The 144179-nt window shown below is 39.0% G+C and overlaps 1 protein-coding gene and 1 pseudogene across 2 annotated transcripts; both read left to right on the top strand.

Moving 5' to 3' along the window:
* Positions 1-7608: 7608 nt before the first annotated feature.
* LOC149840582 (peroxidase RIP1-like) lies at positions 7609-10150 on the top strand (annotated as a pseudogene).
* Positions 10151-40880: 30730 nt separating this feature from the next.
* Positions 40881-118284, top strand: LOC149840581 (uridine/cytidine kinase UKL1, chloroplastic-like). 2 transcript variants are annotated; one of them, XM_090003216.1, is made up of 15 exons: positions 40881-41121; positions 41393-41484; positions 42300-42369; positions 49513-49631; positions 52317-52413; positions 55974-56053; positions 70999-71193; positions 71308-71391; positions 71892-71952; positions 100487-100547; positions 105134-105227; positions 105307-105379; positions 117439-117521; positions 117650-117818; positions 117991-118284. In XM_090003216.1, the coding sequence occupies exons 1-14, from the start codon at positions 41019-41021 to the stop codon at positions 117794-117796; spliced, it is 1359 nt and encodes a 452-aa protein (XP_089859342.1). In that variant the 5' UTR covers positions 40881-41018; the 3' UTR covers positions 117797-117818; positions 117991-118284. The 2 variants fall into 2 exon arrangements, with proteins under 2 accessions (XP_089859342.1, XP_089859341.1); XM_090003215.1 differs by having other exon boundaries at positions 117964-118284.
* The last annotated feature ends 25895 nt before the right edge of the window (positions 118285-144179 follow it).

Below are 144179 nucleotides of genomic sequence, written 5' to 3'. Positions count from 1 at the left end.
TCTAGAGGAAAGGGCTATCCTGAAGGATAATTGTATTTAGAAAGATAGGCCATCTGATTGGATCGCTGATGAAAACAATTTGTAAAATATTTCGGATCTGGATCTGGTAGAGGTCTGCCTAAGCACAGCTAGCTAATAAAAAAAAGGTTCAAGCCCCTATCACCCTGAAACTTGGTAGAAATCATATTACACAAATCAAGTTATCTGATAAAGCTGCAGGCACACCCATGACGCGATAGAGCTCCAAACACACCCGTGTGCGGCAACAAGGTTCTTTTGTTAATATTTACATGGAGAAACCACCTCCATGATCACAGACCTAGCCCCATTGGATTTGTCTGCCGTACTTACAATCATTGTCCTCGCAATGTAAAACTAAAGAAAGAAAAAACTGCAAGACAAAGATTTACGTGTGGTTCGGCTTATAGCCTACTCCACGGGAGAAGAGAGGGAGAGATTGTTATATTCTTACAATGGAGATCATGTATGTGATACATATAGATACAATGAATACCTCATTTTAGCAACTTTCAATTTTCCTAAGCAGCAATTACTAAAAAAATATGGTCAATCATATCATCCTACATAGAGCAACAAATTTTCAAAATCTCTCTTATCCACCAACACTCCCCCTCAAGTTGGTGCGAAAATGTCGATAGAGTCCAACTTGGACAATATCTTTTGAAACTTGGCAGAGGGCAATCCTTTTGTGAAGATATGTGCTAATTGTTGGTCACTGCGAACAAAAGGAGTACAAATAACATTAGCTTGAATGTTTTCTCGAACAAAGTGACAATCTACCTCAATATATTTAGTTCTCTCATGATAAATTGGATTTGAAGTAATGTGTATTGCATCTTGATTATCACAAAACATTCTTGTTGGTTGAGATAAACCAAAACCCAAATCATGCAATAAAGCTCACAGCTAACTTCACTAGTGGTAGATGTCATTGCCCGATATTCAACTTCTGCACTTGATCAAGCAACAACATTCTTTTTTTATTTTTTCATGTTACCAAGTTACCTCCAACAAATGTACAATATCCTATGGTAGATCTTCAATCAATGGGACATCCGGCCCAATCAGCATCAATATAGGCAGTAATGAAACTGTGTCCATTCTTACGCATCCAAATACCTCTTCCTGGTGATCCCTTCAAATATTGCAGAATTTGATTGACTGCGTTCATGTGATTGACTCTTGGTGCATGCATAAATCTACTGACCAAACTAGTAGCATAAGATATATTGGGTCGAGTAATGGTTAAATAAATTAGTCTGTAAAGTAATCTTTGAAATTGACCAATATCAGACAATAATTCACCATCATCACTAAGCTTAGCACCTCTATCAGTAGGAGTGTCTGAAGGTTTTACTCTTAATTTTTCAGTTTCATGTAACAGATCTAACACATATTTTTGTTGATTAAGAAATATGCCTTTTTTTTAGTAGGCAATTTCTAATCCAAGAAAATATTTTAAAATTCCCATGTCTTTGATAGCAAATTGCTTATGTAAAAGAGTCGTGAGCTTTGATATTTCACCTTGATCATTGCTAGTGATCATAATGTCATCAACATGAACCAGAACAACAATAGTACCATAAATACCTTGCTTAACGAATAGAGAAAGTTTGAAGCACTCCTTTTGAGCCGGTTAATTATGAGAACAAAATTCAGTTTAGTATATCAGGCTTGTATTGCTTGAGTCCATAAATTGCCTTTTTTAGTTTGCGCACTAAGTCGGGTTTGGATTCTTGTGGATGACTGGGTGATACACTCATATAAACCACTTCTTCTAGATCGCCATGCAGAAATGTGTTTTTAACATCCATTTGAAATAATTTTAAGTCTTGATTTACTGCTAGAGATATAAGGACTCGAAACGTATTCATCTTCGCAACAGGTGCAAATGTCTCTTTGTAATCTTTTTTATAAGTTTGAGTAAAACCCAGTGTTGTGAGAGGCGTACGCCTCAGTACCTGAAGCGTACGCCTCAGAGGTGAGGCGCACGCTCAAGGTACTGAGGCGTACTGTGATGCGCAAATTGCCCCTCATCAACCTCCAGAACCCCCTCCTTCATCCCCAAGTCTTCCTCCTCCGCCCGATTCGTCGGTTGTGCTAACCCCAAGTGCCGGTGGATCCACCGCCACGTGCCGGCCAGCTGCTCCACCGCCGCTCCCTGCCTCCCCTCCCACCGCTTCACTTTCATACCAGTTGTGAGAGGCGTACACCTCAGAGGCGAAGCGCAGACTCAACGCCTCGCTTCGCCTCATCGCATTTAACAACCTTAGTAAAACCTCTAGCAACAAGTCTCGCCTTATGTCGTTCCACAGTTCCATCACTTTTATATTTTATTTTGTATACCCAACGACACCCAATTATTTTTTTCTTTGAGGCAATCGAACAATATCCCACATTTTATTCTCATCAAGGGCATGAAATTCCTCATTCATAGCATTTTTTCAAATAGTATTGGAATTAGCTTCTCGAAAAGTCTTTGGTTCTTGATGACTAGAGACTGAACTAAAAAAAGCATAGTAAAATTGAGCAACATTATCATATGTCAGATAAGATTGTATAGAATAAGAGAATGTATGATAAGTGACAAAATCTTTCAATCTTTCCAGAGGACGAGTCTCTCTACTCGATCTCCGTTGAATTGGAGGTGCTTCTGTTTGAACTGTTGTTTCAACTGTAGGAGTCACTTCATTATCTGGAGGTATAACATCTATATTTTGGGCAATAACATCAGACATTATTGTTGTAAGCAGTACCAAATCTGACAAGTACTCTCCCTGGGACTGATTCCCATAATCATTCTGTGATGAAAAATATGGTTTACTTTTAGCAAACCGTACGTCATGAGAAATAACAAGCTTTTGGGATGCCACATCATAACAATATACATTTTCTTTGATGAAGAATACCCAAAAAATACACACCGATTTGATCGAGCATCTAACTTATCATGATGGGTTATTTGTTGGTGCACGTAACAAACACAACCAAACACCTCGCAAATGAGATATGCCAGGCATCTGATTCTTCAAAACTTCCAGAAGTGACTTAAAATTGATCACTCGACTAGGAAGTCTATTAATCAGATATATTGTCGTTAAAACTCCATGAGACCGGTACCTTTTTGGGATATTCATTTGAAATATAAGAGCTCTCGTGACTTCAAGAATGTGTCAATTTTTTCTCTTTGCCACCACATTCTGTTATGATGTTCCAACACAACTAGTTTGGTGAATAATTCCTTGGCTCTGAAGAAATTCAGAAAATGATCCTTTGGTGTATTCTGTACCATTGTCAGACCTGAAAATCTTAATTTTGGCATTGAATTGAGTAAATATCATATTATGAAAATCTTTAAAAGCAGATAACACCTCAGTTTTTTATTTTAACAAGTACAACCATGTAGCATGAGATTGTTCATCAATGAATAACACAAAGTACGTATATCCATCATATGAATCAATTGGAGCAGGACCCCATAAATCAGAATGAATGAGTTCAAAGGGCTCAACAAACATAGACATAGAACTAATGAATGGTAAGCGTGTTTGTTTAGCAAATTGACAAACATCACACACACTAGACTCAATTGATACGGAAGGAAAAAGACTCGACAAAACATGGTTGGATGGATGGATGGATGTCTGAGTCATTTATGTAAGATGTGACTTTCCACATAGTTGCTGGTATGACACGCCTTATTAGTGGGTTTGAGCAAATACACTCCATGTGAATAAATTCCTTCACCAATCATCTTCTTCGACTTTCGATCCTGAAAAATGACAAAATTAGGAGAGAAAATAACATAACAGTTTAAGGAATTAATAATTTTTCCAACAGAAAGAAGTTGAGTTGGAAAGGATGAAACAACAATAGCATCAGAAGTAATACTATTTGAAAAAAAAAATAACTTTGCCACTCCCTAACACAGGAACAGTAACTCCATTAGCAACGGAAGCATTATTCTTATCAAATGTAGGAATAAATTCATGCACAGAAGAGGGACTATTGGCCATGTGATCAGTTGCTCTTGAATCAATAATCCAAGAATTAACTTTAGAAGACAGAGTAGGGCAAGCTTGTAAATTACCTGAAGAATGGGTAGAGGCAGAAGGACTTTGTTCAGAAGACATGGACTTACTGATTTGTTTGAGAAGATGACTCAACTTATTCATTGAGATGGATGTATCGGCTGCTGCAACATGATCTCTCTTATGCTTGTCAAAATTCAGTTTGAGGTGAGGATATAATTCCCAACATCGATCCTTGGTGTGTCCATTTTTACCACAATGATCACAATGATAAGACTCTTTTTTTCCTTTATTTCGATAAGTATTCTTTTCTTTTTCAATACCAAAAAAAAATCTCCTATCATCTTTCTCTACCAAAAATGCATTCGATTAAACTTTTTCAGATTTTAGTTCAATATTCATAGTCTTCTTTCGAGTTTCTTCATGTTGAATAATGGCACAAACACTAGAAAAAGAAGGAAATGTAGCATACATAAGAATATTACTTTTGATGTTTTCATATTCAGGTTTTAGGCTACTAAGTAATAAAAAAAATTTATCTTTCTCCGCCCTTTGCAAGAGTGTCTTGACGTCAATAGTATGTGGACGATATATATTCAATTTGTCCCACATTCTTTCATATTTTCAAGATGTTCACTGAACGTTTCTTCCACCTTATTGTGTTGCTGCAATCTCAAGCTTAAGTTCAAATATGCGAGCAACATTATTCTAATTACCTTACAACTCTGCTATAGAATCTCATAATTCCTTTGCAAATTCAGAGAAAGTAAAAATTCATGAAATTTGAAGTTCCATGGAATTAAGAATCCAAGATCGAACACGTTGATCACTAGAAATCCAATCTTCATAATAATTATCAGTGGGTGCAAGACAAGTTTTTGTTCCATTGATGAAACCCAACTTTTTCTTACCGCCAAGAAACAATGTCACTGCTCTCGACCAAGAAACGTAATTAATATCATTCAAGAGAACATAGGAAAGCTTCCAACTAGGGTTACCTGATTCTCACATTGGTAAGGAAAACAATCAAAGAAAAAAGCCGAATCTGATGTCTTTGCAGAAAAAAAAATTGCAGAACTTTGCTGAGAAAAAATGAAAACACCTTGTTTTCTTTTTTAGAGCTGCAAATTTTCTGCAGTTAATTTTGTGTTCAAGAAGTGCTGGAGACTAGTGGGTGCAAATAACATATGTAGAGAAATCAAACTTATCTGTGATTATGTTGCACACTGCATTACAAAGACGACACCAGAGATTATGCAAGAACGCTGCTTTTTTGAGTTGCTTACGCAAACTTGAAGTCAATTGTTGCAAACTGAAGTCGACAATATGGCAGACTTCACACTATCTCTGTCTGTAGATCGAAGAGATGATGACGATCCAATAGATAACAATGAATCCACTAGCAGCAGCAAAAAAAAATGATCACCGAGAAAAATATGGATACACAATCGTGTATCACTCAGCACCACATGATCAGATTTAGCAGCCAATAAATTCAGTCAGGAAGATAAAGAACAAACATAGAGCACAAGCTCAACAGTCCATCAGACGATCAAACCTCAAGGATCAACACTCTTGCTTTGATACCATGAAGAAGAAAAAAATTACAAGACAAAGATTTACGTGGTTCGGCTTATAGTCTACTCCACGGGAGAAGAGAGGGAGAGATTGTTATTCATTCTTACAATGGAGATCACTTATGTGATACATATAGATACAATGAATACCTTATTTTAGCTTCATTCAATTTCCAATTTTCCTAAGCAGCAATTACTTAAAAAACATGGTCAATTATATCATCTCACAAAGAGCTACAAATTCCCAAAATCTCTCTTCTCCGCCAACAAAAACTCTGTGGGCTTATCCCTTACCCCCAGAGAATCACCCCCTTCAGTTTGCAGGAAGGGTGACAGCCATGGGATTTGTACCTAGACCACCTGCCTAGCGGCCTAGGTCCAATCCCACTACGCCAAACCCCTTTGGAGCACGTGGCAACAAGGTTAGATGCAGCATCTTAATGTCTTTGTGATGTGATATTAGAAAACACTACCAAACTAATCGGCTACTAGAAAATGCTTGACCTAAGTATTCTGGATATGTGTTAAAATGATTAATCTAAGTATTTTGTATTTACTGGAAACTAGAGATAAGGGGCTTCACCATTGCTTTTGGGCATTGCGTCCAGCAGGTAGTGATTTAAAATTTCATGTTGGATGTGGCTAATACTAGATCCAATTAATTGAGTATTGGCTAAATGGACTTGGATTTCGATAGAGAAAACCTCATATATACCAAATCCTATTTTTACATGTAATTGAATTTGGATATCTGTCAACTCCTGATGATATTCGTCATATTTGATATCAATAATCAAAACTTTTGCCCAAATCCTTGTAATCGAATATGGTTTTGGCTTATTGAATCCAACCAATCAGAGTCGAATTCAGTCTGATATGGGATGAAATCTGACCCAATTGACATTCTATTGGCAGGGCATGTGCCATAGGAAGATCTCCTTGTTAGAGACCCTGTTCCTATGACCCATGATCCAAGTCCAGGAACTTGTATAGATAAGGTTGAGAAGCATCCTGAAACGGCTGAAAATAAATAGAATCCAAAACTGACGCCTCAAGGATAATCTACCAAAATTTTCATCCTCAATTATAGAGGACTGTTTTTTTTATTTATACAGAGAAACCGCCTGCAGCAGGATCTGAGACGTAGTCACACTGGATATGCTTGCCGTACTTACTATCAGTGTTGTGAGAGGCGTACGCCTGAGAGGCGAAGCGCAGGCTCAACGCCTCGCTTCGCCTCATCACATTTACAACCTTGCTTGAGAGTCTCACGTTGTGAGAGGCGAAGCACAGGCTCAACGCCTCGCTTCGCCTCATCGCATTTAACAACCTTGCTTACTATCGCTGTTTTGGCAGCGTAAAACTGCATGAGCTTACCTCTTGCCCCTAGGGAATCACCACCCTTAGTCTTGTGCAAGGATTCATGACGCCCGTGGGATTTGAACCTAGATTGTCTACCAAGCTGCCTAGGCCCCATCCCACTATGCTAAAACCCTTTGGGGGCATTATAGAGGACCTATTGCATCATAGTGAGTATTCCTTTTATGGATACGATAATATCTAATTAGCTTTCTATATATATATACATATTTTTATTAATGTCCTTTTATATATATTCTCTCTCTCTCTCTCTCTCTCTCTCTCTCTCTATATATATATATATATGTGTGTGTGTGTGTGAGGGGTAGTGATTTGCAGTCTTCAGGTAGGTTTTTTTTAGAGAGGCGTGGTTCTGTGTTGGGTAAAGTGTTCGGCCCTTTTAATAGGGGGGCAGTACACTGGCTCCCCCTAGTTGGACAGAACACCTTATAAGGTGTTCTGCCCAAAACACTGGATCTGCTCCCCCATTTTAGACCCAACCACGTTATATCTGGTGTTTTTTTTCTTATGCTGATGGTGTGAATTTGTCTATGTTAGCATGGCTTTTAGACTCTGATACTCCTGATTGCAGCCATGGCGTGTGTTTGGATTTTCAAGAGCTTGATGGTGTTTGTTCTAGCAACCTCTGCTTCTTCGTCCATACTCGCGCCGGACTTCTACAGTAAAGTGTGCCCGGACGCTCTCCCAGCCATTAGGAGGGTGGTGGAGGATGCTGTGAGAAAGGAGCCTCGGATGGGGGCATCACTGCTGCGTCTTCACTTCCATGATTGCTTTGTCAATGTAAGTCATTGAATGTATCATCCTGATTAAGATCTACATACACAAGATATATTTGAAGGAATTCGATCGAGTTTTGAGTTTGAACTTATATTGCATGCCTCAATTTAAACGCACCTTGGCTCAGTATTTGCTTGAATTGCTCATCATCATCATTATATAATCAAGCTGTTGCAAAACCATAGCCTATGCCTCAGTTATTTTCCCTAGACAAAGAGCAGCTCTTTGTGTTTGTGTTTTTTAGAGAGAGAGAGAGAGAGAGGTTGTACCTTTTAAGAACCAAAGACTTACCAACCATGGTTGGCAAAATCAAGTCTGAGTTGGGATCCAACCAATTTTTGGATATGTCACAGACAGGGTTACCGACGGTATGTTCAGATTCAGGCTGGGGCTTTTGCAAATTTTCGTGATTCTGGATGTGACCAGATCCGAATCTAAATGCATTTTTTGATCTGAAATCTGGACCGTTTGCATCCCTAGTCTCAGGGACATGCCATTTTGGGTGTGACACCTTAGGACATGCTGGCATGGACGTGACATGTACAGCTATTATTTTAATATTTTTAAAAATATTTTAATACATTTTGATAATTTTCAATAAAAATTAAAAGATTGTCCTAATGTCCTATTCTCGGAAAAGTTTTTAAATCTGCGAGTCAAACTCACGTCACATGCCTATTCTAATCTCCTTAATTTTTTTTTTTTACTGAGAAACCACCCCCAAGATTAGAGACCTAGCCAAGCTGGCTCTGCCAGACGTCCTGGCAGTGTAAAACTCCGTGGGCTTACTCCTTGTCCTGAGCTAATCTCCTTGCTTGATCTCTCTATGTAAAATAGATTCAAAAGTTTTACTTCCAAATATACATAAGTTTTAGCTGGGCTACGAGTTTAACCCCCAATGAGTTTTATAGAAAGGATCTCATCTTTTGACATAGGATTGTTTCATCGTATGTTGATTCTAGCCGTCCAGCCGAAGCATCTGGACCGTTATGATCAGTCCACATAAAGGTGAAAATGTGGGCCAATCCTTTCCGATTATTGGGCGGCTAGGACTGAACGTAGGATGAAACCCATCCTATGTCAAATGATGGGATCCGTGATCTGGTTTTTACTCGAGTCACTGGGTTGGCCAACCATGCAACAAACTAACGCTCTTCTCATTTGTGTCTGTCAAGTAGGGGTGTGATGGTTCAGTCCTGTTGGATGACACCCCGTTCATAATTGGGGAGAAAACAGCCCCCCCCCCCCAACCTAAATTCCTTGAGGGGCTTCGAAGTGGTTGATGAAATCAAGTCTGCTGTGGACCGGGCCTGCGGTCCTCTTGTCGTGTCGTGTGCCGACATCTTAGCAGTCGCAGCACGGGACTCGATTGTCGCGGTGAGTTCATCATGTTCAAAGCCACCAACTGTTTTTTGGTATGCCTATGTCTCACTGGACACCAAATCAGGGGCAATCACATCTTACAAAAGCAATGTGCCATTGCACCAGAGTGCCCTCCGTTTAGAGGGAGGATCAGGTGCAATGTTATTACACACTTTTAGGGTGCTGCTTTACCTGATCACCTGCATCCTTGGGGTACAACCTATGAGCTGTGGGGCTCAACAGCTGATGGTGGGTGATAGGATGTAGCAGCATACTTGAAAGTATGCAATCACATTGGACTTCAATTCCTCCATCTACTGCAGGAAAGATAGAGGGGTACTCAAGTGCAGCGGCACATTGCATTTGTGTAATATGATCACACTTGGTTCGCGTTAGTTACATTGTGTGCTAATTTGCATCTCTCTTTCTCTCTCTCTCTATCCGATTTAGCTAGGTGGACCATCATGGCAAGTACAACTAGGGAGAAGGGACGCGAGGAATGCTAGCAAGTATGCAGCGGAAGTGCAGCTTCCCTCACCCTTATCCAATTTGAACACCCTCATCTACAAGTTCAAGTACAAGGGCTTAGACCTAAAAGACCTGGTTTTGCTCTCAGCAGCGCATAGCGTCGGCCAAGCTAGGTGCTTGTTTTTCAGGAGACGGATCTATAACGAGTTCAACATCCACTACAACTTCGCGCTCACCTTAGAAGCATTGTGCCCTCCTGCCGGAGGCGATAACAACCTCGCCCCTTTTGATTATGTGAGTCCCAATACATTTGGAAACAGCTATTACTTGAATTTGATGAGGAAGATGGGGTTGCTGCACTCTGACCAAGAGCTCTACAATGGTGGTGAAACCGATCAGCTCACCAAGTTCTATGCCCTTAATGCAGACCAGTTTGCCGTTGACTTCACTGTTTCCATGGTCAAGATGCAAAGCATAAGTGTGCTCACTGGCAATGATGGCGAGGTTCGATTGAATTGCAGAAGGGTTAATTGATAGTTGGGGCTGGACCTCGCCAATGTTGCTCGCTGGCAACTGGGTCTGGTTGATGCAGTCATGGCATGAGGTCTTGTAGTACTGGATTCATCTTAAATGGCAGAGATTGTGATTGTGATTTATTTTGATTGTGATTATCAAATGTGATCACTTTACCTGTTTTTACCTTGTGAAAGTTGGTTACAAGGTTGACTTTATGACTAACAATTATAGCTTTTACTTTCTCAGTGTCTATTTTCTCAAGCTCATGCTTTCTCACCAACCAAAACAAACAAGGATGAATTGGATGGAAAAAGAGATAAAATGCAGCAATTGAATGGTAAAAACACGCTGCATGCAATTGGGATGGATAAAGATAAAGAGCTGTGTATCCACGTTTTTTTAGTTTGTCAAAACATACAAAATTCTTTGTTGCATATTTTTAAATTATGTATGTGGTCTGAGCTTATAACAGCATCACACTAACTCGTGGAAATTAAGTTATTTTACGTGAAAGACTTAAAAATGACTAGAAAGCAGCAAAAAGTGAAACAACTATTCAAAAAAATCTTATAAAAAGATATCTAATGTTAAACTTCAAATTAATCCCATGGAGTTTTATGCTGCCAAGACAACCATCCATAAGTACATCAGGCAAAACCAGCATCACTAGGCCTTTCTCTGATCCTGAGGGTGGTTTCTCGGTGTAAATATAAAAAAAAAAAAAAAATTACCAAGTAAGCTACAACAGAGCGGAAAAGTCTCTTGTCAGTTTTACAATTCAACATCTAGCAATTATACTACACCTAAAACGACCTCCTTACACTAAAAAGAGATCAAGGAAAGAAGTGCAAACCATATAAAAGGAGATCAAACTATATCCCAAAAACTCTCCTCCACTAAACAAACAAATACTGGTTACACCAAAAAGAAAAACAAAGAAAAAAGTGCAAACTAAAACTATGTACAACCCAACATGGGCTCCACTTGTCCGGTAGAAGCCGCTAGTGCACGTCACGTCGCAAGTTCAAATCCCAATGGTATCGTAGTATAACTGGTAGGGGTCTGCCTAACCCCAGCTTGCCTACTATCCTCAACCAATCAATCAAATGAAAAGCAAAGAAAAGCCAGTCATGCATACATAGTCGGACCTGTCAAGAGGCCAATGAGACTTGGGCCTAAGGGCCCCTAGGCCAAAAAAAAAATTTAGGAGCCCATTTTTAATAGGGATTCCATTTTCAACAGGGGCCCCAAAAAAATTGGAGGCGCTGCCCTCGAACTCCTACTATTAATAGGGGGCTCAAAAAAATTGGGAAGCCCTGCCCCCAACTCCTGCTATTAATAGAGGGTCTATTTTTAAGGAGCTCATTTTTAATTGGGGGCTCAAAAAATTTTGAAGCCCTGGCCCCAGAACTCCTACTATTAATTAGGGGGCCCATTTTTTCCCTCCGCCTCCGGCCCCATAAAACACAGGTAAGGCTCTGATGCATACCACCATCATCCAAGAAACAAACAGCTAAGGCAAAAACCTTTTAGAGAGTTTGCCAACTCTAGAAAGCTTCTTTATCAAAACTTTCAACACAGAGCATGATAACATGCTGTAGTTTAAAGTTTAAAACCTTCCAAGTCTGAAACTTAAGGTAACACAAGACTGAGGGCCACAAATACAATTAAAAAAGAGAGGCAATTTGTTAAATATTACAAAAAGGCACCAACAAATTTTGCAAAACACCAAAACTTGCAAAAAAAAAAAAACACCTCAGTTGGAATAAACAGTGAAAACATAGCAAGGAACCAATTAAAAGAACCAACAGAAGTAGCAAAAAAAATGAACAACTTAACTGGAATAATTAGTGGTCATTTCTCTAATGCAAATGGTCAGAATACACAAACAAATTACTAAAAGAGATCTATACCATGGAGAATTGCTAAGCCATTAAAAATTTATCACAACTGCCTCCAAACACTACCCACTATCCGTCTTTAAGAAGTAGTAAGATAATGCAACCTCGGCAGCAGCCCGCGTCTGGAACACCAGAATCTAGAAAGTATATGTCCCCACTTGTTGGGACAGAACAGTCCTAGGGGACACTTTTTGCAAATTGTGGACAACCCGTTGCAAGGGGACTTCTTTGTCCCCAAGCGAGTTTTGTGTCACATTTCAAAGTCCTCTCATGTGGGCAGGTGCGTCCTGCCCTCCGTGACAAATATCGCGAGATTTATGAAAAATCTCACAATAATATCGTGAGAAATTGCCTGGAAGTTTAAAACGGCAATTTCTCGAGAGATTTTCAAAATATCGCAAGATTTATAAAAAAACATAAATACTACGATTTAAACGCAATATTTACATTTTAAACTGCTATTTATCATGAAAAAACCGTGTGTTTTATTTTTAAATAATTTTTATTAATATTTTCTTATAAAAATATCTTTTATATTTTTTAATTTATTTTTTATTGCCAAGATTTTGCTGAAAATGGGAGATTTATGAAAAAAATTCAGATTCTCATGAGTTTTTGAAAAAACTAGATTTTTGCGTTTTTTAACGTTTGTCACTATAGTCCTGCCTACAATGGTGCCCATGTAGCCTCAAACACAAGACATGAGTGTCCCTGCTAAAGCATGACGCAAATTGAACTTGCATACTGATGTAATTGTTGTCCAGGGTACGAAACAGATCCTTAAAAGGCATCGATCGACATAAATGGAACCATATAAAATTTGTTCCATGAATTTATAGTGGGTTCCATGGGGGAACACATTGGACACACTGTCTAGCGAGAGTTCTCCAACTATGATCAATTGGCTTGATGCAATGAGCCTCAACACAACTCCTCTCCTCGTTACCAACGGGGCCTCAGCTTGTCTTGTAGGAGCATGTCTCTTTGTGTTGGGACGTTGCAAGTTCAAAACCCAATGGTATAATTGTATAACTGGTAGGGGTCTGCCTAACCCCAGCTTGCCTTCCAAAAAAAGCACTCATATCCTCTCAAACTTCACTTTTGCATGAAGTTAGATCCACACATCCTACGCTGGATGAGGCCGAAAGCCTCAACACAGTTACCCTTAATGGCCTCTCAAGTCTTGAGCATAGTGACAAACGTTTTTTTCGGCAAAATCAAATTTGTCAAAAAACTCGCGAGAAATTGAAAAATTTTCATAAATCTCTTGTTTTTTTTTTTTGCCAAAATCTCAGCAATAAGAAAATTAATTAAAAAATATAAAAAACTTTTTTTATAAGAAATATTAATAAAAAATATTTAAAAATAATAAATACATGGTTTTTTTACTCTAAATAGCCATTTAAAACTTAAATATCATGTTTAAATCGTGGTATTTATGTTTTTTCATAAATATTGCAAGAAATTACCGTTTTAAACTTTATGGCAATTTCTCGTGATACTATCACAATATTTTCATAAATCTTGCGATATTTGTTAGAGAGGTCTTGAGACACAAATACACGACTTTTCTAAGAATAACAAAATAAATAACAAAAAGGGCGTAGAGATACAAGATTTTCCTTTATGCCAACAAACTAAACTAATAGATGAGTTTCCTTCACTCTTCCACCATGGAAGACAAATTAAGGAGGGAGGAGTGTAGAGTTAAGAGACCAAAAGAGAAAGAGAGTGCTAATTAGGCAAGGTATAAAAGTGGATGGGTTTGGATATAAAGAAGGCCCAAGCCCATTGCCTAGCACAAATGCAGATAGGTGTGAATGTTGTCCTAGTACAATTAGGTACTAGAACAGTGTTCCAAGGCCCAAAAACATCGATAAATTACGGCGATGGCCAGTGGCTAAAACCAATGTCAAAGACTAGGGGTGCACAATGAACTGTGCTAGCTCAAACTCAGCTCGTTTGAGCTCAACTCAAGCTCATCTGTGAAAATAAATGAGCCGAGCTTGATCACAATTCCAGGCTCAGTGTGCAAAACGAGCCGAGCTTGATCAAGTGGCTGAACTCGATTTAGCTTGGCTAAATAGTATATATATATATATATATATATATATATATATATATATATATATATATATATATATATATATATATATATATATATATATATATATATATATAATATGTGTGCAAAATAAAAACAGAAAATTGTTTCCCTAATGGGTTGGGTGTTAGTCTCCTCAAAAGGTGTTGAGTTAGAATCTCGCACCTATAAAGCTTTGTGTTGTAATTGAGTTCGAATCTCGTACCTATAAAGCTTTACAATATACAATAATCTAGCAGTTTTTCTAGTATATGTATTTATTGTATGAGTCATAATAAACGAAAGACACAACCTGGCATAATGACAGGTCATTTTCCCACCCTTTGATGAGGTGGGGGATCGAATCCCTCAGGCTCAAGCTCAAAACCGAGCCGAGTCTGGATAACAGAGGCATTTTGAAGCGAGCAGAGTTTGAACAGTCCAGGCTCAGCTCGTGTGCAACTCTACCAAAGCCAAGTCTCAGTTCAATATAAAGAAAATCCTTATAAAATCATGAAAAAATATATTGGAATAGAGATTTGTGAATATGCCTCTGACTTGTTTTTTTCGAAATTCTAACTTCATTTCAGATCTTAATGGATCCAACATGTATGTGACACTTCTACACCCATTGCATCAATGTGACAAATATCATAATATTTACGAAATAAATCATTGAAGTATTGGGAGAAGTTACCTAAAAGTAGTAAACAAATTTATCTCACGAATATTGTGCTTTAACTTTATATTAATGTGATAAAATAACTTTTACTTAGTTTTTTATATTATTTATATTATAGGCAAAGAAAAACCAATATTAGGAAAACAAATTTCCTTGCAAAATCATGAAAAAAATATTGGAATAGAGATTTGTGACTATTTCGGATCTTAATTGATTCGACATGTATGCAATGTTGGACATTATGGGTTACATTATGGGTTATGGGTCCAACCCACAGTGTGTCCCGGTTTGACACCCATTAGTGGGTCACATTAGTGGTCACGTAATAGGGTTAGTGGGTGGGAGTTACGTGAATGTGGAGAGTGACCGCATTCATGTAACGGCCTTAATCTCCCATTATATAAAGAGGTTAGGGGCTGTGAGGATGATGAGGCGTTCATAGCATTTATCCTGCCAAAACAGTTTCACATTCGGATATCGTGGAACAGGGTCCTGCTCACCGTCGATCTAAGGCCTGGGCTCATTGTGGGCGTCAATCGGCTGAGGAGAACACTGAATTCCCTACACGCGTTCATGGCGAATTAAGGTATGCTTCCTGCATTTTATGTTTCACAGGATTAGCCAACATTGGGTTATGGGCCCACCACGCTTTCGTTGTGCATGGCCTTGTAGGCCCTTTCGGCGTTTCGCCCCGACATTTTCTGAATTTTGAATTCTGCGACAGCATGTCACCGTAGGGTGACATTCTGGCAGATTGTCGCAAACAGTGATGTTTGCGATAGAGGATGGCAATCTTGTTTCTCGCAGACTGTCGCCATGGAGCGACAGCCTACACCCGCGACAGAGTCATATTAGTTCGTGATCGCCAGTCGCTATGGGGCGACGTTTGGTCACCGGAGGACGACAATTGTTGTTGTGGGGCGACAAACATCCCAGCAGCAAATCAGATCCTTAAAATATATATATATATAGTGTGTGTGGATCGCTGTATACCTGTGGCTGTCGGGCTGCATAGAGGTTCTGCTAGCGCCGGGATCGCCGATGGAGCCGTCGCCTGAGATCCCCAGTGTCGTCGGGTTGCAAGGTGGTCGGCCTACGATGAGCTCACCGGAGGTGTTGCCGGGGTTGAGAACGTCGGATGGTCGGCGTCCGGGGTTTGAAAACCCCCCTTTTTTTTGCCTGGTATCCATCGGGCTTTCAGTGGAGTTGTCGATGCCAGGGATCCTGCGGGCGATTCCAACCGGTAGCCGGTGCTGGCAATCGCATGCCGCCGTGAGGCGACGTCGGTCGCTGATGGGCGGGCGACGTGGGTCGTTGAAAGATTATTTGGGCATCCAGAAACCGCTATCGTCGCCATTAGGATCAGTCGGTGCTGGGGCTGTCGTCGGATCGGACGATCGTCGTGGGGCGATGTGCCGGCAGGATCGACCGTCGGTCGCTGGTCGCTGGTGTCGGCGCTGCTGCTGGTGTTGTGCCCTTTCTTCCTCTGCCCCTTCAGCCATCGGACTGCAAAGCACGTCACCGTGGGGCGACGTTAGTCGTCGGTGAGGCGATGTAGGTCGTCGGCAACCGACGTGAGTCGCCGTTTGGCGACGTGGGTCACCGTGGAACCGAAAAGGGCGGAAACCCTTTCGGTTTCCCTGAAAATTAAACAGAAACCCATAATCAGGTTTTTGTTTCATTTTAACAGGGGACCGAATCGGGTCCGGGGTGGTGAGACGATCCAAACCCATTTTGGGTGGATCGGGTCTGCTGTTTATTCTTGGATCTAATCCGAACCCATGATGGTTTCGGGTCTGGGTCTGATCCAGAAAGAATCGGGTCTCTCTCGGATCGGGTTAGACTCGAGTCTATTTAGGACCGGGTCCGATTCAGATCCATTATGAGATCGGGTTAGACCCGAGTCCATTTAGGACCGGGTCCGATTCAGATCCATTATGAGATCGGGTCTGATTCGGGATCGTTTCGGACCAAGTCTAACTCGTGTCTGTTTCGGACCGGGTCTAACTCGGGTCCATTTGGGACCGGGTCTAACCCAGGTCTTGTTCAGACCGGGTCCGACCCGTATCAAGTATGGGTCGAGTCAGAACCGGATCCCATTTGAACCGGGTCAGATCCATGTTAAGTAGGATCCAAACACTATTTGGCCTGAACCGGATCAGGAACCTGATCCGGCCCTTTTTGGGATCGGTTTGGAGTTGTTTTTGACTGGTTTTGTCCAGTTTTTCACCGATTCCGAGATGCTAAGACCATGTTCTCATGGATCTATGAAGATACAGAAATTTTGCTATACGGTTATAAGGTTTTGTGAACTTTTGTTCATATTAAGTATTGGTTCATAAGGTTTAGAACCGGTTCGGACCCTTAGATGACCGATTTAGGGTGGTTTCACATCGGTTCAGAGTGTTTTTAGACTGGTTCCTACATGAGGACACTGGGTTTTACCCATATGAGCATGCTTTTGTTATTTTTCATGCTTTATAAAGTATTTGTTTTAAATAATGCATGACTTATGCATGTTAATTCATGTATTTTGCATTAGTTAAGTTATGCATGATGGTTTTAAGCATGAATTATAACTAAATTCATGACAATTAGTTTATGTATATTAGTTAAAGCATGAACTTATATTATGTCATGAATATGCATGCATTAAAATGTGTGCATGGGCGTGCTTTATAATACGAATAGGATTTTTGGGTAAAATATCTTGATTGACCGATTCTTGTAATCACCAAAGAGATCTAAGTCATGTTAATTAAGGATTCTTTGAACCGTATTAAGATTCGTTATTATTATTGTATGTGAATTTATGAAACATCGATTTTACCCAAAGGAAGGTCCTTGTATTTCAAATTTACACAGGGTGTAATAGTATATGTGTATTCTAGCCCATAAAGCATGTTCGTACCCAAAGGTACAGTGCTGAATTGTCTCTGGTTACATGATCTGCTAGGTTCACCAATTGAGGTCAATTCCTTGAAAATTGAAGAGACGGAGCAACTATGAGTATTATCGTTTTCACCAAAGTGGAACAATAATGGCTCAACTATGCTTGTCACAGAAAAGATGAAAATAAAGGGTCTCACTTTTACCTTTTTAACACGAGTCTCGTCTGAGCAATAATAGTAATGTCTTTCCGTTTTCGTTCCTTGTTTTATCAGGTTTCTTCCTTATCGATGGTTCTAGTAATATCCCCATTTTAGACAGATCGAATTTTTTTGATTGAAAAGAAATCATGTTATTCACTTTGGGCTATATGGATTTAGATCTGGCTCTTAGAATTGACGAACCTCCCGCTCTTACAGAGTAGAGTACAACCGATCAGATGGTTGCCTCTGAGAAGTAAGAGCGCTCGAACAGACTTAGCTTGTTGCTTTTGCAATCTCGAGTGGCTAAGAATATTCGAGGCAGCATTCCTCACTATAGGACTGTGAAGAAATTTCTGGGAGCTATTGAGGCTCAGTTTGTCACTTCTAATAAGGCAAGGGCCAGTACGCTCATGTCCAAATTAGTGTCTATGAAATATGTTGGTGACAGTCACATCCGACAACACATTTTGGAAGTGAAGAATATTGTGACTCAAATGAATGGCATGAAGTTCGTCATCTCTGACTCCTTCTTAGTCTATCTGATCTTAACCTCGTTACCTACTAAGTATGGACTCTTTAAAATCTCCTACAACACACATAATGATGAGTGGTCTTTTAATGACCTCTTGGCCAAGTGTGTTGAGGAAGAGGAGAGATTGAAGGGTGAGAGGGTGTCAAGTGCACATATGACCTCTCATAAGGGTAAACAGAGGTTGAAGCTAAAGAAAAGTTTATTCAAAAAGAAGAATCAGAAGAGAGCCACTGAGGAGAGTTCAAACTCTCAGGCGAAAGCTAAATCCCAGTTAGAAGGCCCTTCTATAAAGTGTTTCTTCTGCAAAAAGAAGGGGCATAAGAAGGTGGACTGTTTGAAGTACAAGAAGTGGCTCAAAAATAAAGGTAATAAGTCATTTGTTTCTCATGAGTGCAATCTAATTCATGTTTCATTGCATAATTGGTGGATTGATTCTGGTACCACGGTGCACATTGTCAACTCTTTGCAGGCATTTTTGAACAAAAGGAAACCAACGAAGCATGAAAAAGCATCTTCTTAGGAAATAAGATGTGTTCGCATGTCAAGAGCGTTAGGACCTGCAGAATTATGTTGGAGTCAGGATTCATATTGGATTTGGTCGATACATTTTATGTGTCATCTTATAGTCGGAACCTAATTTCAATTTCAAAATTTGATAAGTTTGATTTTGTATTTAAATTTGAAAAATTTGAACTTATTATTATGAAAAATTTAATGAATATAGGTTCTGCATATATGTGTGATGGTTTATATCAATTAAGAACCAAATTCCAAATCCGAGAATCTCACTCCATTGAGAATACAATGATTGGCAATAAACGTGACCTAAAGGATGATCAATCCTACTTGCTTTGGCATCGGAGGTTAAAACATATCTCGAAAGAGAGAGTCCAAAGACTCGTGAAAGAAAGAATCCTCAGATCCCTTGATTTTACGAATATAGAGTCATGTGTTGACTGCATAAAGGCTAAGCAGTGTAACACTTATAAGAAAGATGTCAAACGCAGCAATGGAAAGTTAGAAATAGTGCATACGGATGTATGCGACCCTTTTTCACCGTGTTATACGGGTGAAAAATATTTTGTCACCTTTATAGACGATTACTCACGGTATATGTATCTCTACTTATTTTCTGAAAAATTCGAGGTCTTTCAGTTTTTTAAGGACTTTAAGAAAGAAGTAGAGAAACAAACTGATGAAGTTATTAAGGTTGTCAGGTCTGATAGAGGTGACGAATATTATGGTCGTTTCATTGAGATGGGACAAAAGGAATGTCCATTAGCGCGGTTTCTAAAAGAGGAAGGCATTGTACCTCAATATACCATGTCTGGTAGTGCTTACCAAAATGGTGTAGCTGAAAGGAGAAACCGTACGCTTAAAGAAATGGTTCGAGCGATGTTGAATCACTCAAACCTTTCTTTGACCTTGTGGGGTGAAGCTCTTAGGATAGTAGTGCATATTCTGAATAAGGTTCCTACGAAGGTTGTTCAAAAGACTCCTTACGAGTTATGGACAGGTAGGAAACCTTCTCTGTCTTATATGCACATATGGGGATGTCCAACAGAAGCTAAATTGTATAACCCACATATAAAAGCTTTTGATCCTACGACAACTAGTGGTTTCTTCATTGGTTATCCAGAAAGATCGAAAGGCTTTAGGTTTTATTGTCCATCTCATACACCACAGATAGTGGAAACAGATAAAGCAAGATTTCTTGAAAATGGCTCTGTTGGGATAGATGCATCTCAAAATATTGATTTTGAGGAAATGCAGGAATTAGGTTTCACACCTGCTAAGGATAAAGACATGATTTTCTCTATCATTGTTCCTTCGAGTAATGTAAGAGAAAGTCCAGTCAATGAACATCAATCCCAAATAGATCTGGTTGTTTATGAGGATATACAACAACAACATGATACAGAGACTCATTTTGAACCACCTGTAGCACTTGTATGGAGGTCCACCAGAATTAGGAAACCTGTTATCCATCCGGACTATGTGGTGTATTTACAAGAGTCAAATGATTTTATAGACATTGATGAAGATCCCTTCACATTTGCAGAAGCCATTGAAAGTGAAAGATCAACACATTGGATTAATGCCATGAAAGAAGAGCTTGACTCTATGGCAAAGAACCAAGTGTGGGATCTTGTACCTCGACCTGATGGAGTTAGATTTGTTGGTTGTAAATGGGTTTATAAAACTAAAACAGACTCTAAAGGTCATGTAGAGGGGTATAAGGCTAGGCTTATTGCAAAAGGTTTCACACAGATAAAGGGCATTGATTATAATGAGACTTTTTCTCCTGTCTCAACTAAGGAATCATTGAGGATAATCATGGCCCTCGTAACTCATTTTGATTTAGAGCGACATCAGATGGATGTGAAAACTGCCTTTCTAAATAGGGATCTAGATGAGGAGGTATACATGCAACAACCTCCTAGTTTCAGTATAGATGACTCGAATAACTTAGTTTGTAAATTGAATAAGTCAATTTATGGACTTAAACAGGCCTCCCGCCAGTGGTATAAAAAGTTCAATTAGGTAATAATGAACTTTGGATTCACTGAAAACATTGTTGATCAGTGTATTTACATTAAGACTAGTGGAAGTAAGTTCATAATTTTGGTTTTATATGTTAACGATATTCTTCTTACAACTAATGATTTGAGTTTATTGCATGAAACAAAAGATTTTTTTCTCTCATTTCAATATGAAAGACATGAGTGAGGCCACTTATGTTCTTGGAATCGAGATCCGTCATAACAGAACTAAGGGTGTCCTTGGCCTCTCTCAGAAATCCTATATCCTTAAGGTTCTTAAAAGATATAGGGTGGAGAATTGCTCTCTTTTTTCGGCACCTATAGTGCAAGGGGATAAATTGAGTTTAAAGATTGTCCTCAGGATGATATTGCGAAGGCTTAGATGGATGTTGTCTCATATGCTTTGGCAGTTGGGAGTTTGCAGTACGCACAGACCTGCACTCGACCTGATATAGCATTTGTTGTGGGAATGCTTGGTAGATATCAGTCAAATTCAGGCATTGCGCACTGGAAGGCAGGAAAGAAGGTCATGCGCTATTTACAAGGAGCGAAAGACTATATGTTGACCTACAGGAAAGCTGACCACCTAGAGGTCGTTGGATACTTTGATCCGGACTTAGGAGGGTGTGTTGACAGTAGAAAATCCACTAGTGGGTACATTTTCCTTCTAGCGGGTGGTGTTGTCTCATGGAGAAGTGGAAAGCAGTCTACCACTGTTGCTCATACCATGGAGGCATAATTTATTGCTCTATACGAGACTTCGTCACAGACCATTTGGACAAGAAACTTCATTATGGGTCTTGGTATAGTGGACTCTATTGAGAGACCACTAAAAATCTTTTGTGATAATGAAGCAATCGTGTCCTTTTCAAATAACAACGAGAGCTCAACATCGTGTCGACACATGAAGTTAAAGTATTTTGTTGTTAAAGAAAGGACTGAGAATCATCTGGTATGTATTGATACAATTGGGACGAAGAAAATGACTGTGGATCCCCTTACTAAAGTGCTAGCATCGTGATTGTATTCTCAACATGTAAAGGGGATGGTTTTTTTTTATTCCTTTTGATGTATGACAATACATTATGTGATCACATTTATGTTTATGTTTTGATTCTCTAAGGTTTTGTGTTATTATTGATTTTGTATAAAGAATCTCTCATATGGGTTAGAGGGAATAGCAGAATAACAATATTAAAGGACCAATAGAATAGGTGAGAGAGCAACCTATTCATAAAGGTAATTTTCTACATGCCTAAGCACTGAAGGTGAATTGTAGCGTAGTACATAGAAATATAACATTTCATAAAGAAGTGTTCATATCCATGACTCATACGATTTATCCTTGTGATAAAGGGTGGCATGTGAACCCACATGAAGAATTAAATCGAGATAATGGTATACACCTCGATTTAGTACACTTTTGGTGTCAATGGGTCAAATGGGAGAATGTTGGACATTATGGGTTATGGGTTCAACCCACAGTGTGACCCGGTTTGACACCCATTAGTGGGTCACATTAGTGGCCACGTAATGGGGTTAGTGGGTGGGAGTTACGTGAATGTGGAGAGACCACATTCACGTAACTGCCTTAATCTCCCATTATATAAAGAGGTTAGGGGTTGTGAGGATGATGAGATGTTCATAGCATTTATCCTGCCAAAACAGTTCCACATTCGGATATCATGGAACAGGGTCCTGCTCACCGTCGACCTAAGACCTGGGCTCATTGTGGGCGTCGACCGACTGAGGAGAACGCTGAATTCCCTACACGCGTTCATGTCAAATTCAGGTACGCTTCCTGCATTTTATGTTTCACAGGATTTGCCAACATGCAACACATCTACACCCACTGCATCAATGTGACATGTCATGATATTTATGAAATAATTTATAAAAAGTATTGTGAGAAGTTACCTGAAAGTTGTAAACAATGTTTCTCAGTTTCTCTGACATGCAAATAATTGACTTGACTTGGCTCACGAATGGGTTAGTAACAGTGTTTCTCAGTTTCTCTGATATGCAAATAATTGCTCCAAAGTCATCTCAGTGTGCATGTAGTTAATGACTAGTTTCTAATCTCAGGTACATGTTATTCTGCAAATAATTGCACCATGGACATCTCAGTATGCAGGTTTGATTACAGTAAACCATAACAAACATATGGATTGGAATAACACCTCCACTTACCCATATATCTCATGTATGTGTGAATCCATGGATGTCGAAAAAACAAACTATAGATTATACGAATTTATAGGTCTTCATTCATCACCACACAAAGACAAGTAGTGATCCACTCATGACCTTTTCTTCTTATTTATCAACCAAGTTAAAAAAAAAAACATATGCATCAAGTCACACAAGACATAACTTGCCAAGCAACGAGGCGAAGCAATACTTAGAAAGAAAAAAAACATCATGAACCGCTTAATCTTCATCCCTTGCAAAAATAGAAAACTTCTAGAGAGAGAGAGAGCACATGGGACAACATTAGCAATAGGGATGGCAGTGGACCCGGGGCGAGGGTGGGGGACAAGGTCTCCACTCTTGCTCCATCTTAAAATCCTACCTTCCATCCCCGCACTGGTTTTGATTTTAACCTCCATCCCTGCCTCCATCTTCGTTTCATGTCCTTCATTCCTGGTCCAAATGGGGCGAGGTAAGGTGGGACCTTGTTTGTCCTCAGTCCACTGCCATCTCTAAAAAAGGATTGGGGACAGGACAGGGTGGGGCAAGGCGTGGACGGGGCTGGGCGGGGGAAAGCTTAAGTCCATCCCTGCTTTCATCCCTGCATGGGTTTTGATTTTAACCTTCATCCATGTTTCATGTCATCCCGGTCCATTGTCATCCCTAATTAGCTCTGTTTCTTCTGGTCCAAATGGGGCAAGGCAGGGCAAAGCCCCATTTCCCTCAGTCCACTGCCATCCCTAATTAACAAGACTCACAAGAGAAAAAGGAGAACATAGAAAAAGGTTGCAGCACATTATTCTCTAAAAAAGCATTTTTTATAAAATTAAATGATGGTAAAAGATCTTTTGTTTGGAAATTGAATTGGAAGGGTCACTTTAATTAATGCTTATAAAAAGAATCAAGAGTTTAAGTTTACATTACAAAGTTCCCATTAAAAAATTATTAGAATCTTGAATTTTTTAATAGGTAGAAAATCATTGAGCATGGAACAAATATCAACTTGAATCAGAATGACATGATCTGTCCATATCAGGATCAACATCTTCTAATAAGATTAGATGATAGATAAGATGGAAAGAAAGAATTGCCCAATAATTGCTTCATCAAGTTGTGTTGCATAACTTTAATGCCTAAATCATCAAATGAAAACAAGACCACCAAATTCACATCAGTATTCATAAATGTGTTTTTAACACACAAAACATCTCATTAATTGTCATATCCAAGGACCTTTTTATGAAAAATATCCACTAAATGTTGGGAGCAGGTTATATGCCCCCCCCGAACACGTAGGTGCATTTTTGGGGGTCCAAATAAGTGCCACGTATATAAGCATGTGGGGCTCTTATCCCCATGTGTGTCGGCATCACTTAGCCTCAGAGTCTGGTGCGGTTGCAAAGACTTAAGTACCCTTTTCCGCCATTCTCACCATGAAACGATGGTTCGAGAAAAGGACAAAAATGTCTTCCATCCAAAAAAGAGAGGATGATATTAACTCTTCAAAGTCCAAATGTTCTGTTTTTCCCCTAAGCAGTAAATTTTTTGCACCATTTGCTGTAATAGGAGCTCCCTTTGACGATGCACCCTTTGTCGTCGTCGTCTACTGCTAGAGCACCCTTTGTTGTCGTATGCTGCCGCTGAAGCACCCTTTGTCATTGTGTGCTATCGCTGGAGCAACCTTTATTGTATGTGCAGTGGGAGCATCGTTGCCACCATCGGTTGCATCTACCTTCTGGGTGTTTCTCCTCCACTATCGGATTATCAAAACACATGTCATTTCAGTGAGTTTCGTCTAAGTTTCGTTATGTAAACAAATTGATTTATAAATCTGAATGCCAAATCTTATAATTGGTTGTACTATTCATGCTAAATAGCACCTATTTTTATACTGAAATAAAACAATTTATACTTATCCACCTTCTGGGTGTCAAAAAATAGTTAGCACGATTTGTTCTTATGAAGGCCAAATATTACAATGATATGTACTTATGAAGGCTAAATTTTTATAATGATGTATACGTTGGAATGCAACAATGATTTATATATTTAATGCAATAGTGATTTGTAAGTTCGATGCAGCAACGATTTATACGTTATGAGCAGTAGCGATGTATATTTATGATTTATGAAGTTACCATGATTTGTACTTAAGTTTTCTAAGCCATACAAAAATGTTTACTTATGAAGCCCAAACGTTACAACGATATGTACTTATGAAGAGTGTGATTTCTACAACGATTTGTAAGTTTAAAGCATAAACGATTTATACATTTAAATCATTAGCGATTTGTACGTTTGAAGCAGCAACAATTTATATGTTTAATGCAGTAGCGTTGTGTATTTATGAACTTACCTTGATTTGTACTTAAGTTTGTTAAATCTTATAATAATTTTTATTTATGAAGCCAAATATTGTGATGATTTGTAATGTTGGTGATTGTGTAACAAATATGATAATTTGTAATAATATATACTTGGAGAGGCGGTTGTGACATATAATGATGTAGTTAAATTTATGTGTTGTGTAGGTTAGCAATGACTAAAATTCATAAGACAAGAAAGCTCCCATCATTCGATGGGATGACTATTGGAGAAATTATCCGTCAGTCCGATATATAAGCGTTATGAAAGGTACCAAAATATAATAAAGATTGAGAATGATAAAGACAGAGACAAAGCGTTGGAATTATATAATGTGGAGCATTATCCATCAGATATTGAAGATGAAGAGAAAATGAAGAAGGATAAAGAAGAACTAAAAATGAAGAAGAAGAAAAATGATGACGAAGAGAAGGAAAAGCAAAAGAAGAAGGAGGAGGAGAATGAAAAGCAAAGGAAGAAAAGGCAAATGAGAAGAAGGAGGAGGAGGAGAGGGAAAGGGAAAGGCAAACGAAGAATAAGGAGAAGGAGGAAGAGAAGGAAAGGTAATTGGAGAAGAAGGAGAATGAGGAGGAAGAGAAGGAGAGGAAAAGACAATGAAAGAATAAGGAGAAGTAGGAAGAGAAGGAAAGACAATTGAAGAAGAAGAAGGAGAAGGAAGAAGAGAAGGAAAGGCAAATAATGAAGATGAAAGAGGAAAGGCAAAGAAATGAGAAGGAAGACGATGAAGAGAAGGAAAGGCAATGAAAAGAGAAGGAGGACTAGGAAGAGAATGAAAGGCTAAGAAAGAAGAAAGGAGACGAGAAAGAGAAGAAAAGGCAAAGGAAGGAGGAGGATGAAGAAGATAAGGAAAGGGAAAGAAAGAAGCAGGAGGGGGAAGAGAAAGAAAGGGAAAGGAAAAAGCAGGAGGAGAGAAGGAAAGGGAAAGAAAAGAAGAAATAGAAAAGCAGATGAGGGAGGTGAAGGAGCGAAGGAATAAAGAAGTAGAAAAGCAGAGGAAGGAGGCGATGGAGCGAATAAGCAACAAGAAAGGTAGAGGATGAGAGAATGAATGGGGAGCAAGAAAGGCAGAGGAGGGAAGAGGAGGAGCGAATGATAGAGCAACAAGAAAGGCAGAGGATGGAGGGAGGGGATAAAAAGGAGAAAAGTGTGACCAAGGTACGTAAATCGCTCTTGTCTATCATGATTTATTGTGAAAAGTATTATTATGTATAGCGATTGTTGTGATAGTGATTAGTATCTATAAAAATTAATGTGATAGTGTTTACTATGTATAGCGATTACTGTGATAGTGATTATTATATATAGCAATTACTATGTATAGTGATTATGGTGACCTATGTATAGTGATTAGTACGTATAGCGATTACATAACGATTTATTGTGGTAGGTATTATTATGTATAGTGATCACTGTGATATCGATTACTATGTATAGCGATTACTGTGATAGTGATTACTATGTATAGCGATTAATACGTATATTGATTACTTTGATATCAATTATTGTGTATACAATTACAGTGATAGCGAGTGTGCAACGATTATTATACATAGTGATTACTGCGTACAACGACATGTAGAAGTACAAATGAGACTAATTTTGATTTGATACTTATAATATGTTATTTTGTGTTATAGGAAGGTCAGAAGAGAAGTAGAGCACCAAATGAAAAGCTTAGAGGCCGGTGTCAATGGCCTGCAGTTCTGTCGTGGTATGGACAACTGAGTGAATATTAGAAGAATCGATTATAAAATATGCACTTCGGCAGCCTTCTAGACCAACATTATTTTGAAACGTGCTGGAACACCATGACCCACCTAGTAAATAAGTGGAATCATAAGACGAACATATTCCAGTTTGATTATTTTGAGATCACCATGACCCTAGAAAATGTGGCATGGATTACGTGTCTTAAGTACCATGAAAGTGTTGTCCTAGCATGGGATTTAAACTATAACGCAAGGGACAAGTGCACGGCCCTTCTAGGAATGTCAATGGAGGACTAAGGTCAATGTATTTCTGGTGGAAGCAATTCCACATCGATGAAAGTTTCTTCTTTTCATAGTAAATGGGAAGGTCGATCCGCTACATGTGCATCTGAAAGAGCTGGCCAAGAGTTGTACATCTTCCTTTATTTTTTTAGACTTACTTTATTTTCGGATTTATCTGGTTTGAGGTTAAGTTACATGTGGCTGCAGTTCTTGGAAGACTTAGATGAAGTCGATAATTATGCATGGAGTGTTACTATGCTTGCACACTTGTACAATCAACTTTACCATGCAAGTAAGGGTACAAAAACCATCTGAGGGTTTTGGCCATTTGTCTAGGTAATTGTTTATTGCATATTTGGTAGTTATAGACTAAGATCGTTGAAGGTTGTAGTCTTACTAATATATTATTTTTGTAGACCTGGGTGTGAGTGTGGCTCTGCGATTTATGGTTTTTTCAAGATCGGACGGTGGGCTACAATAAATGTCAAGGAGGATAATGTTAAGTTCATTTTAGATGGTCTGCAATTAAATGAGGTAAATGGTTTAAAATCATTTATAATCATTTTAGCATTTATCATTCATTAGTATAAATCGTTGAAATGTTTAGCATTCTTAAGTAATCATCGTTGCAGGATTTTGCCTTTGTTAGTATAAATCATTATCACATTAGCATTTAGCATTTAGCATTTAGCATTCATTAGTATAAATCATTCTAATGTTTAACATTCTAAAGTAATGATCGTTATAAGATTTTGTATTCGTTAGTATAAATCATTATCGCTTTAGCATTTACTTTCATTAGTGTAAATCTTTGAAATGTTTAGCATTCTTAGGTAATCATCACTGCAGAATTTTATATTTGTTAGTACAAATCGTTATCGCATTATTATTTAACATTCATTAGTATAAATCGTTTTAATGTTTAACATTCTTAAGAAATGATCATTGCAGGATTTTGTATTTCTTAGTAGAAATCGTTATCGCTTTAGCATTTAACTTTCATTAGTGTAAATCGTTATAATCTTTAGCATTCTTAAGTAATGATCATTGCAGGATTTTGTCTTCGTTAGTACAAAGCGTTATCTCTTTAGCATTTAGCTTTCATTATTGTAAATCATTATAATATGTAGCATTCAATAGTGTAAATCATTTTAATATAAAGCACTCATTAGTAACAATCATTACAATATATTTAGCACTCGTTATTATAAATCATTTTAATATTTAGCATTCATTAGCATGAATAATTATGTTTATACCTAAACCACAATCTCTAATATACAGGTTGTGTGGAGACCATATAGAGATGGGGAGGACGAGGACCAAGATGTTGTTGCTGAGGTTGCGAGACTGTCTGGCTGCGATATTTGGTTGTTTAGCAAATCTGAAACTGAGTTGCAGCATGGTAGTCGAGTTCTCTTACAAGCTGGTTTGGGACAGTCTACCCCAAAGCAACCTATAGAAGTGAGAAGGAAGATGAATAGTGGTGGGGCCAAGAACGTGAATTGGCACAAACGCTTCAGGAAACAATTGGATAGCTTGAACAAAGGAGGTGTTCGTGACATAGCATATGATTATAAAGAATGACAATATGACCCCAACTATTTCAAAAAATATTGAGAACTCATGCGTCAAAATTTGTTGATTGAGAAGAAGCAACGTGAAAATATTGGGAACCCATGCGTCCCTCCTATCCCCTAGCATGTCGTCTCCCATCATAGAAAAAATATCCATTGTGTCCCTCCGACTATAACTATGATTTCCTTAGTTACAGTATACGATGAGGAGCGAGCACAGCTCACAAAAAAAAAGGCAGTCTCCACCACAAGGTTAGAGATGTTGAAGAGGGAGAATAAGGAGTTACAGAAGCAGGTGCAAAATTTGGGGAGACAAATGCGATCACAATATGGTACACTGGTAGAGATGATTACCAGTGGTTTTAATAAGATCGAAGAAACCAAGAGGCCACCGAAGAAAGAGAGTCCACCAAGGAAAAGAAAGACACAATTTGTATGTCATAGTCCATCTGAGTCGTCAAGTGCCATTGAATAAAGATTATGTGATTTTTGTATCCCGATAATTATTTATTGTAATTCTATAATTCTTTTTTGTAACATGACATTCTATAAATGTGTAATTCTTTTTTTAATAGGTGTAACACACAAGTGCTACTGAACAAATCATTGTAATATTTGACCTTCATAAAAAAATCGAAGAAGCGTTTAGCGTTATGTGCTGTGAAAATTATGATTTGCTTTTACGAGTTGTCTTCTTATCATGATTTATACAATGATTGATAAAAGGCTTAAACGATTTGTACGTATGAAGGCTACGTGCTATCGCAATTTGCTTGATATTGATTGGCTTGCAACCAGTTATAATTCTTTATTCTAACGTAACATTCAATAATTATATAGTTCTTTCTATAAGAGATCGCGATTTATTTTTTTATAGAATAAGTGTTCTATCATGATCTGTACAACAACGAACATAAAGCGAAAATGATTTGTCCTATCGCAATTTATGTTTACGAGCTTTGTCTATGTGAACGATATGTCCTATCGTGATTTACACAATGACTAATTCATAAAAGGCGGAAAGGAAAAACAATAAACAAATCAACACATTGTTTAGACTTAGTAAAGTATAAATCAAGGTAACTTCATAAATATAAATCAATTTCGTTCACAAAGACATATTGTTGTCGCGGTAACTTCATAACTATAAATTGACATGATTTACAACTACATTCATTTACAAAAAATATGAGTATTTAGTTACAATACATCATCATCATCAAAGAAAACAGACATCATCATCAGCATCACCTCCACGTCCAAATAGTGATATGCTTAAAATGCAATTCAGGTGCGCATGAAATCCAGCTTGCTAGTGCAAAAAGCTTCGAGGCAGAGCTGACGAAGTTGTAGAAGGTATGGGATCCCAACAGGCAGAGAAGATAGAGCCCGCAAGACTAGCATATTTGTCATGAAGTTGTTCAAAGATTAGGAAGATATTTTTTCAACTGTAAAGGATGGTTTGCGAACAATGGAGGGTCTGACAGTAGAAATGGATCAAATAAATAATCATCAGCATCGCCCTTTGTCTATCATGCAGAATATTTATGCTTGCTCTAGTATGACGACAATGATTGAGGATGATTATGGTCGTTATATTCTGCGTAAATTTTGATATACTTCACCACAAATACACTATAGTCGTATGTGTCATGAATATATTGATGTATATACAGAAGATAACCACCATAATCATCATCAAAGATTACTCAGATCTTTTCTCATGGCGTGAAACAACTAGGTTATCAGCATCAAACTCCATCTATCAAGCACAGGTAGAAGAAACATAGAAGAACAAAGAAAAAAGAAAAATACAAGGAAAAAGAAGAAGAAGATGAAGGCAGAGGAGAAAAAAGAAGAAGAAAAAGTTGCATTGCCGCAGAAAAGAGGAAGAGACATTAAATAGATTTGGGTTTTAGACCTGGACAATGGGTCGGGTCGGGTAGGGTAAGGTTTTACATAAAATAGGGTTTTACATAGATCTATATTAGGGTTTTACATAGATTAGGGTTTTATGCATGTGTACATATTCTTCTTCTTCTTCTTCTTTGTTCTTCTTCTTATGTCATTTTTTTTTTCTTCTTCTTCTTTATTCTTCTTCTTCTTATGTCATTCTTTTTTTTCTTCATCTTTTTCTTTTTTCTTTTTCTTTGTTCTTCTTTGTTCTGTCTACAATCAACCCAATCCAATCACTCATCCACCTAAACCCATCCTCTCAATCGAATACATCTCATCCCACCAAATTCGTTTGACCTGTCGCGGTATTTGTATAGCCACAGACATAAAGCAGAAATTATTTATCCTATTGTGATTTGCCTTTATGAGTTTTGTCTATGTGAACGATATGTTCTATAACGATTTACACAATGACTAATCCATAAAAGGCAGAAAAGAAAAATAATAAACTAATTGACACAATGTTTAAACTTAGTAAAGTACAAATCGAGGTAACAGTTACAAATCCATATGAGTAAATCATGATATTATATATCGATATCGTTCATAAAGATAATTCGAGACTCAAATAGATCCTACTTAAGAAAAAATGGATTCACTTATGATCTTAATGAGAGCTAAATGGGTCTCACAACCAACTCAATCCAGTCACTCTCCCACCTAAACCCATCCGACAATCGAATACATCCCATCCCACCAAATCTGTTTGAATATTCTATTGTGATTTGCCTTTACGAGCTTTATCTAAGTGAACAATACGTCCTATCACGATTTACACAATGACTGATTCATAAAAGGCAGAAAAGAAAAACAATAAACAAATCAAGATGATGTTTAGACTTAGTAAAGTACAAATTGAGATAACTTCAACTATACAAATTGAGGTAACTTCATAAATACAAATCGATTTCATTCACAAAGACATATCGTTGTCGCAGTAACTTCATAACTACAAATTGATGTGATTTACAACCATATTCATTTAAAAAAAATATGAGTATAATACATCATGACCAATGGTTTGGCTTAGATACAATACATGACCATCATGAATATGAAAAGAGTTTAGACTCAGATCAGGGTTTGGATCGAACCTATAAAAGATTTGGATCCATTTAAGACCCAAATAAATCTAATCTAACATAAAAAATATTTTAGGTCCATTTAGAGACCAAATTGGATCCTACTAAGAAAATAAGATATCGAATCTACTTGAAGACTCAATTAGATCCCATTATATAAATTAACATTTGGACCCATTTGGAGATCCAATTGGATTCCAATAAGTAAACAAGGCTTTTGGATCTACTTGAGACCTAAATGGATCTCATGAAGGTAAAATGAATTTGTTTGGATCTGAATTCAATTCGAGACCCAAATAGATCCTACTTACGAAAAAAAGATTTGGATTCACTTATGATCTAAATGAATCTTTTTAGTGTACTATAAATTTCACTACAACTTTTTGCTCAATGATTCAACTATAGTATATGTATAACAATTTTTTATATATGAATGCTAGGTAAGACAACGATTTTTACTTTTAATACAGTTTATTCACAGAATAACTTTTTGCACAACGATTCAAATATAGTATATGTACAATGATTTATATGTATGAAGGTTAGATGAGACAACGATTTTTACTTTTAATACAGTTTATTTACATAATTATGTAGTTGAAGAATTCACACGTGATTCATGTGTTTCATTGCTCACTTTTGAATTGAACTGAGTCTGTCATGAAACAGAACAATATAAGACACTATATTAAGTTTAATAAAAAATGCAAGCATCCTCCTAACATTGATTACATACCAAAAGACTTATAAAACTGATGTCATCATTCTACTCAAACTAATCAGAAGGATTGAAGGTTCTAACGTTGTAGTGCACGTCTATAAGGTATTGCTGCATGTTAGAAATTACACAAGTTAAATATTGATAAGTTTCACATAATACAATTTATATGGGAAGTAATATAATGTATTGCATACCTGTTCATGCGAAGGGTTTGGTTGCTTTTGCTTAGAGGTTCGTTATTTCTTAGACCTTTTCTTGCCAACCAATTCTAGTGCACCCTTTGTCCTCCGATGACTGCGATCAGAGGCAGGTTTTCTTTTGATACCCTTCGTTAGGTGAATTTGTTCATCATAATCTATAACATTGACTCCTGACTTATTGAAGATAATGTTTATGCTTCAATGCAACTTCTCATGCAAGTCAGAAAAAGCATGATTTTCACCTTCGTTGTTCACTCTTGTTTTCTTAGACTGGTCTTCATGAGTTGCAACAGACTTATGGTGAATTAACTGCACATTTTCAAGTAACTCCCTTGACACTTTTCTCATGCATACATAGGCTTCTTCATTTTTTGATGTCAAATCTGTAATATGCATAAGTGACCTATATAGTTGTTGGTAACGGAAGGCTATGTGACACTTCTCATCAATACCAGAGGCACTGACATTATTTGTATCCAGCTGTTTAATCTTTGTTTATCTCGTCCATCTTCGCATTAAATATGACTCAAGTACTTCTTGTATCTTTTCCTGATTAAGTGCCTTTAATGCATGACGATATAAAATACCTTTGAATTCATATATTTTGCACGTACATTCAATTGTTTATTTTTTTTGTCAATATTGTATGTAACATGTGCTTCTTGCCTTTTTGGATGCTCTTCATTCTCTCATACAATATGATATTTGTGTATATTCTCGATTTGCATATGTTCTTTTATGTTGCAATTCATGACCTGTATAACCTTCTTAATTTATTCAAATACAGTTAGTGTATACATATCTGCAAGTCGCATCAATATTTTTATGCCCAAAATTACATAGCGTGTGTTGAAGCATTTCACATCTTATTCAAGCTCATTCTATCTAAGATCATCTACAAATAATTCATATTGTTCTATGAAGCAAAACATTGTTGAACAAGAATACAAGGTTTTCTTCAGTGTGACATGCATAGATTCAATTCTTTGTGTGCTTATCATACCTGCACAAAAGTATTGTCTTTCATATGTCAATGTTCACTTCTCTTTGTCTGCATATAGATTTTGTAACCACACACAGTCTTCAAGCTTGTACATCTGAATCAGTTCTTCCCAATTAGACATAAAGGTGACCTCGTCTACGCTCTCAAGTACACACCTTGTAAATTTTTTATCAAACCCTGTCTTCTGATTAAATATGTGTCCTATGTTCTTTGTTGTATTTTAAAAAATATGCCACAAACATAGGCGATGATGTGCATCTGGCCATACATGAGACATTGTAGCTTCAATTGCGTGATCATCATCTATAAGTACAACTTTAGGTTGCTTCTCATTCATTGTCTGTATAAATACTTTAAACAACCACTCAAATGTTTCCTTAGTCTGATCATACAAAAAAGTGTTGCCTAATATGCAACTCTCTAAGTGACGGTTCACTCTGACAAACTGCGCAAATGGTCACTATTCAGTACTAATCTTCACTGTCGTATAAAAAATAAACACATCATTGAAGCATTCATAATCTACTCTTAACTTTGAATCTGCCCAAAACATATTCACAGCATATCCATCTTCAACCAGTTGCATTGCACTAAAAAAACCAAAGTCATTGCTTGATTTCTTCTGTAAGTAATCAACCAAAGAACATATTTTTTTATTCTTCATGTTGTTTGTCATCTTCCTTCTCAAGTGGTTTCTTAGATCCATAGGTGTCAATGGCATATTCTCATGACTACCATCTATGTGTGCACATAAATTGTATGTCTTCTTTGATGCAATGTCAGTGCTATCAGCTATTTTAGCAATTACAGTATGTGCTTCAGTTACTTTACGATGTGACCTTAATATAAGAATCATGAATGAAACTGCTAATTCATGGTTATGATCACTAATTAAAGTACAAACTATATATTTTTCATTCAGAAGTCTTTTTAACACCATTCTCGTTGGACAACTACATATTGAATTTGGATTGCTCCATGTTAAATTCCACTTGACTTCTTCTAACCTTTCTTAGAACAAACATGTCTTTCTCACCACGACACCCTTTGTATTTTTTGACCAAGAATACCTTCTAACACTGAAGCCAAGTTTGAAGGCATAATCATTGTAAAATTTGTATGCAACTTTCTCATTATTAAACTGTATTCCTTCTATGGGAACAAAGTCAAGTGTACTGTCATGATTGTCTACCTCATTATCGAATTGCATTTCTTCTACTGGAACATTCAAGTCAAGAGTGAATATAATGCTTGCACCCTTCTTATGATGTGCATCATTAGTATACATGTTCACTTCTTCGGGTGCGTCATTAGTACACATGTTCACTTCTCCATAACTTTCCAATGATTAAGATACATCATCTTCACTGCAACCAGATGATAAGCGCACCATTGTCATAAGCAAGATATTAATTTGCGTTAGCCAGCACATACGTTTACTATGATTTATTCAAGATGCATATAGCAACGGATACTGATTAGTTAAGCAAGTAAAAAATGATTGAATGAATCATAGTATAAAAGCAACAATGATTTGTTATTTGCTTATATTATGCATCAAGTTGTTATTTACCATGTTAATAAAAGAAATTATTTATCGTATATGTGTATTAACGATAATAATTCATGTGACAACGATTTAATTATATCTACGACATTGTGAAGCGGTTTCAATAGAAATCGCTAAATGAGCATCGATTTGAATATGCAAATCGCCACCGCAAGCACACAATACTATATATTTCGCACACACGCGTTTTAAAATCATACTACAAATATCTTATAAATCGCTATAGAAAACACATAATATCTTACAAATCTATATACATATCGCATAATATATTACAAATCGATATGGTAATTCAGCATAATAGCTTACAAATTGATATTATCAAACAAAATAATATCTCATAAATCGGTAGTATGTTACTACAACCGCAATTTGTGATACATTACATATACTGAATGAATGAACGATACCGGATGGGGTAGAGGCCCTTTCTTGCATCTGTAACCAAGCATTCTTGTCAAAAGGTCCCAGCGTCCTATAAATATCTTTAATTTTCTAACCATCGAAAAGCCAACATCCACCTACAATAACAAAACAATGTCTTAATGGCACTCACAATGACATACGTTCTTCAACAATAACATGATGACATGGAATGGTACTCACGATGCCTTAATGGCACTTGTTGAAATGTTTGTGCGTCATTGTTTTTTTTATATTGCCTAATGAAAATAAAGAAGAAGAGAAGACTGTAAAAAGAGATGGCCGACAAATCCCCCTATGACGCCTACCAATGATCGAACCACCCGATCGATTTATAGTTATCTCCATGAGATAGGAATGAACCCGGGAATGTTTTGTAACACAAGGCAGGAACGAGAAGGCGACAATGTGTTGTAACACACGCTAAAAACCAAGGCGATAACCTGGATTCGCGAGAATGTGCAAAGCTATTTACGAGAGGACATTTCTGTCAAATGCATATCTATCTTACGGGAGAACATTTCTGTTAAACGCATATCTATCTTTTTTAGATGTTATTTATTTTTTTATATGTTATTTTATTATAAAATCATCATGGGTGACATTGGCATATGAATTATCATGGGTCCCAAGATATTCCTCTGTACACCTCCGAACATACAAATCTGTCTTTGGGGGAGAACACACAACACCCTCCCATAAATGTTCAAAAGGAATCTCAAAATCAATAGCCCATAATGCATACAAACCTCATAAAATAAAATCAAATTTTATATCAAAATGATTAGATTCAATTCTCACTAAAGAAGCCATGACAAACAATGTATGAGGGATATTCTTCACCCAATCATTAAATGGTAAGAACTTCATAAAAACATAAATAATTGTTTTAACTGCAATATTTATGTTTCTAGTGGCTATTTATCATAAAAAATCATGTTGTTTTTATTTTTAAATATCTTTTATTTGTATTTACTTATAAAAAATAATCTTTATTTTTGGGATTTGGTTTTGGAATCAAAACAACATTCTTGTTAGATATGTGTTTAGGTCTGAATATGTTTGAATCCATTAATAGTTTTTATGTATGCATTTATTGTTCTCAAATTTGTCTTACCAGGTCCAACATTACACACAAATTTATGAATGGATCTTAACTCTACTATGTGGCATTTAGTTTCATATTGGATATGGATTCTAACTCAAAATCTATAGTTACAAATATCGTTGATATTTTGAAAATCTCATATTTCATTAGATGGTATTTTGAAAGTACAATATTATAGCAAAAAAGTGTGATATTTTTTACATCATCACCTAAAAGTATTGTGCCTTGACTTGATATTAACTTGATAAAAATCTTTTTTGCTTGACTTTTTTATGTTTTTTACATTTTCATATTTATATCTATATATCTCTCATAGATGACATATTCCAATGTTTTCATTGTTTTTCAAAGAAATCTGCATTTTAATATCAGTTCTGCCCCACCGATATCTTGAAGGAGATTTGTGACTATGTCACGAAATTGTCTTTTGAAATTTTGACTTCGTTTCAAATACTAATTGACAAATATTATTATCATGGGCTTACTTTTTCCAATAAGTCAGTGCGGTGTGACGGTCCTTCCTTACCACCGTAAGCCTTTCTATCACTCTGTCATGGGCATAAAATGCTTCGCAAACCCGCGACGCGCCAAGTTGGCTAGCCTAACGGCCAAAAGCTATGTACCAACTCCTTTTCATATGCTGAATCATTTGTATTGGCCCTGTGCACCACCCCATACGCAGTTGTCTAGCGAAAGGTGATCAAGTGCATTTCCAAATGTGCATTCCATGTAGTCTATGCTGCTTAGTGCTTAGTCATCCCATACCAGTTATCACTTCCGAAAGATGCATAAACTTTGCCTTAGCCTTGCGTGACATGAAGCGTATTGCAGCTCCATGCACATGACATAGCAAAGCCTCACCACTAAAAAAACAAGACCTTGTGGCCCCCAGTCTGAAGATCAGTTGATGATTGAACACCATAGCGAAGAGCACCACCCAAACTCATTCGTCGATGGTTAGGCATTCACTTGTCTAGTCTTGAGTCACCATACTCGGTTGGAATCACCTAAGGTGATTCCTGGGGGAATTAGCGCTAACCCATACACACCCTCGTGCATCCAACTGCTATGCATGAGACACTCTTGCAAGTTGAGAGGTCCTTAACCAAATCTCCAAAGGCAACATCTTCTTATTCGCTGGCACTGCTTAACCAAACAATGCTCCACGTCTGTGTCGCCACACAACGATGCACTAATGACGATACTGATGCGAATCGCATGCCGTGCTACCACCGTACGTCACTGATCAAGCGAACACATACCGCGTGTTCCTACACTTGATGCATTTTTCACTCAGTAGAGCTCTGCACTGCACATATTCTATTCCAAAAGATCGGCCTGAGATATTCTCCTCCACCCAAAACCATTATCGTCCTCAACAATGTTGGTGCATGTAAAAACATTGTCTTCACTGATATGTCAGTTTCTTTTTGTACTTATCTTTGGTTTACTCTTGTTCTTCAGCCTACTCAACTTGTTCTGGTTTACATTTACCATCGACGCAACCTTTAACACGTCAAGTCTCATACTTTTAATGCATATTTGATCACTTAGACAACGATCTTCTGCTTTATCAACATCGAGCATTCTCTGCTCGTGAGACCCCCAGTGCAGTCTCAAACACAAACAGATCATCCTCGCCCGTACAATAAACTTATCGTCTTCATGCTCATGCCTGGAGTTCCAACCCCAGTAAGGGCATTTCCAAGCCATTTATGGTCCTCACAGAGAAAGACGACCACCAATGCATGTCGCAGGGATATCAACTCCCTTAAGCACCAACTTGTGATTTTCAATGGTCCAAACTATTCCTCAAGTGGGGGGCGCCTTCTTACGTATCACCCCAAAGTGATCCTTCAAAGCGTCTTTCTGAGCACTCGTCCTCACATGGGCACCTTTGGCCTAATGCTAGAACTCCCCTCCCGAAGCCAACATGTTGTATCTCTCTCTTAAAGTCAACAAAACGTCTCTATAGGAACCAACGAGCTACAAACAATAATTTTTTCTACACACACAATCCATTGAGGATCTGCCAACTCAAGAGACCAAAACAACGAGCATTCTGCTCAACGTGGACACTTCGCTAACCCATAATCTTGAGAGAGTATCTAAAAGTTTAGTTGAATCTCCCATACCCAAAGGTGCAAATCCATCCAGTCGAATCTAACGTGCATTTTCTGTATGTAGAAGGCAAACACCATGCTTTACCTATGAGCCTAACGCACAACTGGTATGAATCTTTGGCTTATCTACGTTCCCTTAGACAACCGAACAACAATCTTACACTTCTGCTTGTCATCAACAAGATGTCACATACCATCCTGCCAACATCTTGCTTTTGTGCTCGGTCAACCACACTTCAACTGCGCAAAATTACGTAACCAAGATAAATCATCGTTGTCATCTCAGTGTCCCACACAATGAAGAACAAGGTCTCCGTGAATCTTTCTGCTCTGATACCAATTTATCATTGGCTTACTTTTTTCAATAAGCCAGTGCGGCGTGACAGTCCTTCCTTACTGCCGTAAGCTTTTCTGTCACAGACATAGAATGCTTCACAAACCTGCAACATGCCAAGCTGCCTAAGCTTACCCGCCTAATGGCCAAAGGCCGCATACCAACACCTTTTCATGTGTTGAATCATTTTTATTGGCCCTGTGCACTATCCTATGTGTAGCTGCCTAGCGAAAGCTGATCAAACACATTTCCAAATGCGCATTTCATGCCACTTAGTGCATAGTCGTCTCATACCAACTATCACTTTCGAAAGAGACACAAACTTTGCCTTAGCCTTGCGTGTCATGAAACGTATTGCAGCTCCATGCGCACGACATAGCAAAATCTCACCACTGAAGAAATAAGACCTTGCGGTCCCCAGTTCGAAGACTAGTTAATGATTGAACACCATAGCGAAGAGCATCACCTAAACTCATTCGCTGGCACCTAGGCATTCACTCGCCTAGCCTCGAGTCACCATACTCAGTTGGAATCACCTAAGGTGATTCCTGAGGGAATTAACCCTAACCCACACACACCCCCGTCCGTCTAACTGCTACGCGTGAGACACTCTTGCAAGCGGAGAGGTCTTTAACCAAATCTACAGAGACAACATCCTCTGATCCATTGATATTGCTTAACCAAACAATGTTCCACGTCTATGTAGTCATACAACGATGCACTAACGATGATACCAATGCCTATTGCATGCCATGCTACCACCACACGTCACATTCCTATACTCGATGCATTTTCTACTTAGTACAGCTCCGCACTGCACATGTCCTATTATGAAAGATCGGCCTGAGACAATTGCAATATTTATGAAGAATATTATAAAAATATAGCGATGACTACTTTAAATTTTAAATAATAAAATTTCATGATATATTCATAATATCATAATTCATAAAAACATGCATAGTGTGTTTTAAATATGGCATTTATGTTTTTGACAACTATTTATCATGAAAAAATGATGATGTTTTTTTTTCAAATATATTTTATTTGTGTTTCTTTATATTTTTTTAATAAATTTTATTTTATTTTATTACTTTCATTGTTTTTATGAATAAACTCAAGTTTTTTTTCCGAAAATTTTCTATTTCTCGCGAGTTTTATTGCCGATATTTTGCCGTTTTAAACATTTGTCGCTAAAGTTGGCGGCACTCCCTCTTGTCCCCTTTAAGCAACCAAACAGCGACCCCCCCCCGCCCTGGGCCCAACTGCTATCTTCGCCTTTTTCGTAGTTTCCTCCTCTTCACTCTTAACGATGACGATGGCGTTGTTTAACCCTAACGCTTCGTGCGGCGGTCCGGCGACGGAGGCAGCGTGAAGAAGGTGACCGGCGATGGCTTACGACGCGATCGAGGCCTCCTCAGGCGCCCACTTCTACGGCATCCTCTCCTCGCCCACCGCCCTCTCCGACTCCCCTCGGCAGCCCTTCGTCATTGGTAGAAAAACCCCCAACTCTCCCTTCTCTCTACCTCTTTCTGTCTGTGGTTCTTGTTCGTCGCCTCATCGTCGTGGGACGGCCGGTGAGGATTTGGGATCTCCGTTGGACGCATCTGTTTGCGTCGCGAAATCGTGTGTGAGAGTGTGTGCGCTCGTGTTACTGTTGTCCAAGACGCTTATGCGCGAATTTTGGGCAATTGATGCGAGTCGCTGTTGTTTAAGGCGCTTGTGCGCGAAATTTCGGCGATTGATGTGGTCGGTATTGTGCAGGAGTGTCCGGTGGTACCGCGTCGGGGAAGACGACGGTCTGCGAGATGATCATCCAGCAACTTCATGATCATCGCGTCGTTCTCGTGAATCAGGTGATAATCGCGATCGCCATGGGCGTTTGTTTTGTGCTTTCTGGCGTGCCCTGTTGTATTCTTTCTCTTTTGTAAGTAAATGCGGTCGAGATTTATTTAGACAGGAAATTTCGATGTGAACATCTTGTTATTCGATCCGAGGAGTCGTAAGAGCTCTTGGTTGCCTGCTACTTGTAGGAGTTATGGGAGTTTTGATATTGTGAAAGTTTTTTTTATATTGCATTGGTGCTATGATTATCGGATTGTGCTCCAATGATGCTATGATTATCGGATGATGAACTTCACGCTGTTATGTTGCTCTATAATGTTTTGGATGAAAGTTGAAACCGTGCTCTTTCTTTGGAAATGGTAATGCTTGCTTCAAAGATTCGTCTAAGCAATAGAAGTTTCAGAAGTTCGTTGGTTATAGGATCTTTGGCTGCCTATCTGGGTGGGGATCATTTTACTTAAATAAACAAATGTCTCCGTTTGGTATCAATAGTGATAGAGTTTGGTTTCAGCACAGCTTTCCTTCAATCGCAGCCATTGATGATTTATCTTGTTTTGCCAACATTTAGCGGATAATTTTTTCAACTTTCTTTGAAATGATAAGCCTGTTCTCCTATTTGGAATTATGCAAGTTACGTTTTTCCCCCCTTTGTCCTTTTCATATCACATATAGTATGTAGACACCTTAATTTTATTATCACTATCGTTGATTTGTGATTTTAGTCCATTAGTTGAAATCATCATGGATAATTTTAGGCTCTAACAAATCTAATCCTGAAAGTGCAGAGATTGTTTTCTTATTGTTTTTAATATGTCAAATTTCACAGGATTCTTTCTATCGGGGTTTGACTATTGAAGAATTGGAGCGTGTCCATGAATATAATTTTGATCATCCAGGTAATCTTAAACGTAGTGTAAAGAAGGGTGAATCACTAAACGAGCACAAATGTCTATCAAAGAATCCAAATGCACAAGCACAAAGAGCCACTATGGGCACACTCACAAAAGGCCACTAAGGGCACACACCAAGAAAACTCACAATATGAAAAAATATTATTTTATTAATACCTCAAATGCACACAAGATGCATGCTTACAATGTTGGGGTAATCCCCTATATATACACCAAGAGCTGATCTAGCTGGTAGGCTAGTCTAACGGCTAGATTATATAGCCGTTGGACTAGTCTAGCTCTAAGTCAACCTTAGGTTGACCACAATAAAAAACAGAAAAATAAAAGAAAAAGTAAATATAATGAATAAAATAACTAATATATATATATATATATATATACATTTTAATACACTCCTTCAAACTTGCGGTATAATGACCGAAAGTTTGCTAATAAGGAAGTGAAACCTAGGAGCTAAGAGAAGTTTAGTGAAGAAATCAGTCAATTGATACTCTAAGGTGACATAGGACAGATCAATGTTGCCTTGAAGATATTTTTCTCGTACATAGTAACAATTCATCTCAATGTGCATTGTTCTCTCGTGAAACATATGGTTGTTGGCGATGTAAATAACACTTTTGTTGTCACAACAATCCTTATGTCAGCCAACAATCTTCTTAGCCAAACCACCTCCATCGTGGTAGTGGCCATGACCCAATATTCGATTTTTGTTGAGAAAGTGAGACCTGTTGTTTCTTGCACCTCCACGAAATCAAGGATTCACTTAAAAAAACACAAAAACTCATGAATAAGTGTTTATTATTAGGACCACTTTCCCAGTCAACATCAATATATAAGCAATTAAATTTAATGTAGACGAAGAAGATAAAACAAAACCTTTAAAAATGGATTTTTTTTATGTATTTAAAATTCTTAAGACTCCTATGTGAACAAACATAAAAGCATGCTGAAATTAACTAGATATATAAACAACATGTGCTATGTTTGGTCTAGTAATTGATAGGTAAGAGAGTGCTTCGATTAGTTATCGATAAGGCATTGTGTTTTCAAGAGGCTCTCTATCATCAATTCTCATATTGACATTAGTAACTTTAGGTGTATCATCTATAATCCTAGACCTGAAAACAATATCAGAGGCAAACTTAGATTGAGATAACACGTACCTTTTAAGGAAATAAGCAACTTCTATACTTAAAAAGTGTTTTTAAGAAGTTTTTTGATATTTTCAACACTTTGTTTATCTTTTATAATGATAATCATATCGTCCACATATAAGCGTAGGATGATAATACCTGCATCAAATTCATTAACAAGCAAAGTTGTGTCAATCAAGCAAGATCTAAGACCAATATCAAGCATAACCTTGCTAAATCTATCATACCATGCTTTTGGCGTTTGCTTGAAGCTATAAAGTGTCTTACTCAAGTGAAGGGCCTTTCTTTCAAGGATACTCATACCAGGTGGTGTCTTCATATACACTTCTTCAATTAAATCCCTAATAATAAAGACATTCTTAACATTCATTTGATATATGAGTCAGTTTCTAATGGAAACAACTGTTATAAGGGTCCTATCAATGGTTATCATGACAACAAGAACAAAAGTTTCTTCATAATTTATCTCATATTTTTGGAAATATCCTTTGGTTATTAACCTAGATTTATACCTTTCAAGAGTCTTATCACTCTTGGTTTTTACTTTATACGCCCACCTACATCCTATAGGTTTCTTTCCTTGAGGTAGGTCTTGAAGTTTCCAAGTTATAACCTTTTCTAATGCCGCTAATTCTACTATCTTGGCTTCTATCCATTCAAAATGTTCTTTAGCTTGGGCATAGGACGATGGTTCTACATAAGAGTGGATAAGAGCAAAACATGCCTTGTATTTGGATGAAAAAGATTCGTAATACACAAACTTTTTTGGGGTTTTAATATTCTATATCATCTTCACTTTCAATCTTTGAATACTTTTCAAGTGTCCTTGATGTTTTTTGATCCTTGCATCTAGTATATTTCAAGTAGGTTTATCACTATCGGATTGTCCTTCACAAGGTATTTCATTTCTCATATCTCTTGATTCATCCACATTATCATGATGAAACTCACAATCACAATCATCAATATCATGCTTTGAAAGAAAATCTAATCTCTCAGCCAAACCATTTTGTTGTGGTGTGTATGGACAAGATTTTTTATATGTAATGCCATGTAAATTAAGATTATCTTTAAATTCTTTAGACAAAAATTCTCCCTATGAGACTGTGAAGGATATAAATGTTGTTGTTTAACCTATTCTTAACCAAGTTATGAAAAATTTGGAAATGCAAGAAGACTCCAGACTTATGTCTAACTTCTAAGTAAATCTAAGTGTACCTAAAAAAATCATCCACAAATATTACATAGTATGCATATCCACCTTTTGATATGATTGGTGTCAGAACACAAACATCTGAATGGACTAATTTAAGTGGTCTAGTGGAAACAAACGTTCTTTCATTTAAGGGCAATTTTTTTATTTATTTTGAATACATCATTACAAGTAAAATTTTCAATATTACTTTTTTTTTAAACTTAGAAACTATGAAATTTTGGATACATTTAGATGTCCTAATCTTTTATGCCACAAATCAAGATCTAATTTTTGAAAATTATAACAAAATGTATTCTTAGGTATTTCCCCCAAAAACATACAAGATATTTAAATTTAGTTTAAGAATATCTAACTTTTGGAATTGATTTTTTTTTAGTTTTCAAGATTCTTTTCAAAATTCCTTATTCCTTTGTTCTAGAGATGTGCCATCAACAATGAAGACATTAAACATGCTTGAATTAATACAAAATTATGATAGGATATCCGATATCAAGATGAGACTGTGGCTCCAGTTGAAGAAAATGATCTTATAAAAAGAGGTTGAAGCACTTCCACCAATTGAGATATGAATATGCTTCTGACGGATGTATCTTGGGAGTTGCTCATATCCTTAGTCTCTTGAGGTGGACCAACTGATGCTACCTTCTTTTCCTTCATTTTTCTCGGCTTAGGACACAAGGGTTTGATGTGTCTTGGTTCATGGTAATAATGACATGATTTTCTTCTTGTCATACTCATTGATTTGTCTGCCAAAATGAGGTAGTTTGTATGTGCGAGCATAGGTTCCCCGCCTAAACACAGCTAAGGAAGATTCATCATCATTTTTCGGTGCTTGTTTTTTTAACCTATTTTCCTCCATGTTTAGCTCTTCCATCATATCAACAATAGAAAAACTTTCCCTCTATAGGGAAGAGCCAATTTGGTGGCTTCAAACTCCCGTCGTAACCCATTTACGAATTGATAAAAATCCTCCACATTTATTTGTTTTTGCAGGAGCTTAATATGTAAAGGGCAATGCTACTTTGGTTCAAATAGAGTCAATTTCTCTTAAAGTTCAGATTGAGCATTATAGTATTCTCTAATGCTCATATCCCCTTGAGTCATGGTTCTAATCTTGTCTTAAAGTTTCACACGTGTGAAATATCTTTGAGTGAATCCATATTTTTAAGATAGTTTTAAGCATCACTGGCATGCTCAAATTTTGCCAAGGTAGAACACTTTTTAATGTCTACACTATTGATAAACCATGACATTATTTTCGTGTCCCATGCTCAAATCGACTATGGCCTTAGTCTTCTCCTCTCCTTGAAGTGCTTCATCTTTTCCGTTATCAACTTTGGTGAAGAGAAGTTTGGGTTCTAAATTGGCGCCATCCACTAATCGCCACAAGCATTTGCCCCAAATGTGGTGTTTCATGATAGAAAGTCGCGTTCCATAGTTTGTGTCATTGAGCTTGATACGCACAATGGTGACTCCCTCCTTGTTCTCCATGAGTGAATACCAAGAAAGAGATGAGAGAAAAAGGATAAGAGAGAGAAGATGTTGATGAGGAAAAGCACGAACACTTGAACCACATTCACTTGAGGAGCGATCCACGAGCACACGAACAATGAGATTACCAACTTGAAAGATGAAGAGCACTATGACTCTAATACCATGTAAAGAAGGGTGAACCACCAAACGAGCACAAATGTCCACCAAAGAATCCAAATGCACAAGCACAAAGAGCCACTATACGCACACTCTCAAAAGGCCACTAAGGGCACACACTAAGAGAACTCACAATATGAAAAAAAAATTATTATTTTACTAATACCTCAAATGCACGCAAGATGCATGCTTACAATTACGGGGAAATCCCCTATATATATACACCAAGAGAGAGCCTGCTTTAGCCGTTGGACTAGTCTAACGGCTAGTCAACCTAAGGTTGAACATACTATAAAAAAATAGAAAAATAAAATAGAAAATAAAAAATACAATGAATAAAATAAATAATATATATAGGAAAACACGCATCTTCAAACAAGTTTTCCTTTGAACATGTTCGAACGTGCGGTGTAATGTCGCACATTCTTTTTTCTTCAAAAAAATGACATTTAGTGGCAGTTTTGAACCATTGCTAATTGTCGTTTTTCGCAAGATTTAGCAGCGGTCAAGACTGCACCTAAATCTCTTGAGCACAAAATTAAAAAAATGATGACGCAGAGCCATTTGATCACACCCGATCAACAACGACGATTCATCCAACATACCTTCAAACACTTTATGTGTTTGAAGATACAAGTTACTCTATATATATATATATACATACATTATGTATACATGTACATTTTAACATGTAGACATTTGCGGCATTTACCTCTTAAGGCTGGATGCTGGTACAACACTTGGATAGTGAATTGATCAAATGAAATTGCATTTATGAAAAAACAACTGGAATCTGAGGCATTGTTCTCAATCCTATGTTGGCAACATCTATGAGGTGAACCTCTATTATGCCTGAATTATCACAACAAAATTCCTACCTGCTCCCTCAGCAAAATTGTAACTAATACACCATTTAGATTTTACTATTGGAGTTTTTGCCACTTAGACAGTGGTATCTAGGTTTTCAAGCGAAAAGGTCTAAACATATGTTGAAATAGCTTATTCAGAGATGGGAGAATAGGGCACTGAGATTCCTTTCATTGATAGCAGGACAGGCTTAAGAAAACCTCTGTATATTGGAACCTTTTCCTTAGTGCTCATTTCAATTTGAAAATTTTGAGCAATCAAGTTCCAGTTAGAAGGTAGGCGTTGCATTGATTGAAAATAAGATGAGAGAAAATCGTTTACGGTGGTTTGGACATATTCGGCAAAGGCCTAATGGTGCTCCAGTTAGAAGGATGGAGAAATGAGAAAATATATTAGTTAAAAGAGGTTGAGGTAGGCCTAAGAAGACTTTGATGGAGATGATACGAAAGGATATGAATGCTTTGAACCTCACCGAGGACATGGCATTGGAGGAGAAGGATTCATGTGAAAGACCCATAATGATTTTCTTTTTTGGTTCATATCGCCGACCCCAATTGTTTTGGGATGAAGGCGTAGTTGTTGTTGTTGTTGAGCAATCAAGTTCCTACCAAGGGCAATGGTGTGATAAATATACAGGGATCTAGGGATACACATGAGCTAAGCTTGACATGTTTAAGCTCGGCTCGCTCAAGAGCTCGACCCGAGCTAACAGAGAGAGAGAGAGAGAGAGAGAGAGAGAGAGAGAGAGAGAGAGAGAGAGAGAGAGAGAGAGAGAGAGAGAGAGAGGTCTACTTGTTGCTGCTGGGCGATGGTGGCCACCAACATCTTCTCTCTCTACCACCTCTCCTCTACCCGCAACCTTTTGAACCTGCCTCCCTCCTCTGTCCCCGACCACCTCCTCCGAGAGCTCGCCACCATCCAGGCTATCAACACCCACCTTGCCCGCCGCCGCTCCTCTGCCACCGCCATCCCCCTGGATCTCATCCGCTTCACCATCGCCCCCTGCCTCCCGCTTGGCTGGTCACCCGCCATCGAGCAGGACGAGTTTCCCTCTCCGATCGGCCTGCCCTGCCCGAGCCAGCGGGAGCTCCACTGAGACCTTCATCAGGACCTTCGCCTCCCCTTGGGTGCTGCTGGGAGGACTGCAAATGGATTGAATATATATATATATATATATATATATATATATATATATATAGAGAGAGAGAGAGAGAGAGAGAGAGAGAGAGAGAGAGAGAGAGAGAGACGGGACGGGACGGGACGAGGCTCAAGAGTGATGGGATGGCCCGAATGCGGCTCGAGAATGAGAGATGGGAGAGAGAGGGACGGTCCTTATCGAGCCTTATTTTTATATAATTAATATATAATTAATATTATACATTATATAAAATATAAATATGAGCCTTATCGAGCTCAGTAGGACGATCAAGCTCGGCTTGTTTGCTCGGCCGAGCCTCGATCTCAATTCAAGCTTGAGTCATTTATGGTATAAGCCGAGCCCTAGCTGTCTCGGTTTGTTGTGCATCCCTACAAGGAGCAATCCAATGAACACAGCCCACTCTCTATCTATATCTAATATTCTGACTTTTACTTGTTGCTGAATGAGTAACAGTTTTGGAATACGAGCCTGGGAATTCTCGTGACTTCTGAGACTAGCATCTTGTCCACAAATTCATTTGAGTTGACAGAAAGGAATTTTAGAGTACTGAACCTCTTAAAACTCATGTATGCACCTTTCCTTTTTTTGGAACTTCTTATTCATGACTTCTGATGTTCTATCTAGTCTGTCACTCTTTTTTCATGGGCTTTTTTCTTTTCACCGGAAAATTTGGTTGATATGTTTGTCCAATCTTTGTACTCTGACACTCTTACATCTAGACATGATGCTGATTTCACCTATTCAAAATTTGGCAGTTCTTACACTTCTAATGCTCTTAATGCTGCTACCCTACTAGTGGGCTTAGAGCTTTCTGATCATGTAATTTGTCCAGAACATTGAGTATTTGTTGGATCGTTCAAACAACCACATATATATTGCTGCCTTCATGAAAATAAGTAGTCATTTGATCCAAGGATGCCTCTCAATTTGTTGTTATTCTTGGTATGAGCATTCAAAGCTTGTCATTGAGATGCTGTTAGTCTGTTAGTAATATTTTCTCCACAGAATCACAGTATATGTGTTGTGACATGGTTCTCTTTTTTGCATTGTTATTGAATCAACAAAGTGCCTTTTTTCTCCAGATGCCTTTGACACTGAGCAACTTCTGGAATGCGTTGGTAAGCTGAAATGTGGGGAGTCTGTTAATGTTCCCATATATAATTTTAAGACCCATCAAAGATGTTCCGATTCCTTTCGAAAGGTATGCTTTAGTTCCATGTATACCGCTACTTGGATTTGCTATGTTTCTTGGTGTCCATGACTTATGTTGGTTGATGTAACTGACATCATTCACGAGATTAGAAATGAGAAGATTAGCTGGATTGAATGCTATCAATTATGCACATGTTTTATGCCTTCTACTCTTTAGTCTATTTAGTTTTATTTCACAAGTCTCGAGTCTTGACCTGTCATATAGACCAGAAAGTTAGGCTGATAAATTGCCCGTCTGAAAGAAAAATGCTGTGGATATCTCATTGCTAAGCTTGGTCAACCCTAAAAAGAATGAAAAAGGTGAGATACTGCTAGAAGTGGCTCTTGATATAATAGTTTTGTTCTGAATGAAGATGGATCTTGTCAAAGAATTAATGTCCCTCTAACATGAAGATTATTCATCTTTGCTATCCTATGTGAAGATAGGAATATGTGTTTTTGGATGTGTAGCCTTGGTGTTTAACTGCCAAACTTACATAATCATCATGTAATTACAGGCACTTTCCAATGTATCATACAAGTGGTTGTCCAAAAGATTGCTGTTTTGAATATCATGTCTATAATCTCCAGATTTTCTTTACATGGGATAAGGGAGCGGATAACTTATTCCTATAAAATGTGAGTTAGTTATTCCATCTAAGAAACTGGATAGCTGACAGGTACATGAATCACATGCATCTTGAATATGAACCTTGAGGTACTTAACACACAAAATACATATTTTGCTTGTGGATTTTAAATTTTTTAACTACTTCATGTAATTTTTAACATGCTATCCTCCTTTTTAAAGACAACCTGTGGACTTTTTAAGCATAGGCCACATTGTTTTGTTATTGTATATTTACTGATAACCTTTGTTTGAACTCTGAGCAGTTGCCAAAGCTTTTTTCTTTTGGGTTTTTTGCAAAATAGTCCCTGTCTCATGAGATTTTGCAAATTAGTCTCCTTCTTTTCATTAACTTTTGCAAATTGGTCCCTCAGGCTAACAGCCACTCCTCTTCCCTGATGGTAACTGTTAAGGGTGGGGAAATTGACAGTTTAACCCTCACATAAGGACCATCTTGCAAAAACTGAATAAGATAGGGACTAGTTTGCAAAAAGTGAGTAGAATTACTATTCTGCCTTCCCGCTAATCTTGCGACCTAAGACTCCCACCTCACCTTGCCACTCTTTACACAACTATCTCACTGTTCTTCCATCTTCTTTCCTTGCGATCTGACTCCCACCCATCATCATTCTCTTCTATCCTCCATCTTTTTCAGATTTCACCTTCAGTTTTTCCCCTCTCCTATTTTTCGGCTCACCTCGTTAACGATCAGGTGTAACTCAGTGAAGCGTCAAACTATAAGAGGAGAGAGAGAGAGAGAGAGAGAGAGAGAGGTGTTATGGTTTAGGTTTTGTCACCTGGAACGGCACAGAGCTGCCAAAAATTTTTGGGATCACTTAGTGGCGAAGCCAGGAATTTAACCCAAGGTGGGCACAAATACACCGTGAACTGAAAAGGAAAGCTGACTCAAATAGCCAATAAAAAACATAAACTTACGAGCACTTTAAATAAAAAACACATGATTTTTTACGATAAATAATCAATAAAAACATAAATATCACGTTTAAAACATGATATTTATATTTTTGATGAAAATATCATGAGAAATTACCGTTTTTAAAGTTTAGGTAATTTCTCATGATATTTTCACGATCTCGCGAGGTTTGTCACTATGCGCACATGGCATTGATTTTTTTTATTTTAATTGTTTTCTAACTCTAAGGTCTGTACAAAATTTACGAGCACTTTTCATAATTAACAAAAAGAACTGTAGGTACATGTTGCAACTTGAAGCATATTCTTGAAGACTTAACTTTTGACCTCAAATATAAAAAAAAAGTAGTGAAAAATGCCAATTTCCCCTAATGAATACTGTAAGCTGTACAAGACACTAGACACCAACTTTGCAGGTGGGAGGGCTTATTTTTCCAACTCACTCATGACATATTAAATGGTTTCTATTTGAGAGAAGAAATTGATGGCTTCTCCAGAACTGGAAGTCAGCTTTTATACAAAAAAAAGAGATGGGACCAGGGCATAAAAAACTTGTACTAATGAAATGCCTAGGGTGGGCACTGCCCATGGGTCTGATACTCAAATGGGAAAATTTTCGGACCAAGGTGGGCACGTTTCCACCTTGGCCTGGCCATAACGTGGCTCCGCCACTGGGATCACTAAAGCTGCCGAAAAATGCTGCTGATAGATTGTGTGTAAGAGAGAGGGTTAGGGAGAACAGAAGTTTGGGAAGTTGGGTGCAATAGAGGGGGTTAGGAATAACACGTCAAAGTGTATAATGGTCATTTTTTGTAACATGTAACTATGGTCAATGCCTAACCATGGTTAACTTGACACCAACTTAACAAAAGGACTATTTTGCACTAGCTGTGCAAAAGGCGGGGACTGATTTGCAAAACCGTATAAGGCAGGGACCATTTTGCAAATCATCAATAAGGCGGGGACTATTTTTCAAAAAACCCTTTTTTTATTGGTACTATTGTCAAAATGACACATTGAGATATTGTTAGATATGTATTTTTAATTACTTCTTGCATATTTCTTAGAGTATTTGTTCACTAATCTCAAAATATTTCCATATTTTTTGCTTTATAATAAAACATTGTATGCCAGGTTAATGCATCAGATGTGATTATCTTGGAGGGGATTCTTGTTTTCCATGATCAGCGAGTCCGTGATTTGATGAACATGAAAATCTTTGTTGATGCAGGTCTTTTTCCTGTCTTGTCTTGGATCTAAAGTTCCATAATTTTGTTCGGTGTATAATTGAGTGTAATATGTTGTCCTTGTTGTTTGCTATACCTACTCTATTCTATGAAAATTTTCTTTCAAATTCCAGCACTCTACAAACATATAGCAATTTATTATATGCACACCAATTAGTAGTCATGCCCAGAGGGCCAGAAGTTGAAAGAAAGATCCTTGCTGAACATCAGAGATCCAGTTGCTTATAAAGAAATATGGAATTTATAGTGGTACCTTGTCATAAGTATTTTAGCATATTCTCCCTTTAAAAACATGTAGTGTATTCCTTACTGTATGTTATATTAAGGCATTGGCACTTTATTTTGTTTTTTTACTGCTAATATTACAACTAGCAGAGCTAGGGGCGGTGGTGAAAGTGGGGCTACTTGCCCCCCTAGGTGCTAGGCATTCTCTAGTTAAAATCAGAGTTGCCAATCGAGGAAGCGGGAACGGAAAGCGAAAGCGGGAAGCTAGGCACTTTCAAAATTTTAGGAAGCGGGAAGAACGGGACGACTTAGAAGCGAACCAGGAATGGTCTCGGAAGCGAACTGGAAGCGACCTAGAAAGCGAGAGGGAAGCAGAAAAAGAGAAAAAACAATAAAAATAAAAATAAAAAAATGAAAAAATGGGGAAGCATGCTTTCTCTAAATTGGGAAGCACACTTCCCTTTTTTTTTGCGCTTTCCAGCACGTTTCGTGCTTCCGAAACGTGCTTCGGGGAAGCACACTTCTCCACTCCCAAGGGTGCTTCTGGTAACTCTGGTTAAAATAGATTAGCATAATATGATTTGCCCCCAAAGTTTCTAAGATCTTTTTATAATAATATAGTTTCTTTTCCTCCTTTTTCAAACTGATTATTTATAGTAACATGTTACTTTTTTTGTGGTAAGGTATTTTTTTTTCAAATACTTGATGTGCCCAATATACAGAAAGACCAAGAGAGAAGTACCACTCTCTTGATAACTTCTTCTCTTTTTATTTGGAACATGTCTTGTTTTTGGGAGAATAACAAGTAGAGTTGAAGTGTGTTGGACATTAGCTGGGTTACAATCAATCCTTATCTACATCAATTGAAGGATAGATCTATCTGTTTGCAATTTGTTTATGTATTCTTCAAGTGCAGTTTTATTATATGCAAACATCTGAATTGGTATGCTTGAATCTAGATTGTCATGAGATTGTACCACTATGTGTATGGTTTGGATCAATATTTATATTTGGACCGAGCTTTCAACACTTTGACATTTGAATCCTTTTTACTTGGGTTCCATGTATTTAAAATAGATACTAAATAAATGGGTTACAATCCACTCAACCCTGAGGGTAAACGGTAAGCTTAGTAAGCTAATTGGCTCTGGGTGCGTAGAACGTGATGTCAAAGTTTTGATTGCTAGTTTGACTAACCACCCTTAGGATTGATCACACACACACACACATGCACAGAAAGGCACACACATCTCGTAAGCCTCAAGCCCTATATAATATCTATAATATCCATCTGGAACCTAATTGAGCTGGGCTTTGACCTACACTTGATTCCTTTCTGGGTCCAATTCATGTATGTTCAAGCCTATATTGTGAATGTGCAAATATTTCTTGTGCTCCTATGGCAAAAATCCTGTCTCTGTCACTGAATGCTACCACCACCATTGCCACTACTATTACTATATTATTAACATGTGACTGCACAGAATAGCAGCATTCCTCATTAGAAGCATAACATAAATAAGGTATTACTATGTAGGTTCTCCGATATCTTAAACTGTACGAGAAGCAACAGGCATTGTTCAGATGTGCTGACTAAATATTTTTGCTCTAGATGGTTTCTTTCTACAATTCCATTAATAACATTTCTATTGGAAGAAAGAAGAGAGCAAAATAGGTGATGAGGTGGTATTGATGTATGGACAAAACAAAATGGGAATTCAAAGTTCATTTGTCTTGGTCATATGAATAATATGACTTGCTTCAAGTCTTCAAGAATGCATCAACTCTTCAGATTAGATACTGATTTAGTTAATTGTTCTGTGTAAGTGATTCAGCTTATGGAGCAAAATTTCAGTTGCTTTTAGGGTGGTTCATCTGGTATATATGAATCTACGTATGTTTTGCGTAGTTCTACAACATCGGGTCGCTCTTTGGTTACTTGATTGTTGTCTTTTTCGTAATTAATTCTTGTTTATGGATGGCATGATTTGGTTGAGATTCAACTATAGATGCTTGAACCTAAGCACAGCCAATTTGAAAGGTGATTTTCTAAGAACATGCTACTGATGGTCAAGTCTGCACCAAACAGAGTTTCTAAAAGGCAACATTATGCATTTAGCTGTATTTGTACAAGAATTTTGTTGATCCCACATTCTACATTAAAGCATTTTTCTGGTATGAAAAAAATGGGTTTTTAATAAAGAGTATGTTTTCAAAGCACTATTTTCAATTTGTGCAATTTTTTTCAAGAGAAGTTATTTCTGTAAAAAATGTGGTTTCAAAACCATTTGTAGTGCTTTTTTTATGCATTATTGTTAAAAACCTATGGAGAATATGATTTCACTTTTGTTTAAGGAGTTTGTTCCTTTTTTCAAAACAAAAAGCTGCCTTTCTAATTTCTCTTTTTTCTTACTAGATTCCATTTTTCCATTAACGAAGGAAAATGAATGAATCTCGCACATTAGCTGTAATGAATCCTCAAGGATTCAAATATAGAATGCTTATTATAGGCAAGAGCACAAGAACAACCCACAAAGGGGCACTCACAAAGCCAACACAAGAACACAGTCTTTAAAAAATAATCTTTATTTATCAAATATGCATTAGGAAAATGCATTACATCTAATGGGACAAGAGGACCCTATTTATGTACAAACAAGAGGGCCAAGAGGACCCATATAGTTGTTGGGAAAGGCTCCAACTATATTGACTAAAAGACAAAACTACCCTTTACAAAAGTGTAAATGACAATAAAATAAAAAAAGAGGTCAGTTTTGCCCCTGAAGGGCAGAGCCTATTACATGTACAAAAATTACCACAATACCCTTAAAGGGTATTACCTATTACAAAAGGAATAAAAACAGTTTAAAATTATATAATATATACATATACACTCATATACGAATATATACACTCATATATGAATATATACATTTTCGCATTAGCTTCCTTTTCAAAAAATTGGTTCACAAAGTCTTTAATTATGTTTTGGTGATAGATGTGGTGGTTTACAATACATTACATTTATATTCTTGTCTATTCATATTCCTGTTGAATTATGAACTTCCCATTGCATATTGCTTACATATACTGTTATTTTGCCATAACCATTTGTATAGTAGCAGTATTTGTGTTTCGTCCTTTCATTTATTGCTTGGGACATGGGATAATCGGATGTCCAAAGATTTAGTTCACGTTGTTAGGAGTTTTGCATTAAGTTCTACTTTGAGAGTCAGCTTTTGTAGAAGAGATATTTGTCTTATTCCTTGGAACCGTTCTTATCCTATTACTTATTCTAAATTAGATGTTTCTTTTTAAGATGCTGATGTTAGACTTGCCAGAAGGATAAGACGTGATACTGTGGAGAGGGGCAGGGATGTAAAGTCTGTTCTTGAGCAGGCAAGCCTCTTCAGAATTATATTATGTCTCTTTTTCTTGAAGATCATGTGATGTACTCTGTCAAATGTGTCAAAAATGCTGACAATGCTTCATCATGTTTCTCTTTGCTGCATATTGTGATTACACCTCCTCTTGTTGTTATCTTCCTCCTACTTTCTAGTTCTATTGTGACAACTGAATATGTCTGAGAATCCCTGTTCTTTCTTTTCTTTTAAGAGTGCCTACAATCATGTGAAAACACAAAGCATTCTCATAGATGAAAAGTGAACAAAGATTTAAAATGAAGAACATAGCCATCTCTTGCAAGTACAATGTGCATGAAAAGGAATCAAAATTTTCCCTAAAAAAGGTCTGATATTGCCTTTTAAGGAAAGTGTACATTTGAAATTTCTGTGTTAACCAACTATTGTACTGTCAAGTTTGCCTGCTATTAAGCATCAGTGAATGTGGAATTCATAATAAGGAAATGATAACCCACTATTAAAAGTTAAAACTATGTATTTATAGAGTTGTACTGCATGATCATTTTCTGAGTGTATGGTTTGGTCACTTTTTTGAGGCTTTCTTATTTATTGCTGTTTTCACATAGCAGAAATCTCCATGTGCAAAGAACCCAAATGACCTTTCCGGTTCTTTGTGAAACACTTTTCAGCAGTGCTCTTAACCTTCTCTTGGTTAACGTTCTCTGCTAAAATATAGTCGTGTAAAATCCTCTGTTGAAATCTCCTTATCTGGAAAATGAGGAGCCAAGACCCTCACAATCAGTAAATGCACATGTGCATGCTCACACATACATAAAAATCATATATTGTGGGATTGTAAAGTTTATAAAAAGTTTGAGATGCTGATGTTTTTGCTGGAATGCACACAAATATAGGATAGTACTCAAAAGTCAAAACTCATTCATAAGAGAATCAGAAATTTCTATATTCTGCAAAATGGTATACTGTCATACCAGTCCAACAATTTTAGTCATACAAAAGCTAGTAGGTAGATAGTCTGCAAGTGGCCTATCATAAAAGATAGCATAATGGTGGCTGAGTAATATTTTGGGGAAATATAGGAGTCTGTTGGTGTTAAGTTGTATGCACACACACACACACACACACACACACACGTATAATATGCATTTGTAAATGATGTAATAAGTATTGCCCATCAGGGGTATTTTGGTCATTTCAGTCTTTGTAATAGGCTGTACCTATTAGGAGCCACATTTGTCTTATTTATTTATTTTTATATTTTTGTAATTTTCCTTCTTAATATGTTTGTTGCTTGGCCCCTAAGTGGCTTATGTGATTGTAATCTTATATTGACCCATAAGAGGTCTTTGCTATTTGCTATTGTGCTCTTGTAAGGCCATAAGGGACACTCTCTTGTATTACTTTGCCTGTTTCATTACATGGTATCAGAGCGAGAGGTACATTTGAAGTGAAAGAGAATTCATTCAAGAATACGTGGAGGAACGAGAGATCATGGACTTCATTGCCTCAGGAAGTGTGCCTTCATCTTTGTTGTTGCTTCTTTTTTTCTTCTCTCTACAGTTTATCTTCTATCGTTTCTTGGTGCGATGGTCGAAAAGGAAGTGGTTACGGTTGTTCCTGTCAAATTTGATGGAAAAAACTATAATATGTGGGCTACCACTATTAAGAAGATCTTGATTGGCAAAGATTTGTGAAAATATGTTGATGGTTCCCTATCGTAACCTCAACCTATTCTCACTAAATCTATTTATGGACAAGATCGTGTTACCAAAGAAGTTCTTAAGGGAAATGAAAGGGAGAAGGCTCTTTTGGATTACAAAAAAGTCATTAAAGCATGAAAAATGGAAGATGCAAAAGTTTTATCCCTATGTATGGGAAGCATGTGTGAAGAATCATACAAAAATATATTAGAATATGAGAGGGCTGATGAAGTGTGAGTTTTTATCAAACAAACCTACATTCAAAATGATGCTGCCCATAAATGGGAATTACAAGACAATTCATAATTGCAAACAAGGAGAGAAAGGTGTTAGTACTATGGGACTCTCAAAAGATTGGGATACCCTTGAATATGCTTGTTGTAGGAAAAATCAAATACTTATGAGCAGTTTTTTCAGTTTATGGGAGGGCTTAGGCTTGAATTTGAACATGTTCAGGTTTTAGTTATCCACCGAAAGCAAGAAGAGCTTCCTTCTTTGCATGAGATTTTAGCCCAAGTATACATGGAAGAAACAAAGCTAAAATTCATGACTGAATCTAAGAAAACCAAGGACAATTTGGTATTGGCGGTATCTAGGCCCGATGCCAATACTTATTTCTATAATAAGCCTCCTCACTTTTACAAGAATAATTCTTGGAGGCCAAAGAGCAATGATAGAATATATGATGGGAGAAATGATGGAAAAAAAATTACTTGTCATAACTGTGGAGAAGCAGGGCACATCAAACCTTATTCTTCTGAATTAAAAAAGAATGAGAAAATAGTAGCTACCGTAGAAGCTCCTTAGAAAAACAAGGAAGCCTCCAACTCCGGTTACAAAGGCATATCCTCTCTTAAATAATGTATTATAAGACTAGCTATTTTCTTATTTTTTCTTTTAGTATTATTTGTATAGGTATTTCCCCCTTTTTATTTTTACATTTTAGGACATTTTTGAGCTATATTTGACTAGTCAATGTTTGACTAAAGTCAAATACATAGAGTCGTTGGGCTTCCAATGGCTCTATTTAGAGTCGTTGGGAGCCCAATGACTCTCCTTCTTTCCCTCTATTGTATATAAATATGGGGTGTTACCCCCTCTAAAATGTAGAGTTTTTTGGTGTGATTTATAATTAATAATATTCATTTTTTCCTCTTATTATTGAATACCTTTTTTTGATATGTGTGTACGAACCTTTCTTGGTTATTGTGAGTGTCCATTTTTCGATACTTTGGTTGGAGCTCTTTGAAGTGTTCGTTGTTGGTGATCTAGGAGCTCATCTTCCTATATCCTTGTCCCAATTTGCGGAAGCTCTACAACTACTCCTCAGAGGCTCATCCTTCTTAATTGGTGTCGTAGTCTCCTCTTCCTCACCTCCTGGTAAGATTTCTTGGCTCCTAGATTCTTGTGTCTCATTTCATATGACTTCTAATAGTATTGTGCTCTTCGATTGTAGTTTTAATTCAAGTAGGTCTAATGTTTTTTTACCATGGATAGATCCTCCCTTGAAATTAAAAGAATTGAAATTTTTTCAAATTCTTCAAAATTTTCTATTCCAAAAATTAGAATTGTTCCAAAACTTAACTTAAATCTTCTTTCAGTTTCCTAAATAATCGACCATAGTTGTAAGGTCTCCTTCATATCTGATATTTGTTTATTACAAGATCTCCATTCTGGCAAACAAATTGAGGAAGGACATAGAGAAGGATATCTCTACTACATTGACCGGTTGATCATTCTCAAAGATCCTTTTTGCTTCAATGTACAAAAATTGAATATTTTTCTATGGCATCAAAGACTAAGTCATCCTAGCTTTTCTAAATTATCCAATGTATCTCATTTGAGAATCTTTTGTAATGAAAAAATCCAATGTACTGATTGTATTCTTGGGAAAATGAAAGTCATTCCTTATCGAGCGAGAACTTGTTGTCTTCAAACCACTTGAACTAATACACTCAGATATTTGGGGTCTTGCTCCTATTGTCTCTAAGGGTGGATTTACTTATTATGTGATATTTGTGAATGATTATTCTCGTTTCACTTGGATTTTCTTTCTTAGGCACAAATATGAAGTTTTTGAAACTTTCAAAACTTTTCATAACCTTGTTAAGAATCTTCTTAAAACCAAGATTTATATATTTTGGTATGATTCGGGGGGGAAAATATATGGCAAAAGATTTTAAAAATTATTTGAAAAATCACAATATTTTACATCAAAGATCTTGTGCAAACATGCCTCAGCTAAATGGTTTGGTCGAAAGGAAACACATGCATATAGTGGAAACTATTAGAACCTTGCTTATACCTAAACATGTTCCAAAACACTTTTAGGTTGGTGTTGCACTTACTTCTGTTTATCTCATAAACATATATCCTTCAACAAAACTTCAAAATATTTCTCCCTATGAAAAACTTTATAAAACTAACCCTAACTATTTTGGACTAAGGACTTTTGGATGTAAATGTCTTATCCTTACAAATAAAAATAACAAACTTTTACCAAGAGCCATTCCTTATATTTTTCTTGCTTATGGGGAAACCCAACATAGATTTAGATGTTATGATTTAAAACACGATAAACTCTATATGTAACGCCCCCAAATCCCGAACTTGTAACTTTTTACTAAAAGTTGGAAAGCTTTGTAATCATTCCTTTTTCAGAGTGTAAAATAACAGTTCAGTAGAAAATGGTATTTGAAATGACAAGTCAATGGACCTTGGGCGCATTACAAGTGAACCGTCCTTTACACAAGAGATTTGTAACTTCGTACATTCATTGAAACAAAATAGATTCAAAATGAGGTTTTAAAGTTTATACGAAAAGTGAAATTTCAAAAAAACCCTTATACCAACTTAAAAAAAATGTCCTTAGGAACAAAACGTCAGGGAAAGAGTCTCATCTTGATATCATCACGTCATCGTGTCATCGTTTGTCGTTCTGACCTAATCTCTGTGTACCTTACAAAGCTATATATATATATGTATATATAATACATATGTATCAAAACATAAGTCTGTGCACATTACAGTACGATGACAATGTAAATGACATAAAGCAAGACTCGATGTGAAACCACACATCGAGCTAAATAAACTGCGTAAGCGATGCACGATGTACGCAACCGTACATCGGCTAAATAAATTGCGTAGGCAGTGCATGATATACGAAACCGTACATCGGCTAAATAAATTACATAAGCAGTAGCCTACGCACGTAACAGTGTGACAGTAAAGTAAATGACATAAAGCTAGACTCGATGTGCGAAACCACACATCGAGCTAAATAAACTGCGTAAGTGATGCACGATGTACAAAATCGTACATCGACAAAGTAAATTGCGTAAGCAATAGCCTGTGCACGTAACAACGCGGCGACAAAGTAAATGATATGAATTTAAATGGACAAGAATACGCAAAACTGCATCATTGAGTTAAAAGCATATGTATATATATATTATACGTATAAGTTAGAAGTATTCTATCATTTGTCTTCGTATGCAACTTTTTCTTACCTCGGAGATGGTCGAACTTGCTGACGATTCTGAGCGTAGGTTTTTAAGGGCTCATGCATTGGTTAATGTGTCTCGTCTGTCATGCCAAAGTGGTATGCTGCAATTGATTGAACTGTGTTAAGTTCTTAGTTTTTGACGAAAACAATGACGATTGCGTCACAACGTTCGAACTTGAATCTAAATCAAACAAACCAGACCGAGCCAGGCTTGGAGGAACTGACTTAGACTCGGCGCACACGAGTCGGCTCGGGTTACGAAGCCGACTCGGACTGCTCTTGATGATAGCCGATCTGGGTCTGCCCCAAAACAAGACAGGATCGAGTCTAGGCTCGGTAGGCCGACCCAGTGGACAGCTGCAGCTGTCACCAAAAATAAGGCTGACGGCCATGCCACTGTCGGAGGCAGTGGCTGCCGAGGGCCGAGGGCCGAAGGCCCCTGCCTGCCACTGGTGGCGCGGCAGAGCGGCGAAACCTAAGCCCGGCTCGGGTTCAAGAAGACAAAAAAAAACCAAAAGAGTGTTAGCAAGGGAAGTCGACAGGGGAGGTGCTTGCCTGACAGAAGGGACGACAGGGGAGCGGCCTCAGCCACCCCCTACGGTTGTCCCTACCATAGCAGCAGTAGCAGCACTGCTGCTGCTGGAAATCGTGAAGGAAGAGAGTGCTGTTAAGATGACGTTATATCCTTATTGCATTGTCCCGTGTTTGGATTTGGGTATGTGGATCCGAGATCCAAACGTGTTGTGTAATTAGTTTGTGTAATCAAGGGCTGTTTAGTCCTATATATGATAGCCCTAATTAGAGGCTGCATTATATATAAAGAACAGCTTCACGCCTGGGCTGCAGCTGCAGCCTTTAAAATCAGAGCCACTCAGCATGCCTTTCATCATCACTGCCACTTATGCAGATATAGTCAAGCCTCGAACCAGGTACGCACACGCACCTTGCTGCTCTAACATGGTATCAAAGCAGGGTTCATGATTGGGCGTGATCAGTTTGCGTGCTCCCTCCTGCTTGATCTGATCTGTCTGCATTTCTAGGCCTGCGACTATCCATAATCAGATCTACAACGAAGTTTCAAAATATTGAATTGCTCCTTTCTTTCCTGTTTTTTTTTGCTACTATCTGTATCGCTCTCCTGATCAAATTCGTTATTCTCTGATCACGAATCTGATTATTCTCTGGATCGTGAATATTTTTGCTGCGCGATTTTTTGGGTCGTCATTCTCTGTGTCGCATATCTGGTCAGAACCGTCACTTTTTGTATAATGGGCCTGATTTCTTTCGTCTGCTCATCGTTAAAATTTATGTGTTGTGAATACTATTTCTGTGTTGTTTCCTGTCGCTGATTTATTTATTTCTGTTTTGATTCTGCCTATGCTGGTACCGTGAATCTGATTTCGTAATATCTGTGTCGTGGATCTGTTTCAAACTATTGTGTCGTGAGAAATTTGGTTCTCTTCTATTTCTTATTGTGTCGTATTCTTTGGATGTTTCTGCAGTTTTTTTTTTACTTTTATTAACAGCAGCCTGTCATCATTTTTTAGTTCATTTTCAGCATTTTCTGTCATCATATCTTGCTGTTTCTTTTCTTAACAGCAGTCTGTCATTATCCTTGGGTTTATTTTCAGCATTTCTATCGTTATATTCTTCACTTCTCATGGACACTAACGTTCCACAACCCATGTTGTCTTCTAGTTTCCCAACTCAACTTGCCTCAGAAAAACTGAATAACAGCAATTTTCTGACTTGGAAAAGGCAAATTATCCCTTTTATTAAAAGTCATGATCTATCTAACCATCTTGATAGATCAATTAAAATGCCATCAGAGTTTATCATGCAGGAGCAGAGAGACAATAAAGGAGCAATGAATGTGGTATATATCAGAAATTCCAAATATGTGTCATGGGTTAAAAGGGACCAAGCAGTTGTAGCCTACCTCACTTCTACCCTGTCACAAGAAGTTCTCATTGGAATTCCGGATGAATGTACAACCAAAGAGTTATGGGACAACATATTCAAGACATATTCTCAAATTTCAGAGTCCGGAGTTATGTATTTGAAGAAAGAGTTCCAAAGCCTCAAAAAGGGATCCTAAGTATTATGGAATATTTGAATAAAGCGAAAGAAATCACTGACTAGCTCTAGTCGGAGAAACTGTTTTTGATCATGACAAAGTCCAACAGACACTTGCTGGCCTGAGAAATGAGTATCATGTTATCACCACTACGTCGCAGTGCTTTCCTATTCTTCTATCTTTTGAAGATCTCAGGCCACAATTACTTCAGTTTGAGATGAATCTCAAGCATGCCACAGGAAACTCTGGGTTGCCACATGACTCTCATAAAGTGTTGTTTATAGGGGCAAATAAGGGAAGAGGAAGAAGAGGTTACTGAGGAGGCCGTGGTCGTGGAAGAGCTGTAATTTAACAAGGTAGAGGTATTTTACCTTTTCCTAATGCTTTAAACACCAACAATGTTAATATTGAGGGCAAAAGGGTCCCGATCTATTTTTATGCAGAAAGTCTGGGCATATGGAAGCTAATTGTTATCATAATAATGATCCCAACTATAATGCAGAGAACAACTCCAATTGTCATAAAGGCAATCTAGTTAGACCAACCATGAATTAGTCAATTGCTGAACTAAAGAGAAATGTAGGTGATTTGAATGTATTGCTTGCTACCCTAAACTCTCTGAATCTAAAGTAAGATGATCAAGGAATTTGGTATGTTGATTCCAGAGCAGTTAGTCACATCACCGGAGATGCAAGTAAATTTTCTAGTCCCATTAGATATTCTTGAAAGAGCAGTGTTGTCACGGGAGACGGTGCCAAACATCCCATCACTTATGTTGGAAATGTCTTTGTTGAGTCTAAGTTTATTAAACTTTTTGATGTCCTTTGTGCACTCAATATCAAGAAAAATCTAGTGACTGTTTCTAAACTTGTTGATGATACTAATTCTTACGTTGTTTTCACTCCTTCTGTGTATATGAAGGATCTTTTCATGAAGACAACGTACGCTGAAGGGGAGTGACATGGGAACATGTACATCTTTAAGGAAAATCTAGTACCAAAGTGTACTTCATCATCAACTTCGACTCCTGAGAAATCCCTTGCTTTCACCGTCAGTTTTGTCAATAATGCCAATCTTTGGCACAGTCGGTTGGGTCATTGTAGTAATAAATTTATTAAAAATCTTGTCTCTTATAAGCTGATTCCCGAGACAAGTTTGAGTCATGGTTTAAATAAGACATTGTGTTCCAGTTGTCAAGTTTGCAAGAGTCATGTAATTCATTTTCATTCGATAAATGAAAGAGCTTCGAAACCTTTTGAGATTGTACACTCTGATGTTTGGGGTCCTGCTCTAGAAAAATCTTTTTCTGTAAGTAGATATTATGTTATATTTGTTGATGACTATTCTCGTTACTCTTGGATATTTTTTATGAAATAAAAATCCGAAGTTTTTGATATCTTTCGCAAGTTTCATGCCTATATCAAAAATCAATTTTCTTCAACCATTCTTAATTTCCAAAGTGATGGTGGTAGGGAGTATGTCTCAAATGACTTCATTGAATTTTTGCAACTGAACGAGATTGTTCGAAGGGTGGCGTGTCCTCATACCCCTCAACAGAATGGGCTTGTAGAACGAAAACATTGGCACATTGTAGAAAGTGCCCTTACTATGATGCATGTCAGTGATTTACCAGTAGGTCTGTGGACAAAAGCTTTCATTCTGCAGTCTATGTAATAAATCGTCTTCCCATGGAAGCTCTGAATAGACGATCCCCGTATTTCGTGATATATGGTAAATATCCTGATTATGCACTTTTGAAGTCCTTTGGTTGCATCTGTTATGTTTATATTGATAAGACTCAACGAAATAAGTTTGGGAACAAAGTTAGTGTTTGCAGGTTCGTTGGATATGCCAATAGCTATAAAGGGTATCAATGTTATGAGATTGCCACCAAAACCATTCGTATCTCACGATATGTTGTTTTTTATGAGAACTGCTTTCAGCATAAATACAACGCCAATATGCTTCAAGATCGACAATCCAAGATTGAATATTATCAACATTGGCTCAGTGCAAAATTATTTTCACATGCCGAAAAGGAGGGAATTGTCCTTGCTGAATCTGATACAACAGGAATTGATGATAAAGACAAGGCAAAGGAGCAAACACACAACAAATTTATAGAGGGTCATGTTTACACCAGAGGTACGAGATCTCGTTTTATGCCTTGAGAATCAGAACAGAAAGGATCTGTGACGACAGATGATAACTCCATAACCTTGAGAAGGTCGGCACGAATATGTCATCCTGTGGAGAAGTGGATCAATTATGAAAGTTTTAGTGCAGATCATCAAGCATTCTTGCTGCCATAGAAGCCCAAGAAGAACCCAAGCATTTTTATCAAGTTTATCAACATAAGAGATGGGTTGATGCAATGAATGAAGAAATGGAAGCACTGCATAAATATCAAACATAGGAAATAGTTTGAAGACCTTTGAATAAGAATGTTGTTGGATCCAAATGGGTTTATAAAATAAAGTATGGGCCCAATGGTAGCGTGGAAAGATACAAAGTATGACTCATGGCAAAATGATTTACTCAAGAGCATTGATTGGACTATGATGAAACATTCAGCCCTGTGAAAAAATTGGGTACCATTCACATTGTCATGTCTTTAGCTATTGCTTATGGTTGGGCACTCAGAACACCTTTCTTCATGGCAACCTGAAATAAGAAGTGTATATGGAACAACCAAATGGTTACACTCAAGGTGATCCAAATGGTTATGTGTGTAGATTTCAGAAATTCATTTATGGATTAAAGCAAGCTTCACGGTCATGGTTTGAAAGTTTTTCCCAAGAAATTCAGAGGCATGTATTTATTCATTCCTATCTTGATTATTTCCTATTCATCTACAAAAGAGAAGAGTTCATAACATTGCTCCTTATATATGTTGATGACAGGAAAAAAAAATAGCAAGGGGTGGGGGTTGCGGCTTCAGCTGCCCCACCTGGTCGGCAGGGGAAGGAGGGGAAGGAGAGGAGAGGGTGCTCGGCACCCTCCCTCCTGGCGAGACAGAGCCACCACTGCTAGTGGCTCTGGTCTCTCGGCGACAAACAGGGAAGAAGAGGGAGGACAGGATGCTAAACAGAAAAAATAACTCTTCCCGAGACCCCACCAACGTGTCTGAACTTCCAAACGTTGCTGTCAATCGATCCTTCGAACTTTCAAGGGTAGTCGGGGGCACATCGGACACCACACGACATACAATGCTCCTCCAGCCGTTGGAGCCTACCTCTGGTTGCCTTTACGAACCAGAGAGATAGGGGGTTGGGGAACAATGGCCTTGGCTAGTGCTACTGGTGGTGGCACCAGAGTTACCAGAAGCGCCTAGGCAAAAGGGGAAGCGCGCTTCCCCGAAGCGCGCTTTGGAAGCGCGAAACGTCGCGCTTCCGAAGCGTGAGGGGAAGCGTCCCCCTTTTATGGGAAGCGCGTCCCCCTTTTATGGGAAACGCGCTTCCCCCACGTTTCCCCCACGCTTCCCCCTCGCTTCCCCATTTTTTTCATTTTTTTCGCTTCCAGTTCACTTCCTAGGTCGCTTCCGGTTTGCTTCCTAGGTCTTTTCCGAGACGGTTCGGAATTTTCTTCTAAGTGGTCCCACGCTTCCCCGCTTCCTAAATTTTTGAAAGTGCCTCGCTTCCCGCTCCCGCTTCTCGTATCGCTTCCCGCTCCCGCTTCCTCGACTGGTAACTCTGGGTGGCACCGACTGGGGCTATTGATGGTCTCCGCTTGTCAATGGGTGATCGACAAACAAGGGAGATCGACAGGGTGGGAGGTGGTGTTGGTGACCACCACGAGACGAGTGCCCTTATTTTACACACCAACGAGAGGGAGAAAGCGGGAGAGGTAGAGGAGGGTGTTGTGCCCTCCCTCCGGCAACAACAGAGGAGTGGGGGAAACCACCGTGGGTGGTTTTCGATGACCACACACACACAGAGAGAGAGAGAGAGAGAGAGAGAGAGAGAGAGAGAGAGAGAGAGAGAGAGAGAGAGAGAGAGAGAGAGAGAGAGAGAGAGAGAGAGAGAGAGAGAGAGTTGCGTACCTGAGGGAGGCGGCGCCTTCGGCGAGCGAGAGGGGGCTAAAGACGAGGGTGGACAGGGAAGAGAGGTGTTCGGGGGAGCTCGAAGGTGAGGGGGCTCGGGGTTGCGCAGGGGTGGAGCTCGGAGGTGCGTTAAAAAGAAACCCCCCTTGGGGGGTTTAAATAGCATACGGGGGGTGTGGACCGAGATTCGAGTTGGATCCGGTCGGATCCAACCTGGATCCAAAACCATTTTTTTTCAAAAGGCACGAGTGTTACACTATATATCAAGGAATGTTTCCTATATAGAGCAAATCAGTTTCTTTGATTTAAAGGTATCTATTAAATAAAATAATGATCACTCTTTTCTTGAGTTATTTCCTAAATATAATGATGAAATATTAAGCAACAATGATGTTGTTAATGATAAACCTTGATCCAATATCCAATATAGTTAGTGTGATGGCATTAATGGTAGACCTCTAGTTATCCAATATGAAAGAAGAACTAGTAATAGACATTCAAATGCCCTAGAATAATATTCTAGTATAAAACCAAGTACTCTTATGAAGTCCTCTAGAATACATAGGCCTCCATATAGATTTGTATCCTATAAAAACTTTGCTCCTCAATACAAAGCTTGTCTAGCTACGATATTTTCTTACTTTGAACCTTCCTCGTACAATCAAACCAAAAATCGTCCTGAATGGACGAGTGCTATGGATGATGAAATACAAGTCTTAGAAAAAAAAATGAGATATAAGAAGTCTTCCTCATTGGAAAGAAGACAATAGGTTGTAGATGAGGTATTAAAATTAAAACTAAGAGTGATGAAACTTTAGAAAGACATAAAGCTGGATTAGTGGCCAAGGGTTACTATCTAGAATATGGTATAGATTATGATGAAACTTTTGCTCCAGTAGCTAGGATGACTTCCGTCAGAACACTTATAGTTGTAGCTGCTATTAGATGTTGGCCTATCTACTAGATGGATGTCATTTCAAGAATGTCTTCTTCAATGGTGAATTGAGGTAAGAAGTTTATATGGATCCACCACCTTGATATGAGGTTCCTGTTAGAAAGGTGTTTCACTTAAGAAAAGCCTTTTATGGTTTGAAACATGCACCTAAAGCCTGGTATGATTGATTTAGTTACGTTATGATTAAATTGGTCTTTACTTCATGTTATACTAACACTGCTATATTTATTAAGAGATCTAATGCATGTATGGTATTTCTTCTCTACGTTGACGATATCATCATCACTGGAGGAGACAAACAAGGAGCTAGTCTTACTAAGAATGTTTTGAAACAAAGCTTTGAAATGACATCATAGATAGGTCTGGAATTACAAATGAGAAAAGTGTGAACACTCTTGAAGTGATAAATGCAGAAAATGAAGATAGATGATGGCATGCCTCTAAACGATCTTACTCCCTACCGCCAAATGATTTGAGCTCTCACATATTTGACCATCACCGGCCTAATATTTCTCATGTTGTCCATACAAGTCAATTCCAACATTCCCCTACCACTGTGTACATGAGTGTCATTATGTGTATAATTAGATATTTATAAAATTCTATTTCAAAAGGGATTGTTTATCTTCCTCCTCCCCACTCAAATTAATTGCTTATACTGAATCTGATTGTAGAGAAGATCCTAATGATAGACACTCAACTACAGGTTTCTGTATGTTTTAGGTGACTCATTGGTGTCCTGAAAATGCAAGCAATATAAGTTATCGTCTACCGATGTTGAGTATCGCGTCATTGCCATTACAACATTTGAAATTGCGTGGTTGAGAAGATTATTAGAAGATATGGGGGTGTATATGCAATCGCCCTCAAGGTTATGTTGTGACAATAAAAGTGCCATGTACATAGTTGACAATCATATGTTTCATGAGATGGATTGCCATTACGTTCGTGAAGAGTACCTGAAAAAGACCATCATCATGCCCTATGTAGCATCAGAATTTCAGTTGGCCGACTTCTTTACGAAGATTCTTTCTTCTCCCCGGTTTCATTTTTTTGCTTGACAAACTTTCGATGATTACACCATAAGTTTGAGGAGCAATGTTAAGTTGTATGTATATATATAAATGATGTAATAAGTAATACCCAATAGGGGTATTTTGGTCATTTCAGTCTTTATAATAGGTTGTGCCCATTAGGGGGCCACATTTGCCTTTTTTATTTTATTTTATTTTTTTTGTAATTTTCTGTCTTAATAAGGGCTATTTGGTCATTAGCCAAATAGAACTGTTGGAGCTCCCAACGACTCTATTTCTAGCCGTTGGGATGCTCCAAACAGCTCTATTGAGCCCTTATGTTGTATATAAAGGGATTTTTTCCATTCTCTCATGTAATGCTTTCTCAAGCATTTCTCTCAATAAATTCGTATATTTTTATGTTTGCCCCCTAAGTGGCTTATGTGATTGTAATCTTGTATTGACCCATAAGAGGTCTTTGTGCTATTTGCTATTGTGTTCTTTTTAGTCTATAAGAGACATTCTTTGTAAAGAAATGGGGGCCTCTAGCAAGATCCACGACAATGCCAAAGTGGACACACCAAAAGCTATGAATGGGCTCACTCACAAAACCCACTAAGGGGGTAAACATAAGAGGCTTAAAATAAATAATGTTTTATTGATAAACATTCATGCAAGATAAAATAATAAGGGAGGAATGACCCCTATTTATATACAATGGAGAGGGGAAAGAAGGGGCTCTAAAAGAGTCGTTGGGGCTAGTCCAACAGCTACAAATAGATCTGATGGACTAGCTCCAATGACTCTTTTGACTAGTCAAGGTCTAGTTCAAAAAGAACTAAACCTACTTCTAAATGAACTAGACAAAAAGAAAAAGAAAAGTATATACATCAAAAATATATTTAAATATTTATGTACAATTTTAACACTCTCGTATTACTTTGCTTATTTCATTACAGTCGGCATATGAACACTAAGGGTTAGATTATATGGATGTGAATAATCATAATGGGATGTCTTCACAAGACTTGAAATACCTGAACAAGAATTTAGTTATGCATATATTTGAGCATAATAATTACTGTGCTTAAATTTCAGAAAAGTGAGGTATCGAGTGTAGAGAGCAAACTTTCTACCTATATAAGGCATAGAAGATGCTTGTTTACATGAATATCTTGGTGAGCGTTCTGGTTATGCAAATAACTACAAAGTAAATGCGAGCGTAATAGAAAGTTATGGAAAATGTAATGGGAAGGGAGTGTCCTTGGAAACACGTAAAGCATTATAGACATTCATATATTACTCCTTTTTAGTGTGTGTAAGCAACTACTGTGCATCTGTGGCTGTGACTAAATTAACCAGTGCTACCTTACTATATACTTTCCACGAAAAGCGAATTATAGCACCCTTATCAGAGACCTAAAGGGAACAGTCAACAGCTGCTAATCAGCCTGCCCCATATGTTTTTCACCTCATCTTGCACCTAAAGAAAAGGAAGTAATAAGTCCTTGTAATACATATATCACTCTCTCTCTCTTAGTATGAAAATGTTTATCAGATGATATTTCACAGGAAGTTTTGATCATGTAAAGCAAGTGCAATCTGCTCTTTATTTTCCCTTTGGCGTACTTGTAGTTCTTGGTCAAGATTTTTTTCTATTTTGCAGTATGCAAAGTTTGTAAAGCCTGCTTTTGATGATTTTGTTCTACCATCCAAGAAATATGCTGATGTGATCATACCTAGAGGAGGTGATAACCATGTGGCTGTTGATTTAATTGTTCAACACATACGCACGAAGCTCGGCCTGCATAACCTATGCAAAATATATCCTAATGTTAATGTCATTCAATCTACATTTCAGGTACTGATTACTCAATTATACTTGTCCTGTGGGCTGCGTAATGTTTTAAGATCTTTGTAAGTGGCATATCTAGTGCAGTGTAACCCTTCATGACATAGAACTTTTATAGTGCAGATACGTGGAATGCACACTTTGATAAGGGATCAGGAGATAACAAAACATGATTTTGTGTTCTACTCAGATCGGCTTATACGGCTGGTAATTATTACCCTTTAGATTGACTTCCCAAGTTTAAGATCTAACCTCGTGTTCTTCATGATGACTCATTGGGTGTTTTTGTGTATCACTTCATGGATAAGGCATCCGCAGATATGATGTTTCTGCAAGAAGGGAGTTGGATGCCCTTCCTGCATCGAATGAGGGGAGGTCCATGACAAGAGCACACAACTTCCCTTGTGGAAGGTGGCTCCAATGCTTGCATGAATTTGCTTTCCCTTGGTTGGGCCACTGGGGCAGAAAGCTTAGCACATTCCACAGAAATGCTTCTGCACCCTTGGTATAGCATAATTGTAATTTTTTTTTGGAAGGCAAGCTGGGGTTAGCCTGACCCCTACCGGTTATACAACTATACCATTGGGTTTTGAACCTGCAACGTCCCAACACAAGGTGACATGCACTAGCTGCTCCTACCAGACAAGCGGATTCCCCGGTATAGCATAATTGCAATTGCCCTTTACTGATCCCATAAAACTTAACAGGTTGTAGAGCATGGTCTTGGTTACTTGCCATTCACAGAGAAACAGGTTGTGACTCCGACAGGTATGTTTTGTCCTAAAACAACGTTATTTGTAGTTTGTTACTTGTTGCCTTTGTGATAAACCAATAAAACCTCATAATTTATTGTTGTCATGAATTTGTTGAAGCAGTTTTCTGCTCAATGTTCATGTGGAGATTCACTGCATGTTTTTAAAGAATTTCTTAAAATCTATAGAATTGAAAAAAGTGATTATTTTGTTGGGTTTGATGAGCTTTTGACAATATGTGTGGCCATAATGTAAGGATGACTGCAATATAGTTGACATTAGGATCAGCCATTCATGATGTTGCCTATGCCTGTCCTGAAAGTAAATGCCATATAAGCATGTTAATGACGTCCACATCAACTCTAGAATGAATGTGGGGATATGTTGGTAAATCATGCATTTAGATTCATCTAAAATTTTTAACATCCATAAATCGCATTCGCCCCATAGCCAGGTGAGTGGCGCAACTGACATTGTTTTTGATAATTTAAACAAGAAAAAAGAAAAATAAATAGGGGAAGTCCCAAAGTTTCTACTTTGAGATTCTCTCTTTTAAAAATGCAGGAACTCCTGTGATAGAATATGATTTGTAACCCGAAATTTATAGGGTGTAAGACTCAAGTTTTTTCTAAAAAAAAAAATTTGGATCCAGGTTGGATCCGATCGGATCCCCCCCCCCCCCCCAATTAGCCTATTTAAACCACCCCGAGGGGGAGGGGGTTCTTTTTAAATGCAACCCCGACCCCCCGTCGAGATCCCTGCTCGTCGGAGTTCCCTGACTCTGAACCTCTCTCCCCTCATCTTCTTCTTCCTCTCGCCGGCGCAACCAGCCCCGACTTCGTCTCTCTCCCTCTACGAACCTCTCCCTCGCACGCCGGCACACCTTGACCCTCCCTACACCTCGTCGGAGCCTCTCTCCGACTCCCTCACGTTTCTCTCTCCCTGTAAGTTCCTCTATCTCTATTCCTCTCCCTCTCGGTTTTCCTTTGCCAAGATGGGTCGCCAGGTCCCCTCCAAGAGCCACCCGAACTCTCTCTCTCTCTCTCCTGCCTCTTCTTCCCTATTTGTTGCCAGCAGACCAGAACCACCACTACTGGTGGCTCTGGCTTGCCAGGAGGGAGGGTGTCGAGCACCCTCTCCTCTCCCTCTCTTCCCTTTTTGCTGTCAGCAGACCAGAGCCACCACTGTTGGTGGCTTTGGCATGCCAGGAAGGAGGGTGCCGAGCACTCCCCCTCTGCCCTTTTTATCCTCCTGTCGACCAGGTGGGGTGGTTGAAGCCGCAGTCCACCCCCTGCCATGTTTTCTTCTCTAGTCGGCAACCCAACCTTCCTCCTCTAAGGGGCAGCCGGAGGGAGGGCTTGATGCTTCTCCCTCCTACCCCTCTAATGAAATGAAGGGCATGTGCCTCCTTCGCTTGCCTCCTGTTTCTAGAAAGACAACGGGGTCAGGCAACCCCTCGGCTGCCTCTGCCTCTCCCTCTCTCGTTGGGTTGGCCGGGTGAAGGGACCGTGCCAGCTCCACCCGACACCCATCCCATTGATCGCTGCCCTAGGTTGTCGTTGTGTTAGCCTGGGTGCAGTTTTCGCCAGGGTGCACCTTGGGGCTTGGAATGGGCTCAGCTCAGTCGAGCCATCGAGCTTCCCTGCCTGCCTTTCCTTTGGCCTGCCTAGTTAGTTGTCGCCAGGCTGAACTCAGCTAGCACCGAGCTCGATTTGGTCGGTCGGCTCGAATTGGGTTCGGGTTCGACCCTTGTGACACAAACGTCACTTATTCTATTAAATTAAGTTTGTTGCATCATTCTTTTCGCAGCACAATAAAATATATTTTAGCGCTCCACAATGGACGCGACACGTTTGTCAAGGTACGAGCCTTTAAGAACCTACGCTCAGAATCGTTAGATATTTAAACCATCTCCGAGGTAGGAAAAAGTTGCATACAAGGACAAATGACAGAATGCTTCTAACTTATACATATATATATGTACACTTTTAACTCAAGGACGCAGTTTTGCGTATTGTTGTCCATTTAAATTATGTTATTTATTTTGCCATCGCGTTGTAACGTGCACAGGCTCTCGCTTACGTAGTTTATTTAGCCGATGTACAGTTTCATACATCGTGCATTGCTTACGAAATTTATTTAATCGATATACGGTTTCGTGCATCGCTTACACAAATTATTTTGCATAATGTATGGTTTCGTACACCGGGCATCGCTTATGCAATTTATTTAGCTCGATGTGTGGTTTCACACATCGGGCCTTGCTTTATGTCATTTACTTTGCTGTTGTGCTGCAATCTACACAAACTTATGCTTTAATATATATGTATTCTATATACATATATAACCATATAAAATATGCAGTTTTGCGTACTCCTGTCTACTTTAGATCAAGGTTGCCAAACTAGAAAGTGGAAGCGGGAAACGATACGGAAAGTGAAAGTAAGAAGCGAGGCATTTTAAAATTTATAGGAAGTGGGAAACGAAATATCAATTTGAAAGAAAAATATGAATAAAAAATGAAGCAATATGGTAATTGAATAGGAATCGAACAAGAAACAAATAAAAACTAAAATAAAATTTATCATTCTTATATTTTATGATTTTTCACTAAAAGAGTTAAATTTTTGTTAAAATCTAACAATGAAGGTTGGCAATTTAGAGAAAGCACATGGGAAGTGAGAGAAAATACATGAAAAAAATGTGAGAAAAGCATATAGGAAGCATAGAAGAAGCGTGGGGGAATCGAGATTGTAACAGCAAAAAAAATGTTTTGATTCGGGCCGGATCCGGACCCGACCCGGACCACCGCCTCTCGCTTTCTTTTAAAGACAACGAGGCAGGCGGGAGGAGGGTTACGAAACCCCCCTCACCGCCTCTCGCCCTCTGTTCTCTCTCTCTCACCCTCTCGTCCCCGACTCTCTCCCTTATCGACCCTCTCGTCTGCCTCGGTGTCTTCGACTCTCTCTCTTGCTCATCCACCGTCACCGACGCCAACAACTCTCGACAGCCGCCGCCACCAACATCATCAACCGTCTTCTTGCCGGCGAGTTCCCTCCGGCGACCACCAGGTATGCCTTGCTATCCCTTTTCTCTTTCGTTTCACCTACCCTCTTCTCCCTGTCATCGACATGGGGGCAAAGCCCTTCCCGTCGGTTGGTTACGATGGGGAAGGGTCGTGCGACAGGGGTTTTAACCCCAGCTGTCGCTGACAGGTCGGCAGGGGTAAAACCCCTGCCGCCTGTGAGGAGGGTTTCGGCAGGGGGTTTAGGGGTCCCTGCCTGCCCCTTTTTTTTGTTGTTCCAGCAGGGGCCGAAGGCCCCTGCCCTTTTTGTTTGTTCCAGCAGGGGCCATCGGCCCCTGCCTTTGTACTATTCCAGCAGGGGCCGAAGGCGGCCCCTGCCTTTTTTTGTTGTTCCAGTAGGGGCCGATGGTCCCCTGCTTTTCTTTTTCTTTTCTTTTAAGATTTCCAACAGGGACCAAAGGCCCCTGTCTTTTTAAAAATAACCAGCGGGGGCCGATGGCCCCTGCACCTGTTCTTTAGCGGCAAGGGTAATTTGGCCCTGCCCCATCCTTTTCGAGTCAACTGGGACGGTTGGCCCCAGCCCTATGTATCGGAGAAGTCGAATCTTCGCCTTTCTTTTGCTTTTGTTTGGGTTGCATGTTAATATCGCATAATTGCAGCTACTACGGATCCCACTCGCGCTCCGCGACTCAAACCGTCAATCGTGTACATCCGCAGACGCCAGCGAGCTCGTAACTCTCCAAGGTAGGGGAAGATTGCACAAAAGACTTGGATAATTGAATTAAGTTCAATTAAACTAAAAACGATCATTAAATGAATATATATATATATACAAATATATATATTTATACGGGTATGCACTTCACTCAAGGATGCGGTTCCGAAATCCTTGCCCTTTACATTCTATCCGGTTACTTGCCGTCATGCATCGCGTCGAGGTTTAGCGTTGCGCATCTGCTTACCGCCTTTACCTTACGTCGCGCTCTGCGCCTAGACTCTTGCTTTTGCATAATGTTGGCACAAGGTACTGCTGTTTCAAAAGATAAAGTAAAGTTGATAAACTTTACATCTTGGTGAAACACTCCTGTTGAGGCTTCTATTGAGGAGCTATACCCCCCTTCATACTAGAGTACTTGTAGTCGTGCACGACACGTCTAGTACTGCGATGATCGGGTGAGACGGTCGTGCGACCTCGAACAGTGCTAAATGCACAATGCTGTAATCACATAAATGGCCTCACATTCGCCTTCACAGGCAAGATGCTCGAGTGGTTTAAAGACCACAACATAGAATGGGTCGTTAGTTAAATAACCCCTAACGTACCTATTCGCTTCTGTGACTGTCAAGGGAGAGGACAGAGCGGTACAAACTTCAATGGACATGTGGTTAACAACCACCCTACGGGCAATGATCCGGCCTCCCCAGTCATTGGAGTTAGGGGAAAGGGGCTACAATAGTTAGCTCGACACTTCTGCAGAAGTTGGATGCATCTGTGGCACTGCCTCCTTTGGGGAATCCTCTCTCGGCTAAAGCCGTCCCTTTGGAGCGAACTCAACTAGCTATTCGGGTTATTGAAAATAATAGAATAACAGACGCCCGAACTAGTCTCAGTTGTTTCTACGTTTTACCTGCGCGTACCCGCAGGCTAGTAATTATCGAAACATAAGGTCTGTTCAACAGTTCGTTGGGTCGTGAGACTTGCTTGCACTACTGATTCGCTTGTACTACTAACTCGCTTGCACTACAGACTCGCTTGCACTACTGACTCACTTGCACTACTGACTCGCTTGCACTACTAATTCGCTTGCACTACTTACGCGCTTGCACTATTTTACCTCGTGCATTGCTTACTTGTTTGACTGCATAACCTGCTGAATTAAATGTACATAATTCAGTTTCCTGCAGTCTCTATTGTGCACCTACTAGTTTTTTGCCAAACTAACTCATTCTATGGGTACAGGTGATGATTAGGTACACCACAGGCGATGGCGCGATGGCAGGATGACTCCAATACGTTCTTCTTTCTGCTCTTAGCTCGCGTCCTGTTGTTTGGGGTTTTGTAACAGAGTTTTCTTGGGATATCCGAATTTTGTACTATTTGGAGAACTTCGTAAATGAAAGTGGCTTTTCCAAGTGTTTGCAAGTAGCATGGGTTGTGCGTTTTGGTTCTTTTAGCTAACGCGCCCGAAGTTGTCAGCTTGCCTTTCTGAAATTAACAAAAGTATAGTCTTCCGTTGATTTCGTAAACCATCTCTGAGATGAAGAAATTCCTTTTTAGTCTCTTGTCTGTTTTTTCTAAAAGGTTTGCAAGTTTGAAATTTTGGGGCGTTACAACTTGGTATCAAAGCTAAGGGAAGCAAGAACTCTTGACCATTGAGCATCCGCATCGCGCTGTGAGTATACCTTTCCTCTTGCTTAGTAGGTATATTTTGCATTGTTAAGCTAAGTGGCTTGACACGTTCTGCTTATGTATCAACATTGCTGGATTTTCATAAACTACTCATGTTAAACATGAATGATACGTATGTTTTGGCTTATCTTGAGCTTCCTGAGGTTTCTAATTATTGGTATTCCTTGTTTATTCCAAGGATGGCAAGAAACTCGAACGAAGGGTCTGCTGACGAATAATCAGATCAGCCGGGATTCGTGATGGATTCCATAAGTTCCCTGACAGCGGCTATGCGAGACCAGATAACCATCGCCCGTTCCTGAGCCAATCCCGCATACCGCAGTGACGTATAAGAAATTTCTAAAGCTTGACTCCCCGACCTTCGACGGCAAGCCCGACCCAGACATGGCCAATAACTGGGTGAAGCTGGTGGAACGAGTGTTCGAGGTCTTGTCAGTGCCTGATGACAAGAAGACGCTATTCGGGACCTTCAGGCTGAAGGGGAATGCCCGCAGTTGGTGGTACATGGCCCGGGGTGTGCAGTTTTCGGGAATTTCGCCCATTCCTTGGGAAGCTTTCAGAAAGGCCTTCTTAGAGAACTACTTCCCGCCTCACGCGAGGGAGAAAAAGGTGGAGTTCTGCCAGGGCAATTCGAGTTTGACGGATTACATCGCCAAATTCCAGAGTTTGGAACCCTACTGCCCAAACCAGTTCGTGGATGATCGCGAGCGAGTAAGAAAGTTTGTTCGGGGGCTGGAGGGACTCATGTATCGGGTCCTAACGAGCATGCCCTCGACCTTCTCTGCGGCAGTTGCTGCCGCCACCCTCTTGAGTGAAGCCTGGGAGCGCACCAAGAGTACTTAGAGCAGGAGGCCACCCGCTACGGGTGGTGAGCCGAAGACACCTTTCGGCGACCCAGGCAAACGACCGTTCCTTCCTGTAAAGACCGAAGGAGGAAGAAAACGATATCCTCCTTCAAAGCGTCAGCGGCCTCAGGGCAACCCTCCAGCCAGGCAGCAGGCTGACAACGTATGCCCCAGATGCCAGCAATCTCACATTGGGCAGGCGTGCCCGTTTGACAAAGGCGGATGCCTGTATTGTGGCAAGATGGGCCATTATGCCCGTGATTGCCGCAAAAAGGCGGTTGACGATTCCAGGCAGACCAGCGGAGCATCTTTGCTCCCTCGGCCACCACAGCCGCAACAGCAGTATCAGACGCTACAACCGTAGGCGAGCGGTCAAAGGAGGGCGCCGGGACGCGTCTACTCAGCCAAGGCCGAGCAGTTGACCAAGGGCGACCTAGTGCAAGGTACCCTTATTGTCGCTAACCAAGCGGCTTTTGTGCTTTTTGATTGTGGTGCCACACACTCTTTTATTTCGGTAAATTTTGTCGTGTTGGTGCACATACCTGTAAAACCCTTGCATAATACCCTTGAAGTGTATAATCCTATTGGGAAAAACACCATTTGTGTGGCCTACGTACCAAAGTTGGACGTAGTCTTGGCAGATCGACATCTATCGGCTTGTGCTATCCTGCTAGTGATAACAGAATTTGACGTCATCCTGGGCATGGATTGGTTGCACAAGTATCATGCCAAGATTTATTGCCGAGATAGCAGGATTGTCTTATCTCCTCAGGAGTGCCCAAGATGGAATTCAAGATCGTGAAACCCGTTCGGGCGAGCAAGTTCATTTCGTCGCTGAAGGCGCAGAGCTACCTAAGGAAAGGATGCACTGCCTTTTTGGTCAGTGTCATCCAGTCCGAGCCGACGCGAGTCCCGATGGGAGACTTGGAGGTTGTTCGAGATTTTCCAGACGTCTTCTCGGAGGAACTGTCAGGCCTTCCTCCACCTCGCGAGGTGCAATTCAGCATCGAGTTGTTGCCGGGTACTGCGCCAATTTCTAAGGCTCCATATCGGATGGCACCAGCCGAGCTCGAAGAGCTCAAGAAGCAGTTGCAGGAGTTGATGGATCAGGGATTCATCCGCCCCAGCGTCTCGCCTTGGGGAGCTCCTGTCTTGTTCGTGAAGAAGAAGGATGGATCATTGCGATTGTGCATCGACTATCGGATGCTCAACCAGGTGACAATAAAGAATAAGTACCCGTTGCCACGCATCGAGGATCTATTCGATCAGTTGCAGAGGGCCAAGATTTTCTCAAAGATCGACCTTAGATCTAGGTACCATCAACTCAGAATTAAGGGAGATGATATCTCCAAGATGGCCTTCCGGACCAGGTATGGGCATTACGAATTTACGGTCATGCCCTTCGGACTCACTAACGCTCCTGCAACGTTCATGGATCTCATGAATAGGGTGTTCAAACCTTTTTTGGACACCTTCATGATCGTGTTCATCGACGACATTCTGGTGTATTCCGATAGTTGAGAGCAACATCATGAGCACTTGAGGGTTATTCTCGAAACCTTGCGAAAGAAGCGTTTGTTCGCTAAGTACTCTAAGTGCGAGTTTTGGCTCGAGGAGATCATGTTTTGGGGACATGTCATCTCCAAGGAAGGTGTGTCCGTGGATCCAGCGAAAGTCGAGGTTGTACTCAGTTGGCAGCAGTCGAGGAATGTTTGTGACATTCGGAGTTTTCTTGGATTAGTTGGGTATTACCGAAGATTTGTCCAGGACTTTTCTAAGATCTCTCTACCCTTGACGCAACTCCTGAAGAAAGAAGCTAAGTTCGTGTGGGACGACATGTGCGAGAGCAGTTTTTAGATGTTGAAGGAACGTCTTACGACTGCTCCTATTTTGGCCTTACCTTCGGGTCAAGGCGGCTTCGTGATTTACACCGACGCTTCCGGGACTGGCTTGGGTTGCGTCTTAATGCAGAACGATAGAATGATCGCCTATGCATCGCGCCAACTTAAAATTCATGAGAAGAATTATCCGACTCATGATTTGGAGTTAGCGGCGGTGGTCTTCGCATTGAAGATTTGGCGGCACTATTTGTACGGGGAGCAGTTCGAGGCTTTTACAGATCACAAAAGCCTAAAATATTTGTTTTCGCAGAAGGAGTTGAATATGAGGCAACGGCGTTGGCTGAAATTCCTCAAGGATTACGACTTTACCTTGTCCTACCACCCAGGAAAAGCGAACATCGTGGCCGACGCTCTAAGCCGCAAGTTTCCCAACGTTTCCGTTAATTTGTTGTTCGCTGGGTGGAGGCTGATTGAGGACCTGATATCGTGGAAACCGTTTGCGTTCACTCGAGATTTGATCAGTCTATCCAGCATGGTAGCTCAACCTGAGCTATTGTCAAGGATCTTTGTTAGTCAAAAGATCGATGAGCGGTATGAAAAGTTGAAGGCTCTAGCACAGCAGGCTGATACCCCCTTCCGTCTGAGTGAGGAAGGAGGTGTTTGGCATAAGGATCGTCTTTGGGTGCCAGAAGATCCTATTTTGAGATAAGAGATTCTCGCTGAAGCCCACAAGTCCAAGTACACGATTCACCCGGGCGGCACAAAGATGTTCAAAGATTTGCAACGCAGATATTTGTGGAGTGGAATGAAGCGGGACGTAGCCGAGTACGTTTCGAAGTGCTTGACTTGCCAACAGGTTAAGATCGAGCACCAGCGACCAGGCGGAGTGATGCAGCAGATGGAGATTCCACAATGGAAGTGGGAGGACATCACGATAGATTTCATCGTCGGTTTGCCGAGGACGCGGAGGAAACACGATGCGATTTGGGTGATCGTGGATCGACTCACTAAATCAGTGCATTTCCTCCCTATACGGCTCAGTCAGTCACTGGATAGCTTGGCAAACCTCTATGTCAGGGAGATTGTGAGATTGCACGGTGTTCCTGTGTCAATCATCTCCGATCGTGACCCGAGGTTTACCTCCAGGTTTTGGGGACAACTGCAGTTGGCCTTGGGCACGAAACTGAAATTCAGCACCGCTTTCCACCCTCAGACCGACGGACAATCTGAACGCACGATTCAGACTTTTGAGGACATGTTGCGAGCGTGATGTTAGACTGGAAGGGAGAATGAGACTCTCATACCGGGTTGGCAGAATTCGCGTACAATAATAGTTATCATACGAGTATCGGTATGGCCCCGTACAAAGCTTTGTACAGGAAGCCTTGTCGATCACCTGTTTACTGGGATGAGGTTGGTGAACGAATGCTAGATTCACCTATAGTGCTACAACACTATACTCAGCAAGTGCAGATGATCAGGGAACGTCTGCGTACCGCGCAGAGTCGGCAGAAGTGTTACGCCGATCGTCAACGTAGAGAGCTCGTGTTCTCAACAGGAGATATGGTTTTTGTTAAGGTATCTCCTACAAAGAGCGTCTTCCGTTTCGGGAAGAAGGGAAAGCTGAGTCCCCGGTTCGTCGGACCTTTTGAGATCCTGGAGTGGATCGGTGAGGCGGCTTACCGTGTTGTGCTGCCTCCTCAGTACGCTCAGATCCACGACGTCTTTCACGTATCTATGCTGAGAAGATACGTTCACGACCCATCACACATCATTCATTATGATGATGTGGATATCCAAAAAGACTTGACGTTCGAGGAAAGACCGGTGGCAATCGTCGACCAAGTGCTCAGATCGAAGACAATTTCTCTTATAAAAGTACGTTGGCAACACCATGGAATAAATGAATGTACATGGGAGCCTAAGTCTGATATCAGGGAAAAATACCCTGACTTGTATTTTGATCAATATATGCAATAGAAATTTCGCGGACGAAATTATTTTAAGGAGGGTAGGGTGTAACAGCAAAAAAAAATGTTTTGATTCGGGCCGGATCCGGACCCAACCCGGACCACCGCCTCTCGCTGTCTTTTAAAGACAGCGAGGTAGGCGGGAGGAGGGTTACGAAACCCCCCTCACCGCCTCTCGCCCTCTGTTCTCTCTCTCTCACCCTCTCGTCCCCGACTCTCTCCCTCACCGACCCTCTCGTCTCCCTCAGTGTCTCCGACTCTCTCTCTCTCGCTCATCCACCGTCACCGACGCCAGCAACTCTCGACAGCCGTCGCCACCGACGCCAGCAACTCTCGACAGCCGTCGCCACCGACATCATCAACCGTCTTCCTGCCGATGAGTTTCCTCCGGCGACCACCAGGTATGCCTTGCTCTTCCTTTTCTCTTTCGTTTCACCGACCCTCTTCTCCCTGTCATCGACAGGGGGGCAAAGCCCTTCCCGTCGGTTGGTTACGACGGGGAAGGGTTGTGCGACAGGGGTTTTAACCCCACCTGTCGCCGACAGGTCGGCAGGGGGTTTAGGGGCCCCTGCCTGCCCTTTTTTTCATTGTTCCAGCAGGGGCCATCGGCCCCTGCCTTTGTACTGTTCCAGCAGGGGCCGAAGGCCTCTGCCCTTTTTGTTTGTTCCAGCAGGGGCCATCGGCCCCTGCCTTTGTACTATTCCAGTAGGGGCCGAAGGCCCCTGCCCTTTTTGTTTGTTCCAGCAGGGGCCATCGGCCCCTGCCTTTGTACTATTCCAGCATGAACCAAAGTGTTAGTTTGGATCATGGATCTGACCCGCACCACATTCCAAGGATCCACCTCGAGATGCGTGGGCGGTGGCATGTTTGTAATTTAACTTTATTACTTGTGTAATGTTATACAATGTATAACACTTATAAATAAGAAAAGAAAAGGGAAAACCCTATTCACGTCGACTTCTCTCTTTACCTCATCTCTAACCCTTGCAGGTTGACATTTCTGACATGGTATCAGAGCACAGGCGCGGAAATCAGTCATCTAGAAGGCCTCTAAAGACCAACACGTGCTGCTAAAGGACGTAGGTTTTATTTCTGTCCCTTTTTCCTTAATCAGATTTGCTTCTTTCATCTTTTTCTTAATCCTCTTTCACGTCATTCCAGTTTCTCTTTCGATTCTTTTTATTTTCAGTATTTTCTGGTACGCACGTCTTAACATTCTATTTTCAGTCTGCTGAATCTCTGTTTTTCTCCCCAAAACATTTCTGTTCAATGTTCTTCTGGTTCGCACGTCACTATTCCTCTGTGTAACGTGTGTGTTAATATAATTTTCTGTGCAACGTGTGTGCTGATATTATTTTCAGCACACAGCATTGCTGTTTTCCCCTCAATGCACTGTTAGTACAGTCGACATTCAATAATTTTCTGGCTCGCACACCACTATTCTTCTGTGTAACGTGTGTGCTGATATTATTTTCAGCACACAGCATTGCTGTTTTTTTCCCTCAATACACTGTTGGTACAGTTGGCATCTCATTCTTCATATAACCCATGGATTCCAAGTTGAACCCTAGTTTTCTTACTCACCTCATGACCCACAAGTTATCCCATGGTAACTACTTTGTAAACGTCAGATTGTGCCCTTTATTCGCAGTCATGGTCTTTATGGGCATCTAGATGGGCGATCACTCGCCCCACCTACACATATCATGCAAGAAATAACAAGTGAAGATGGGAAGGTGAGTCAACTTCGAATCATCAATCCTGCTTATGACGTATGGGTACAACGGGATCAGACATTAGTTCCTTACATAACTTCCACACTTTTTTATCGTGTTTTACAAACTATTTTTGATGATCAATCTGCTGTCGAGTTGTGGAATGGACTAGCTCATTCCTTTTCTCAGGTTTCCGAATCTCGGGCTTTACAACTCAAGTGGCAATTTCAATCCATGCTAAAAGGAAACAAATCCATTACAGAGTTCATGGGGGATGTCAGAGTGATTACAGATCAGTTAGCTGCAATTGGAAGTCCTGTATCAGATAAGGATATGGTACAACAGGTATTAGGTAGCCTGAGACCTGAATATCGCATGTTTTGCACGGCACTCCAGGTTGTTTCAGTTCTTCCATGTTTTGATGATCTTCAATCTAAACTTTTGCAATATGAGGTCAGTTTAAATCAGGAACACGCGTCAGATGATGCCCATCCTGTGATGATGGCACATACGCCTATTCAAACAGGAGTCTTATTTACTCCTCCTCGTCCCAATGGAACACCTATGAACAAAGGAGGATTACTACCTACACCAGGTGGAGGAGGTATTCGTTCAGGCAGTATAGCACGAGGGGGACGTGTTCCTACTTGTTTTCTGTGCAACAAGCGGGGACATGTTAAAGCAAATTGTTGGTAGAATCCTCAGAACCAGAACAAAACAGGAAGGTCAGATAGTAGGCCAGGGCAGAAGGCAACTCATCAGTTTGCACGCACTTCTCAGGGACAGGTTCTTCCACAGGACATACAAAATATCCTTATGACTACTTTCAATCAGATGAACTTGCGCCAAAATGATGAAGGTATATGGTATATTGATTCAGGGGCAGCATCACATGTTACTTCTGATGCAGGTAAATTTTCTCACTTGACTCCTTACACCGGAAATGACACTATAGTCATAGGAGATGGATCTCACCACCCCATCTCTCACACTGGAAATGTCTCCCTTTCTTTGCCTGAATCTCAATTACCCTTGTCAAATGTCTTACTCACACCTGTGTCAAAATTAGTTGATGAAATAAATTCTTCCGTTGAATTTACTCCTGTTTATCTTAAGGATCTTCACACCAAGAAGACGCTCGCTAAATGTGACCGGCGCGGGAACATGTACGTCTTTAAAGAATCTCATGTGCCTTTGAAGACGTCGTCTTCCGTAGTCGTGGCTTCTTCAGCTTCTTCCTTCCTAACATTTTTGAGTCGATCTACAGATCATAGTTCTTCATCTAGAGTCTTGAAACTTAATAAGCCAGACTTATGGCATTTTCGTTTGGGTCATTGTAGTCAAGTTTTTCTTGACAAGTTGTCTGCTAAAGGTTTAATACCCGTAGTCAGTTTATGTTAAAATGTAAAACTGTACATATATGTATATATAATAATATTATATTATTATATATATAAATACATTTTTAATTTCTTTCTTTTCTGTATTTTTTTTTCCTTTATTTTTATTTTTTGTCTTTATGTCATCTAGTTCAGTTTGAACTAGAATGACTGTTGCTAGTCAAGTCCTGTCCAAACTTGACTAGCAATAGAGCTGTTGGACTGACACAGTCCAACAGCTCTTAATAGAGCTGTTGGACTGACACATTCCAACAGCTCTAAATAGAGCTGTTGGACTGTGCCCAACAGCTCTATTGAGTCCTCTTTCAGCTGTGTATATAAAGGGGTGCAACCCCTCTTGTATTTCACTCCAATGCTTCTTAAGCAATTGGTTTTTCATATCAATAAAGAATACATTTTTATTTTTATTTTGTTTCCAGTTATACCCTTTTTAAGGGTTATGCTTTAGTGTCATTCTTGACACTTGCTCTTGTTAATCAAAGCTCGTGTTTCGAAGATCCCCATTTCATTTCATGGTATCAGAGCCGCGGAAGTACTAAATCTTGAGGAAAAGCTGCCTCGGTTTCCGTGCCCGTTTGCAAAAGTGTTCGCCACTTGAAGAGAAGTGTTTTATCACTTCATTGGAGAAGATTTCACATCTTGTTGTATTGTTTTTTTTTTCTTTCTTTCTCATTTTCCTTCTTGTTTCTCTTCTATCCCTATTCTTTCTCTCCTTGTAATCGATGGATGACAATGATAAAGTCACCATCATGCCTATGAAACTAAGCGATACGAACTATGTAACATGGGCTTCAATCATGAAGCACCATATATGGGGAAAGGGCTTATGGGGGATTGTGGATGGTTCTGATTCGGAACCTAAGCTATCTCTTACTAAAAAGGAGGGAGATAAAGACGTCCCTCTATCGGAAGAAGAGAAAATCAAGGCTATTGCCTCATACGAGAAGAAATGGAAAGAATGGAGAATATCTCATGCGAAGATAATGTCATGGCTTATCAATAGCGTTGACATTAAAAAATGCTCAAGTCTTGCCAAATTTGATCATGCCGATAAGGCATGGGAATACCTTAAGAATATGTATTCCCTTAAAGATATTGCACACGTGTGCAACCTCCAAGAAAAAGTTTGAATGATGACACAAGGAGACAAAACTATTCGTGAATATTACAATGGGTTGTCTGAACTTTGGGAAGAACTTTCCCTTTTAGAACCAAAGTGGCATTGTGCCGAAGACATCGAGCTTCGTCAGAAACAACTCGATGTTGAACATTTTTACCAGTTTATCACTGGATTAAGGCCGGAATTTGAAACCACTAAATCGGCCCTACTTCACCGGGGAAAAATTCCTTCTATTGTGGAAACTATTGAAGAGTTAACAATGGAAGAAAATCGTCTCCGGAAAGGTTCTTTAAAAATTGAAGATGATTCCGTTTTAGCCGTGTCTAGACCAGGGAATCATGTTCGATCATATAGGCCTCCTCACTTTAACCGACAAAATGGTGACTATGATAAGAAGAAAGTTATTTGTCATCACTGTCATGAACCGGGACACTACAGGCCACAATATCCCAAACTTAAGGAGCTGAGAGAAAAAAGAGCTGCAATTGCTGGATCGGAGCCTAAAGATCAGGATGCACCAGTTTCCCTGGCCCAACTAATGGAGATCCTTCAGCCTCTCATCAAAGGTGCCTCTTCCTCATCTGAAGCTTCAACCGGCGCAGCAGCCTCATCTTTTTCTGATTTAGGTAAAATTTCTTGGCTTCTTGACTCTGGTGCATCTTTTCATATGACCCCAAATAATCAAAGTCTATCCAAATGTGTTAAAAATAAAACAAGTGTGTCAAAGGTCTTTACTGCTGATGGGACTTCTCTTGAAATAGAAGGAATAGGAGATTTTAAAAAAATTTATAAAACAAAAAAAATTTTTATTCCAAAAATTAGACATGTTCCCAAATTAAATTTAAATCTTTTATCTGTATCTCAAATTTCTGATTATGGGTGTAATATTTCTTTTTCTTCTCATGGTTGTTGGGTACAGGATCGCCAGTCAGGCAAGCTGATTGGGGAAGGCCATAGAGAAGGAGGACTCTATTACATGGATTTTTTGGAAATGCCGAAGAAAGCTTTTTGTTATAATATTCAAAAAATAGAGTTGGAACTGTGGCATAAGAGACTTGGTCACCCACATATAGCCAAAATCCAACATTTTCCAAATCTAGGGAAATTTTGTAACTCTGAATCATTTGATTGTAAAGATTGTATTCTCGACAAAATGAAAATATTACCATTTCAGAACAGAACCTTTTTCTCTTCAAGACCACTTGAATTAATACACTCGGATGTTTGGGGTCCTGCACCAGTAATTTCTAAAGGAGGATTTGTTTACTATGTTATTTTTGTCGATGATTTCTCCCGACATACGTGGATGTACTTTCTCAAACATAAGTCTGAAGTATTTTCATACTTTCAAACTTTTCATAATATGGTTAAAAACAAATTTCAAAATGATATTACTATTTTTCGCACAGATTCAGGGGGAGAGTTTTTATCCACAGATTTTCAAAATTATCTTAAATTGCATGGCATCACACATCAAAGATCTTGTCCTTATACACCTCAACAAAATGGACTGGCAGAACGAAAACATCGTCATATTATAGAAACCACTAGAACTTTATTAATAGCAAATCAAGTCCCTAAAGACTTTTGGGCAGAAGCTGCCTTAACTGCCACCTATCTCATTAATAGGATGCCATCTTCTTCGTTACAAAATATCACTCCCATTGAAAAACTTATGAACATTTCTCCAGACTACTCTAGATTAAGAATATTTGGGTGCAAATGTTTCATATTTACTGACAAAAATGATAAACTTTCCCCTCGTGCGATTCCCTGTGCCTTTTTAGGATATGCTGAAAACCAGAAAGGTTATAGATGTTTTGACTTCAAAAATAATAAACTATATGTGTCTAGAAATGTTTCCTTTCTTGAAAAGGAGAGCTTCTTTGATTTTAGAAAATTAAAAGACATCACTGAGTACTCCTTTTTGCTAGATCTAACATCAACATCTGATGAATATGACCTTGATTGTAACTTTGATGATGATCCAAGAATTATTGATCTTAATGTTGAAAATGAAGAAGTTCATAGAGATACTAGTATTCAATATTCCAGGCGACAAGAGTCTAATACTCCATGTGCACTTGAGAAATATTCTAACATTCCAACTAGACAATCATCCCGAATCTCGAGGCCTCCAGAAAAGTTTGTATCATACGAGTCTTTCTCACCCACATATAGGGCAGTTATTGCATTAATTCACTCATATGAAGAACCATCCACATATTTTCAAGCAAAAAATGATATCAAATGGATAGAAGCCATGAAAGTTGAATTAGATGCACTTGAAAAGGCTTCTACATGGAATATTCAAGATCTTCCTCCAGGGAAGAAAACTATAGGATGTCGATGGGTTTATAAAATTAAAACCAAGAGTGATGGTACTCTTGAAAGATATAAAGCCCGTTTAGTAGCCAAAGGTTATGCCCAAGAATATGGGATTGATTATGAAGAAACCTTTGCTCCGGTGGCTCGTATGACTACTGTCCGAACCTTAATTGCCTTAGCTTCTATCAAAAAATGGTCTATTTTTCAAATGGATGTCAAAAATGCTTTTTTAAATGGAAAGCTAGTTGAAGAAGTATATATGGAACCCCCTCCTGGTCTAAGTATTCCTAAGGGTAAAGTCCTTCGCTTAGAAAAAGCTCTTTATGGACTTAAACAAGCACCAAAAGCTTGGTATGATAGGTTTAGTCGTGTTATGATTGATATTGGTTTTCAATTCTGTTTAACTGACACTGCTTTGTTTATTAAGAATTCTGATGCAGGAATCATTGTGCTTCTTCTTTATGTGGATGATATGATCATCACCGGAAGCGATAAACAGGGAGTTGAAACAATCAAAACACTTCTTAAATCTCATTTTGAAATGACTGATTTGGGCTTGTTGAGATATTTTTTAGGCATTGAAGTTGCTTATTCTCCTAGAGGATATTTATTATCTCAGACTAAATTTGCTTTTGATATTGTTTTCAGGTCTGGTATTACTGATGATAAGAAAGTTGACACTCCAGAAGTTGTTAATGTTAAAATGAAGATTGATGATGGAGAACTTCTTGCAGACCCTACTCCTTACAGACAGCTTGTCGGGGCACTTTCCTATCTATCCATTACCAGACCAGATATAGCACATGCTGTTCATACAGCAAGTCAATTTCAACATGCTCCTACTTCTGTTCATATGGGAGCAGTCATGCGTATTATCAGATACATCAAGTCCTCTCTTTCACGAGGACTTTTCTTATCTTCCTCCTCTTCTCTTGATTTAATTGCATATACTGATGCTGATTGGGGAGGTGATCCCAATAACAGACACTCAACCACTGGCTTTTGTGTCTTTTTAGGGGAATCATTAATCTCGTGGAGGTGTAAAAAGCAGCAGAAGGTATCTCTCTCATCCACCGAAGCTGAATACAGAGCCATGACAACCACGACCATGGAAGTAGTTTGGCTCCGACGACTGCTTGCTGACATGGGAGTTGAAGCAACAAAGGCTTCACAAATGTGTTGTGACAACAAAAGTGCGATCTACATTGCCAGTAACAGAACATTCCACGAACGCACCAAACACATCGAAATGGATTGTCACTACGTCAGAGAGGAATATCTACACGGGATAATTGATCTGCCATATGTCACTTCAGAATATCAGTTAGCAGACCTCTTTACAAAGCCTCTCGCTGCTCCCCGATTTCACTTTCTCTTAGACAAACTTTCGCTCATTGTACCGTAAGTTTGAGGGGGAGTGTTAAAATGTAAAACTGTACATATATGTATATATAATAATATTATATTATTATATATATAAATACATTTTTTATTTCTTTCTTTTCTGTATTTTTTTTCCTTTATTTTTATTTTTTGTCTTTATGTCATCTAGTTCAGTTTGAACTAGAATGACTGTTGCTAGTCAAGTCCTGTCCAAACTTGACTAGCAATAGAGCTGTTGGACTGACACAGTCCAACAGCTCTTAATAGAGCTGTTGGACTGACACATTCCAACAACTCTAAATAGAGCTGTTGGACTGTGCCCAACAGCTCTATTGAGTCCTCTTTCAGCTGTGTATATAAAGGGGTGCAGCCCCTCTTGTATTTCACTCCAATGCTTCTTAAGCAATTGGTTTTTCATATCAATAAAGAATACATTTTTATTTTTATTTTGTTTCCAGTTATACCCTTTTTAAGGGTTATGCTTTAGTGTCATTCTTGACACTTGCTCTTGTTAATCAAAGCTCGTGTTTCGAAGATCCCCATTTCATTTCAGTTTAGAGTCAAAATGTCCAAGTTGTCACTTGTGCAAAAGTCATGTACTTCATTTTCATAGTATCAATAAAAGAGCAACAAAGCCTTTTGAGATTATATGCTCAGATGTTTGGGGTCCTGCGCCCACTGCCTCTCTCTGGATCTCGATACTATGTACTCTTTCTTGACTCTTACACTCGTTTTAGTTGGATTTACTTCATGAAAAACAAACATGAAGTTTTCAAGTTGTTCAAACAATTTCATGCACTAGTCCAAAACCAATTCAATACCAATGTTGTATATTTCCAGTGTGATGGGGGGGGGGAGAATACATATCCCATGATTTTAGTGAATATTTGAAGGAGCATGGCATTACACGTAACATTTCTTGCCCTCATACCCCTCAACAAAATGGAGTAGCTGAGAGAAAACACAGGCATATTGTTGAGACAGCCTTGAGCATGATGCACACTGTGGGTATTCCTTTCTCTCTTTGGACAGAGGTTTTCCATACAGTTGTTTTCGTTATTAACAGGTTGCCCATGACCATCCTTGAAGATAATTCTCCATATTTTGTTCTTTATAATTGTCATCCATCATATGAAGAGCTACATCCTTTTGGTTGTGTATGTTATGTTCATATTGATCATTCATTGAGAAATAAGTTTCAAGACAGAGCTGTACAGTGCAAGTTTCTTGGGTATGCAGATGACTATAAGGGATACAGGTGTTATGATCCTCAGACAGGCAAAATTCGGGTATCTAGAAATGTTGTTTTTGATGATGAAAACTTTGACACTCTGGGTTCATCTTCCATAGATACACAGGATAGTTATGATCCTTGGCTCAGTGGCTCACTTTTATATGACTTGTTGCCTTATGAGGATTCAGCTTTATCGACAGACAATGAACCCTATACTTTTGATGTGGAACCACATATGGAAGACATTCCTCCTACAACAACATCCTCACGATTTTCTGGTCTTGTTTATTCTCGTAGAGTTCATCCAGTTAATGATGAGACTCCTCTACGACATTCCACTCAGATTAGACACCCTATAGATCGATGGGTAAGTTATAACAATTTCTCTTTGGATTTTCAAACATTTCTAACTAGAGTGTCCAAGGAAACAGAACCCTCCTCCTTTCATGAGGTTGTTCATTCCCGTGCCTGGGTAGAGGCGATGAATGAGGAAATGGAAGCATTGCATGAATGCAACACATGGAAAATTGTATCAAGGCCAGATAACAAGAATGTTGCAGGATCCAAATGGGTGTACAAGATCAAGCACAAATTGGATGGTAGTGTTGAGCGCTATAAGGCTCGTCAGGTTGCACGAGGCTTCACACAGCAGTATGGGCAGGATTACGATGAAACGTTCAGTCCAGTAGTAAAATTGGGCACCGTTAGGATTATCATTGCATTGGCATTACAACATGGATGGTCACTCAGTCAACTTGATGTTAAAAATGCTTTTCTGCATGGTGAACTAAATGAAGAAGTTTACATGGAGAAGCCACCTGGTTATAGCATGCATGATTCATCAAATTGGGTTTGTAAACTTCGACGCTCTATTTATGGCCTGAAACAAGCTTCTCGATCTTGGTTTGAAAGTTTTTCCACGGAAATCCAGCATCATGGGTTCACTAAAAGTGTTCTAGACCATTCATTGTTCATATTCAAAAGTGATTCAGCTATTGTTTGGGTGCTTATATATGTTGATGACATCATTATTACCAAGAGTGATGAGGATCACATATCTTGGGTTATGTTGGCTAAATTCAAGATGAAAGACTTGGGTCCCTTGCGATATTTTCTGGGTGTGGAAGTTGATAGTCGACATGAGACTATTACATTGAGCCAACATAAGTACACCATTGATATTTTACTTGCTACAGGGATGGAGAATTGTAAACCAATTAGCACACCTTGCCTTCTAAATCATAAGTTAAGTGCTAAATAAGGCATTACTTATCATGATCCTACTTTGTATCGTCGAGTTGTAGGGATGTTACAATACTTAACATTCACTAGGCCTGACATAGCATACTTTGTCAATCAGGCTTCGCAGTTTATGCATGCTCCTACAGATGTACATATGGAAGGAGTAAAAAGGATCCTTCGGTATTTAAAGGGTACGATTGGAGATGGCTTGATGTATACCAAGGACACAACTTATACGTCAGGGCATCGACTATTCACCTACACAGACGCGGATTGGGTTGGTGATCCTGACGAGCGCATATCAGTTTTGGGGTATTGCATTCTTATCGGCAATAATATTGTAACATGGAGTAGCAAGAAGCAAAAGACAGTGGCGCGATCTAGTACTAAAGCAGAGTATTGTGCAATGGCAGCAGGAACAACCGATGTTACATGGGTGAGACACCTACTGCAAGAATTACAAGAACCGATCTCGTCCTCTATGCTTCTTTGTGATAATCAGAGTGCTATTAATATTGCCTTCAATCCCATCCTTCATTGTCGCACGAAGCATATCGAGATCGATCAACACTTTGTTAGACAAAAGGTGGAAGAAAAAGAAATTGAACCTGCATATGTTCGGTCAGATATGCAAGTTGCTGACATCTTTACCAAGGGATTATCCACTCATCAGTTTTGGGCACTCAAAGACAAGTTGAGCATGATCAAAGACCATACTCAACTTGAGGGAGGCTGTTAGTTTGGATCATGGATCCGACCCGCACCACATTCCAAGGATCCACCTCGGGATGCGTGGGCAGTGGCATGCTTGTAATTTAACTTTATTACTTGTGCTTTGAAGAAAATGAAATCAAGAAGGGCAGTTGGCCCAGATGGGGTATACCTATCGAGGCTTGGAAATGCTTGAGAGAGAAAGGTTTAGAATGGTTGACAAATCTTTTTAACTTGATTTGGCGAACAAATAAGATGCCTGATGAGTGGAGGAAGAGTACTTTGGTGCCTTTATATAAGAATAAGGGTGATATACAAGATTGCACAAACTATCGTGGTATAAAACTCATGAGTCATACTATGAAACTTTGGGAGAGGGTGATTGAGTCTAGGTTGAGGAAGGTTGTCATGATATCGGAGAATCAATTTGGTTTATGCCTGGAAGATCAACTATGGAAGCTATACATCTTCTTAGACAACTTATTGAAAGATATAGAGAGAGGAACAAAGATTTGCATATGGTTTTTATTGATTTAGAGAAGGCATACGATAGAGTACCTAGGGACGTTCTCTGGTGGACAATGATGAGGAAAGGTGTTTCTCTCAAGTACATTAGTATAATTAAAGATATGTATGAAGGAGTAGTAACCAATGTCCGCACTTGTGGAGGGGTGACAACCAATTTTCCGATAACGGTTGGGTTACATCAAGGATCTGCTTTAAGCCCTTTTCTATTTACGATAGTGATGGATGGGCTTACGAGATCAATTCAAGAAAATGTACCGTGGTGTATGTTGTTTGCTGATGATATTGTTTTGATTGATGAGTCTAGAGCTGGGGTTAATGCTAAGTTAGAATTATGGAGACAGACATTGGAAGCTAGAGGTTTTAAGTTGAGTAAGAGTAAGACTGAATATATGGAATGTCGGTTTAGTAAGCAACGAAGTAGTGATGGGAGTGTAGTGAAGCTTGGTGAGCAAGAAATACCGGTGAATGATTATTTCAAATATTTGGGATCCATCATTCAAAAGTATGGAGAAATTGATGGAGATGTAAATCATAGGATAAAGGTTGGGTGGATGAAATGAAAAAGTGCAACTGGAGTGCTGTGCGATCGTAGAATGCCATTGCGGTTGAAGGGAAAGTTTTATAGGACGACTATTAGGCCTGCTTTACTATATGGTACGGAATGTTGGGCTGCCAAGAGACATCATATTCAAAAAATGAGTGTAGCTGAGATGCGGATGCTTAGATGGATGTGTGGAAATACAATAAAAGATAAGATTCGGAACGAGGAGATACGTAAGAAGGTAGGTGTTGCACCCATTGAAAATAAGATGCGAGAGAATCGTTTACGGTGGTTTGGACATATTCGGCGAAGGCCTAATGATGCTCCAGTTAGAAGGTTGGAGAAATGGGAAAATATATTAGTTAAAAGAGGTCGGGGTAGGCCTAGGAAGACTTGGATGGAGATGATAGGAAAGGATATGAATGCTTTGAACCTCACCGAGGACATGGCATTGGATAGAAATGATTGGAGGAAAAGGATTCATGTGGAAGACCCAAAATGAATTTCTTTTTTTGGTTCATATCGCTGACCTCAATTGTTTTGGGATGAAGGCGTAGTTGTTGTTGTACTTGTGTAATGTTATACCCTGTATAACACTTATAAATAAGAAAAGAAAAGGGAAAACCCTATTGCCGCCGACTTCTCTCTTCTCTCTTTACCTCATCTCTAACCCTTACAGGTTGACATTTCTGACACGAAGGCCCCTGCCTTTTTTTGTTGTTCCAGCAGGGGCCGATGGTCCCCTGCTTTTCTTTTTCTTTTCTTTTAAGATTTCCAATAGGGACCGAAGGCCCCTGTCTTTTTAAAAATAACTAACGGGGGCCGATGGCCCCTGCACCTGTTCTTTAGCGGCAAGGGTAATTTGGCCCTGCCCCATCCTTTTCGAGTCAACTGGGACGGTTGGCCCCAGCCCTATGTATCGGAGAAGTCGAGTCTTCGCCTTTCTTTTGCTTTTGTTTGGGTTGCATGTTAATATCGCATAATTGCAGCTACTACGGATCCCACTCGCGCTCCGCGACTCAAACCGTCAATCGTGTACATCCGCAGACGCCAGCGAGCTCGTAACTCTCCAAGGTAGGGGAAGATTGCACAAAAGACTTGGATAATTGAATTAAGTTCAATTAAACTAAAAACGATCATTAAATGAATATATATATATATATATACAAATATATATATTTATACGGGTATGCACTTCACTCAAGGATGCGGTTCCGAAATCCTTGCCCTTTACATTCTATCCGGTTACTTGCCGTCATGCGTCGCGTCGAGGTTTAGCGTTGCGCATCTGCTTACCGCCTTTACCTTACGTCGCGCTCTGCGCCTAGACTCTTGCTTTTGCATAATGTTGGCACAAGGTACTGCTGTTTCAAAAGATAAAGTAAAGTTGATAAACTTTACATCTTGGTGAAACACTCCTGTTGAGGCTTCTATTGAGGAGCTATACCCCCCTTCATACTAGAGTACTTGTAGTCGTGCACGACACGTCTAGTACTGCGATGATCGGGTGAGACGGTCGTGCGACCTCGAACAGTGCTAAATGCACAATGCTGTAATCACATAAATGGCCTCACATTCGCCTTCACAGGCAAGATGCTCGAGTGGTTTAAAGACCACAACATAGAATGGGTCGTTAGTTAAACAACCCCTAACGTACCTATTCGCTTCTGTGACTGTTAAGGGAGAGGACAGAGCGGTACAAACTTCAATGGACATGTGGTTAACAACCACCCTACGGGCAATGATCCGGCCTCCCCAGTCATTGGAGTTAGGGGAAAGGGCTATGTCACATGGGTGCGGGTGCGGGCGCGGGTGCGGGGATTCGGCACTTCCAAAAAACCCGGGTGCGGGGGTGCGGCAGGGGAAAAAATGTAATAAGTAATATATATATATAAGTAATATATATATATATATATATATATATATATATATATATATATATAAAGGGGATTGGGGAATAGGCGGGGTTTTTTTTTTAAACTTTGCAGCTGTCAGCAGCTGTGCTGACAGCTGATGCAACAGCTGTGCGTGAAAAACTTGCTTTATGCTAGTCTGTCAGCAGCTGACAGACTAGCATAAAGTTTTTTTAAAAAAATTTTGAAGCCCATTTGGGCATTTTTTTTTAAATGGACATTAATGATCCTAGGTGCGGTCAACGCACCCAGGATCGAGTTGACCGCACCCGGTGCGGCACCCGCACCCGCGTCGAGTCGCGTCGACGCGGGTGCGGCACCCTCCTAGCCGAATCCCTGTGACATAGGGAAAGGGGCTACAATAGTTAGCTCGATACTTCTGCAGAAGTTGGATGCATCTGTGGCACTGCCTCCTTTGGGGAATCCTCTCTCGGCTAAAGTCGTCCCTTTGGAGCGAACTCAACTAGCTATTCGGGTTATTGAAAATACATAGAATAACAGACGCCCGAACTAGTCTCAGTTGTTTCTACGTTTTACCTGCGCGTACCCGCAGGCTAGTAATTATCGAAACATAAGGTCTGTTCAACAGTTCGTTGGGTCGTGAGACTTGCTTGTACTACTGATTCGCTTGTACTACTAACTCGCTTGCACTACTGACTCGCTTGCACTACAGACTCGCTTGCACTACTGATTCGCTTGCACTACTGACTCGCTTGCACTACTGATTCGCTTGCACTACTGATTCGCTTGCACTACTGATTCGCTTGCACTACTGATTCGCTTGTACTACTAACTCGCTTGCACTACAGACTCGCTTGCACTACAGACTCGCTTGCACTACTGATTCGCTTGCACTACTGACTCGCTTGCACTACTAATTCGCTTGCACTACTTACGCGCTTGCACTATTTTACCTCGTGCATTGCTTACTTGTTTGACTGCATATTTGCTTTAAACTGCATAACCTGCTGAATTAAATGTGCATAATTCAGTTTCCTGCAGTCTCTCTTGTGCACTTACTAGTTTTTTGTCAAACTAACACATTCTATGAGTACAGGTGATGATTAGGTACACCACAGGCGATGGCAAGATGGCTCCAAGACGTTCTTCCTGCTCTTAGCTTGCGTCTTGTTGTTTGGGGTTTTGTAACAGATTTTCCTTGGAATATCCGAATTTTGTACTATTTGGAGAACTTCGTAAATGAAAGTGGTTTTTCCAAGTGTTTGCAAGTAGCATGGGTTGTGCGTTTTGGTTCTTTTAGCTAACGCGCCCAAAGTTGTCAGCTTGCCTTTCTGAAATTAACAAAAGTATAGCCTTTTGCTGATTTCGTAAACCATCTCTGAGATGAAGAAATTCTTTTTTAGTCTCTTGTCTGTTTTTTCTGAAAGGTTTGCAAGTTTGAAATTTTGGGGCGTTACAGAGATTCCCATGAAGTTTCGAAAGCGAGGAGTATCTCGCTTCTGAAGCGAGTTTTCGGGAAGCGAGCTTTCCACCTACCTAAGAAGCTTCATGTAACTCTGCTTTAGATTATGTGTGCATTTAACGACGCAGATTTGCGTTTCTTCGCCAAGTCTCTATTTTTAAAAGGATTTCACATGCGAGATTTCAATCTCGTATTATTCATTGTCTGAAAAAAAATAAAACAAGTATTTGGTGTTTGCGTATTCGCAACCGAGTTTTTCCCTCAAACCTGCGTAACAAAACGGCATCGACTACGTAGCCCTAGGTATTATGTACGTCTGGTTCTTCTCCTTGGTATCCAAAATGACATAGATATTCTCCGATCTAAATCATGGAACATTGAAATTTCTAAATAAATGTCAGGGTTTCTTTCTGAGAAACCGATATTCTTCTCATCGTAGTAGTACTATCAGACATGCACGGCATGTTAGTACTACAATTATTAGACAGGAGGTTTATGGTAACCTCGTAGTGTGAAAATGTACGATGAGTAAAAGAAAATCACATAAATGGTGATGATTGCCTTCATAGGCAAGATGCTCGATTTGGTTCAAAAGACCAAAGCATGTAGAATGTGTCGTTAGTTAAATAGAACATGACATACTCATTCCTCTCTTTGGTTTCGTCAAGGGAGATGATGAGATGGTACAAAAACTCTAATGGACAGGTCGTTAAAAAATACGCTCCTCGAGTAGCAATGACTCGGTGTCCCTGGTCATCAGAGTTAGGAGATAGGGCTAAAAAAATTTATTCTAGGTGGTAGATCCTATTGGCTTCTGCAGAAGTTCGGATGCATCCCTTGCTATATATGCTTCTTGGGAATTCTCTCTCGATCATTGGTCGTCCCCTTAAGAGTGAATTCAGCTAGTTGTCCAGGGTATCAAAATACATAAAATAACAAACCTCCATGCAGTCTCAGTTGTTTCTACGTTTTTTTTTTGTGTACCCTCAGGCCAGGTAATTATCGAAACAAGATTATCATACTCGTTTTGCTTATTCTGAACTGCGTATCACGAAAGGAACAACACATATGTTAGTCTTGTTCTGAATTTTGATATTTATACACCTACCAGATTTTTATAAGTCTGACCCGTTTTATGGGGTACAAGTGATGATTAAGTCGGTACGGCAGGCAATGGCGCGATGACATGATGATGTTAAGATCTCACTCTATCTTTATTGTTTCGCTCCTGAGCACGTTTTATAATTTTGTATAAGGGTTTCTTTTGAAATTCCTCTTTAGTATAAACTTTGATTATCATAAACCTCGTTTTGAATCTATGTGGTTTCAATGCTTATACGGAGATACAAATCTATTGTGTAAAGGAAAGTTCGCCTGTAATGTTCCCAAGGTCCGTTGACTTGTTATTTCAAACACTATTTTTTCGCTGAACTATCATTTTAAATTCTAAAAAAGAATTGATTGCAAAGCCTTTAATCTTTTCCTAAAAAGTTACAAGTGCGGGATTTTGGGCCATTACATAGGGTCCATGGGACTACATATGTTGGCCATAGTGGGCTAGGCATCACCTCTATAGACGGGACCTGGTAAGTCTTCTGCCTACTCTCCATACATGTCTAAACTGTAGGCTGAAAAAGCTGCATTTTGAGCCAACACTTCTAAAACTTGTCTCCAAAGTTTATTGGATCCATGGGACCACATGCATGTCCCACTGGGCTGGGCATCTCCTATAGAAGGGATCTGGTAACTTCTATAGAATACAGCTGCCTGCTTGTCCTGCCCGATCCCTGCACATCCAAATTGCGGACTAGAAAGGAGACATTCTATAAGTCATGGTCCTAAAATATTTTGGCAGTGTTGTTTTTAGTATAATTTTAGATCGGCATGTTGAGAAAACTAGGCTTAGCATGTATCTTTTCCATCTCTTCTATCTTTTTATGTATAACTCAAGCTTCTTTTACCTAACACAAAGAAGAAGCCCGTATGGACTTGCTTGATTAACTCTGGTCAAATTTTGACCAGCCTAAACCACTTAAGTGGAAAAGGGACATAGCCAATTGGTTCCCTCATGCACATGCCATGAGCACAAATATAGTCACTGGTTAGTTAATTGTGCACATGCTGCATGTACCACAGTTTCTCTAGTCTCTTGACCTAGGGTGGTTTCCTAATTGTCTCTGAATAAAATGTCTTTGGAATTGTTATCAAGACATCCTACTGCCAGACAGTCATGCATAGGTTTCACCATGCAAGCTCAAACTAGCTTTTATCCCCATCCTGTTCTGACAGTGTAAAAGGGGAGCATGTTAACTTTGAGATTGATGTTTTGTTTTATTAAATTTTGTAAATGTTGCCATGCCTAGTCATTCAGGCCTGATGTCAGAGCACGTGTGAGGTGTAATGTTCTTGTTCTGCACCACACATGATCTTACTAATTTAACTTGCTCGTATAAAAGCAAAATTTTAGTCCATTCTATATGTTACAGATAAAATGGCCAAGACTGCAGATGAAATGTCCCAAATAAACCTTTGGTAAGCCATAAGGTTCCCATTGATGTAACAGTGCTTATGGAGACCATGATGTGTTTTTGTATCCACTCTGCAAGTTGCTTGCAGATGCTTATCCTTTTGGTATGCGAAATTGGTAGAAGTACATACATGTTTAAGTTTCTGTACTTGTCAATGGAACATTTGCTTTGGAAGGTTGGTTACTTTATCTATCTTTGAACTCCTTTTCTAGTTGTTTATGTTGCATGCTATTTAATACCTGTTGGTGCAAGTTTTTTATCCACATTTCCATTTAATGGGCATGTTTTAATTTCTCATGTCAGTAATCTGCTAGATTTGATACTGAGCGTCATGGCATGCCTAAAAAGGTTGCTGTCCGAGAATAACTTGGTCTTTCACCTTGCAACTTGCAGGATCTGTATATTCTGGGGTTGACTTTTGCAAAAAATTGTGTGGCGTGTCCATTATTCGAAGGTTTGAACTAAAACCACGTATGTAGGCTTTGATTGTTGATGATGTTCTTATGGTGTTTGTTTTTAACCTACTCTATTCATTGTTTGTTATCATTACATGGATCTGTTTCTGCAAGTCGTCTGACATCTTCTATGACTGCAAGATGTTGGTCATATTCATGCTTTTAGTAAATCTTTTCATTTCTGTTTCTACCTCTTTTAAGAAATGCCTTAAACTGTTACTATGTTTTCCCTTCTTTTCCGTTTTCTGTTTTCTGTTTAACTGCTCTACTGAAAGGAAAATTGGATGGAGCTCCAGAAACCAAAAACTGTTTTAGCTGTTAAATTGTATATACATATAATATAAAAATATATATGTATGTATGTATATGTTTTGTATACGTATATAAATATGTATTGTGTATATATATAATTTAATATTTGTAACTTTTTTATTTTATTCTTTTTCTCTTTATTTTAGATAGACAACCAAGAGCTGACTAGCCGTTGGAGCTAGTCCAATGGCTACAACTATAGCCATTGGACTAGCTCCAACAGCTATCTTGTTCTCCTTTGGATGTATATAAAGGAGGTGAACCCCCTTATTTGTAATATGCTTCTTGCATATTTGGACAACAATAAAATAACATTTTTTTATATTGAGAGTCTTCTTTGTGTGTGCCCATTGTGGGTTTTGTGAGTGTGCGCTTTGTGGCTCACTTTTGTGCCTGTCCATTTGGTACCTATTGGTGGGCATTCTTGTTTGTGTTTGAAGACTCTCATTTCCTTACATGATTTCAGAGTCATAGTGTTTTTGATAGTTGGTGACTGACAAACCATATGCCCGTGTTCGTATATTTCTCTTTAAAGATTGACTTGACTCTTTGTTTTGGGTGCTCGTGGATCGCTTCTCAAAGTGTTTGTGGTGCTCAAGTGGACATGCTCGTTCTTTCCTTTTCTCAATATCTTTCTTTCTCGCCTCTTCTCTTCCTCTCTCTCTCTCTTACTCTCCTCTATTCTCATTTGTAACTATGGATGATTAGGAAGGTGTCAGTGTCATGCCCATCAAACTTAACGATACTATCTATGTTATATGGTCTTCTATTATCTATGTTATATGGTCTTCTATTATGAAACATTAAATTTGTGGCAAGGGATTGTGGGAGTTGGTAGATTATGTCTTGGCTTATTAATAGTGTTGATATTAAAAAATGTTATAGTCTTGCAAAATTTAAGCATGCTAATAATGCTTAGAAATACCTCAAAAATATATATTCCTTTAAGGATATTGCATGTGTATAATTTACAAGGCAAGATTTGAACCATGACCCAAGGTGACAAAAGCATTAGGGAGTACTACAATGAGTTATCTGAACTTTGAGAATAGTTGACTCTTCTTGAACTAAGGTAGCATTGTCCTCAAGACATTGAATTGTCAAGACATTGAGCTCCAACAAAAACAAATTGATATGGAGCATTTTTACCAGTTTGTTAATGGACTAAGACCTAAATTGGAATCCACTAAGTCGGCTCTTTTACATAGAGAAAAAATTTCCTCTATTATTGATACTATAGAAGAGCTAAGTATGGAGGAGAATAGGTTGAAGAAGCACAAATGAGTGATAATGATTCTGTTTTGGTCATATCTAGGTTGAAAACTTATACTCGCACCTACAAACCATCTCACTTTGAAAGACAAGGAAATGAGTTGACAATAAAAGAAAATTTATTTGGCATTATTGTCATGAACCGAGACACATTAAACCCTTGTGCCCTAAGTTAAGAAGAAAGGAGGAAAATAAGGTAGCTTTGGTTGGCCCACTTCAAGAAGATAAGGACGTGAGCAACTCGCAAGATACTTTTGTCCAAACTATGTCTTTATCACAATTGGTGGAAGCACTTCAACATTTCCTTAGAGGATCATCCCCTTCAACCTGGTTCACGGTCTCATCCTACTCCAATCCCGATAAATCGCTTTGGCTTCTTGATTGTGGTGTATCCTTTCACATGACCCCCAATTTTGATATATTATCCGAATGTTGGACTAACTCAAGTGCATATAATGTTTTCACTCTCGATGGTACATCTTTTGAAATCAAAGGAATAAAAAATTTTGAAAACTCCAAAAATTAAATATATTTTCAAATTTAATTTAAATCTTTTATTTGATTCTCAAATATCAGACCATGGATGTAATATATCCTTCTCATCTAATGATTGTTGGGTACATGATCATCAGTCAAGGGAGCTAATTAGGAAAGGCTATAGAGGACTCTACTACATGGATTTTTTAGAGATACCCAAAAATACCTTTTGTTGTAATGTCAAAAAATTAGATTTAGACTTATCACAAAAGATTAGGACATCCCAATGTATAAAAAAATTTATATTTTTTAAATTTTAAAAAAATATAATATTGATAATTTTATTTTTTTTAGAGGTAGTCCAACTGCTACAAATATAGTCGTTGGACTAGCTCCAACGGCTATCTTGTTCTCCTTTGAATGTATATAAAGGGGGTGAACCCCCTCATTTGTAATATGCTTCTTGCATACTTGAACAGCAATAAAATAATATGTTTTTATATTGAGAGTCTTCTTTGTGTGTGCCATTGTGGGTTAAGTGTACCCTTTGTGGCTCACTTTTGTGCTTGTCCATTTGGTACCTATTGGTGAACATTCTTGTTTGTATTTGAAGACTGAACATTCTTGTTTGTATTTGAAGACTCTCATTTCCTTCCATTAGCCTCTTGATCTTTTCTAAGGTAATGGTGAAGGTCTCATCTACCACCTGGGTCATCCATGGTTCCAACCTAAACTCAATCATGGACACTTGGATCTATCTACCACCAACTTGTGTCCAACCCAGAGTTGTCAGTCGAGGAAGCGGGAGCGGGAAGCGATATAGGAAGCGGGAAGCGAGGCACTTTCAAAATTTTAAGAAGCGGGAAGCCTGGGACGACTTAGAAGCGAACCAAGAATCGTCTTAGAACTGACTTAGAAGCGACCTAGTAAGCGAGGGAAAAGCAAAAATATAGAAAAAAGAATAAAAATAAAAATAAAAAATACAAAATACAAAAAAAATAAAAATAAAAGGGGGGAAGCGTGCTTCCCATTTTTTTGGTGCGCTTCCCAGCACATTTCGGAAGCGCGACGTTTCGCACTTCCCCACTCTCAAGGGTGCTTCCAGTAACTCTGGTCCAACCCAAACTTGGATCTCCGAGTGCTCACCATGAACTGGCTTGTGTTCATCCTAGGCCCAACCCAGACCTGACCCACATCGAACTGACCCTGGTCTACTCATGTCTGAGTGGAATTCTTCTTTTCATGTTTGGATTCTATCAGAACCATTGAAGAAATCCTAACAGGATGCTTGTCCTTATCATATCCAAACCCGCCAGCAACCAGTTGTACCAGATATGGTCTCAAAGGAACAGGATTTCATATGGACATGTTTAGACCAAAACGATAGGTTGATCTGAGTTAGCTGTGGATTGCTGCCCAGGATGAATTCAGGTGTATTTCGTGTTAAATTGTACTCATCTTTCCTATATATATCTACATATATATAGATTGAGACACACACACACACACACACACACATATATATATATATTATTTTTGTAATACCCACTAGGGGTAAATTTGTTATTTCCCTGTAACACGCATATTCACTTTTTGAATATGCTTTTCCTTTTTCTTATTTTTCTTTTTTACTTTTTCCTTTTTATATAGTTGACAGGGGTCCACATAGAGTCGTTGGACCCCTCCAACGGTCATAAATATGACAGTTGGAGGGGCTCCAACGACTCTATGGGAGCCCCTCCTTGAGTCCCAAATTGTGTATAAATAAGGGGCATTGCCCCATGTATTCTTAAGCTTCTTTGAAGCTCTTTATGAGTAAAGCTCCTATATTTTTTTAGTTTTTCTCTCTTTGTGTTCATTGCCACTTTGTGGCTTGTTGTAGTTTTGCCCATTAGTGGCTATTGTGCTTGTATACTTGTGTGTTTGCTAGTCACTTTGTGACATTATTCTTCTTTCTTAGTGATTCGTGACATTTTGCTAGGTGATCTATGTATTGGTTGGATCCTAGTGTGAGTCAACTCCAGCTTAGTTTAAGCCTTTGTTTTTTTGCTTTTTTTCAAAATTAATCAAAGGTTTTGGATTTTAAGAGAACTCCCTCAGTTTTCTGTTTTGACATCTGATGAGGTGTGAATCTGGAAAACCCTACCTTTTTCCTATCAAAGCACTAAGAAACTGCCAGGTTTAATTGTTTTCTTTTAGCTATTACTTCCTCACATGTGCTTGTTCTTTTGATGAGCAAGCTTCACAGTTGAGCAGAATGACCCTGCTGGGGACGTGGCTAGGGCAAGTAACTAGCCTGGGATAACTTCAGCATCTTTAGTTCTTTTAAACTAATGGCAAAGCTAACTTGGTTGAGGCATCTGAGCACATCTTTCTTGAGTTTGACTCTCATCTAACTCTAAGATGCTTCATCTGATTGGTATTGATTTGGTGCATCCCCAGTAGGATCATGCACACATATGACAATTTGGTTTTGTTCAAATTTATGATTATTTTTCCTTATAGATCGTATGGTCTGATGCAGTGGTGAGAGCATGGAGAATGCATTGCGTGCTTGTTGTAAAGGAATTAAAATAGGAAAAATTCTAATCCACCGTGATGGTGACAATGGCAAACAGGTTGCTTTTGGTTCCCTACCTTATGGACTGATTCATGGAATTGATATCTCACAATAATTTGTCCTCTTTGCCAAAACAGCTTATATATGAGAAGCTTCCCAAAGATATTTCTGAACGCCATGTCCTACTTCTTGATCCAGTTCTTGGAACAGGTGTGTGTGTGTGTGTGTGTGTGTGTGTGTTTTCTGTTTTTCTTATTTTAATGTGTAAACATTGTAAGTTATACATTATGCCAATAGTTTGGGGTCAAAAGTTTCTCAAAATGTACTTCTGGTGAGAAGGGGATTGATAGGGTTGAAGAACACTCAGTCTCATGCCAAGTTGGAGTTCCTCCTGTATATCTACATGTGAATTTTCAGTATGTGAACTTTGTAGAGAGAGAGAGAGAGAGAGAGAGGGAAAGACGTCTTAATCATATTTAGGTCTAATCTCCTCTAGTTTAAATACGGATTAGCCAAAAGAATAAATTTACATATGGGTCCCTCATTATTTAGAAAATACCAAAACACCCTTAAGTATAAATAAAACTTTAAGAGGTCGACTTATCTTAACACTCCCCTTCAAGCTGGAGCATAGATATCAATCATGCTCAGCTTGCCGCAACATTTTGAGAAACTGGACCTGGCAAGAGGCTTTGTAAAAATATCTGCAACTTGATCCTCAAAGATTACATGCTTAGTAGAGATATGTCGAGCTTGAACTATAGCTCTTATGTAGTAGCAGTCAACTTCAATATGTTTTGTCCTCTCATGAAATACCAGATTATTGACTATATATGTAGCCGCCTTGTTATCACACATCATCATCATAGGAGATGAAACCTTCACTTGAAGATCAGTCAGCACAGTTCGAACCCACATCAATTCAGTTGTCGTTTGGGCCATAGCACTATATTCTGATTCGGCACTCGACCTAGCAACCACAGTTTGCTTCTTGCTTCTCCAAGAAATTAAGTTAACTCCCACAAATGCACAGAATCCTGTGGTATATTTCCTATCCTCTATAGACCCAGCATAACCAGCATCAGAGTAAGCAACTACCTCTAGGGTACCCCCTTTCTTGAATAATAACCCTTTTTTCAGGTGAAGATTTTAAGTACCTGAGTATCATCATTGTAGCATTTCAGTGTACCTCAGTCGGTTTGTCCATGAATTGGCTAACCTTGCTTACAGCCAAAGCAATATCGGGTCTAGTTACTGTCACATATAGTAACTTCCCTACCAATGAGCGATAGCTCCTGCTATCAACAGGTTTTGACCCCTCATCCAATAAATGAACTTTGTGATCCATGGGAATATTTGTTGGTTTAGCTCCCAACATTTCTGTCTCTTTTAATAAATCAAGAACATACTTCCATTGAGACAAAACCACGCCCTCACTGCTCTTGGCCACTTCTATGCCCAGAAAGTATCTAAGTGGACCAAGGTCTTTTGTAACAAAATATTTTTGAAGATGAGCCTTTGTAGATGCAATATCTTTCATGTTATCTCCTGTAAGGATGATGTCATCCATATATACCACCATAATGACTAGGTCTGAGTTAGTTTTCTTAATAAATAATGTGTGGTCTGACGCGGACCTATTAAAACCAAACTTTGACATCATATCAAACCACTTTTGAAACCATGCACGAGGACTTTGCTTTAGACCATATATTGCCTTTCTTAATTTGCACACCTTCTGACACTCCCCCTCAACCTCAAACGCAGGAGGTTGTTGCATGTATACTATCTCAGACAGATCCCCATATAGGAATGCATTTTTCAAATCTAGTTGACAGAATCTCCATCCATGGTGAACAACTACTGAGAGAACAAGACGGATGGTGCCCATTCGTGCGACGGGAGAAAATGTATCAAAGAAATCAATACCATATGTCTGAGTATACCCTTTTGTTACTAACCTGACCTTGTATCTTTCTGAGTTGTACTTAATGGTATATACCCATTTGCATCCAACAATGTCTGTATCCAATGGGGGATCAACAAGGTCACATATCTGTTGAGACAGTAAAACATGCATTTCATCTTGCATAGCCTGCTTCCACCTGCTATCGAGTATTGCCTTTTGATAACTCAGAGGAATAGTTTCAATAGATAAGGCTGAAATAAATGCTTTCATCTGATTACCAATTCTGGCATCTGACATAAATTGAGACATAGGATATAAGGTACATTGTCGTGTCCCCTTTCGTAGAGCGATTGGCCTGTTATCATCAACATGAATGTCATTGCTATCAGGAGAAGAAGAAGATGGAGACACTGGAGGAGGTGGAGCTCTACGCACATACACCAATGGAGGATTGTGAAACCGTGGAATTAAAGGTGGAGTTGGATTCGGTAATGGGGGCACCAATTCCAAAGGAAAAGGAGGAACAGGAAGAGGAAATGAGTCATCTTGATAAGCTTGCAATTGAGCACCAGTACTAGAATAATATGGAAGAGACTCCAAGAAGGATACATCCGCACTGACATACTCCCGACGGGAAATCGGATCATAACATCGATACCCCTTTTGATTTTTTGGATAGCCTATAAACATACACTTAGTGGCTTAAGTGACTAATTTATCATGGTCAGGTCCGAGTCAGTGCACAAAACAAACGCACCCAAATACCTTGGGCGAAAGAGAGAAGAGAGGTACATTAGGATACAGGATTTGCAAAGGAATTTGGTCTTCCACGGATGATGAAGGCATGCGGTTGATCAAATAACAAGTTGTGATAACCGCATCACCCCAATATGAAGCAGGAACATTGGATTCAATCATAAGGGTGCGGGCTACATCAAGGAGGTGACTGTGTTTTCGCTCAGCCACCCCATTTTGTTTGGAAGTATAGGCACAAGTGGTTTGAGGTTGAATGCCATGGTCTCGATAAAATTGCAACAGTGCTTTGGTTTTAAACTCAAAGGCATTATCAGTGCGGATAATCTTGACAACAGATTCAAATTGAGTTTTTATTTCAATAACTAATGATTTGAGGATACTAGGAACTTCAGATCTTTTTTTTTATTAAGAACACCCAAGACAACCTAGAAAAATCATCGACAATAACAAGATAATAACGACATTGGGTCCTGGTAGGAATCTTACTAGGATCTCATACATCCGCATGAAGAAGTTCAAAGACCTTATGACTGGACTGACTCTGACTAGAAGGAAACGAACTTCGATGATGCTTGCCCAACTGACATGCTTCACACTGGAATGATGTAGTAGACGAAATTTGAGGAATGACACGACGAAGCTTCGACAAAGAAGGATGTCCAAGACGACGATGCCACTGAACAGGACTCGAGGAAGAATCGACTGCAGCATAAATGTTTCCCATAGGGTGATGTAGATAGTAGACTCCATTTTCTTCATAGCCTCAACCAATCTTCTTTCCCATCAGCAAATCTTGAAAATGACAGCACAAAGGATCAATATCACTCTACAATTTAACTCTTTTGTAAGGCAACTCACTGAGTAAACTTTGAGGAAATGAAGGAGCATGAAAGACATTTTTCAACTGCAAGGAAGAGGATATAGAAACATTTTCCTGACTGATAACCGGGGAGCTATGTCACACGGACTCGGCTAGGGAGGCGCCGCACCCGAGTCGACATGCCCCGACACCGGTGCGGACACAAGTGCGGCTTCGGACACGGCTCAGACTCGGTCAACGCCGAGTCAGACTCGGTCAACGAGTCGAGGCCGAGTCCGTCCTTGTTTTGGACTCGGTCAACGTTGACTGAGTCCAAAAATATCCTTTTTTAGGGCAAAAAACAAAATATATATTGTAATGAAGTGCCAAATGAAAAGAGCAACGTCTCCAAGTGAAAGCACGGAAGCACGCACATACACAAGATGCCACTAAAGGGCAAAATAAACCACAAAAGTGGTCAAGCACAAAAAGAAGATAAAAAATATATCTCACTTCATAGAATGCTTCAAAAGAAGCTTAAGGAATACATGGGGCTGAGCCCCTTATTTATACACAGCAAGGGACCCAAGGAGGGGCTCCCATAGAGTCGTTGGAGCCCCTCCAACGGTCATATTTATGACCGTTGGAGGGGTCCAACGACTCTATGTGGACCCCTCTCTAATGTAAAAAAGGAAAAAGTAAAAAAATACAAAAAGGAAAAAGAAAAAAAGGAAAAAGAAAGAAAGGAAAAAGCATATCAAGGATATGCGTGTACAGGTGAAATGACAGAAATACCCCTGTGGGGTTTTACAATATATATATATATATATTTATATATATAGATAGACACGTAGACATATATATATATCATATATATGTATATGTGTCGTAATCGATATATATAGATATATATATATATATAAATATACATCATATTTTAACACCCCCCCTCAAACACACGGTGAAATCACCGAGAGTTTGCTAAGGAGGAAATAGAAGCGAGGCGAAGGCAAGGCTTTGGTGAAGAAGTCCGCCAACTGATATTCGGTAGGAACATATGGGAGTTGAATGGTGCCACGTAGGAACTCATCTCGAACATAATGACAGTCCATCTCAATATGCTTCGTTCGTTCGTGAAAAGTGTGATTGCTAGCGATATAAATGGAGCTCTTGTTGTCACAGCATAGCTTTGAGGGAGTTGAGAATGAGACACCCATATCTTTAAGTAAGCTTCTTAACCATATAATCTCAGTTGTGGTGGTGGCCATCGCACGATATTCAGCTTCAGTAGATGAGAGAGAAACTTTACGCTGCTTTTTACACCTCCAGGAGATAAGTGACTCCCCAAGAAACACACAATAACCTGTGGTAGAAATACGATCATCGGGGTTACCCCCCCAATCAGAGTCAGTATACGCAAGTAAAGTAAGAGGTGAAGAAGAGGATAAGAATACTCCCTTAGTTATGGAATCTTTTAGATATCTGATAATCCTCATCACTGCTGCCATGTGAGTGGTGGTAGGAGCAGTCTGAAATTGGCTTGCACTATGAACTGCATGGGAAATGTCAGGCCTGGTAATAGATAAATATGTTAATGATCCAATCAATTGACGATAAGGCGTGGGATCTGCTAAAGGAGTGCCATCATTGGCTCTCATCTTGGCATTGATCACTTCTGGAGTCTCCACCCTTTTGTCATCTGTTAGCCCAGACCTAGCAATAATATCAGAGGCAAGCTTCATCTGAGATAGGACATACCCCTTGGGTGAGTATGCAACTTCAATTCCTAAGAAATACCTCAAAAAACCCAGATCAGACATATCAAAATTTTTCTTAAGAATATTTTTAATAAGATCAATACCTTTCTTATCATTACCTGTGATAATCATATCATCAACATATAATAACAAAATGGTTATGTATTCATTAGAGGATTTAACAAACAAAGCAGTATCAGTGTAACATGAGGAAAAACCATTATCAAGAACTACTTTGCTAAAGAGATCATACCATGCTTTTGGCGCTTGTTTTAACCCATAAAGAGCTTTGTTTAATTTTAGAATATTGCCTTTCCCAATTTCAAGACCCGGCGGAGGATCCATAAGAACTTCTTCACATAAAGTTCCATTTAAGAAAGCATTTTTAACATCAAGTTGGTATATAGGCCATTGTTTGATGGATGCTAAAGCAATTAAGGTTCGTACACTAGTCATTCTGGCCACGGGAGCAAAAGTTTCTTCATAATCAATCCCATATTCTTGGGCATAGCCTTTTGCTACCAAACGAGCTTTGTATCTTTCAAGAGACCCATTACTTTTAGTTTTGACTTTATATACCCATCTACACCCAATTGCCTTCTTCCCTAAAGGTTGAGGAATAATGCTCCAGGTTTGGGCCTTGTTAAGAGCCTCTAATTCGATTTTCATGGCTTCAATCCAATGTGGGTGATCTTTAGCTTCCTTGAAAGATGTAGGTTCGTGATACGAATGTATTAACATAAGACAGGCCCTATAATTTGGAGAAAAAGATTCATAGGACACAAACTTTTGTGGTGGCCTACTGGTACGAGAAGATCTCCTAGGTAGATTGTTGTTAGTAGATTCTTCTAAAGAGAAGTCTTGAGAGTATCTGTCAATAGCAGGTTGATGTTCATTTCCTATCCGTCGGGTATAAACATTTATATCATTAAGGTTTTCATTTTGGGAGGTATTGTCATGTTGTTGTATATTATAATGTGAAATTCCATCACAACTAGTATCACAAGAAATAGCCTCAGGAGACTCAAATCTAGGAGCTAAGTCAAATAGAAAAGAATAATCGATGTCTTCCTTAGATGTGTGGATATCGAAACCATTTTGTTCTTCAATAAAGTTTACATTTCTCGACACATATAATTTATTGTTTCGAATATCAAAACATCTATAGCCTTTTTGATTCTCACCATAGCCAATGAATACACATTCAATAGCTTTAGGTGACAACTTATCTTGTCCTAAACTAAGTACAAAACATTTGCATCCAAAGATTCTTAATCTATTAAAATCGGGAGTAATTTTAAATAATTTTTCAAAGGGCGAAACATTTTTCAAAGAGGAAGAGGGCATACGATTCACAAGATATGTTGCGGTAAGAAGAGCTTCGGCCCAAAAGTTTTTAGGAACACATTTAGACACAATAAGAGTTCTTGTGGTTTCAATTAAATGCCTATGTTTCCTTTCCGCAAGACCATTTTGTTGCGGAGTTTTAGGACAAGATCTTTGGTGCAAAATTTCATTTGTTTTAAAATAATTTTGGAAGTCTTTAGACATGTATTCTCCTCCTGAGTCGGATCTAAAAATGGCTATATTGTGTTGGAATTGATTTTGAACAAGAGCGTGAAACTCTTTAAAATTAGTGAAGACATCAGATTTATTCTTGATAATATAAACCCATGTGTATCTAGTAAAATCATCAATAAAAGAAACATAATAAGAGAAGCCTCCTTTGGACATAATGGGTGCCGGTCCCCATACATCGGAATGCACAAGTTCAAAAGGCCTTTTTGACACAAAATTGCTATGAGAATATGGAAGAGAGTGAATTTTCCCAAGAATACAATCATTGCATGTAAATGTATTTGTATTACAAAATTTTTCCAAAAATGGAAAAAGGTACAATTTGGAAATACTAGGGTGCCCAAGTCTCTTATGCCAAGTCTCAATATCTTTGGATTGAACATGATTACAAAATGATTTGGATGGCAAAGACAAAAAATCCATATAGTAAAGGTCCCCTCTTCTATGGCCTTGCCCAATCCGCTTCCCGGACCGGAGATCCTGCACATAGCAATGGGTTGGTGAAAAAGAGACATTACACTCAAAATCGGTGATTTGAGAGACGGAGAAAAGATTTAGATTAAGTTTTGGGATGATTCGGATTTTGGGAACAAAAAATTCTTTGTTTTGGTCATAAATTTTCTCAAGGTTTCCAATACCCTCAACATTTAAAGAAGTTCCATCGGCGGTGGATACATATGATTTAAACTTATTGAGACTTGGTTTTGACAAAAGTGATGCATTTGGAGTCATATGGAAAGAGGCACCCGAATCAAGAATCCAAGAAGACATACCTGGGAAAGAAGAGATGGCGGCACCAGAAGTGGAAGGTGAGGATGATGATGTAGAGGCGTTCATCTTCATAAATTGTTGGAGAGTTTCGGTTAGATGAGCGATGGAATCCTTTATGTCACCATCCTTCTTTGAATCTTCATTGATGTTTGAAGGAGTTTCTCCCACAGAAGCTACCTTCTTCTTGAATTTAGGGCAATCGGGACGAATATGGCCCGGTTCATTACAATTATGACAAATGATTTTCCTTCCTCCACCATTGTTCTTCCAAAAATGTGGTGGTTTATATGATCTTACATTGTTGCCGGGTCTAGACACGGCATGTACTTCATCAACATCCCTTTTTAAGGCCAAACGGGTTTCTTCTTGACATAAATCGGCCAAAATATCACTTAGAGGAGTAGAGGCTCTATGAAGTAGAGATCCTCTAAGTTGTTCAAATTCGGGACGAAGCCCATGAATAAATTGAAAGAACCTCTCTTTTTCCATTTGCTCTTGTCTCATAGCAATAGCACTTCCTTCCCATTGAGGTTCGAGAAGGACAAGTTCATCCCATAAAGAGGATAGAGCACTATAGTAGTCTCTAATGCTCATATCACCTTGCTTGGTAGCTCTTACCTTTTCTTGAAGAAAAAAATGCCTAGCAAGGTCTCTTTGAGTGTACATACCTTTCATGAAAAACCATGTTTCATTAGCCTTCTTGAATTTAGCAAGATTTGCACAAATCTTCAATTCGACGTTATTCATGAACCACGCTAAGATTTTAGCATGTTCACTTTCCCAATCTTCCATTTTAGAAGAGTAATCAAGAATAGCCTTTTCTTTTTCTTCTTCATTTAAGGCTTTTTCTTCACCTCCTTCAAATTTAGTTAACTTAAGTTGTGGTTCCGGAATGGTTCCACATACATAACCCCAAAGCCTTTTACCTTTGAGATTATTCTCCATAGCGGCCGCCCACATACGATAATTGGTCCCATCCAATTTGAATGAGAGATCGATTTTTGCATCTTTGTTGGCCATTAGAAGAAAAATTTATAAGACAAGAGAGAGGAGAGGTATTACTTGTCAATGGAGGATCCAATGAAGCCTTCTTAGCCAAGGCTCTGATACCATGTAATGAAGTGCCAAATGAAAAGAGCAACGTCTCCAAGTGAAAGCACGGAAGCACGCACATACACAAGATGCCACTAAAGGGCAAAATAAACCACAAAAGTGGTCAAGCACAAAAAGAAGATAAAAAATATATCTCACTTCATAGAATGCTTCAAAAGAAGCTTAAGGAATACATGGGGCTGAGCCCCTTATTTATACACAGCAAGGGACCCAAGGAGGGGCTCCCATAGAGTCGTTGGAGCCCCTCCAACGGTCATATTTATGACCGTTGGAGGGGTCCAACGACTCTATGTGGACCCCTCTCTAATGTAAAAAAGGAAAAAGTAAAAAAATACAAAAAGGAAAAAGAAAAAAAGGAAAAAGAAAGAAAGGAAAAAGCATATCAAGGATATGCGTGTACAGGTGAAATGACAGAAATACCCCTGTGGGGTTTTACAATATATATATATATATTTATATATATAGATAGACACGTAGACATATATATATATATATCATATATATGTATATTTGTCGTAATCGATATATATAGATATATATATATATAAATATACATCATATTTTAACATATATATATATAAAATATATAACCAGACTGTGCAACTGCATTGCACAGAGACTATGCACAGTCACAGGATGCATTGCACAGACTGCATTGCACAGTCTGTGCAACTGTTAACGTATACAGCAAGATATTTGGTACTCACTTGAAATGTTATCAACATCAAGACACATGATCTTAGCCGTGTCCCCTAATGGGCTATAGTTAACTTATTATTGTTATATATATATATATATATAGCTGAGTCCTCGTGTCCAAAATTTTTGAAATTGCGCCGCACCCGTGTCGCACCCGCACCCATGTGACATGGCCGGGGAGGAACTCCCATCAACTAATGAGACTCCCCGATGTGCAGTAATAGCCTTTAGATCTGAAAAATTTTGAGTTTTCATATAGATGTCTAGATGCACCAGAGTCAATAATCCATTTACTATCATAGGGAGAAAGATGGTCTCCGGTAGAGTAGGCCACACCAGCTACAGGAGAAGAGGAACTTGAAGGACGATAAGAGACCAACTCCTCATATTTTGCACAGCTAAGAGTGATAGATTCACTAGGAGAATTGGTTTCATGCTCCACCTCTTGTTTTGTAGCATTAGCTTTTGGAACATTTGGCTTCAATGGAGAAAATGTAGGCCGTCCATGTTTATCCCAGCAACGATCTTCTAAATGTCCTGATTTTCCACAATAGGTACATTGGAGTTTACTTCTACCTCCCATACCTCTTTCACGACCTCTGCCTCTAACATTCATAGTATTTCCTCGTCCATGACTAGATGGAACAGCTAAAGCAGATGATTGAGATGCAGGTTGAGATTGTGGAAGAGAGATGGCAAGTCTACTCAATCGATTGTATGCATCAGCAAGAGTAGGAACATCAGACCCGATCAACATTTGGACTTTTGCAACTGAGAACTCTGACGATAGGCCTGTGAGGAACCGAACAACCATAGTCTGTTATTGATGATCCTTTTGTTTTTAGCAACACAGAGGCCTATGAGCATTCAGTCTTTCAAAGGCAGCCTTAACAGAGGCATAGTACTGGGCCAAGGATTGATCACCTTGCTGCAAATTATATATTTCTTATTCAACTTGGAGAATACGATTCACATTAGTCTCTTAAGAGTACGTATCTCGAAGAGTGTCCCACATCTATTTAGCCGTATTGTAATAAATTAAGCCATCTGCAATATGAGATTCAATGTTATTCATGATCCATGACATAACAATGTCATTATCTTCTTTCCAAGTATTATATTTTTCTGTTTTATCATTTGGTTCAGATTCCAACAAAATATGTTTTCTACGATGTTCAGACACGGACATCATAAATGTTCTGGACCACCTTGCATAGTTTGTTTCATTTAATTTCACGGAAGAACCATATAAGAAAGGATTGGCGAAGGCTTTATATTCCCCAATAGCCTCATTCTTATAAGCAAATTTTTGAACTTCACCCATAATGAATAACACGAACTAAGGAGCCACAACCAATATCGCTGCTGCAATAGATGTCCACGTGCACACAAAAAAAGTTGTCACAGTTCGTAAATGATCTGCTCCACAATATACAGATCCACTATGGTGATTTGCCTTCACCACGACACCCAGATCTGTGATCAGATCTGAACCAACCAGGACATAAGATAAAAACCATATGCAGATCCACGGTAACATATGATAAAAATAAACTGACGATATAAGCTTTTTAATCTTCACAGCAACCTGAACATACGATCAGATCCAAAAGAATATGCAGATCCACGACTATATAAGAATCCCTTTTTTTTCGACAACCAGAACATACAAAAAAAAATTATGGCCCACGACAAATCTGGTCGTCACCCACTTCACGACATCATTACTGCACCTGTACCTGTATCCACTAGATTTGGTCGACCGAAACCCATATTTCCACCACGACTTTTAGATCTGATTACAGATCTGAGTCATGACTTTTGTCAGACTACAGATCCGTTATCAGATCTGTACCACTCGGTTCAAAAAAAAATATTGACCGAACACACCTTAGATCTGATCCCCTTCACACGATCTGGTACCCTTCACGCAAGCTTTGGTGCAGACCCTGAAATCACGCTCCCAAGGCCGATGGCTTTGATACCATGTAGAAAGAGAGATAGAGAGAGACATCTTAATCATATTTAGGTCTAATCTCTAGTTTAAATAGAGATTAGCCAAAAGAATAAATTTACATATGGGTCCCTCATTATTTAGAAAATACCAAAACAACTTTAAGTATAAATAAAACTTTAAGAGGTCGACTTATCTTAACAAACTTGTGTCCGCTTGTATATGCATCTTTGTCTTCATGCATCTGCCTAACACACCTCTTTACAATATTTTTTTCTACATGTTATGTCGACAATCATAGACTGATTCACAGGATTCAAGTGGTAAATTTTTCACCCCAAGGGGGGTTGGCCTTGTGGGTGGGATCTTGGCTGCGTGACCGGCAGTCATGGTTCGGTTCCCATGGGTGTCACCCCTCTGCCCAAGATACCCAGTATAAGCTCCGGGGATAGGGGTCCTAGCCTCAGTGTTTTATGCCACCAGCTTGATGACTGTAGGTATGGCAGGCTGAGCTAGCCCGACCAGGTCTTCGTGTTCGGTGCAGTTTCTTCTGGTTAAAAAAAAAGTGGTACATTTTTCATTATCTGGAGTTTTTACCTGGTAGTGCTCTGCTTCCCCCACTTCTTTTAATAACATAAAACTGAGTGTATGGCGTAATTTGGACTTCAGAGTACTTAATTTGACCAAATTGTCATTGGTTTCACAGTTTTCTTTAAATAATACACATTTTGTTGAAGCCTTACGAGGTAAGGTGTTGTTGGAAAGAAAAGAAATGGAGGAGGCCTAGTTGTATTATGGAAAAAAAAATCAAGCTCGTGTTGTACCTAGTTTCTTCAAGTTGTTGCTCTGTTGTTTCATAGGATATCATTCTTTGTTGAAATTCTTTAAAATGGAGATTCAATTATAAATGAATTGCTTCGTTGTGTGAACAAGGTAATTCTGCCAATCAGGCGATTGAACTTCTCATACAGAAAGGCGTTCCAGAAAGCCAAATAATTTTTCTTAATCTCATTTCGGTAAGATTTTCCTTTTTTTTACTTATTCCTCCTTTGGTGGGAACATATGACATTTGATTTGCAAATTTCAGCTTTGGTATGCTCTAGACATTTCATATTTAATTTGTTGGTACGCTGCAACATTTCAGGCTCCTGAGGGGATTCATACAGTTTGCAGACGATTTCCATCCTTAAAAATTGTAACTTCAGAAATTGATGTAGCATTAAACAAAGAATTCCGTGTCATTCCTGGGATGGGTGAATTTGGTGACCGCTATTTTGGCACAGATGATTAGTATTTCGTATCATACAGCATTGGTAACTCCCTCTCTTTCGTGTTTTGCAGTCGTCTTCCCAGATCTATCTGTCTTGATTGGAAAATTTTAACCTAAATAGCATGTGTTATGTTCTTGTTTCAATTTTGAAAATATACTTGGATTATCTTCCTTCTTTGATGTTTCAGTGCATGTTGATTTTTCTGCGGCAACAGATGTCCTGCTGCCAGCAGAATGTCAGACAGTCCTTTCAGTAAGGTGCAAACATGATGCTCTGTTGAGTTGATAGTGAGGAAAATCATATGATTATTGCATATTACTTAGCCCGACTCCAGAATGAAGCGAGGGTTTTGTATGTGTTTTTTAGTTTGACAAATTTTTAGATTTATCCCATTTTACTCCCAGATGTAAAGGATGCACATTGCGGAATTTGATTCTTCTGGAATTTTTATGCTGAGGATGCTAAACCATTCTTCTTTTCAATAAATAGAAATTATGTAGATCTTAAATCTATGTTTTTCACTGCTGATGTGTTAGTGCTGGCAATCTTGGTTTTGTGTTGCCCAGTAGATATTGAAAAACAAGCATATATGTGAAATTGACCGAATCTGCTTCAGTTGTCTGACAAACCAAATATTTCATTACCTGGATTTCGGTAAATGACCAGTTTAAGGGTGAAATTGGTTGGGTTCTGTTGGGCGTCAGATCCAAATCTGGCGCTTTTCTCAAATACAGATCTAAAACTATGTTCTTATTGTGTATTCATATCAGATCTGGATGTAATGGAGTTTGAATTTTGATTCAGATTTGAGTTAACATTTTTTGTTTGCCTAGGTTGAAACCAGACATGATCCAGCTAAAATCCAACCTGTTTTCATCCTTATTTTGGTTGGATTAGCTAAATGGTCATATCTGGTTTTCATAACCGTATCAAGAAAAAAAATGATTCAAATTAAGATCCAGTCCGTTTGTGTAAGATAGAGCCCATGATTGGATTTGGACATAGTAATGACCTTAGCCAATTCCAGAACTGAATCTCACTATGCCACATTCGGTTGTATAAAGGATTTTTGTTCGGTTGGACAGCTACCCTCAAAGCATCATATGCCATAGGATAGTCATTTTTCAGTGGTGTTACCTGTGTTTTTTTACCAAAGTTGCATCCTTAAGACACAAGACATTTAGGGACATAATTTTTTTTATTTTTACTCCGAGAAACCACCCCAAGATCATAGATCTAGTTGTGCTGGCTCTTCCTGCCATACTTACGGTTGCTGTCCTGGCAGCGTAAAACTCTGAGGGCTTACCCCTCGCCCCTGGGGCAAAGACGGAGCTGGGGGGGGGGGCAGGACTGGGCTGTACTGCCTCCCAGCCCAGTTAAAAAAATTAAAAGCCCAGTCCTAGCTCAGCCCTGATTCCTGGGTCGGATCCAGCACTTGGCGAGGGCGGGCACCTGCCTGTGTGGGTAACCGTCGGGGTCCATTTTAGTTGGTACTTTTGTATTTTGATTTATTTTGTCATAAATAAAATTTATGCATTGTTATGAACTTCAAATTATGGCACCAGTGTTATATATTTCCATTAGATAATGTTTAAGAACTTTCCGTTGAGGTTGAGAAAGACTGCAGCAAATAGTTTGATTTGTCCATATGAAATAGATTTTTATTAATAATTGTAGTCATTTTTTATTTTATCTCAAAAAAAAATTTGGAGGGCGTTGCCCCCGAACCCCAGACTATCACACCAAAATTTTTTTTTTTTGCTACACCCCTGTTTGCCCCCCCCCCCCCCCCCTTCAGATGAATCCTAGCTACGCCCCTGCCCTGGGGAGTCACCACGCTTTGGCTGCACAGGGAGTGGCGTTCATGGGATTTGAATCTATACTTTCCTCCTATTAGTCTAGGCCCCATCTCACTACACCAAACCCCTTGAGGCTAATCTAAGGGCATATAAAAACATCAACGAAAATGTCCCTTACCAATTTTTCAAGTCTATAACCACGGGTTCTGATAAAACACAATCTTGTAGAACTGATCATTGAGAATGTATCAATTAGTATTACAAAAAAATACACAATTATAGATTATAATACAATTAGATCAGCTCTTCATACACAAATTTGGGATTTGCTATCCCTGGTAAGATTTCGAGGATCATGAGATCCTATTAGTAGGCAAAACAAAGCCTCATGGTTGCCCCAATGCCTTCACAGCAGCAATGATACTTTGGTGATCTCTCCTCGGCATCAATCTGTTAGCTTCATTAGCAGGATTTCTACCCAGACATGAACACTTGCATGCCCTGGTTCGCAGCTTCAGACAAGGGCCTTACAAGGGAGCATCATCCTCAGGATCTGGATCAAGTTAGCATTTGGTGTAAACTGATCTTGATCTCCTAGAGTGAGCCCATCTCAGCACATAGCAGCTTTGTTCTCAAGGGACCTCCTTTCTTGGTTCATCGATTTTCCAGGTTCTGGCTTGCGCGTTCCTGGTGTACTCATCATACAGCATATTAGACACAAAGGACTACCATTCAAGAGAATCAAGACTATGGTTGCACCATGGTTAGCTCCTTCAACCTAGATGATGCTTCAGATAAATGAACAGTCTATGTATCATGACCCACAAAATGGTCTTGGTCTGATACTATGAAATCAAATCAGGTTGAGTTCTATATTGGATCTTAACCTTTGTCTCCAACTAGGTCCGGCCTAATATGAATGCTCATGTAGGGACACCTTTAACTATAGGCACAGGGTCCAAAAGCCTTGTTTTAACAACTTCCTTTCATGGTTGAACTTCTTCAGCGAGGCAGTCTGGCCAGGCTCATAATAACAAGAAAGAAGTTTGGGCTCATGGTAACAAGCATCCCTGAATAAATGACCCTTAGAAGAAGGAAGTTCTACTAGTTTAACAGATGATTTCCTGACTTGATCAACCATTAAGAAGAGCCAATAACTTCAATACACAGATATGAGCAATATGTGCCCAGCCAAGCCGTGAGGTGATCCAACCGAACCTTAGCTCATACCAAGAAAATGTTTGATTTCAAGATGCGATCGAACTTGCTTGTCAGATGGGCCACCCCCAACTGAGCTTAGAGTTCAAGGACTCACGCCCTAACTCATCTTATTGTGTCAACAATCCACAAGTGGCTAACCAGACCAAACCGAACTTCTGAGCCTCCAACCCCACTGGTGAGTCCAAGAGAGTTCATATAATGGGCCTTATCATATGTCAATTGTGACCGTCGATATCAAAGCCCAGATTGTGCCACGTGCCCACCTAGTTAGTGGTTTTGCCTTGTTGAAATTTTTCGAGGGCGAGGGCCACGTGACACAATCTAAATTTCTGCATCCACGGCCAGGATCAGGAATAAGATGGAGGCTCATCATATGCCATATGACCCGATCTACCTCGAGAGACAGCGCTACTACTTCCGAGATGGGCTCTTGGAGAAGCTGAGGAAGATCAGCTCATGCCAAGCCTAGCTTGGTCCGTGCCATGGGAATGATGCACTCGGGTCTAACAGTCATGCTATCCAAATATGCTAACAAGGCCATGCAAGTAGGGGTGTCAATGGGTTGGGTTTGACTTAGACCCGACCCGTACCAAACCCTATAGGGTCAGGGTTTGGTGATAAGAAAAGGAGGTCCAATTAGAAACTGGATCGGACCCAAATGGTCTGATTAGTATAAGGAGGCGGATATGGTATGTGAAACTTTATACCAGATCCGGGTTCTGATAATAGTTCCGATTAAGACCCATTATTTTTTAATATAAAAAGATGAAAATATTATTTTATCAAGTATGGACCAGGTCTGATTCATGTAATCGTTGTAGAGTCTAGGTATGGTTTTTCTTATATCAGACCCTATAAAAACTGGGTCCAGATCCAATACCCAAACAGATCCAGGTTCAGACTCACCTGGGTCGAAACCAGATCCAATCCGTTGATACCGCTGCATGCAAGGGATGCCAAAGAAAAGCACACAAGGTTCACTACATGCTCAAGGATATGATGTGGGGATGGATGTCCCATCACCATCCTCACCCTCATCTCATGGCCATGCCATGGTTATTGGCATCATGCAGATGATGGCAGGATGGTTCTGGTTGATGGTGGTGGGTCCCTCTATTTGCCATGCTCTACCCTACAGACGCAAGGATAGGATGGGGGTGGTAGAATGGGGAGATATATTTATAGGGTTCTGATGAGAGAGAAAGGGGTATAGGGGATGTAGAGTTGGGGTCCAATAGCTGTAAGGATGCAGGTTGAGATTTGCATCTTTTTATGGCGCAAATCAAATACTACCAAATATGAACATTGGACACGTCCTTGATGTCTGACCATTTCAAAAGCCCTAAGTTAAGATTTGCATGTGTAACAATCAAATACTGCCAAATACAAGACAATGAGAAACAAGAATACATCACGTATAGGGCTTTCAATGGGTCGGATGTGTCGGGTATCTGATCCAACCCAAATGGATCAACCGGGTATGGGCATAAAAGTGATGAGCCGGAGCCAACCTGGGCAATATGTGGGTCAGGTATGAGCTTTAATGTTAGTGGGACATCAGACCCAACCCGGCCTCCCGGCTACTTTGTATGTATTATTAAGCAAATTAAATGGCTCTTTATACAGGTCAGGTATTGGATTTGATTTTCTTGGCCCTATGTAACTTGAAGCTGAAGCCAAACCTAATTGCTAGTTATTTTGGCGGGTTCAAGTGGACCCGCATGGGTTGGATAGATGACCTGTTGACTGCCCTATGTGCCAGAGAGAGCGCACACACAGAGAGAAAAGCACCTACAATCCGGGTCTATAAGAGATTCATTTTGATCCAATTTAGTTTAGAGTGATTTGGGTTTATTTATTTGGATTTAGATATTTTTATCATATAATGGATTCATCTAAGATCCAATTAAGATTAAGGATTCTCGTATTCTCTATAAATATCCTATTCATTTCTTTAATTTGTGAATTGGTTTATTGTTGAAATTTTATTGTTGTTCTCTCGTAGTTCAATTTTGCATAGGTGTAGGGTAAGATACATTTTATGCGTCCTCAAAATCGAGGGTGCATGAGAGAGAGAGAGAGAGAGAGAGAGAGAGAGAGAGGTGGGGCTGCATGTTTTTGGGTCCTGCCAGGATAAAGTTTTAGAACATAATCTAGGATATATGGCATGTCCGCCTCAATATCTAAGGTATGTGTTCTATGCTGCGAAGCTGAAGCTAATAGAAAACTATCCCTCGAGGTCTCCCCTGCCCATCGGAGTACACCCAAACCTTGCGGCAAGGGACGCCACCCATGGGTTTCTAACTTGTGACGTCCCGACAATTTGGTGACATTTACAAGTTGCCCCTACCGGATGAAAGGAGCCCTTGTGGGTAGGGATGCAAATGGATCAGATTGAGGATGGAGGTTTTGCAATTTTCAGTTGTTCTTGATTCTATTCATATCCCAATCCCCATGTATTTAACTGTTTTGGATCCCTTTTGCATCCTACTTGTGATCAGCATTTTGTTTTCTCCGTAGGCATACTCAGAGTTTTATACTATAGACACTGAAACAGAGCAACAGTGAACAAGACACCTCTCAAATTGTAATGGGATGTCCAAATGAAGGCAATGATTTCTTCTTCTTTTTTTAAAGAAAAATGTGATATTCATATTGATTGGAAGAATTAGCACATACAAAGAATGAGTGATTGGGTATCAAAAGAAACCACAGTGATTACACCCAAACAGGGGGCAGCCCCAAGGCCATGGACAAATATCTAATTCATGTAGCTCATAGCCAGATCAATGCATAGCAACAAAGTCAACTACATAGAATTAACATTCAGCATCTCTGCTTCGGTTCTTCGAGGTTTGTGATGCTTCTTGGGCGATGCCGGGACAAACTTGATTGGAGGCAATGGAGTCATCATAATTGGTATTTCCTGAAGAGATTTAGGACCATCCTGAAGAATCTCCACTGGTGGTCTGGTGAACTTCTTGACGTGACCATTTCTCTTTGAAGTTGTGGTCGTATGAGGAGAAAACCAAGGTGGAAAAGGTGGGGTAGAAGACCCCTGCTCGTTGGATGGGGAGAGGCCTGAGTCATGTGAAGGCACAGACACACAGGGAACTTCAGATAGGCTTGTCGGGTCTGATAAAGATACCGGGTCATGATCAGGATCCATGGGGATAACATGGTCTGCCCAACCTCCCACTGCTTGCATCGATATAGAGAGGGCAGGCCTAGCCAAATATATGAAAGGCCTGCAGCGCCTTGTGGGTCTCACCCTCTGCCCAATACTGTCATCCAAAGCATGTTGGGTGGGCAAGGTCACATCAACCACCAACCCCATCATGCCCCTCGAATTTGCTTCCAGATAGGCGGTGCCCACCACGCAGCACGCTTCAGGCTCAGCTCTTTCCGAGGAAGGTGGTCCAATAGCATGCAAGCAGGATCCACCGTCGAAGAAGCTCCCGGCGGCACCTCCACTCACCGGAGAAAGGGGAGGGTCCGGCAGCCCATTTGGTGACTCAACCACCATCGTAGGCAATGGGCATTTCCCTACAACAGGCTGCATAACCTGGGAGCTCATAACAAGAGCCCCAGTCTAGAACATGCCTTTGCCGGGAAGAGGGAGTGACGAGGAAAGGATCCTGCTGGGGGAGTCGCCTTCCACAACGACAGGCAGTGGGGAGGAATCCAAACTCATGGCCACCACCTGACTAACCTGGCAGGAAGAGATGTCCACAAGGGCAGAGTGTATTGCAGGAGGGGCGAGGGATGAGCGATTAGATCTTGGTGAGTGAGGGGAATAGTTAACAGGTAAGGAAAGGGTGTTGGGGATAGTCGAATATAATGGAGTGGGTTTAATCGAGCTATTGAAGGGAGATGGAGGGATGGATTGGTAGGGGGATTGGTGGGTTGGAGGTATAGTTTTGGTGGATTGAAGGGCTTTCAAGGAAGAGAGCATGGGGTCAAGCGGTGATGAGGGACAAGGAGATTCAGATAGAACCTCAAAGTTGTTTAGTTGTGAAGCATGCCCTCCACTGTCATGAAGGGTTGGATGCATCTCTGCAGCCTTGCGACTGCACAGGATGCCATGTATGGCGGACTCTGGATGTTTGAGCAACGACCTTAGGTTAAGAGAGACAAGCAGCCACATGTGTGATTGGGGCACCAGCAGGACGGAATGTCCCTTAGACGTTTGGGTGATCGAGGTTGGAGGCAAAGAAGAAACCTCATGTTTCTTGTGAAAGACTGTTTGACGACGACGAGAAGATCCTTGAAACAAAATTACACGACTGACAGAGAGGGTGGTGTAATTCACTGAATCCCACGTCTGTGTTCGGGGGTATGGATGAGCACCACCCATACAAGCACGTGGGGCTCGGAAGTATTCCGGTATGTCACTTAGCATTGGAGTCTGGTGTGGTTGAAAAGACTTAATTTTGCTATTTTTTTCATAAAAAGATGGTTTGAAAAAATGATAAAAATGCCTTTTATTCAAAAAAGAAAAAACAAACGATTCAAAAAAAAGATAAATATATCCTTTATCCAGAAAGTCGGGATGATGTTGACTCTTCAAAGTCTACACAACGAAACGAACCTGAGCCATCAAAAATGTATGTTTAAACTTTTCATCGTCATCTTTTTCTTCTTCCTTCTCTGTAAAACCTTATCTCTCTAGAGAAAAAATCAAGGGAGGCAAAGAGTTCCCCCTGGAGAAGGCCATGAACATCAATCCCCTCACTCTCTCCCTTCTCTCTTTACTTTTGTGCCCATACAGCAGACGATCTTACATTGCTCCATTAAACACCAACTTACCTGCACACTGACTATAGTATCGTTCAACTTGATGAGTTGTGGAGCCTGATTCATAGTTTTTGCCCTTACAGGAGGGGGTTTGGGGGCTCCTCTCAGTGTGGGCAGCATCATTCAACTTGATGAGTTGTGGAGCCTGATTTAAAGTTTTTGCCCTTACAAGAGGGGGGTCCGGGAGTCTCCCCCGGCGCGAATCCCTCTTTTAACTATCGAAAAAGAGCAATAAAGTGTTTTGTTTAATCGTGGGGTTCGGTTGTTTCTTGCTTGAGGTTTTCGTAACACCCCTTCCCACGATTTTTCTATTTTTCTTTTTCTGTTTCTTTTCCACGATTTTTTCAATGACTCCCCTACAGCGATTTTTAGTGTTGTCGGGTCTCCAACGAGCTCCACAGCGATTTATAGTGTTGTCTGGTCTTCCAACAGCGATTTGTAGTATTGGTGAGCCTTCCTACAGCGATTTGTAGTGTTTTTGGGTCTCCAACGAGCTCAACAATGATTTATAGTGTTATCTGGCTTCCCATCAGCGATTTGTAGTATTGTTGGGCCTTCCTACAGCGATTTATAGTGTTTTCGGGTCTTCCACAAGCCTCATAACGATTTATAGTGTTATCCAGTTTTCCAACAACGATTTGTAGCATCTTCCGCAAATCACTATAGCGATTTTTAGTGTTTTTGGGTCTCCATCGAGCCCCACAGCGATTTATAGTGTTGTTGGATCTCACTATAGTGATTTGTAGTGTCTTTCGCAAATCACTATAGCGATTTGTAGTGTTATTCAGTAAGCAAATCGTTGTAAATCGCTATCCGAATTAGGACCAACTTGTCAGGGTCATATCTTTCTAACGTGAGGTCATATTTCAAATCGCTGGATGTGCACAGAAGTAGAAAGAGAAGGGAGAGAGAGTGAGAGGGTTGATGTTCATGGCCTTCTCCAGGGGGGACTCTTTGCCTCCCTTGATTTCTTCTCTAAAGAGAGAGAGAGGGTTTTACAGTGTTTTACGGAGATGGAAGAAGAAGACGATGACGATGAAAAGTTTAAACACACATTTTTTATGGCTCAGGTTCGTTTCGCCGGATGACCATTGGATCGTCGGCTCACCATCGTTTCGCTGGATCACCATCGGCGAAACGATTAAGGTTCGTTTCGATGCTACCCACGCTGGGAGGAGTCCCCAAACCTCCTTCCTGTAAGGGCAAAAACTCTGAATCAGGCTTCACAACTCATCAAGTTGAATGATGTTATCCACGCTGGGAGGAGCTCTCAAATGCTCCTCCTGTAAGGGCAAAAACTCTGAATCAAGCTCCACAACTCATCAAGTTGAATGCTGCTACCCACGCTAGGAGGAACCCTCAGACCCCTCTTCTGTAAGGGTAAAAACTTTGAATCAGGCTCCATAACTCTTCAAGTTGAATGATGCTACCCACGCTGGGAGGAGCTCCCAGACCCCTCTCCTGTAAGGGTAAAAACTCTGAATCAGAATCCACAACTCTTCAAGTTGAATGATGCTACCCACGCTGGGAGGAGCCCCCAAACCCTCCTCCTGTAAGGGTAAAAACTCTGAATCAGGCTCCACAACAGTCAATGTGTAGGTCAGTCGGTGCTTGATGGAGCAATGTAGGATCTTCTGTTGGATGTGCACAGAAGCAGAAAGAGAAGGGGGAGAGAGAGTGAGAGGGTTGATGTTCATGGCCACCTCCAGGAGAGATTTTTTTCACGGATAATCCTGCAGTGCAGAGACTGGGTCTTAAATAATCATCTTCGGGGCACTTAAGTCTTTACAATCACTCATTTTCTACAATTGTTATTTTTTTTGGCACCAGTGGAGGAGAGGGTAATTAAGTCTTTACAATTGCATCAAACTTCAATGCTAATTAATGCTGACAAGCTTAAATACGTGGTGCTTTTTGGGACCCCCGAACACGAGATGCCCTGTTCGGGGGGGGAACATATAACCTGCTTCGCTGACAAAGGCGTAGCTGGGGGGGGGGGGCATGCCTCCCGAAACAGTTACAAAAAAATTAAAATTCCAGTCCTAGCCCAACCCTGATTCCATATGAAATAGTTTTTTATCCATTTTTGTAGCCGAGTCCTAGCCCAGCCCTGACTGCAGCAAACAGTTTGATTCGTCCATATGAAATAGATTTTTATTAATAATTGTAGCCATTTTTTATTTTATCTAAAAAAAATTGGGCCCAACTATTCACATGAATCCTAGCTATGCCCTTGACCAGTGACCAGACCCGCCCTTAGAAGTGAACTTCCAAAGATGTATTGGAAGGAAGAGGCTCGGTAGTAAAAATACAGTTGTGCAAAATCGATTCTAAGCCGAGCACGAGTAATAACATCTGAAGAAATGTACACTCCCCCAAAGTTGTGTGCGAGGCTGTAAAAAACTGACTGGTTCCAAAGCTCTGGAGCCAAACCAGCCACCTTGACCCATGCAGGGAAAAGAGTGTCATTGCCTTCCAGCAGCGGGTCGCCAGGGTTCCATGGTCGAAGAGCCACAAAGTCACCATCGACATGCCAGGCGCCTGAAGCTAATGCAGCCCTGCACTCTTCTTCCTTCTCAAAGGTGATAAGAAAAGTTATGTTCTTGAGGATGGAGAAGGTGACCATCCCCTTGGGCCTTCATGCAGACCAGCCAAAGTATAACCCATTGCATAAACATTGGCATGAGGGAATGAGTCTGAAACTTGAAGAATAAGCTTACCGCTCACCACATATGGAGGAGGAATGCAAGGAAGATTATCATCGTCTATGGTGAGGCTCGCTGAGCCAAAGCTTGCCCGAGAAGGGGAAGATGTTAGAAAATAATAGTGAGGGTCTGCATATGTTAAACCATCTCAAGTTTGGCTCTATGTGATCTGATCTAATAGGGTTGGGTCATGTGGTTCTCTAACGGGCCGAACTAAAAAGAGACTCCTAATTCGAATCTGATTAGGTTATGCTCTCCAAACCTTAGCCTTTTCTTTGAGGTTCTTATAGGGTCATGTATGCATGTTCTGGAAGTTCATATCAGTCAGTGATTTATCGAAACAACTTATAGATTTCGGTACCCTTTGGCACCAAGATTCAGTTTTTAGTTTCAATAATTTAGCATGAACATGAACTTTGGTCCTTTTAGTTTTCGGTAGATTTACAAATTCAATGATGAGTATCAGAGCGATCATGTTTTCGTTGAAACGTTGAAAAAATATGATCTTATTGTTTATTCTATTTTTTTCATCTGGGTGACAATCCATCTTGGTTGGCATCGAAGCTCAGGCAGAGGAGGGCCCATCTGCCCTTCTCGCATCATTTAGTTATGCCCGAACGTAGAGAGGTTTGATCGACCCTCCTCTTTGGGGTTTTCAGATGAGCAAGAAGGTTGTTCGACCCTCCCTCAGACCCTCCCTCATTTAAACATCGGATCGTCGCTACTGACAAAAGGTGGTTTCTCTTATTTAGACTACCGGATGAAAGGGGCCATCGGGCCCTTCTTTTGTTGTTGATCGGATGGAAGGGTCGTTTAGCCCTTCCCTGATTTCCTTTGGTTTGATCGGATGGGAGGGTTGATTGGCCCTCCCCTTGCTTTCTCTTGCTCACTGGGAGGTTGTCGCCATTTAGACCATTGTCCAATCAAAGGCAAGTTTTTTTTTTGTTGGACGGGGGTGTCATCCAACCAGTTTCTCAAAAAAAAATTAGTTCAATTTGATCATCGGACGAGACCTTGTTGCTCAATTCGCCGGATGACAGCAGGGAGAACGCCCATTAAGACCTGATTGCCCCTGTATCCGAGGTCGATTTAGACCATCGCTGAATGCTTCCGGCTTGCCAATGACTAAGGATTGTTTCGGGTGTCATCGGGATTTACTTTGACCCTCTGTCAGCAGCAATCGATTTTTGGATTCCATCCTTCGTAGGTGGTATTTTTCGAAGACCTGTTCGACCATCTATCGATCGAAATCGACGACTATTCTGGATTTTCGGTGAGGAGTTCGGACGGATTAACGGGTCCAACCTTCATATGATGTAGTGTAACTTGGGCCGGTTTAGCCTTCGGTCAAACTAGTGACCCGAGTGATTCGGCATTGTATCTTTCTGCAGACCGGGTCAAATAGTGATCGTCCCAAAGAAAGATTACTATTTGGCCGAACCCAAATATATACTTTCATTAATAAATATAGGATGATTATACGGTTTTCTATGTGAATAACGAGTTGGTCCAAAGAAAAGTTCATTATTTGACAGGACTGATTATCCATGTTTGATTACAGTATTGAGAGTATCACTTCTGAGTCGTTGATTTGTTGAATCATAATCGTATCCATGTTTGATTACAGTATTGAGAGTATCACTTCTGAGTCGTTGATTTGTTGAATCATAATCGTATATATAAAACTTCTGAGTCGTTGATTTGTTGAATCATAATCGTATAATTCGAACACATTCTTACAAACAGATCATATAAATCAGGCTACAAGGTCACATTCCAAAAACAAGAACAAGACAATACACACCCTACTACCATTATGAGGAACCAATCACTATATATATATATATATATATATATATATATATATATATATCTGTGTGTGTGTGTGTATAGCCCGGGTGAACAACTAAGAGACACCTTACAAACCACTGTACTGACCTGTGCACTAGCTTTGTAATAATAAAAAAAAATTGATGAATAAGGATTTTTATAAGGCTATTTAGCATACATATCAGGTCACTTTGGTGGGCCTATTTCTGGTTACTTTTTGGCCCATGCACATTATTGTGTTTGCTTTATTTTTCATATGCACTAATCAACGTATTTGAACCTTGATATTTATATTTATGTGTTCAATATTCTAAATTGGATTGATTGAATCAGTGTGTTGCCAAGGTAACTTATGTTGCGTAGATTAGTTCATTTTAAAATATTATGATGTTTGTATGTTTGTGGTCCATGCAAATAGTGATCGGCCCAAAGAAAGATTACTATTTGGCCGAACCCAAATATATACTTTCAATAATAAATATAGGATAATTATACGGTTTTTTATGTGAATAACGAGTCGGTCTAAAGAAAAATTCATTATTTGACAGGACTGATTATCCATGTTTGATTATAGTATTGAGAGTATCACTTACAAGTTGACATTTTTGTCTAAAGACTAAATGTCAATGTTGTACTGGGTATCTTGTGATAGGGTTCACCACTGTTTAAATATGTTATTTCGTGTTAATGCATGTGAAAATGTATATTGATCGTGACTTTGTTTTGTTCTTGATTGAGTTAATACTTCTGTGATATTTGCCAATATTAATTCTATCATTATTTTGAGCGGCTTTAATTTTAAAAACTGAAAAAAAAAATGTCATGATTGTTCTTTGATGTATGGATTTGGACCTTACACTACGAGAAGATCAACCATCTGCTCTTACAGATAGGAGTTATACTGAAGATAAAAGGAACTCTAAGCGATGTGATCGATCTAATTGCATGAGTCTCATGATCATGAAGCATGCAATTCCTGAATCTTTCAGGGGAACTATATTCGAATAGGTGAATGTCAAACGTTTTCTTGAAAAAATTAAAAAGCATTTTGCAAAAAATGAAAAGGCTGAGACAAATACTCTTCTTTCAAGTTTTGTCTCAATGAGGTATAAAGGCAAAGGGAACATTAGAGAGTACATAATGGAAATGTCTCATCTTGCTTCAAAACTCAAGTCACCAAAGTTAGAGTTCTCTGATGACTTACTCTTGCACTTAGTTTTGCTATCTCTTTTTGCACAATATAGTCAGTTTAACATCAATTATAACTGCCAAAGAAAAAATAAACTCTTAATGAGTTCATTTCTCACTGTGTGCAAGAAGATGATAGAATGAAGTAAGAGAAGACTGAGAGTGCTCATTTGGCAGTGACCTTTAAGGACAGGTTTAAAAAAAAAAGAAAATGACTAAGAAAGCTCTGATTGACCTTCAATCGTAGAAAAAACAGAAAAGACATCAAGACCCAAAGTCTAGTTGTTTCTTTTGCAAAGGAAAGGGTCATATGAAGATGTATTATAAAAAGTATCATGTTTGGCGTAAGAAAAAATGTTTGTGCCTTACTTTAGTTTGTTCTGAAGTTAATTTAACTTCTGTGCCCGAACACACTTGGTGAATGGGTTTTGGTGCTACCACTCACATAAGTATGTCTATTCAGGGTTGCCTAAGTTGTCAACTGTCAATTAATGTTGAAAGATTTATCTATATGAGCGATGGCAAAACAATTGAAGTTGAGGTAATAGGGACATTTAGGCTACTTTTAAAGACTGAAAATTATTTAGATTTAAAAGAAACACTTATTGTGTTGGCTTCTAGGCAAAATTTGGTTTCTATTTTCACTTTAAACAAATATGGTTATTCTTATTTATTTGAAAATAATGAATTTAAATTATTTCTTGATTCAAATTTTATTAGGACTGGTTCTTTATCTATTGTTGATAACTTTTATTTGCTTGATTTTGTTGTCTTATTTAATGAAACCTTATATTTAAGTACTCGTGGTACAAAACAAAAATTAACAAATAAGAATTCTGCTTTATTATAGCATAATCACTTTGGTCATATTTCTAAACAAAGAATTGAAAGGCTTGTGTAGAGTGAGATTCTTGATTTCACTGACTTTCGGGTTTGTGTTGAGTGTATAAAAGAAAAATGAACAAACATAAGAAAACTAGGTGCCAAAAGGAGAAGATACGTCTTATAAATAATTCATTCATATATTTGTGGGTCTTTCCCTATGGCTTTTTGGAATAGTCAATAATATTTTATTTCGTTCATAGACGACTGTGCTCGTTATGGGTATCTATATTTAATTCATAAAAAGTTTGTCCCTGCATGTGTTCAAGTCGTTTAAGTCCGAAGTTGAAAAATAACTTCACAAAGAATTAAAATCATTAGATCTGACTGTGGTAGTGAGTACTATGGTATATATGATGGATCAAGTGAACAATATTTATGACCCTTTGCTAAATTCATAAAGAAATATGAGATTGTCCATCAATATACCATGTCAGACACTCTTAACATAAATGGTGTTGCTGAGAGATGAAATTGGACCCTTAAGAATATGATGAGTATGATTTTTCATTCTACTTTACCAGAGTCTCTTTGGAGAAAGGCATTAAAGACTGCAGCTTATGTTTTGAATAGGATACCCTCTAAAATAGTAACCAAGACCCCATATTAATTGTGGATAGACAGAAAGCCTAGTATGAAACACTTTCATATTCGAGGATGTCCAGCTGAGGCTAGGCCCTACAGGTCACATGAAAAGAAACTGGATTCCAGAACGATTAGCTTCTATTTTGTTGGGTATTCTGAAAGATCCAGGGCTTATAAGTTTTATGACCCTGTGAATGAGCCTCTTTTTGAAATGAAAAATGCTTGTTTCCTTGAGGGTGTTGAGTTTGGAAAGAGTGATAAAGTAAAAGACAATATTTTTAAATAAGCGACTTTTTTCTTTTCCTGCAGTTGTGGTTGATAATGATCAGATTTTTATCCCTAACATCGTTTCCACGAACACTACAAGAAAAATGTGTATTAGCGACGGACGCTATCCGTTGGAAACTCCATCGCTAACGTGTTTAACGATGGATTGGCTACGGATAGCGTTCGTCGCATAATCATGGTCGCTAAATTACGATAGAATTTGTATATCGCCAAACTATCGCTAATTAGCGACGACTTAGCGACAGGTTATGTTCGTCGCTAATTAGCGACGGCATAGCGATAGATTATATCCGGATATAAACCGTAGCTAAATTTTGGTAAGCAATTTAGCGATGGACTAACGTCCATCGCAAAACATCGCCTGATTGAAATTGGAGACGGCTTTGCGACGAATACTATTCATCGTGAATCCATCGTCAATTTAAAAAAAAAAATGAAATATGAAACTTGAGACAATTTTTTCATACAATTCATATAACCTGCTTATAAAAAATAAAGTACAAAAAGAATACATATACAGGTGAAACAAATTTAACACAAGTTCTAAGTTAAACAACCAAATACAGTCTTTGCCAAGTTATAATTAGTTACAAATACGTCAAACAAATTAAATACATGAATCTAATCGTCATCAAGATTCGGGGCATCATCCTCTTCATTTTCTCGATCTACCCCTCCCTCCATACCTCCATCAGCTCCTCTACGTTGATCATCTCCAGCATCCTACAAGAGAACCAAAATGTTAGTATTTATAAACAAAATGCTCATATGTGTTCTAAGGCAGTCAAAAAAATTACATATTGATTCAATCATGCTCATATGTGTTCTAAGGCAGTCAAAAAACTTGTATATTGATTCAATCATGCTCATATGTGTTCTAAGATAGTAAAAAACTTTCATAGTGATTCAATCATGCTCATATGTGTTCTAAGGCAGTCAAAAAACTTGCATAGTGATTCAATCATGCTCATATATGTTCTAAGGCAGTCAAAAAACTTGCATATTGATTCAATCATGCTCATATGTGTAGAGAACGTGTAGCTAATTCATGCAGTAGAGAACTTGTAGCTAAATATTTGATGTTGGGAAAGATGTCTTTCCAATCAAAATATATGCACCATCATTTCCTTACTAAGGACACAACACAAAATATGACCCAGGAGTATTAATCTCTAGCTTGAAAATAGTCCATTAGAATAGGCATATTGTAGGAGAGCAATCAAGCAATAGTCACAACTCTTAAATAATGTACATAGCCCCCAAAAGGCTTTTCAGGTAGTAGCAAACACTGACAGTTGCACCAAAGATGGATAGAAAGAACCAACTAAAGAATATAACCTTCTTTTGGAACTCAATAACTCCAAGTAAAATATTGTCTATAAAATATATTGAACCAATAGAGGGAAGGCCCGTAAAATCCTATCCTCCAATACCTTTACTTAACTAAATAGTGGATTCTGCTTGTTGTAAGTGAGGAAACAATAAAACCATGTTATGCAACTAAAGATCTAGAGCCAACAGTCAAAACTTAAAAAGTCTTTTATACAAAAAAACAAATAGCAAAATCACAATTTCAAATGATTTTTCATACATATCACAAACAACAAACCACAATATAGAAATTAGAAATTTTGAACATGGACTATCAGCATACACAAAACTGGCTCTGGATGGTTACTGGTAAATGAACATATTTGCCACACACTTGAAATGAGTTTGTATGTTAATTTCAAATTGAATTTCCATAGAAGTGACAGGACGTTCAGCCATATGAATATGTAATGAAAAGACAAAGATTAACTTAATCAACCCAATCGATTCTCAAAGCCACCTTCATTCAAAGTTGTGATATATTTCTTCTTGGGGAAGCAGTGATCATCCAGAAAAAGCAGCAACCAAGAAAATGTTCTACTCTCTCAGGCAAAAGAAACTAAAACCTTCAAAATTCAACTAGTTTTCAATGGAAGAAAATTATAAATAGATGACCTAGAAATATGTAGCAAAAGTGCTTTAATTATAGGATGTCTCAGTAACATTACTCTGTGAAATTTTACCCACATTTCCATATTGGGAATATCAACAACATTTTCTCTTTTTAGGCATAGGATGCATCTGTGTTGAATTCACCATCAACAGGTGAAAGCAAATATTAATTTTTAATGAGAAAGAAAGAAAAACAATATAAGAAAGATTTCACTAGCCTCCAGGAACAAAACAAGCAATAAATTTGGGTTTCTTATCTAAAACATAGGGCCCAAGAAAAGAAAAGAGCTCATAAATGCAATATGGTTTGACTTCTGGAATGCATATTTTTAAAAGATATTTTCCCATGAAAACAAGGAAAAATAGTCAACCAAAGATATAAAAACCGACTTTCCATAGAGTGACAAGTACGGGTCGAATCCACATGGAACATCATACATTATGAAATAATTCTAAAATAATACTTTAATAATATAACAAAGTTTACAACTAAGTCAATATTACAATTTAAATTAAATAACAATCTAAACTATGAAAATCAACTAAGCAGGAAGCTAAGTCTTCTGCAGATCTTCAGGGGCAAAATTGTCTTTTCACCACATGTGCAATTGCACTTCATCTTTGAAATACACCTGTAAACTTGTTCTAACTTATCAACCTACACAATGAAAACACAAAATCAGTAACTAATCAATAATTAAATCTAAACTATATCTAATATTATTTCTAAACAAATACATAAATTAAACTACAATTAAATAACTAGAGAAAACTAAAATTACAACTTCTAATTAAACTAACTAAGAAAATGCATGCTAACTACTATTAATTCACTAACTACGATACTAGAAAACACGAAAACTACATTAAAGCATACAATTAACTTAATGACTATTTTGTCCCTAAAGAATGCAAAAGTGGACTGACAGCTTTTCGCAAATCACAGATTTGAGGAGTCAAATGAAATCCAATTTTTCTAAAATCACTTCTGTTCTGTAACTTACAAATTCAAAAATCTGACACATTTTACAGATTTGAAAAATACATTCTGGATCTCCAGATATAAGCGTTTCAAAATCAGGATAATCTTGGAAATCGCAAGACCCGAAATTTGAAAACCCGAAAAAATTGTTTTTACAAAATACTTAAAAACCAGACCAAATCAACTCGGATCGAGCTGAAATATGATCTGCAAACAGTTAACACACAGATGTGGAGAATAGAAAAATAGTTTTCAGAAAACTCCAAAAAAATCCACATGAAATGATGAGTGCACGACAAGGTAAAAATCAGGTTTGAAATTCAGTGCACTATTCATTTATTTAAATCCACAAATCACATTTCTACATTAAACCACAAAGAAAGACAGTCCTAAACTAATTTAACCTATTGTTAAACTACAGAAAAAAGGCAACAATTAAACTAATTAAAAAATTAAGAAATAACCTACACAACTAAGATTAGTTCTAATCTAAACCACTTGTCAACTCTAATCTAACCTAAACTCACTAACTAACTAACTCTAATTCTAAACTATCGAACTGCATTACAAATCTAACTAATGATAATATACTCTAGCTAATATAATTAACTAATGAATTAATTAATCTAGTGTTAATTCTAACCTAATAAAACCACTACTAACCTACGGTTAAGCTAACTAGGGTTAATTAGGGTAACTAAATACCTAAAATTACTCACTAACTAGGTTGGACACTAACTAGGGTTAGTTCCTAATTAAGGTCGACTAGGGTTAGCTATCTTAACTAAAGTAACTAAGGTTTAATTACCTACTAGGGTTGGCTAAGTTAGTTTCTCACTAAGGGAAGTTAGGGTCAAATAGGGTTTAGCTAAACTAATTACGGTTAGTACCTAGGGTTAGGCTAGGGTTTAACTATGGTTAATAAGGGTCGGTTAGGGTTGATAGGGTTAACTAAGGTTTTGACTAAGGTAGTTAGCTTCTAACTAAAGTTAATAACTAACTAAGGTTAATAACTACCTACCTAGGGTTAGGAACCAATCAACTAGGGTTAGTTAAATACTTAGAGTTAGAAAATAATTAAGTAGGGTTAAGGATTAGCTAGGTGGCGGTTTTAGAATATGTTTTGAATAAGGTCCACGCCAACCTTAAGTTACTACTTATACTAATAGTTAATTATTATTTCCTAAAACACTAATGTAAATCTAAATTAACTCCTAACTTAAATGTAAACTAATATTAACACCTAAGCATACACAGTTTTCTAAAACCTACACTAAGGCAAATCTTACTAAATTAATTAACACCTAATTAATGCTAAGTCAAATAAATCAATTAGTAAATAGGGCTATAAAGATAAGAATCACGAATTTGGTAAGATACTCCCTCTCCCATTCTTGCTTTAGAAACACATTAGGAAAGTCTTCAATATCAAAAACCGTCCAGCCTTTTTGGCTCATGCGTTTTTCCATATTTGCATTAAAAGCAAGTAAGTCATTTTGAAAACCTTTCCAAAATCACAATACACGATTTTGGGTGGTCTTAAAAGAGGATATAGCATTTAAATTTTTGCCAAAATCGTGTAAACCAGTATTAGAAACTCTTTTGAAATTCAATCCACCTTTGAAAAAGTAACTCCTTGATAATTTGGTTGGATTTCATTTATTAGGACTTTTCTAAATTGAAATTCACGAATTTAGAAGAGTTGGTTTTCTACCAAAATCGTATTCCAACAATAAAGACCTCATTGCCCCTTTTTCTAAAATATCATACTAAGCAACTGACTAAATTACTCTAACATTAGTCTAACTAAACTAATATGAACATAACCAACTCAAGGGCACAAAGAGTAAAAACAAAATGGAAATATCTAACTAAAACTAAAATTAAACATCAGAAATTATTCTACAAACTGCTACTTATGAGACTATGAACAAACACTAAATACACAAAACGTTACATGAAATCTACACTAAAATAAAAACTAAAATATATAAAACTAATAACATACTCTAATCTAAGTTATCCTACATTAATACACGATTGAACATAAACTTTAAAAACTATGAACACTAAAATAATCTAGCTACCATGCTGTACAGAAAATCAAAAACAGGAAAATGCTAGAACAAAATTCTACTGCAGTCCACTTATATAAAACTAAAGCAGAAATTTAATCCTATTACAATGTAAAATGACCTAATGGTAAACAACATTTTAACTATCTTAACTACAAATTAAACTAACAAATCAAATAATATGCAGAAAACACTACGGCTAGAACTAAATCAACCCATTTATACAATCCTACAAAACGATATTCACAAGAACCATTAATTTGACCAATAACTAAAATGAAATTAACTATTTAAAATCTCTGATAATCTAATGCTAGGAAGAACATACTCAGATCTAATTATAACTAAAGAAATAATCGAGAAACACGAGCAGCATACGAACCAAAATTTTCAGATCACACGCACACACCCAAAACACCACTTGTTGGATTGAAATTAAAGATTAACTAAACAACAAAATCTAAACATAGCTACGTGCTGGTTTATGCACAAACAATCTACTCTAGGGGCTGACGAATAACAGAAAAATCACATTGCATAAACTGAAACTGAACGAAACACATTCACAGTCACGCACAACATAATTTGGGTTTTATCTAGAAGAAAGGGATGAGAAGATCTAACCTCCAGGGCGATCCGATGACTGAGGGGAAGAAGAGAGCGGACTTTGCTTGACTTCGCGCCACGAGGAACATCGGTGATGTTGTCTAACATCTCTTTGTTGTCTTCTTTGCAGGGATCTGCAAGTGGTGGTGCTCCGGGGTTCAGAGCCGGCCGACCATGGAAGAGCGGGACCTCCACCATGATGGATACACTTCTGCTGCAGCTGCAAAGAGACAAATCAAAGGTTAGTTCCAACAGGAAGAGAAGAAGGACAAGGTCTGAAAAGAAAAGAATGGAAGAAGAAGACGACATCTCCATTAAAGGTGGACTCCATGGATGAGGAAGAAGATGGGTGAGAGGGGCGGCTGGGTGGAAGTGGAGGGGAGCAAGAATCGTGCCCCTAGGGCACGAAAATCAAAGCAAAGACAAGTTCTCCATGGGCGTGTTCTCCTCTTTTAACGTTTTGGCTTGTTTTAGATCATTTTCAGAAAAGCTGTTAAAAAGAAAATATTCACTGGGCGCCTCTTTCTACAGGGGGTTTTTGGAAAATCATTTATGAAAACTCGAATTGGGTTGGATGGGGTGGATCTCTAAGTGTTTTGGTCCAGATCCAAGGTCCAAATGGACGTTTGGATCCAAATCCTCCAAATCGGCTCCGAGATTTGACCCGCAACACTGTAAATGCAATAATTCCTTCATTTTAAGTCCGATTTCGATGAAATTCGAACCAAAGCTCTATAATATCATTATTCACCTAAGTGTATGCCTTTAACCTATGGATGATGCATTTATGTAGTGAAAATGTGTTAATAAAACGTAATATTTATGCATCATCACAATACACAAATGTCTTGAGAGACATTGTTAAATAAACCCATGAATGCTTCAAGGACAGGAAGCAAGGGAAGAAATATGTGTGCTTCAACCTTATAAGATTATGAAGATAAATTTTCAAAAAACAGGCAAAGGAACCAAGTACATAAATGTAGCTTCCTATTAGGGACTGACTACTAAATCATTGAATAAAAATAATCAATTTAAAGGTGAAATGATATTCATCCATTCATCAAGACTGAGAATAAGATCCTAGTAGGAGAACTAAACAAACATAAAGAGGGAATAAAAATGTAGCACCTTAGAAATGAATAAAAACAAAACTGGAAATATTTATAATTATTCGCATAAAAAAGAGTGAAACTTACTTAGAAATGTCACTGATTGAAGCACTCTTTGGCTTTCTGCAAAGAGTTTTCGAGCTACAAAAATGTAATTGTACAGGGGAAATTTGAGATAAACATTTATTAAACTTCATTGCCCCTCTGCAAAGGAGAGTGAGAGTGTGGAAAGCCACATAAACAATAAATAAGAATCCCAACTTTTGATCAACTCACAGAAGTGCTTTTCACTCCTACCCTGACAAAATTTTCATAAAAATACAATCTACAATATAATCACCCCCTGATAATATCATTAATATAAATACCAAAACTGCAACACCTCTCTCTGAACCAGCACCATGCATCCAAAACAACCTTAAGATGCTACAAGAAGACCTCAAAACCAAGCAATTCTATCTCCCCTTTTCTCCATCTCAATAATCTGCAGAAAAATACCCAGAAATTCGTTCTTGTTACTACAAGCAAAAGAAAAAGAAGGCCAAACACCAAATCTTTTTTTTCTTTTGGGTAATTAAGCTGAGGTTAGGCAGACCAAGCTCACTGATCCCACTCACCATTGTGCTTCTTCGTCAAGGATCTGATGAACCAAATGCACATGAAGATGAAGAACAATGTCGCTACCCCTCCCACCAAAATTGCCACTGTCTTTCATGTTTGTTGCCCGTGCTTAAACGAACCTGAAACAAAACCCAACAAAACCACCACTACCCCAAAACCCGATAAGCTACTTTTCAGCACACCCACCTGAGAAAACCCCAAAAAAATGAACACCATCTTTAAAAAAAATAGTTTCCCCCTCCCCAACTCACCTCCTCTCGCGTCGTAGTTCCTGTATCGGTCGAAACCACCATCTAGGTAGTACACGTACGTCATGTAGCACCTCTCGAGGTAAACTTGGTTGGAATTCATGGCATTGTAGCAATCCTCCACCTCTCAAAATGCAGTTTTCAGGCAAGCCACACAGACGGCGATCGAGAGGTCGCCCTCGCACTGTTCCAGCGCGTAAACCCCGCCATCATCGATGGTATAAGTCGCTCCCTGAAATGTCATCGCCACCATCCTCCTCATCGCTCTCCGAGCTCACCACCGACTCGAGGATGTTGTCGAGGAGCAGCTTGGCGAGGAGGGTGAGAACGCCGCCCGACTTGGTGCCGTCGTTGATGGAGGGGTCGTCGCCATCGCCAAAGATGACACAGGCGACGACAGAGTCGGTCTGAGGGAGGAGGGAGGCGAAGCGCCTTAAGCCACTTTGTAACGAGAGAGAGAGAGAGAGAGAAAAGGGAGAATTTAGCACCCTAATTTGACAATTTTAATAAAAAATTAGCGACAGTATTATCGAGGAAAACTTTCCATCGCTAATTAGCGACAGATTCGAGACAAAATATTTTTTTCGCTTATTTGTCGCTAAGCTACGACGAATCTTGAGATGCTTTTTTTTTGTCGCCAATCTGTCGCTAAGTAGCAACGGATTTGCGACGGATTTTTTCTGTCGCTAATCTCATAAATATTTCGAAGTCTAGCGACGGATAATTTTCTCTCACTAATCAAAAATCAAACTTTTACTCCTAGCGTTCAAATTCAACAACCTCAAGAACCAGTGCCATTAAGGAAAACTACTATAGAGAGAAAAAGGGCAATTTCATATGATTATAGTATCTTTCTACAAGAACATGAGGGTGATATTGGCTTAAGGAAAGATGATTCAATCAACTTTCATAAAGTCACATAAAGTTCTAACTCTCAAAAGTTGATTGAAGCAATGCATGAGGAGATTAAATTCATGAGGGACAATGATGTTTTGGATCTTGTCCTATTACCTGAAGGTGTGAGACCCATTAGTTGCAAATAAATATTTAAAATCAAAAGGGATTCAAAGGGTAATGTGGAAAGATATAAGACTCAACTTGTTGCAAATAGATTTACTCAAAGAGAAGGCATTGACTACACAGAGACTTTCTCTCTAGTTTCTATGAAAGACTCTTTTAAGATTATGATGGCACGTGTGGCTCATTATGATTCGGAGCTACACCAGATGGATGTTAAGACTGTATTCCTTAATGGAGACATTAATTAGACAATATACATGGTCCAAACAGAATATTTTGTCTCAGGTGATGTCAAGAAAATAGTTTGCAAATTAAAGAAATCCATCTATGAACTTAAGCAGGCTTCCCGTCAGTGATATCATAAATTTTATCAAGTTGTCATCTCATTTGGATTTGAGATGAATGTGGTTGATGAATGCATATACCATAAGTTTAATGGGAGTAAATATATTTTTTTGGTTTTGTATGTTGATGACATATTGGTTGTCAGTAATGATATAGACATACTGCACGAAACCAAGAGATTTTTGACAAAAAAAATTGAAATGAAAGATCTTAAGAATGCTTCTTTTGTATTAGGAATCCAAATACATTAGGATTGTTCTCAGAGTATTCTTGGCTTATCGCAAAAGAGTTATATCGAAAAGATTATTGATAGATTTGGCATGAAGGATTGCAAACCAAGAGATACTCTTGTTGATAAGGGAGACAAGTTTAGTCTCGCTCAATACCCCAAACATTAGCCTGAAATTAAGGATATGGAACAGATTTTCTATGCATCTGTTGTGTGGAGTCTTATGTATGCTCAAGTGTGTCGCGTTTGAATTTAGCGTAATTTATTGGGATGTTGGGCAGATATCTTAGTAACCCAGGTATGGATCGTTGAAAAACAATCAAACGGATTATACGATATTTGCAGAGAACAAAAAGTTATATGCTCACATACAAGAAGTCAGATCAGTTGGAGATCATTGGGTATTCTGATTTTGACTTTGCAAGATGCGAAGACAGTCGCAGATCCACGTCAGGTTATATTTTTCTGTTGGTTAGGGGAGTTATTTCCTGGAGGAGTGCCAAGCAGATACTCATTGCTTATTTCACCATGACAGCAAAATTCATAGCTTTGTTATGAGGCATCTAACCATGGAATATGGCTACATAATGTTGTCACAAGGTTACGAATTTTGGATAATGTTAAAAGACCATTAAAGTTATTCTGTGACAATAATTCAGCAGTGTTATATTCCAATAATAACAGGAGTTCTTCGAAGTTAAAGCATATTGACATTAAGTTCCTTGTTGTTAAAGAAAGAGTGCAAAAAGGTCAGATATCGATAGAACATACTAGCACAAACTCCATGATTGCGGATCCACTTACTAAAGGTTCGCCACCTAAGGTTTTTTACAAACACACTACTCGAATGGGTGTTTTATCATTTTATGATATGCTAGTTTAGTGAGAGTTTGTATTTAGATATTCTATGATATTATAAAGTTTTTCAGTATAGTTAAAGTTTTGGTTTCATTCTGTACTCATTTTTTTGTAATCTCACTAAAGTTTTCAGAAAGGACCAGTTGAAAGTAGGCATGTTTGATCACATTACATGTAATTTTCATGCTTCACATTCATGCTTGATCCATGTCATTTGGTTATATGAATATATGTGATCATTGATGGGTCCAATTACATTATTTATAATGAAGACTACTTTGGTTCTATGTTGACATGATCAATAGACTAGAATGGTAGAGATATCAATTGATAAGATAGTTTTTTTTAGCTCATAAGGATATAATGTGTGATTATAAGGTTACGTATGTGGCCCAAGTGTGAGATTGTTAGAAAATAATCGTGTGGGTCTACATATGTTTAACCACACATTATAGACTATCTCATGTCTGGGCCCTCTTTATGTAATCTAATACGGTTGAGTCATATGGTATCTCATATGGTATGGTACACTGTGTGAAAAGACTTGTTTTGTCTATAATTTTGTAATGGACTGAATTAGAGACAAACTCCTGATTGAAAACAGATTAGGTTATGATCCACAAACCTTATATAATGGCCCTCTTTTTTAGGCCTCCCATAACTATAAAGAGATTCAGTCCCTCTCATAAGGTTTAGAGAAAGGAATAGGACCACGTATACAGGTTTTGTAAGATTATACCCGTTATCAATCTACCGAAGCACCTTATGAATTCAGGTACACTTTTGCACTAAGATTTAGTTTTCAGTTTTGGTTTTCAACGATTTAGCGTGAACATGAACTTCGGTCCTTTTAGTTTTTGTTGGATTTAACAGAAGAGCCCACCACATCAACAAAAGAAAGTTGCTAGTTAGATGCAATGGTAGATAGATGGAGATGGTTAGACCATGTGGAAGTGGAAAGGGAGGAAGATGAAGAAGTGAAGACCTGTTGTGTGTTGGGTTGAGGGAGGAAAGGAAACTTGGGAGAAA

The sequence above is a fragment of the Nuphar pumila genome, chromosome 4, assembly GCF_984573655.1.
Source record: "Nuphar pumila chromosome 4, dmNupPumi1.hap1.1, whole genome shotgun sequence".
Taxonomy (NCBI): Eukaryota; Viridiplantae; Streptophyta; class Magnoliopsida; order Nymphaeales; family Nymphaeaceae; genus Nuphar; species Nuphar pumila.
Note: the sequence above shows the minus strand (reverse complement) of the source record. Positions and strands in the feature narration are given on the sequence as shown.

Excerpts from the sequence above, each read along its gene's own strand:
- LOC149840581 (XM_090003216.1), top strand. The coding sequence starts at position 41,019 with ATGGCTTACGACGCGATCGAGGCCTCCTCAGGCGCCCACTTCTACGGC. Across the intron at positions 42,370-49,512 it reads ATATAATTTTGATCATCCAG|ATGCCTTTGACACTGAGCAA; the intron begins GTAATCTTAAAC and ends TTTTTTCTCCAG. Across the intron at positions 71,953-100,486 it reads ACAGGTTGTGACTCCGACAG|GATCTGTATATTCTGGGGTT; the intron begins GTATGTTTTGTC and ends TGCAACTTGCAG.